The 121,896-nt window shown below is 42.4% G+C and overlaps 4 protein-coding genes across 8 annotated transcripts in view; 1 reads left to right on the top strand and 3 right to left on the bottom strand.

Annotated features, from left to right (window-relative positions):
- CPB2 (carboxypeptidase B2) overlaps nt 1-2,809 on the bottom strand; it is a 16,738-nt gene extending 13,929 nt beyond the window's left edge. The window contains exon 1 of the mRNA XM_042839059.1: nt 2,687-2,809. Coding sequence (XP_042694993.1) covers nt 2,687-2,757 — 71 coding nt within the window. The 5' untranslated portion in view covers nt 2,758-2,809. The remainder of the gene's footprint in view (nt 1-2,686) is intronic.
- A 9,380-nt stretch (nt 2,810-12,189) lies between these two features.
- LCP1 (lymphocyte cytosolic protein 1) lies at nt 12,190-57,108 on the bottom strand. Of its 5 annotated transcripts, XM_042838760.1 has the most exons (17): nt 57,026-57,108; nt 56,448-56,587; nt 29,370-29,460; nt 27,619-27,770; nt 26,685-26,814; nt 25,937-26,069; nt 25,428-25,509; nt 23,698-23,863; nt 21,963-22,105; nt 20,053-20,148; nt 19,359-19,554; nt 17,989-18,067; nt 17,614-17,728; nt 16,634-16,767; nt 15,566-15,689; nt 15,145-15,269; nt 12,190-13,647 (listed from the first exon to the last, which is right to left on the bottom strand). In XM_042838760.1, exons 3-17 carry the CDS (start codon nt 29,434-29,436, stop codon nt 13,515-13,517), a joined length of 1,875 nt encoding a protein of 624 aa, XP_042694694.1. In that variant the 5' UTR covers nt 29,437-29,460; nt 56,448-56,587; nt 57,026-57,108; the 3' UTR covers nt 12,190-13,514. The 5 variants fall into 5 exon arrangements, with proteins under 5 accessions (XP_042694694.1, XP_042694695.1, XP_042694691.1 ...); XM_042838761.1 differs by lacking the exon at nt 56,448-56,587 and having other exon boundaries at nt 57,026-57,100; XM_042838757.1 differs by lacking the exons at nt 56,448-56,587; nt 57,026-57,108 and adding an exon at nt 56,359-56,435.
- A 5,039-nt stretch (nt 57,109-62,147) lies between these two features.
- LRRC63 (leucine rich repeat containing 63) lies at nt 62,148-80,771 on the top strand. Its single transcript, XM_042839356.1, is given in 9 exon segments — nt 62,148-62,328; nt 65,047-66,000; nt 69,671-69,805; nt 70,554-70,714; nt 75,928-76,026; nt 77,814-77,950; nt 78,737-78,820; nt 79,508-79,744; nt 80,539-80,771. Coding segments are annotated over 9 exon segments (2,148 nt in total). The 3' UTR covers nt 80,699-80,771.
- Nucleotides 80,772-92,786: 12,015 nt separating this feature from the next.
- On the bottom strand, nt 92,787-113,959 carry RUBCNL (rubicon like autophagy enhancer). Its single transcript, XM_042839013.1, has 15 exons — nt 113,835-113,959; nt 111,241-111,349; nt 108,482-109,153; nt 103,562-103,647; nt 100,811-101,018; nt 99,905-100,009; nt 99,145-99,187; nt 98,628-98,760; nt 98,226-98,368; nt 97,528-97,592; nt 96,154-96,392; nt 95,345-95,406; nt 93,924-94,077; nt 93,708-93,798; nt 92,787-93,258 (listed from the first exon to the last, which is right to left on the bottom strand). The coding sequence occupies exons 1-15, from the start codon at nt 113,901-113,903 to the stop codon at nt 93,146-93,148; spliced, it is 2,292 nt and encodes a 763-aa protein (XP_042694947.1). The 5' UTR covers nt 113,904-113,959; the 3' UTR covers nt 92,787-93,145.
- Nucleotides 113,960-121,896: the final 7,937 nt, after the last annotated feature.

A 121,896-nucleotide genomic window follows, 5' to 3' on the forward strand; every position in this document is an offset into this window, starting at 1 on the left:
CATTGCTGGCAGAAGAGAAATTTGTGCACAGGTTGGCCAGAACCAGAGAAGAGCTCTCCATCCCATTGCTAGTCCAGAGTAGTCAACATGTAAGCAAACACTTTGCAAGTGGGAGGGAAGAAGTACTTCATCTCTTTGAAGAGATCTCTGTCATCTGAATGCTACCTTAAGAAAAATGCCAGTTTGTATGATAAATCCAGCCCTGATCTTCAGCACTCTGCAGGACATGTAGTTCAAAATTGCATTGTGATGTGAATAAAACAAAATAATTCAGGTGAACAGGGTAAGGAGGAGGAGACTCAGGGTAACTTTGGGCCCTTATTTTCGTTTTTTTGGGCTGGATGACTCTCGTCCTTTCAGTCCTATGAAACTGGTGGCAGTGCATAAAGGAAGCCCTATGTGCACACAAGCCCTAGCTGGAAAAAAAAAAAAAAAAAAAAAAAGAGCAGACAGAGCTCTCAAAGCAAGCACTTTCAAGCTGCGTAACACGATTGTCACAACTCATTGTTGTGACTGATTTCAAGCCAAGACCTGACAGCATCTGGCAACCAGGTGATTCATCTTCTCTACTTTTAGCTGGGCTCCACACAATCACTGCTGTTTCTCATGCAGAACCAACAATATGCCAGCCTTTTTTCTGTCTCAGCCATCATTTGACACAGCATCCAAAGGCAATCAGAGATAGGCAGAGGTGGCACTTCAACTATTTCATTAAACAAGTGCACACCAAACTTTTTGTTTAGGGTTATCTTAAAAGCAAATTTGTTTTCTGGGAGGGACTTTTCTCAGGGTAGGGAGAGGGATGTGGTTTTGTGTTACAATTCCCGCTCTCCCTGTCCTCCCCCTCACTGATGTGCTCTAGTACCAGTGACTCCACTGTGCCAGCCTCTGCTCACAGCTCCCAGCATTTTCAAAACACCACCTCTGTTGTGCCTCTGTACTCAGCACTGGTGAGGCTGCATCTTGAATACTGTGTTCAGTTTTGGGCCTCTCACTACAAGAAAGACATTGAGGCTCTGGAGTGCATCCAGAGAAAAGCAATGAAGTGGAGGGACCTGGAGCACAAGCCTTATGGGGAGTGGCTGAGGGAATTGGGATTGTTTGGTCTGTAGAAGAGGATGCTCAGGGGAGACCTCATTGCTCCCTACAACTACCTGAAGGGAGATTGTGCCAAGGTGGAGGTGGGCCTCTTCTCCTTCATAACTAGCAATAGGACTAGAGGGAATGGCCACAAGTTGCTCCAAGGGAGTTTCAGGTTGGATGCTAGGAAAAATTTCGTCTCTGAAAGAGTGGTCAGGCACTGGAATGGGCTGCTCAGGGAGTTGGTCGAGGCGCCATCCCTGGAGGTGTTCAATAAACATTTAGATGTGGTACTAAGGGACATGGTTTAGTGGGGAGATACTGCACTGATAGGTGGACAGTTGGACTGGATGATCTTGATGTTTTTTTCCAACCTTGATGTTTCTGTGATTCTGTACTTTTCTTGGAGATCCAGATTCAATAATCACACCATAAACTTAAATACCTGACCATTAATTCCTCCAGCACTGGTGGTCAAGTAAAAGTAAGAAGTCAGATAAAATATATCAACTTTAAAATATTGCTAGTTTAGCCATTTTCATAACTGGAGGCGAGAGGGCTTCATGCTTTCTAGTGGGAAGTACCATACTCTTCTGTATGGGTCAGAATTCAGTGTTTTATTTACATGTTTAATAAATGAGCCTCCAAGCACCATACAGCAGTGTTGCTCCACTGAATTCACCTAGAAGTTTATTTAATTCATCTCTTATCTTAACCTCTCCACCTCCATAGCAATCCACAACAAAATATTACTGCAACACAAAACAGAGAAAAATGGTCCTGTTTTTAAGGCACAGTCTCAAGAGAGACACTGACTTGGGGTACAGTCACAGAAGGGCTGTGAGTTCTTATTTGTGTAAACATTTGGGTTCTGAGAGCATGCTGTGTTTAATCACAACTCCTATAGGTTGTTCAGCTTGTTTAAAATCACCACTTATCTTTTTGGTTCTACCTATTAAGACACTGCAGGTTTTAAACCACCTGCCCGTATAGAAAATAAAAGCACTTTGGCTGTCTTCATCTCTGACATATGCTCTCATGTCTTAACAAACTATTTGGTTTCAGGGCATTTTGGAAGTTTATCGATAGGAACCAATAAGCTGCTTCTGAAACACTGTACAGATACAAAATGGTTATTCAAAAATGATTTATAACTGGAGAAACAGTCATAAAAACTGCTTTAGAAAGAAAACAGATTGTTAGCACTTTCTGAAATGGTTTCTTTTTCTACCTCAAGAAGTAATTCATTTAAGGCCTTGTTTTAAGGCAAACAAAACAAATTATTTTTTCCCATTAAGTTTCAAATGCCCTTTATTGGCATTCAAAAGCACTGAATGAACTGAATTGATTTGCACTTAGACTGGAAAGAATAGTTTTAATATGATTAAAAACATAGGATTTATGGATGCAAAGAAGACTTGGAATAATTTCATTTCCTCCACCATCTATATATTAAATTGAACCACAGATCCAATTACATGAGCAATAAATAAATGTCAGCATTTGCCAAATGTTTTCTTATGCAAGTTGGAACTACTGTGCCTCAATATTTTCCCTGTCCCACTCATCACACACTAAGAACCCAGCAGCCACAGCAGGTATTTACCTTGGAAGTGTGAAGGCATGCTTCTCTTGAATCCGGATAAATAGAGTAAAAAAGAGCAAGTACATCATCATCTTCACAGCATCTACAATGAAACCCAATTCCGTTGGAAAGCCAAGGGTTTTGGACCCATATTATTGATTTCAAAAATGTTATTTGAAGAGTGGTTAAAATTTAATGCTGTCTCTCACTCAACCCCAACCTCCTGGTAGCTAAGTCAATATGACAGAACTCCCTGGGCAAGCTCTGCTCATATTGAGGTCACCCTGCACAGGAAGGATAAGGTACATTTTGGGCATTTTCATGTTGATGAGTCACTTTGTCATCTGAGCCTTTGTTTTATTTCGCTGTGGCTTCATTTCATCGTGGCTACAAACCACAGACATAAGGAAGAGCACCAAGCACGATGTTTTTGTGTTCCTGTCATATTTATCGAGCTCTAGCAGCATGCTTTGCATTCAGTACTCCTACAGCATCTCACAGCTGAGCATGAAGCTGGTGAGAGAAGAGGCAATGATGTTATGAAGTCCAAATGATAAAATCCTAAACAGGAAAGATTTTTTTGCTGGTGTTTTCTAGAGAGAAATGAAGTGGTAATTTCTTGCTATCGAGAGCCATCCCCATAGCTCTGGATGAAGCATCTTCCCCTACATCTCCCACAACTGATCTCTATCTCCTTAGTTAAAATCTGATCCATCCAAGGATTTCAAGTTGCTTGTGTTGCTCCATATGCCCTTTGCTGTGACATCCTGACATCCAGCCTGGCTTGTGCTTTCTACATGTCACAGTGAGTTAGCTTTTCAAAGAGGAGTAGCAGTTCATCTCATTAATTTTGTGTGCTCCAAGATTTGTCTCACGTATTTATATCCATACTTGTCCAGACAGGACATGCCAAAAAGTTGCATGAGTTTGACATGTCCAAAATGGATGAACTCCACATACATTCTGTGCTTAAATGGTAAACCAACTTGACAGGGACATGGCAGGCTCGTTACATGGTCAAAGTCCTTTTTTTCCACACAGTTGCAGGCATGGCACTGATTAGAGAACACCCCCATGACAGCCCTATGCAGAAGAGAGATGCTCATTTATGTCTCAAGCATTATGGTCTTTAGCTCTTGGCTAGATGAGTTATAGGTGTGGAGAAAGAGAACAAAATCTGTAGCAGTTTCATCCACGCTGTCTTATGTAAAAGATTCTTCGGCTGACTGGTTTTGTTCCATAGGATGTTCATCGCAGGGCAGGGCCAAGGAGTGAATCCACGTACTTTGGAGACACCACTGAGCCCATACCTGGGTGTGAAGGAGAAAATTAAATTGTTTGACACTATGGGAGTAGCTTAAGATTATAGCTCTGTAGCACAGAGAAAAATGCCTGCAAGCAACCTCTGAGTTAGATAGCATGGTCTATGTTGTATTCAACATCCACCTCTAAAACTATTCTGGAATGGTCCAGATCAGACCCAGTGCTCCAGGTCAGCAGGCAGCCATGGCTTCAGAGCTCAAATGCAACCCTGGCTCTCTTTTATTTAGGTGGGCAGATATATCCTAGAAAGTCAGACTGCAAAGTTTTAGGGGGGTGAAGTCAGCAAAGGTGAATCAGCTGGTGTTAATATCTCTGCAAAAATAAACACTGAAAATTCACCAAACTGAAAACACGGGGTTGAGATCAAATTGGACACCCAAAGGAAACAAACAAACAAACAAAAAAGGCTTACAGAAAGCTAAACCACTGACTCCTCACCTAGATTTTGTAGTTCCCTCTTTATCTTTTCTAAATGTTGTTCAAACAAACAAGAAGTTCCGTTAAGTCCCACAGGCCATTCCCAGCATGGGAAGTGGGCAGCACCCTGCTGTCGTGGTTGATTTTTAAACTGATGGTTCAGATATTCTCCACTCATTGTAAACAAAAAGAAGCTGCTGGTAAGTGAGAAAATACAGAAGACGAAACTTGGACATCAAGTTGTTCCTAGGTCTGGAAACACCTGATGTACATGAATTTAAAGAAAAATTAAATCTACTGAGAAAGATGAAGAAGAAATTGAAAAAATAGTGGAACAGATTTACAGGTGACAAAGAAAAGGATCATTTTCATATATGTCTTAACATGCTAATTAAGTGGTAAAAAGGGCTGCTTTACCATATCTACCTGAGAAGGAAATTCTGGATCAATGGTAGAAATCAGAGATTTCTGTATGTTGATTGCTTTCTCTATGAGTTCTCCAGCTTGTCTGCAAAGAGATGGTTCACATCATGTCTGAGAGTCACCATTTGCCTAGTTGTTTCATGGTTTTTATTATTGTTATGATTGTTTCTGATACGTACTGGAAATATTTCACAAACCTGCATGAAAAAAAGATACAGTGGATGTTTGAAGAAATCAAAGGCACTCAATGAAATTCTGAGAGAAGGACGTACCCAAGCCCAGTGGTTCAAATATCACACATCAAAATGCAGTGAATAGAAAGGGAAATGTAGGATGAGAGATTAAAAAATAACCAGTGAAAGACATGAGTGACCATGAGTGTACCCACCACTCTTTCTTATCTGAAAGCTTCTCAGGGCTCGTGGCTCAAGCTAAGATGTGAAACCATTGCCTTTCAAACATGTGCTGGATGTTGCTTATTTGGATCATTTCTGCTTTTTTTTTTTTCCCCTTCCTTTACTGTTCCAACTACACAAACAGAATCCCACCCCTCGCTTACACAGCCTGCCTCAGTAAAAAGGGCATGCACAACGTGCAAAGCCAGCAGCACCAATTGCCATGCTGGGGTCATTTAATGGCAGCTCTGTACCTGCCACAGCACTTGCCCCATGCCATCATCACCACCTCAAGAGCAGCACCCAGCTGGAAGCCTATATAGAGGTTACTGGCCAGCGAGCACCTTCATGAAGTGGGTTGTTTTTCAGAAGCATGAGATATCTTCACAGATATATTTGTACCACGTGCCACACATTTCACACACAAAAGCAATTTCTGTGACAGTTCAATCTACAAGTGGATTAGATTTCCCCTGCTGATACATTTATACCGTGGTACTGAGGTTTACTCTGATGATCAACCACTATACATTGACTACTCCCAAAGCATTTTCATAAGTAAAAAATCTGACACAGGGATGGGAATGTATTTAGACACCAAACGTAAGCATTAACTTCCTTGCTTTCGCTCAGCTGTTAGGGGTTGTCATTTGTCCTTTGGTGTAGGTTGACATTCCCACCATCCTCTCATCTCATCCGCTTAGATGAAGAGATTCAGTGCAGACTGTGACATCTGAGTGAGCCACCTTTTGCTGCTTTCATAGACATTGCAGAGAGACGAGCACTTTTGGGGAGGAATTTGTCTGACCTGTTGCAGACATCTTGCTTAGTGGGTAATTAAAGGCCTGGTTCTGTTCATTCATGGCAAGAGAAGCTGGGGTGACTTCTTGGGGGTAGAAGGACGGATTTGTTCCAGCAGATCGCGCTGATATCTATCTCTCCCCCTCAGATCGGATAACTGTTGTGAACAGGAATACTTGCTGTGTTTCACTTGTTATCTGAGTTTGATTCAATTTCAAGGTATTTTCATATTTTTATTGACAATTTCTAGGCATATTTTTTTTAGACTTGGAAGAGGAAAGATTGGATGTAGGAACTATTGTAAGGGGGGATTTCAGCACATTGAAACCTCCCTTTCTTGAAGAAATATATTTTTCTTCAGTTGGGAAATTCATCAAAACCATTCCTTTCCAGCTTCTGATGAGTCAGCACTCCCTGATGAAGGGCTACTTGGTCAAAAATTCCAGCTGAGTTCAAAGGTTTTGCTGCACCTGGATTAGTTATTATTACTGCTGCACTGAGCAGACTGTGGGCTATGCTGAACTGGTGCCTGCATATATTAATGCAGCAGACGAAACCTAAAGCCTTGCAGTTATAGTAGATCACTTGCCCTGTGCTGATTTCTGTTAACTTCTGGATGTGCACGGGCTTTTGCTTAAAAAGGAGTGGTTGGACTCTAGATTTTAAAGCATATGACAAATAAAACAGTCTCTTGGTTTCCTTGTTCACTACTACTGCTATTGGAATTAGGACTGGCAGTACATACAGCTTCCTGGTGTCTTTGTTATATTGCTTTTTGAAGTATAATTACCCTTTAAAGGCAAAGAGAGATCTTCACTCCTTTGGTTGCTTCTGTTTCTCCCTTCCCTTTCTACATGTATCGACATCCTTTGGATTTTGTGCTGGAGCCATACTTCATATAGATGAGGCTTTGGCAAATCTTTTATTATGTGGTTTAAAATAGGAGGGCTACAAAGATGATCAGAGAGCTGGAGCACCTCTCCTATGGGGACAGGCTGAGAAAACTGGGGCTGTTCAGATTGGAGAAGACAAGGCTCTGAGCAGACCCCATAGCAGCCTTCAGTACCTGAAGGGAGCCTACAGGAAAGCTGGGGAGGGACTTTTTGTAAGGATGTGTAGCAACAGGATGAGGGGAAATGGCTTTAAACTTTAAAAGGGTAGATTTAGACTAGATATTGGGAAGAAATTCTTTACTGTGAGTGTGGTGAGACACCGGAGCAGGTTGCCCAGACAGGCTGTGGATGCCCCCTCCCTGGAAGCCTTCAAGACCAGGCTAGATAGGGCTTTGAGCAACCTGGTCTAGAGGGAGGTGTCCCTGCCTACAGCAGGGGGTTGGAACTAAATGATCTTAAAGGTCCCTTCCAATTCAAACCACTCTATGATTCTATGACATCAGTGCCTAAAAATGTATCAGCAGAGGAGGTCAAGCACTCATGTCCCATCTATATCAGGGTGTCATTACTCAAGCACCCTGTGTGCCAGCACAGGTGGGATGCTGGGCTGGGCCTGGGCCTCTTGCTAGACTGGTCCTGGGCCTCGTGCAGGACTTCTGCAGCTGTATTTGATGGTGAAGAGTAGCCAAAATGTGATCAGATAAAGCACATTGAAGGAGGAGCTGCTTGAACTGCTGCAGCTGGATGGTCTCGAGACAACTCCAGTGACTCCTATTAGCAGCACCCTCAGCTTTCAGCAGCCAAGTGTCACAGGATTCCTTTTGAGCTCAGCCAGGCTGCCTTCCCTGATTGCTAAGCTAGCTCACTGCCCAACAGAAAGGCTGCTGGTAGCTGCAAAACCGTCAATTAGTGGATGGAAAGATCAGGAGGAAGGGAAAGACAGCTGTTATCAGTAGCCACATCCCTCAGATGATTCTCCCTGGCTGGGGTTACCGTATTCTGCTACTGGTGTCATCCCCCTGACTCTTCCTGCTTCGTTAATCCATAACAAGTCCCTCCAGGGATGGGCTCCCAGCGGGTCCGTGTGGCTTAAGGAGAGCACAAGAGCCCAGTGGGTCTGTGCTCTTCCTCTTGATCCTTTTAATACAGGTTCAAGTGCAAAATTAATATCCTTAAAAATATTTACAGGCTTTTGCCCTTTTTTGGTTCATTATCACTGTCGATGAGGCCAAAAGTAACTGGCTAGCATCCTTACATGAGGCAAAGGGTGACTAAAATCTAACTAAACTGTGATCCCCATGGCTTGCTATGTGGTGCAGCTGAGGGCTGCTGCTCATGAGCCACACAAGGATGCAATTAGTTTAACAGCCCTTTATTATGAATGCGGCAGAACAGAATTAGAACTCAATTTACAAGGCTCCCTTTCAAACCTATTCAGCTGTTAAGGCCGCATCATCTTTCAGCTTTCCAAGGCATATAATTGATAAATGATTTCTCCCTGCACACCTCAGCATCTCATCTTTATTCATGAACCAATTAATCTCCGTAGGACACTGTGATCATTTACATACATGGCCAATGTCACCAACCTCTGTCATTTCAGTCTGCAAACAGTTTTGCAGAGCATGAAACCACCAGGGTGGCAAATTGTGGTTTATCTCCAACTGCCTGTGCTTCTGGCATTTCTCCCTCATGTCAGTCCCAAATATAAAAGTCAAATTCTACCTGCGTTAGAAAATGATGAGTTCACCTGGCAGAAAATGAAACTCTCAGCCCTGCGTGAGTGCTGGTGTGTGACTGCTAGATACGAACAGAGCCTGAAAATACACGTTCACTTTGAGGTTTTGAGTACTCACAAGTTGCCCCCCACCCATTTCATTCATTTTTATCCTTCTGTTGCGGTTTCGCTTTCCAGGTCAGCAAAGAACATGCTGTAGTTCAATTCAGCAGCAAATTGTGTATGCAGGTTGAGGAGGTGAGGATGCGTCAGTCCTGGCTGAACACTTTCCTCATGAATTTGGTTTCCTGAAGGGCTGTTATCAGCTTCTAGCCAAACAGTGTGTTCCCCAGGTGACTCATGTTTTTGTGCTGCCAGTAGATACTGATTTATTTGCCTGCATCTCAACAGCTGGCCCTTGAAGTGTGACATTGTTAAACAGAGGACATCAAGGGGAGCCACAGGAACACTTGGGGAAGGTGCTGTATGCACTGTGTGCAGTGAGCGTGCTTTGGCTGAAGTGCAAGAGGATGGATGTACAGACCCCTTTCCCTCTGTAAGTCGCTCCAAAATTAATGCCTCCTATTTATTTCCATGAAAACTATAGCAGATGCAAAGAGCACAATAACACTATTTGATAAAGCAAATTCTTAGCTACAAAACACTATTTTTTTCTATGTAGTTACCACCCTTAGCTGTGCATTCTCACCTGCTTGCCATGCTTGTAAAAATTTGTACCGGTGGACGTGACCCATCACATCCACTGTTTGGTCTCCATAAATATTCAGTAAGTGTTGATGAATGTTAATGGGTGCATCTTTTTTCCAGATGGAAGAATTCAGTGACACACCTCTGCTTCATACACACTTCCATCTCATACACCATTTTGTCAGACTGCCCCTCTGCTGCCATATGTTGCACAGCAACAAAATGTAATGGAATATTGGGGGGAAGATTCAACCTCTACTGTCATGTCACCAACATCCACCTCTGACACTGTGGGCCAACATAGCAAAATAGGAGACATTACTTTCACACCCTTTTTCTGTGTACATATATATATCCATATGGACACATATATACGAATCAGGATTGCAAATAGCCAAGGAGAAGTGATCTCTGTCCCTGAATTTCCCTGAATGTGTCAGCAGTGTTTGCTGCTCTTCTCTGGACTGCCTAAACCTGCCCACATTGCCTGCATGGCTGCTGGCAGAGCTTAGAAGAGTGGCAGTAAGGTTTAGCAAGGCAAGAAAGTTTGTGACCGCACAGGGAGATCCCATGAGCACTGTTCATGGACCCTACAATTAGCAGAATGTATAATCCCAGCAAAGAGGCGTTTATGTTTTCTACAAAGTCTGCTCACCATGTGCCCAATGTTGGCCTGAGAAGGATCATAACTGAGGCATTACGGGGCACTGCAGCCATGACCCCTGATACGAAATGTGTTTTGAGAGTGCGACAAGCTGCAGGGGCAATGCTAGTGGTGAGGGCCTACATTTCTCTTGAGATGTTTCACTAGCAAACAACCATACGTGAGTCTTGAGGTCTGGAAGGTTTGAGGCACCTGGTACACATCCACCACCTCATGTATGTGTCCTGTTCTGTGGAGGCAAAAGCAAGGGAGGTCTTCACCTTCTGATGGCGGAGACACGTCAGGACTGGTCAGGAGACATCTCCTCTCCTCAGTGACAAATCAACACATAGTCCAAGGCGCCTGGTTTGCTTAACCAGAGCCTGGACAGACCGCCAGGATGTGTGACAATAGGACATTGCTTTTCTGCCTGTGTGAAACAAAGCAGCACTGTGTGTGTCGCTCACCTGCTGGGAGGTTTCCCAAGTGCACATGGAGGGGTTTGTCTCCATGCTTTGTGTTTGCAGATGTTCCTTGCTGCATTCCTTTAGATCCTTGACACGTGCACTAAATGAGTGCCAACTCTGGGGGAGCTCAGTGCTTCCACACATGATCAGTTTTGTGGCTTTCTGCCCTTTACGCAAATTTCAGATTGGTGAACATTTGGCCTATGGGAATTCAGGCATATTTAGGCTTTTGGTGATTTATTATGGATCTGTGATGTACTTTTCAAGCAATAATAATTTGCACCCGGGGAGGAAATTAGGTTTTCTGTAAGCCTCTGTTGCCATTTGAAAGCAATCAGTGCACAAAAAGTAAATGAAGTGCAATTAAAAAAAAAAAAAAAGGGGGAGGGAAGGAGCCACGAGGATGAGGTGATTTTCTTGGTGGCAGAAGAGGACTGACCTGCATTAAAAATATGAACAAAGTAAGAATTTAATCAAATATCGATCCTAATTAATAGAATCATAGAATCACAGAATGGCTGGGGTTGGAAGAGATCTCAGAGATCATCTAGTTCCAACCCCCTGCTGTAGGCTGGGCAGGATTTGCTTACCCTAAGATATATAAGGTCCTCAGATACCACCTTAGATTGGCAGTGGTGGACACCAGCGCCTGAAATTGTGCTCTGCCCTTGGAGGAAAGAGTGATGCCCATTCATTCCTATCTCTGAAAGAAGCAAAAACCTGACTTCATCTGTATGAGAGCACGTGCTGCTGGTATCCCCTTCCTAAAAGTAGCCAGGAGAAATGATTTACAGCAAGGTGTAAAATCCTCATCATGCACCTAATTATGCTCTAGTGCACTATGGGGGGATATTTCCTTCTGAGTCCATCTGGTGATGAGACCATACCCTGAAGCACGTGGATTGATTGCCCTCATGGTTTTATTCTCCTAGTTAGGGTAATTGCTGATGCTTTATTTTTATTCATATGAATAACTAAGCCTTTTTGAAGCTTGGAAAATTATGATTAATTGTGCGAGGAAAATCAATAATGGAAGCGCTTACAAAGCTAGCTTGATTTGGGAGTGATCCTGTAGACAGCTGCTTTTTAAAGTGATGGAAAAAGTTGGAGAAAAGCAACAGCATAAAAATTCCAAACCTTCCCCCTCCTCCCAACCCCTCTTTTATTTTTTGGTGATGTTTGCCATGGGATTAACTCTTTCAGGAGCAAGCTGGAGCTTTATTACAGGCTCCCGTTACCAGTCCACAGAAGCAAAACCTCAAGCCCATTAAAAAAAACCCCAAACCAGCCCAAGTATATTAGTCAAACTGAAGTGATAAGTGAAAATATTTATACACCCTTACAGTTATTCCCACACTGGGTCCGTGACAGCTTTATTTTTCACAGGAGACGAGAGATAGGGATGAAGAACGGCTAAGGCATTCACGGCGGTATCTCTGCCGACAGATCTTATTCCCTTTTGCATGCTGATGGGCGCCAGCACTTTGACTAGGGTTAAACATCCCAATTTTTCTCCGTTTCCCAAAGGAGAGCATTTTCAGAGCTCACGTCTGCCAGTCTCTAAACCTCCAGATGAGCGATGCCATCTTGCGGCTAGCTGGCACTGCTGCACCGGTGCCAGGGCTCCCATGCGCTCAGCAAAGCCGCAGCGCTGCTTCGTTAAATCTGTCCCCCTTTCAGCTATGTGATGCACGCTTCCCCATCGGCACACGCCCTGCTCACAACAAAGACCACACGTTTGGCTTTGTAGAACACTTTATTTGGAGAGACTCCTCCTATCGTTGGATATCGGCTCTTTATTAAGGCAATTCTGAAGGGGCTGGAGGGGGTGGGGAGAAGGAAAACGAGACTGTATCAACAGGATCGCATTAAGGCAAAATTCCCTCCTTCTGCATTTCACCACAGCAAAATCCACGTGAAGGCCAGGACAGAAAATGACTCACGCCAAGGAAGAGATTCAGTGCAAACACCCGCTGGCCATCCATGGGCAGGGTGAGGTCCTCAGCTGGGGCAATCTGCAAGAGCCCTGGGAGCTGCTCAGCTGAGGATCCTGGCCTGGGTTCAGGGAAGCACTGAAATGTGTGTTTTGTTTGTAAGCACACATTTAAATGCTCTTCTGAATCAGGGCCACAGCCCTTTGAGTGCAAGTCTGTACAGTTCACTGTTTAATTTTTATTCAGTACATAAATATAACATTCCATGTCCCTTTGGTTAACTTCTTACCTCTGGTTTGTTATTGCTACTAACTGAGCATACCCCCTTAGTTTGCTTAACACGCTTTTCATTTCTATCATGCTTTGCAATCTGCTTAAGTTTTAAGTGTATTATGGCATGAAAATGAATTATCCTTTGGGGAGCATTCCCTGCAGAGGTTCCAGAGCTCAGCTGCTCTTGGAGGACCGGGGTACAGTATGGTGCTGTGAGCAGTAATGTAGTCTGTGAGTAACGCCAGTGATGGCAGAGGCAGAGCTTGCAGGGAAAGATACTGCACAGATCACATACCAGCAGCAGACAGCAGACCCATACACTTTTCTCTTTCCATCAGCATTTCTTAAGAGGATTCTACCATTCCAAAAATATAGTCTCTAACATTTGCTTTGGTTGAGGAAACCCATTTTGCAACCTCTGGTGCAAACTGAAGGAAGTGTGGCAGAAGCACTGCCAGAAGCATGAAGACATTTTCAGGCAAAAGCAGCATACAATATTTCATCACCCTAAAAGCCATCTGCATGTCCACAAAGACCTCCAGGTGACCTCTGCCAGACAATCCTGGTATCCATTACTTGGAGGTTATGTATGTATGCCTTCTGGAAAACTTATTCAGGAATATGAAATGGTTATATCTAGCAAAGTGGAAAGTAAGGCAAAGAAATCAAGCATATATTTCTGTTTGAAATAAAACATTTTCTGGATACATGACTTTCATATGATCTGGCACCATGTATAATATTCATGCCTTACAAGCATGAGCACCCTGCATGTTTCCTTGATACAGAGAAGAGCATCCAGTTTGAGGGAATCAAAAGGGTGAATACCAGGCATCAGTGCAAGTCTTTTGTGCTTTAAACTTTCTTCATTCCTTTCCCCATAAGGCAAGCAAACACTGTCATAACCATTTTGGGTTTTACTTCAACCAAGTCTTCTGGAAGAGCATAGACTCTTGCTCCGATTTTTCTTGCCATGGAGATGGCATATCTGCATTGCAAATGGAGGAAGAAAAACACACAAAGAAATGTATCAGTGCAGTAGCATTAATATTCCCTTTGTTATAAATGTTTTTCATGATCAATACTAGAGTGGGTTGGGAACTTTCTTAGTGGTTGACCAAAATTAAACTGTTCTATAGAAACATGAGAGCCCTGGTCATAAAGCACTAAATATCTTGTAAAAGACAGAGTATGGGCACCTGATCAAACTGTAGGTGTCCCTGTTCATTGCAGGAGACTTGGACTAGATGGCCTTTAGCGGTCCATTACAGCTCAAATCATTCCATGATTTCTATGATTCTAATGTTCTTTCATTATTAGAGCACTGACTACCTGCAGTACAGGTTAAACTTGTCTGAAACGCATTTAGTCTCCTATTAGTCTCCAAATAGTTCTGAAAGATTATCCTGACAACACTGGTCTTGCTCCTTTTCTTATCACTTTTCAATTTTTGTACATGAATAAATTCACAAGGAGGGAAAGCACAAAGCTGATGCTGGTGGACATCTGTGTTGTTGGAAATCAGTGTTCAGGGACTTCTGCTTGAGTTCTACTCAAAATTTGTGATCTGACCTTTCCATCCCCTGTTCAGAGCACGCATTGCAGGACTACTGTCTGATCTCTTGTGGATATGTATCTTTTCTCTATCAGAAAAATGCTAGAAAAATCCCAGGTTCTTTCCACTGCAGAGCACATTCATCTGTGAAAATCACCTTACAAATGCAGAGAAACATTCATGAGGGAAAGAAAGGTAGGAAAAAAGTCAGACGAAGACGTGAGCTGAGGGATGAAAAACATGGAGTACAGGAGGATCACAGAGAGGATGGCAAGGAAAGAAAGGAACAGATGATAGGAAAAAGGAGGGTAAAAGAACAGTGGAAAAAGTCTTTAAAATAAATATTTGCAGCTGTGATTGCCTTGCAGTCATCCTTTTCTCTTTTGTAGCTGCCACAAAGTAAAGGAGAAGCTAAACTGATAAGAGACTGGGAGGTGATCAGGTAACTCTGAAAGGACAGGAGATGATGCTCTCAGGATGGCTTCCTGCTAGGAAATCATTTGCACTCCAAAAAGACAGCTTTTCAGGCATGAATCCTGTCTCCCCTTTCTGCCTTAATCATGTGCCTGTGCCACCTGTATTTGACAAACAAAGTATCATGACATCTAATTACTGGTTTTCCTGGCTTACAATTGTTGGCCTTATTCCCTATCTCCAAAAGAGTTTTAAATTTAATAAGCCAAAATAGGAGCTTGGGAAGCCAAGTGATTTTGATCTCATGAAGTGAGCAATAAAGCAGGAATTGTGACATTGTATACTTCATTTCCAATGATAGCCTATTTTAGTGCCTATCTTCTGGCCTTCATGCTTTTAACTCTGGAGGTTCTCAGCTGAGGATGTGCCAGATGAGAAGCACAGCAGAGCTGTTTCAAAGACCATCAGGCAAGCCTGAGCACAGAGTTAAGTGGAGTTGTGTCACTTGGAACCTACTTAGCATTATTTAGCTTCTCCTCATCGTTAAGATCCTCTGTTTTCAGGAGGTCATATTTGATTGATCCTGGTTGAATGGCATCAATGAGGTCAAGGACTGGCATGCTGGTGCTGATTTTGCCATCCTGCATGGATGAGAAACACAATTAGATGCAAGAACAGGAAGACATATCTCTCACAAAGCCAGAGTCCAGGCTCCAGAGCAAAAGCCGCTCATTTACCAGTGAGATCTTTATGAAGTGCTGCTCAGCATGATTTTTCATCTAAGGCAGACTCAGAAACCTTTCATGGATTTTTTTTTTTCTGAATGGGTGAGACAATATTAAATCACAAGACAGTGTTCTGAGTTTGCTGGGTGGAAACTTCAGTGACACACTGCATAGCAGATTCCTGAGCACAAGCTTCTAACAATAATCTGTACCTTGAAACTGGAGATGGTTGAATCCTTGCCAGCTGCAGTCAGTGTTTCATTGACCCAGTTGACAATGATTTCATCGTTCACCTTCTCTCCACCACCAATATCTTCCAGGATACTCAAAGTGTACCTTAAGAGGAAAGCCAGAATATCTGCTTTTGTTCAATGTCTACCATAACCTCAAACCCAAACAGATCAAATGCACGAACCCAATATACCTCTTAGACCCAGTATCTCCCCACTCCTCACACATTCAGAGAATATGTATATTATAACATGTTAATTCATCTAATGGTTCTCATTCACCCCCAATTCCCTAGTCATTGCTTTCAGAGTGTCAAAAGATTTTGATTCTCAAAATGCCTAAAAGGTCCCTCTCCTGGGATCTCAGTGCAAATGACTCACTCTCTTATTGTTTTAAAAAATAATCACTGACTTTATAGGCAGAAGATAATTGTTCTCTTCTAAAACTGATGTCCCGCATAAACACAGATATGAAACACTTCCCTATATAAGAGCATACACCCTGGAAAGACATCCCAAACTGATGGCAAATAATCACATCCTCCCTGTATTAATCACCTGATACACTCAAAAGTTGCAGAACGTAATCTGTACTCACTTCCCAGCCACTGGGTCTCTTTACACTTTATTATGGACTCTTAAACACAGACACAAAGAAATTAAAATGGAAAGAGCTACCAGGTTGCATCTGCTCCAGGTAGCAGGTTACAGAATTTCTGCTTCAGTTCTTTGTTTCCAGTACATTTTCTCCACTCCTCAATACGGAGACATTTCATCTCGTTTTTCTCTCTTCCATACAATGAACATTCATTCATGCTATATGGATGGTGCCAATAATAATCTTCTGCATGAATTGAATGTAATGGCTTTGGCCACAAGATAATGCGCTTCATGATCACATTCCTAACTAGGTTACCCTGTCTATGCATCTATGTGCAAACAGATGAAAGAAAAAGCTGTAGCCTGTAAATCCTTCTTGTTAATAGCATCTGGAAACTACTACTATGGCAGCTGTGTGTACACTCCGAAGCTTGTATTTGCCTGCCATACCTCCTCATCAACTGCCAGATTAAGGCCAGTGTGAGTGTACGGTTTCCTTCATTCAAATCTTGTCCAGCGATGCCAACAAGGGAGAATTTGGCTTGGTTTTTTCCCAGTTCCACTGCATAGTTGCAGTTTTCGAGCTGTTAATGACAGAATCAGTTAATAAGGTTCAAAAATATGGAAAGAAAGAAGCGGCTGACAAGACAGCCACTTTACTGCACATTCTTTGGATCACTTAGCCCATATCCTCCTGGGCAAACTGGTTTATCCTTTCTGACAGATAATACAGATAATATAGATCGTATTTGACTACCAGCAGGCAGCACCATCCCAAAGATACTAAGATAAGAGTCGGCCTAGGAGGAAACGTTACACTTCATCATCAGGGCTCATAAAACACATTATCCTGGGAAATGTGAATCTGCAGCTCATAAGTACCTCCAGCAACATGGCACTGTGCTGAGACAAAGGATCAATGTCCCAGCCAATAATTCAGGTCAATTAATCACCCTGCCCTAAGTGGATGGAGGTATTCACTCAGACAGCTGGGAGAAAGCTGCGTATTTAGCAGCAGCTCTGTGATCAGCTCTTGAGGCACCTGGTCAAGAATGTTTATCATCACTGTCTTCATCTGATGTAGAGGGCAGTGGTCCGGATAGCAGCAATTAAGCTGGTGCCATATGACTCACACTGAAAATACAATGTAGTTGGTGACTAAAGTGACTGAAGTTTCAAATATTGATACAAAAGGTGTCAAGTCTTTTTTACGTTAGCAATCCTATTCACTTGCCAGTGGAGCTAATGTGAGTCAAACACATTTATTTTTCAGGATGAAAAATTATTCACTGCGTAGACAAAAGAAAATCATGTGATGTGGTGTTCTTGGGGCTCGAGGGCAACACGGGTGCTGGTATTGTGGCTTGAAATACTGTAGACATTCTTCTAGGGTAAGGCATTGCTACTGGAGCTATTCCAGCTTTCTGTACCTTTTTCATGTTGCCACCCAGTTTAGGATATGGTGGTTTGTTCACTCTGTTCCAGTCTACTGGCACTTTGATCTTCTCATAGAGCTGGAAGATAACCAAGGCATCTGACAGATCACTGAAAAGAGCAAAAAAGATAGATCACTGACCAAATAAATGAAGAAAGGTATCCAGCTGAACCATTAGTAGAGGTAAACTTAGTTCCCTAAATGTATTATTACGTGTATACACATTTATATTTATATATATGTGTACATATATATATACTTTTGGACCTTATATACATATTATTAAGGTCTAAACATTTTTTTTATGTTTTCTATAAACAATTTTCTGGCTGCGCATATTGTCTGCAGGAAGTGTAAGGCCTCTCCTTACCTATATAAGTGATTTACACGTGGAGTAACGCCCAGGGAGTTCATCCAGTTCCTGAACGTCCTCTCTTCCCTTGTCTCACCTAAAACAACAGATCTATCAATCAACAGGCCTTCACACCACACCACTCCAGTAAAATAAGTGTCTTGTGATGAAACCATAATTCAGAATCCACAGTGCTCTGAACCATAAACAGAGTGAGACACTGGCTGACAAGAAAAATAAGAGAGCACTGTGCATGTAATATTTCTTTGTGCCCTAGATATTACAGTATTTAGGTAGATTGGCCTTGAAATACCTTCAAGAATTCAAGAGCTCGTGGCATGAACAATTTTATTATGAGGCTTTTGAAAAACTTAAAATTAATTGAAACTATGGATTTATTGTGAGTATCTCTTTGTAAGCACAACATACACTGAATAAATGCTAGAACAAACAGCACTTCCATTCATTCCAGCATTTAATCAAATACATGCTCAACCAGTTATTACACTGGTCCCATTGACTTCATGGACACCATGTATTTTCTTACTTCTAAGCACATGGTTAAGCACTTTGCTGATTCACAGAATAAAGCTCAGACTCTCAAAAGACTAACAGTTATAACTGCCACTTGAACTGTTTCAGACAGTTTTTTAATTTGCTGTAACAAACTGCACAACTGATTTACTAGACACATTGCATGCAAAAACAAATAGTGGACTGCCTTCTCCTAAAATCTTCGAATAACTGCTGTGCAGTGAGAATTAGACCACCCCCCAAAGAAGCAATTTAGATGTTTTCAGTTCAGGGTTTTGTTTTATATCTCTGTGCACCAAAGGAAAATTAAAAAAAAAAACAACCAAAAATCTTTGAATGGTACCAAAAAGGGAAAAATACACTTCCTGATGCCTTGTTTAATGATGGCTCTAATGATGACACCTCAGAAACTTAGTATTAGAAGTTGAAAGGTTTTATTCAGCAGCATCTTTAAGGGGGTTTAGAATGTGAGAGCTGAGAAAGGCATTTTCAAGTGATTATTCTGCAAGAAGCACCACCTGCCTCAGAGCCAAAGTACTACAAGGGACGAGGCTGTTGAGACTCCTGATCCAGAGCACAGGGCTAACAGAAGGATGTGAAGCTCAGCAAATGATATACACATTGATGGTCCTGACCCCAGCCCAGAGAGGGTAAGTGTTCAGTTTATGTGAAACCATATTCTTAAATTATGTCCTGATTAAAGGAATGCCAGATCAACTATAATTTCGTGCTCAGAAGCATGCTCAACAGTCCAGGGAGGTTCAGACATTTTCATCTTTAACATATCATGAACTCGGAGCTGAAGATCCTGCCGATGGATGGCCAGAAGCATTCTTCATGTGCATTTTCCTTACCTTCAATAGAGCTCCAGTCGATGTCCTGGTTCTCTGGCTTATGCAGGGCAGGGTACTTGTTGAACAAGTTGGCAATGAATGCCAAGTTCAGCTTTGGGTTCCCCCGGACAACATCAGTGGCTGTGACAAACTGCCGGCAGCCCAGCCGCTCTGCCTGCTGCAGCATGCACTCAGCACGCTGCACGTCGTCCTTCTCCTGCGCCAGCCAAAAAGGGAGCCACATCAGCATGACCCCACAGCCCAGCACAGCCCAGCACATCAAAGCTTCAGATGGGCTTTACCTATAATCTAGCCATCTTGCCATCTTTGTTTTAGTTACACAACACATAAAAAGCGGAAGGGTTGGATAAATTCCCAAAGAAATGCATTTATTTCTTGCTACATGTTAATAGTTTATCAAGGACTGTTGGATGGGGCTTTGAGCAACTTGCCCTGGCAGGAGGTGTCCCTGCCCATGGCAGTAGTGTTGGACTAGTTGATCTTTAAGATCCTTTCCAACCCAAAATGCTCCCTGGCTCTCTGAATATTTAATGAAAAGCAAAACACATGATTTATTTATTCAGATTCTGAAACATACAATCATGTTGCTACACTGAGTTTTCTTGTTTGGTTATCTTGGTGCAACTTGGTGTTGATCAGCAATGCAAGTAAAAGACAGAAAATACTGAACAAATCTCATCTCATCTCATCTCACCCTTAATCCTGACATGTCAATAGTAATAGCTGGAATGCCTTCTTCATCTCCCTTGGGGGCAACTTGGTTCAGCAAATGGTAATAAGCTCTTGAGTCCTGTAACAGACAGGGAAATTAAAGGGAGAAAAATTACATCTAAAGCCCAGGTTTTGCGTGCCAGCGCTCTCTCGAACAATGTGCACACATGCTTCATTTTTATTACATCAATCATTGGACTACATAATTAAATTACTAAAGCTAGAAGCACTTAACAATCCCCATTTTATGCTGTGCTTGCCAGATCCACTTCTTCCCTAAGCCAATATGTATACACTACCAAAAGCTAAAAGCATGAGGCAAAAATGCTGTGTTGCACTTATAAAAAGGACAGCAACAACAGAGATGTAAGAATTGACTCAGTAGGAACATAAAACTAGAGATAAGAAAATGTATACCTTTATAATGCTGTAGAAGTCAGGCTGCTGAGCATTTAATAAAAGGAAATGCAGAAGGAGAAAGCAGAGATTTAAAGCAGATTTCAAAGAAACGTTGGAACAGTTATAGAAGAGAAAGCATAACTTGCTAGGACAAAAGTTGAAAACAACAATATCAGCATTTCTTTCAGGCAAAAGGGCAGGGATAAGACAAGAAGTTAACATTTTTTGCACAAGTTGTATGGAACATATTAATCTAATCTCTAAATAAATCAAAGAAGAACTGAAAACAAAACTGCATGTTAGTGTAGGGGGACTTGACTGTTTAATCAAACAAATATTCTTTAAAAATGTAGATGACCTCGTTTTTTAAATTTTAATGCTTATGATATATGACAGATACAATTCATTTATTAAATATTTTTCTATCCCTAGAAGTTCTTTATACCCACTGTATTTAGAAGGTGGGCATTTATACCAGAACTGATGTGGAGGGACACTTTTAGCATCATAGAATCATAGAACCATAGAATGGCCTGGGTTGAAAAGGACCACAATGCTCATCCAGTTTCAACCCCCTGCTGTGTGCAGGGTCACCAACCAGCAGACCAGGCTGCCCAGAGCCACATCCAGCCTGGCCTTGAATGCCTGCAGGGATGGGGCATCCACAGCCTCCTTGGGCAACCTGTTCCAGTGCGTCACCACCCTCTGTGTAAAGAACTTCCTCCTAATATCTAATCTAAACCTCCCCTGACTCAGTTTAAGACCATTCCCCCTTGTCCTACCACTGTCCACCCTTGTAAACAGTGTTCCCCCTCCTGTTTCTACACAAGTACTGGAAGGCCACAATGAGGTCTCCCTGGAGTCTTCTCCAAGCTAAACAAGCCCAGTTTCCTCAACCTTTCCTCATAGTAGAGGTGCTCCAGCCCTTTGATCATCTCAGTGGTCCTCCTCTGGACCTGCTCTAAGAGCTCCACGTCCTTCCTGTACTAGGGACCCCAGGCCTGTAGAGACTGAACTCTTGGCCTTCAAGAGGCAAATATGTACCTTATTTTCCAACTGTAAACATGGCATAAAAATCCTTTGAGTAGGCAGGCTATGGAAACATGGAAAAGACTCCATGCTCTTCCTTCTCTACAGATATTCTGAGATAAACTTCATGCAACTGAACCAAAAATCTGTTACAATAGAAAATTATGTTGTGTCACTCCCAAAGTCTCCTATTATCTTGTCTGATGCTTTTTTCTGTGCCCTTAGTCATGCTAAGTGACTCTTCCTATGTTGTACTGAAGGAAATATCAAATGGAGGAATTGGAAGATCTCCGTCCTCTTCCCCCACACCCAGTTATATGTCTGGCTAGGATAGCCTGGGTAGCTTTCCAAACCAAAGTCTAGAGGAACTTAGGAACATTTTGTGAGCACACGATTCTTCTTTGGACAACATGGTTTTGGGCATGGAGTGGCTGTTCTGCTGCTGTTGGTCACAGTTCTTCATACCTTAATGTCTGAGCTGAAGTTGTTGACCTTGTTGCATCCCGCATTCTCCAGGTGATAGTTTGCCCACCTCAGCAGCAGCTCCTCTGGAGACAACCTCATTAGATCTTCTAGGCTCTCTCCTTCTCTCAGAAGAGCAATCAAGGCTAAGTATGTACAAAAGAAAAAAACTACTGTTTACTGCTGCATTATTTGCTTGTTCACAGAATACCTTAAAATAACAACAACAACAACAACAATAATAATAATAATAATAAAAACAACAGCAGGATGATAGGCAACAGGCAAAAGCAGCAAGGAAAACTCTGATTAGATATGAGGAAAAATAATTTGCTACATAATGAGACCAACACTGGGGCAGGTTCCTCAGAGAGAGAAGTCATCTGGAAGAGGGATTCACGTGGTGTTGATCATGGATTGATTTTGGGATTAATGTCTGATTTTTTTTTTTTTCTTGGCACACATAGTGTGCAATGTGCAAAAAAAAAAAATAAAAATGATGATGACATTCACTAGGTGGCATAGCACAGTGCACAATGAGGAAATCAGACAGGAAGAATGGGATGGTACTCAGTAACAAAAATGGAGTGAAATTCAATAGTTCCGTGTTGAAAGACACACACTAGGGAATTAATATGAATACCTGCTATTAGCTAGAAGCTTCTTATTACCAACAGAGGATGAGAACAACCTGAGTGTATTAGATGTCTTCTGAGCTAATCTGAGCTACCACGTGACATGACCAGGGGAAAAACAAACACGATATTATCCCATCCCAGATATTTCCCATAGAAGTTGGGATGCCTTACTGCCTTCATACTAGCTGCTCACAAGAGCTCTCTGGGAATACAATGTCTACATTCAAAAAGGAGAAATTTCACCTTCAACAGTTGTGGAGGAAGGCTATCAGTGAAAAAGAGAACCCAAAAATGAAATAAAAGTGATAATGGCCTGTCTACTCTGACATACTGAAGTCTGAGATGAGAAATAAAGGAAAGTATACCATCATGGGAAGAGAACCACTAAGCCCAGTAAAGTGACCAGCTTCAACATTACTGCTCCACAGCAAAGGAATAGGAACTGGGAATTCTAGAAATTGATCCCTCTGGCTATGAGAGGGTTAGAAGGTACAAGAGGTGAAGCAAAGAAGGTAAAATCTGCATGGTAACAGGAGGACAGTAGTGCCACTATAGGCTGAGTGAGCTATCAAACACAGCATCAAGAAAAGATGCTGTGTAGACTGCATGCACAAATGCAAGGCCTTCCACTGAAGCAAGTTAATGGGTAACTCTGGTCCTGGTCCTGCTGTAAGCTGGTGGTTGGATGACAGACCAGAGGACCTCCAGACAAAATTATTCCATGATTATATAAATCAAGTTTTCCAAAGAAAGGGAGATGTTTGGCACTGGTTTCACCAAAAGAAAAAAATGCAGTGTAGCATTTCCTTGATCCCACGTTTAGACAGAATTAATTCTGCACTGACTAAAGTGCCAAAACACCAAGACACTTGGATGTAACCATCATTCCCAACTCAGTGAGCATGAAATTGGCTTTGCACAAACAAGCCTACACACAGCTTGGAGTGCCAGAACTTGTGGAGAGCAAGGGAAATGAGAGCAGTCAAGAAGACAACAAAAACTTAAATAAAATGTTGAATTAAGGCAGTTTTTAAAATAGTTATGTTGAGAAGGCTGTTTAGAGATGATAACAGAGCACTGAAACTAAGAGCCACACATACCTTCATTCCTGCTGATTTCAATGTCAGCAAAGAGACCAATTTTGATGACTTGCCATAAAAGACCCAAAACCAGGTAAGGTTTGCCTTCTTTTAAGTCTTCAGCTCCGATGTTAACAACATGGCACCCAATGGCTGAAGCAGAGTTCAGGGCCAGGTTCAGATTTTCCTAGGGAACAAAACGTCTGAATGATGTAATAATGGAGAGCTGAGGATACAGGAATGCAGCTTTATGGAAAAGTCCTAATATCCAAGATACAAATAAATTGCTAGTTGGGAAAGTATACAAAAAGCATATGGTCATAGGAATCAATGTGAATAAACCTGTTGTATTTTTAACCTTGTTTTTCAACCATGGGCAGAACTGTTCAGGCCTTTTTGTTTGGACATTTTCTGTTTGGACATTGGGGTGTAGAATCCAGGGTTGGGAGTTTTCAGGGGAAGCAAAGGGCTCATGTAATTCACAGTGAGGGGCAGAAAGAAAAGTGATATTTCGTGAACGTTATGTTCCTTCACCATTTCCTTCCCATATAAAACAAAGGGCATAAGTAAATCTGACCTATAAATCTGCAGTATTTAAAAAGGAGGCTTGATGAGCAGGGTGAGTAAAACAGATGAAAAAGCCTGGCAAATACCATTTTTCACACAGATTTGCAATTTTCAAATGAATTTCACCGCTGCTGGCATGACAGATAGATTTGATTAGCTATAAAACACAGGGAGAGACACAGAGTAAATTCTCATAAGCAGGAAAAATTGGAGCATTTCAAATTAATTATCTTTTCTCCACCAGACAGCTGTAAAAGGGTTAAGTTAAAGTGGAAGCTGTATTGATCGAATCATGTCTACATGTGACAGGGATTGATCTGGGCTGCATCACTAAGCGATGCTGCTGACCAAAACGATTATAACTGAAAAATGTGGTATAGAGCATAAAAATCCAATTTAATGGCTTCTGAGCTTACTTGAGCCTGGCTAATGTTCCATCTAATCAGGGTAGCTGAGGGCTGAACTGGGTTAGGTTCGCATCCATTCCATATATCTATTTATATTCTGTACCCTGTTACACAGATGTCGTTTACATAAAAGTGTCTCTCTGTGTACTGCTGTGTGAGAAACATAATAAACTTTAAGTAGGTGAAAATTTATTTTTTGTCCAATTTTTAAATTGTATTTGTGTGCTGATGATAGAAATAAAGAAAGGATTCAGTTTTCAAGGTGAAAAGGTACAGACTGTAAAGGACAGGTAAAGGCTCTTGTTCCATCTCAGGCACGTTGCAGCCCACAATACTGCCTGGACCACAGCGGATATTGGGTGAGGACATCAGACTACAACACAGCAGTTGTGAATTCAAGTCCAATGCCTGAGTAACCAGGGAGGGCATTTTCAGCCTTCTGAGAGTTACTCCACCTCGAATTTTTCACCATGTTGTCTATCTAGCTGCTCTTGTTTTCAAATGGCTTCTACCACAAAGTTATCCCAAGCTTTGACCAGGTAAACATTTATACACTGGTTTAAGTGCAAATACAACATTTGTTTTGTCCAATTACTCAAATGCTTAAGAAGAAACAGAAATATAATTCTCCTTGGCCATGTGAATCTGAGCATCTCAGTTTGCCACAGACAACTTTGGCTGATTGTGCTGGGCAGAATGAAGTCCAGCCTTTGCTCTAAGCATTTATGTTGGAGCATCCTATGCGGAAAAGCAAGGGATCCTGTTACATTTTTGTACCTGTATGGTGAAGGGTGTGAGTTTCTTCTTGTTGATTGTTCTCTCATCAATGGTATCTGGGACTGAAAAGTTGATCATCTTACTGGAAATACAAGAAAATACAACAAGAGATACACTAGTAACAACTCATGCACATAGAGTTTTTGTCACTACACTACAGGAGAAGTCAAAGAGCTGGAGGGTTACTAAACAAACATAGTCATTCTCTGCCTTTTGCATGTGCACTCATACACTCTCGAGCAATTATTTTGAGTCACGTACTGGAAACATGGGGTAAGAATGCCATAATGTGAAGTTGTACAAGAAGTTTATTTTGCGGAAATTCCCGTGAAAGCACTCAGTATCTTATGTTACTGCATATGAAACCCCAAAGTCCTTGAACAAAAGTAGAAAGAGGTAACTACCGGGGGCAAATTGCACTGACTTCTCATTGGAAAGGTCTGGAGGCAAAGAAAAATTCTCATAAGCATGAAAGAAGTGTAACCTTGTTAAAGAGAATTATTGTTTACCAAAGTACTATGCCATCACCGACTGCCTGGAAGAGATCATCCGTTTCTGGGTTCATTGGGACCACGTGTTTACAGTCAGGGTCCTTTTCCAGGGCTTTGTTAATCCAGTTGACAAAGGCATACTTTTCTTCCTCTGTGGACACATCAAACCCATCCGTTTACCATGCAACAAATTTACCATCATTTTGCTTACAAATATGCATGGGGAGAAAGACTCTACTAAATCTGAGCGTGACCAAAAAACAAACCCCTATGGGAAGAGGGCTCTGAGGAGACAGGCAAAAGTACGAGTTTGTGAAGCTCAAGGAAAGATGAGGAAGGATGTACGGGGTGACTGACCACAGCTGCTGCAAGGGAGCAGAACTTAGTCTTGCCACAAAGGGAATTGGGGGAAGCATTTATTCTGTACAAATGACTAACTCAGCTGAGTGAACCAGACAGCTGTGTAACTGCCCATCCCTAACTTAATCAGAGAATGCAAATATATGTCTTCCTGAGTTAGGCAGACCAGCATGGGGGTGTATAAATGGCTCAGCCAACCATAGAGCAGAAAATCTGAAAAATGGACAAAATGAGATGACAAGTGCAATGGGCTTCAGCTCATTCAAATCCCCATACTCCTTCACACTCAGTGGCCCTGGTGGGGTCTTGCTGACGCTAGCAGAAAGGTCAGGAACCGTTTGGTTTCAGATTTACAGAAGGAGACGTTTACTCCTGGTTGTTACCAGCACAGGACCCCTGTACTTACCTGAATAAGAGTGCTGTGTGCCAGCACTGGACTGCTCCGACGTCCCACCGATAGCACAGATGCCCTCCTTTTTGTTGATTTGTTTTCGGAATGATTTAGCAACATCGTCGCTCTTCAGGTTTTGGAAAATCTTTCAAGCACAAGAGAAAATTTTAAATTTTCAGAGAATTAAACTAAGCTAAAACCATGAGCTCTTTGGCCATGAGACGTGTCTCCTCTTCTTTACATGCGGAGAAGCACAGCTTGTGTGTTATTTAGCGGGTGTGGGAGAAAGTCTGTGTACCTGCTGCGATACTTTCAAAGCCATGAACAAAGATCAGCTCAGTAACAGAAACATCTATGGCATGAAACCATGGAGCTGAAGTCAGCAGGAGGAGCACTTTTGAAAGTTTCAGTTTGAGAAAAAGGCAAGCAAAAATCTGTTTCTCCACCCCAACGGAAATCCCACTATTTTAGCATTTTGTCCCAGTTTAGGACAGAGAAAAAAACAATTTATTGAAATATCTTACAGACATCTAGCCATAGCATTATCTTTCCACAACTTAAAACCAAAAAGATTAATCCTGCTGCGTTAACCGAACCAAAAGATATTGACAGTTCAATATGCAGCTGCACTCATTTAATTTGTCCCAGTTAACTGCAGGATTTCTAGTTCAGTTACATCTTCCTTTCATCTTTTCCTCTGGGGAACACCTCAGAAAAATGATGTGCTCATAGCTCTCCTGTGCCCTAGGGACCACCATTATCTGAGCATCACAGATAATTAGAACATTCTGGGGAAAGACAAACATTTACCCAGGGAAAAGGCTCTCTATGTGGAAATGATATTCTCTGCTGATGCAATGTATTAAAAATTCCCAACTATCTTTTAGAAGTTGGTATGCTTTTATTTTTCATTTTCTGTATTTATTCTCTGAAATAACATCCCACTTACTGTAATAAATTCATCAAAACTGATCCTGCCATCCTCGGTGGTTGTCAAATTCTGAACGAGCTCTCTGGCCTTATAACCTGGGAGAGGGAGGTTGGCTGCCTTCAACACATCTGTTAAATCATTGGCGTCGATGAAGCCATTCCCACTGACATCTGAAAAGATTAAAATGAACATTTAAGATTCTCCCTCAGTTGAATGAAATTTTTTGCACATGAAAGCTGCTGTTTTTATTTCACCTGAGGAAGTATACGTTACATATAAAGATCTGTTATTCAGAAGTCTATTATTTTTAATCACTGCAGTGGCACTTACATCCCCCAAGAAATTACAATCACCATTTAACAAACAAAAATGGAAAGACTAGCCTGCCTAGAGTACAGTGAAGAAAATCGATCTGATGCAATACTGAGTCCGTCCCTGGAGATGTTCAATAAATGTTTAGATGTTGTACTAAGGGACATGGTTTAAGGGGAAAATACTGGTGATAGGTGAATGGTTGGACTGGATGATCTTGGAGGTCTTCTACAGCCTTGGTGATTCTGTGATTCTAATGTCATCAGAAGTCATGAGATTAGAGGCATGGAAACGGTCATGCTTAAAATAAAAAGCTTCATGTTCCTCTGGAACAGTGCTGACACAGACAGTCCTGCTGAGTCTGCTGCAAGGTCCAGGGGAAGATTTTAGGAGTAATATGGGTTAAATAGCCCTTTCTTCCCCACCAGGTTGTGAAAATCTCCACAAATAAGAAGATAAACTGATTCTATTGCATGGAGAGTTTCTGTTATAAAGAAATATTTATATTTAGTATTTCAATAGTATTACACATATACATTCTAAATTGTTACTTTTTTTTTGAATTCACTTTTTTTAGATCTGTGAGTTCTGCAAACTCTTTCCCCAGAGCAAAGCCTGAGGTGACTTCAAAGAAACGAGTGTGAGTTTCCTGCGTGGTGAGCTGCAACCAGCCACCACTTGCTGCATGCTGCAAAGAGGGCTGAGCTCAGATTAATGTAGGTTGCAGAGGCATCTGATTTATCTCTGGTCAAGAAAAGGGTCTGGATTTGGAGAAAGAAACATCAGGAAGTGTAATGAGTGCATCATTCCTGCCTTTACTTTGGGTACGCAGGGCATACCCCAGTGTTTCAGGCTCCCAGCCTGGACTGCTGTGTGGTCAGAAATGAAAGCATCACTACCTGAAGCAGGAAGGACAACTGGTCAGCACACAGCCCAGCGAGGCTGATGGATCTGATGGTAAAAGTAAGCAAGCAGTGAGAAATGCAAGGGCCTCTTCTTAGAATTTGGACAGGCAAAACTGCATGTCTTCAAGGGAAAGAAAGCAGAGAGGACCTTTGAACCTTGCAAAGGAAACACATAGTCGAAAAGTAACCAGGGCTTAAAAGGCCACAGGAAAGGGATTACAAATTATGTAGCCATTTGCACATTTATCCCCTCCAGGCCATTCCTCCCCAGAAGTGGTACTCAATTTGCATTTAAATAAAAATCTATTCCCTTCCCAATCATTCCCCTGGAGTGAGCAGCATTCTTAAGAATTTCTGTTCAGGTTTCCAAGCTGTATCACAAAATCTGCTGCTCTGCCTGCAGCATGCTGCATGGCGTGCTCTGGTTTCGCTGGCAGCTCTGCCAGGACAGGCAAGACTTTCTGCGGTTTGTGACACAGCAAATGAGCACTGCTGGAAGCTCATTTCACCACAGCCAGTTGTCTGTTCACACCCACGGCCTCTTGCACTCACCCACTTTGCTGAAAGCCTCGCGGAGCTCCGCCATCTCCTCCTCCGAGAAGTGCGCTGTGGACGCCATGCTTTGTCTCTCCAAAGTGCAGGTCTGCAAGAGGAAAGCACACATGCTCATGGGGTGCTTCCTTGGGCTTGTAAGCATCATGAAAAAGAGGGATTTTCATTACGGAAAAATCTTATTTTTGTTTTTTTTTCTTTGAGTTAGAAGCGTGGATCGGAATTCTCAGTGCAGTTGAAAACCAGTTCCTCCCTGCATCCTAAAATTGAGCAATGGGTTAAAGCCTTGAGTATCTGAGATATAAATCCATGCCACTGCTTTTGTTTTGCCAAGGCTTACTCAAAATCCCAACAGCTTTCTCATACCCACCTTGCTGGAATTCAACCCTACCCCTAACTTTTCTTTATCATGGAGAAAAGAGAACAAAGTTATGCTTTTCCTTGCAGTTCTCCCTTTGAAAACATGATTTGCCATAACTTGTGTGCTCCCCTGGCCAACTCCTTGAGCTCTGGGGTGCAGCTGACCATCGCTCTGGCTGTGGGGAGAATTTAGGGACTTGCCCACTGTGGTGTCCAAGGCTGACAGTGCTTTAAGAAACACGTGGCTGGAAGAAATTGTCATGTCTTTCCCTGCCTCAAAGCCAGGAGGAAGGATGAGACTGGAGTTATTGGGGTTATTAAAAATGGTGCCTGGAAATTCAAAGTTTGCTTCTGTTTGTCACAATAATCACCACACTGCCAGAAGATGCACACTTTACCTACCCTGCTGCTTTTTACTGCACCTGCCATCCCTCACATCACAGAGGAAACCTTTCAGGAGACAGGCAATCTATTATGCTGTGTTTGTGAGAGACACCTTCAGTGTCCTATGTCTCTTTAAGTATTAATTAACCAAGCAACTATTTAAATAGAATACACGGAAACATGAGCTGATCTTGAAAATGAGTGGCTGCCGTTGCAGTGTTTAAATTAAAATATATATATATAACAGAAAAGAAATCAAAAAATACCACATTGAAGGACTGAAAACAGCAACGCATTCTGGCTGCTAGGATTCCAAATTTTATAGAAATATTTTCATGGAAGAATAAAAAAGTGACAGATTTGTCACAGCCCTCTACAAACACACAGGACTGTGCACATCATATATGGCCTTCAGATTCAATCCTCCTGAATTCATGCATTGATTCCTTCTGTCAGTGAAGAATACTACGGAAATGGGTTTGAAATTGCTCAAAGGCAATTTCATGCGGTTGGCTTTTTGTCTGCTGTCTCCCTGTAGTATCATGCTTTAGCTGCCTCATCACTGTGATTTTAGATACAGCTTCCAGAGAAATATCTGTTTATTCACAACTTCTGTAAGTAGAGAAATACAGCATAATCAAAGGCTGTTGCCTTCAGGGACCACAGACATCTGTGAAGTTTTCAGTACAATGAATGATTGCTATTGTAATAGTAATATAAAATTGGAAGTGATTCTAACGACTTTATATTTGAGGACTATCTATCTTGACATTTTTTGACTCAGTCTTCAATGGCAGTCAGGCTCTACATGTCTCATATGTGTCTGGAAATTTATGTGGGAGTTTGGGGAGCAAAATCCTTCCCACTCTAAGACAAGAGTAAGTTTGAGACCATTTGAGGCCGAATATGTACAAGCCTATGAGGATGTATCCTAGGGTCTTGAAGGAACTGGCTGATGTGGTTGCCAGGACATTCTCCATCACATTTGAAAAGTGATGGCTGTCAGGGGAAGTCCCTCGTGACTGGAAAAAGGGACATGTAGGAAAGGGGAAAGGAAGATTTGGGGAACTACAGACTGGTGAGTTTCACGTCTGGGCCTGGGAAGATCATGGAGCAGATCCTCTTGGAAGAGATGTTAAGGCAGGTGCAAGATGAGGAGCTGATCAAAAAGAGCCACCATGGCTTAAGTAAGGGCAGATCGTGCCTCACCAATCTGGTGGCCTTCTACAATGGAGTGATGGCATCGGTGGATGAAGGAAGGGCAACTGATGTCATCTACTTGGACTTGTGCAAGGTCTTTCGTGTGGTTCCACACCACAATCTTATCTCTAAATAGGAGTGATATGGATTTGAAGTGTTGTCTATTCAGTGGTTAAGGAACAGGTTGAATGGTTGCAGACAGGGGATTGTGGTTAAGGGCTCTGTGTCCAGGTGGAGGCTGATGATCAGTGGTGACACTGTGGGTCCATCCTGAGCTAGTGTTTTTTAATATCTTTATCAATGACATAGACAGTGGAATTGAGGGCACTCTTATCAAGTTTGCAAACTACATCAAGCTGAGTGGGCCCATAAAACTCAACAAAGCCAAGGGCAAGGTGCTACACTTGGGTCGAGGGAATCCCAGGTATGTGTACAGACTGGGAGAAGAACTCATTGAGAGCACTACGGAAAGAGAGGACTTGGGTGTTCTGCTGGATGAAAAGCTTGAAACAAGCCAGCAGTGCGCACTTGTACTTGTAGCCTGGAAGGCCAACTGCATCCTGGGGTGCATCAAAGGAGGGGTGGCCAGCAGGGAGAGAGAAGGGATTGTCTCCTTCTGTTCTGCCCTTGTGAGGGCTCATCCGGAATACTGAGTCCAGGCCTGGGGCCTCCAGCCTATGAAGAAAGGCTGAGGGCTTGTTCAGCATGGGAAAGAGAAGGCTGTACTGGAGGTTCTCTTTGTGGACCTCCAGTACTTAAAGGGAGCTTACAAGCAGGAGAGGGGACTGACTTTATCCACATTCTGGTAACTGATATGACAAGGGGGAATGGCTTTAAACTAAAAACGGGGACATTTAGATTCGACCTTAGGCAAAAATTCTTTACTCAGAGGGTGGTGAGGCACTGGCACAGCTGCACAGAAGAGCTGTGGATGCCCCATTCCTGGAGGTGTTCAAGGCCAGGTTGGATGGGACCCCAGCTGGGTGGCAGCTGTGCCTGCTGGGGATGTTCCCTTCCAACCTAAACCAAATGGCTTTTTTTTTTTTTTTATCCTGTTTTTTCTATGAAAAACTCCTGTGGTCCACTAACAATATGGGTTATATATATGTGATCACCATGACATCCACAGTCGTCCTCCTTCATGCTGATCTCTTTCCTGTCTTTGATTCCTCAGTACTAGTTTTTTAACTGCATGTTTTTGCTGCATTTGGACTGGATGAGAAATACTTGGATACATGCAAATATTGCAGTGCTATCAGCAAGAAAATCCATATTCCACTACAAGATGACCAGTCTTCTTGCAACAATTGTATGATTTCCAACATAACGTTTAATAGAATTAAAGATTGTTGTATAGCATAATAGGTAAGAAGCACCACAGGATGATGACAACTGCTTTTGCAGAGTTTTATAACCTCTAGATAAAACGAACACTGACATAATAACCTGGAATTTTCCCAATCGCATTTCATCTGTTAAATACAGAGAATTCTATTAATAGCACTTATTTTTACATCTGTGTATACTAATAATATACAGTAGAGTGAGGGGTTTTGCTGCAGTGAACCCTTCTGATATCCATTTTAGGCCAATATGACCCACTCTCTTGCAAATGTAGCTCCATTTAGCAGGGAATTTGAATGAGCTCAGGACGAGAACGCGCCCTACATCACCCACACATCAGTTGTACTTGGGTGCTGGAGGAACCATAATTGTCTGTTCCAAAGCACAATTGAGTTATACAAAATTGAAAGTCATCATCATTTCTGAAATTGTTCAAGCAGTAAACCATAGCATACGGAAATCAAGTGAGAAAAGGAGCTATAAAAGTCCAAAGCTTTAAACAGTGGCAGAAATGAGCACATACATTTTTAAAAAGCTTCCTTACTGCATGTAAGCTGTGTACCTTGCTTAGATCATTAAATTAAAGCATATTTGGGCACATAGAAATGAAAAATGCTTTTGGAAAATGGCGTGGGAGATCAGGTGCAATATTTTCTTTCTGATTTTATCTGCCAGGAGCAGAGCAATTTGCTTCTAGAGGTGAAATACTTTCAGAGCCTCACTGTCCTCAGTGCAAACTGAAATCCCCTGGGCACCCCAAGAGGGCAACAGTCAATCCAACAGCTCTGGGTAAATGACCCAGTTACTGATAATGCACAAGGTACTGCAAGAAGATGGTACACATCTCTGATCCAAACTGTTTGCAAATCAGTGCAAGACAAATGCAGAGAAAAAGTGCAGAGAATGATATATGCAAGCAAAAGGGTACTTGTGGATATGAAGAGCAGTATGAAGAAGTTGGAACAGCTTCTTCGAAGGGGATAGCTGTTGAGGAGCTCAGAGAGGAGCAAAGGGAATATTGGCTGATGAAAAATGGGTGGTGTTCCTATTTGCCAGGCAGCATAAGCCCAAAACTGCAGCTTTACATTTCACAAACGTATACTTCAATAGTCAGAATCAATGTAACTGAATTTTGTGTCAATAAGGTTGAATAAATGGCTAATATCCAGTCACTTTATACCACGATGGCTTTATTTCATTGATGCACTAGCAGTTTGTTAATAATACAGTCCTCTCTAAACAGCTGTAGAGTAATCAGATAAAGGTTTACATGTTTTCCTTGTTGTAGAATTTCCCTACTTTGTTTTGCCCTCTTCTCTTCAAACTTGCTTTTCGACAGTGATGTAACATCAAGAAATTCACTCTTGCAAAATACAGCTGTTAGAATAGCATGGGGAAGCAGAAGATGGTGCTCTCCTCAGCTCTCGTGCTCAAAATTGTGTAATCTTATTACAGTGCACAGCTCCAGCTCCAGCCCTTTTCTCTTCCTTGTCACACCCAGATTCAGCTCACAAATGTCTGCCTTTCTATGAGGGTTGTGGAGAACACCCCCAACTCTTGCTTTTCCTGCTGATTTCAGTGATATGACCAGTAACCATGATCAGCAACCTTCCCATGTACAGCCCACCCTGAACAAAGCCAAAAGCAGGCAGAAATAAAAGACGTGCCCCTAGAGCTTCCCAGAAGCTCAAGATAGATTCGAAGCATCAGATCTAAAGAAGTAGGGACTGTTTTGAGCATATTTGTTAATTGTCTCATTCTTGCATCCTTGAGACACTTCTCATTCCTATTTGACCATGGGAATATCACCAATAGGACATTCCTCTCCATAAATATTTCCCTCTATCGTTTTCTCAAAAGGTTCTGCACACAAATCTATATATACCCTAACACTGCTACCACCCCTTTTCATGCCTTTCTGTTCAAATCACGTCTCTGAATCAGTCTGTTTTCAACCAAGGAGGAGACAAGAGAGATCTATGAGTTAGGCTCTTTTAAATGTTTTCCTTCCGGTGAAAAGTGTTGATATCATTGGCCTCATCAGGGAGTGAGAAAAACAGAAATTACTCAGTGGATCTCGTGCTGAAAGAAGAATCAATGTCATCACCACAGCAGTGTTGTCTAGAACTTACTCAATTTTGAAGTTTCATCTTGCACTCATTAGCCAAAATGAATCCCTTCAACTAAAATGACAGAAGCTAAACCATCTTGTCAACAGTTAACAAAACTGTTATTCTTTTGCATAACTCAGAAGAGTTTACCTCACAGTGTAGCTTCATGTTCTTTGCACGTGTTACCACCATGCACATTTCTCATGTATTGATTAGTACCTATTGTTATAGTTCCAGTTCTGATAAAAACAAAGTGCTTGTGTCCCTGCACCAGCAGGGTGAACCATAATACACCCACAGCCAAGAAGCATAGCAATGTTAACACTAAATTTCTCCAGAATTACTGCCAGTTTGGGGTTGCGATAATTTGTGGTAGCAACTCTAGCTTAAACAAACAGTCCCATTGGTGCCTTCTACTGTAGACTGGTGTAACAGATCGCCTAGATATTTATTTCTGATAGTTTTTTTCTCTGCTAGTGATGTAGAATAAGAAACAGAATCAGAATGTCTCTGCACGTCCTTCCTTACTTCCCAGTTATTCAGCTTGCCAGCTACTCACCATGATGGACAGCATCAGCAAACACCATGAGGTTTTGAACTACTTATCATTTAGATGCATTTCTCACATACCAACAGGAATTGCAATATATTTGAAGAGGTGAATGGGTTCATTAAAAACGTTTATTTTTCAAATCATGCACTTAGTGCCTATTTAAACAGAATCATAGAATCAAAGAATCATTAAGGTTGGAAAAGACCACTAACATCATCAAGTCCAACCATCCACCTACCACCAGTATTGCCCACTAAGCCATGTATTTAAGCATACATTTCTTGAACACTTTCAGGAATAGTGAAATAGTTAAGAGCTGCATACATATATGAGGTGGTTTTTTTTTTCAGTTTCCTGAACAATGCTGAACTAAATTACAAATCCTAAGGTAAAAACATACTGGGGTCATTAGCAGCATATAATTTATTCAAACTGTCACAGTGGTTTCAATCTGGATAGGAGCTTATTTTTGGAATTCAAACAGGAATCTTTCTGAAGCTATGGCAAAGACTTCTTCCCCGATATCTGTTAGAATTCACAATTCAGCCCATAACAAATGACAATCTCTGTCTCAAAGGTATTTTAAAAAATGAGCACCTGCAACAGAAAAATCTCACTTACTATACAGGTGCTGGGATTGTTGAGCTTTAAATGTTTTATTTTAAGTAGAATTTGAAGAAGCACAGAGAAAAAACATTCATCAGTGTTCAGAAAGCAACTTGGTGATGCTCCATGAATTATTTTCTTACTGTTCTGTTTTATAAAGTGCCTGAATCCTAAATCAAGTACGAATCAACAGGCCTTAGAAAGGAAAAATCCACAGAGCTTGTAGAGGAACACAGAATTCTTTCCGATATGTCACCCAGCAGTAGAAAATGCTCGTTCTTCACGGAAATCAAGGCATGAGGACACTGAGCTGTGAATCCATAAATACTGTCCTCTTGTTTCACATCAAGGAGATGCAATATATGTGTATATTGCTTTTTACATCAGAGCCTGCAGATTTTTTCTTAAAAAAGAAAAATGTTGATCTAGTAGATTTTACATTTTTTGTTGAGTCACTTGTCTTTTCTGTCCCTTTAGGAACACAGTCTAGCTATATTACAAATAAAACTAAAATCCATAACAATTGGAACATTTTGACTCCTGAAAGCTTTTTGTGATTTCTTTCCTTCCCCTTTTTTATTTTTTGCCAAAGCTGTTTTTAACCCAAGCCATGCTGAGAAACATCTCAATCTTTCAGCAGATTTCTTATTTGGAATGGAAAGCCCTGATCCCCCTGGCTTCATCTTCATTCACTATGGAGAAGCATCTCCAGGTACAAGGAGTTGCCCTATGCCTTCCCCACCATGAACAGGGTGTCAGACAAGGCACAAAACCTTAACAGTTATAAGCTTCTCTTCCTCCTCCTGTGATGTACTCATATCACAAACCCATGGCAGAAGGCCTGGTCACAAAGTCCTGACTCAGTTCCAGATGTCCTGCAAGAGCTGTGTCTGACACAAGACAAAGAGACCACAGATGATATTTCCAGCTCACTGGCAGGAAAGCAGTTCCTCTGCACAAGGAAAATGTTAAAAACATGTTCCCATCATAAAAAGTAAATGGATATATATTTTTAGATGATTCCACCTAGATTTACTGAGCTTGCACTGGGCAAGTGCATCAACTTGCATTTGAGCAGATGGAGGCTCTTGTGTCCTTTTGATCTGAACAATATCTTATCTAAGAATCACAGAATCTTTAAGGTTTGAAAGATTACTAAGACCATCTAGTCCAACTGTCCACATACCACCAATACTGTCCTCAGTGCAACATCCACACAGCTCCTGAACACCTCCAGGTATGGTGACTCCACCACGTCCATGGAAAGCTTGTGCCAGTGCTTCACCACTCTTTCAGAGAAAGAAATTTTTCCTACAGTCCTACTTTCCTACAGGTTGGATTCAACCTGAACCTCCCCTCCACTTTATACTGTGCTCCCTGAGCCCCGAACACCATCCACTCATCTCACCTATTCCTCCCCATGGGCTCTGCTTCTGCACTGGAAGCCCCACTTATCAATAATTACCACTTCCCAGCAATTTCCAAACAGTCTGAGCTCAACCAGTGCAATCCCCCACATGCTTTATTCTCTGTTCTGCAGCTTTCCCCTTTGATGATTGAAAAGATACACAGAGCAACCAATGCATCCTACAAAACAGCTGGGTTGAGGATGCTGGATGCATTTCAAGTTTTCTTCATACATATTTTTCATTTTGATTACTATTTTACATTTTGCATCAGCACTTCACTGGAGTCTGCTGCTTTGCATAAAGGGATTAGAGTATGAAAATCCGCTACATTTCTGAATGTACTGTACTTTCTTGACCTCATCTCCTTCACAATGCTCAATTTCTTTCTGAAGTTCATTCATACTTTAAAACAACAACAAAAAAAAGATTATTTTTACTATAGGAGCTCTATAAAGTCGGCTCTGCTTCATGCTACACAGCTGAGTTTTAGGCTGCTCATAACTGTAATCAGAAGGTAGTAGGATGAAAAAAAATGGTGACATAATACAATGCGATGGCATGGATAGTAGACTTTGTGAGCAGGGACGAAGCACAAACACCACTAGACTTGTTTAAATATCACAAGCTGTACAGAGGACCTCATCATGCCCCGTTCCTGGATGCATTCAAGGCCAGGCTGGATGTGGCTCTGGGCAGCCTGGTCTGGTGGTTGGCGACCCTGCACATAGCAGGGGGTTGAAACTGGATGATCACTGTGGTCCTTTTCAATTCAGGCCATTCTATGATTTTATGACTATTTATAACTATAACAGCATTCAGTCCAAGCCCACACTAGATTCAACTGAGGAAACAGATTTTAAAACCACAGCATAATTCAACCCCTGTTCCTTTTTCTGATGTATCGTGCGCACATATTCCTTAGTTAAATAAAGCTGGACTCCACAGTCAGGACAGAAGCAGAAATCCCCACTGCAGCTACCAGCAGGCAGGCAGGTACTTCCCAGTCTCTCCTGGCTCTAGCATTCATATCTTGGTGGAGTTTCCCAACATGGACGGTATTTTCCCCCCTCCTGTCTGCCCAGGAGAGCCACAACCTCAGGCCCCCGCAGCTTTTCCGGTGCCATCTTGGGAGGGAGAACTGATTCATGATGGAGCTTTTCTGAACAAGAGGTTTCAGGGCATGACCTGTTTCTATCAAGGCAATCTAACAGCCATCTGCTGAGCACCCTCCACATCTCTGGTCGTACTATCTCATCTGCCATTTACTGAAGGTAATCTTCACTTGGTATCCACAGCAGTGAGGGATTACTCAACCAATAGAACTGTCTAGACTAACAAAAAAATACCCAAGGTTCTGTTTGTTTGAAAAGTCAAGCTGCTCACAGGCTTATGGGTCAGTTTACGGTGTTCAGATCAAACTTACACACTGAGGAACCAGTATAAGACAAGAACATACGTCTACAGTTCTTATAGAGCAAAATATAAGCCCAAATGTTCCTGTTCACAGTAGATATTTGCAAGCCAAAATTCATCTACAGCCCAAACCAAAATCCCAAAGAAGCCACGGGTAAGTCTGACCAACTTTAACAATCAAGATATTACATGGCAGATGCAACGTCAGGATCAATCCATATTACTGTGTTTTGTTTTTTATAAAGCAGAAATCCCTATTGCAATCAAGATCTGAGTTCATCAGTTTGATTTATTTTCTGGAGAGCAAAATTACATTTGTAGCAGTGTACAATGAATGTCCTCACAGGCAGCAGAGTACAGTGTAAATAAAATCAGCTGAAATACACCGGGTTTATGAACAGCTATTTTTTACCACTGGAATTAGAATTTTCCCTTTTTTTGGGATCCACTAACTAACAGCTCACTTCTTCCAATCCTGCCAAGTAATCCTACCAAATTACATTCAAAAACAACCACTCCACTTAAACACTACTCAACTACATCCACCCAAAATTCTGAAGATCCTTAAGAAGGCTCTGCACAAGACAACTGGAAAATGCTTCGTATTCAAAGCAAACTCAAACTCCTTCATGGCAACCACAATTTCCTGTTCAGTTCAACTGCTTGCACACACAGTGAGGACAGCTTGCTGAAAAACAGCAGGTGCTGTGCTCTTACCTCCCAGGCTCACGCTGTGGATCCCAACCAGTGGAGCAAGTGCTCGTCAGCTTAAGTCCAATAGAAAGTGAAGGAGTTCTTAAAAAAAATAAAACTTACTGTGGGATGGTAAACTGCAAAGTAGGTGCGGAAACTGGTTGTTGCACGCTTAGAAAATCTGCAGAGCAACTTGAGCCCAAGACTGCAAGCCCAGGACTGAACCCCATGGGGGAAGTGGCTGGTAAAAAAACGTCATAGATGAAACACATGATTTTATCTTTATAAGGACATTCAGCACTCTTAGTCTTCCTCACCTCCTCATAATTTCTTTTACCTCTCTTCTGTTTCGTTCTCTTTCACTGACTGCATGCACGCACACACACAGTTCTACACCTTCTCTCCTTCACAATAAAATCAGACACGTTTTAGCTTCAGTATCTGCAGTCCTACCCCCTACAATCAAAGCAGCGCTGGCTGTGAAGCAACTAGCAAGAGGACCAGAGGGAATGACTACAAATTGTGCCAGGGGAGATTCACGTTGGATGTTAGGAAAAATTTCTTCTCCGAAAGAGCGGTGATGTACTGGAACAGGCTGCTCAAGGAGGTGGTTGAGTCACCGTCCCTGGAGATGTTCAAGAAACACTTGGATGTTGTACTAAGGAACAGTGTTTTAGTGGGGAAACACTGGTAGGTGGATGGCTGGACTGGAGATGATCTTGGAGGTCTTTTCCAAACTTGGTGATTCAATGATTCTACGGCAACGTCTCCAAGGATGGAGACTCCTCAATACCTCTGGGCAACTTCTACCAACACCTGACTGCACTTGCTGTGAATAATTTTTTCTTTGCATCAGCTGGAATTTCCCTTGTTGCAACCTGTTGCCTTTTACTTTCATGGTACACTTCTAAAATAAAGTCTGTTTCAAACTTCTCTGCGAGCTCTAATTAGGTAGGTACAAGAAAGTGTCTCTCAGCTTCCTCCTTGAACTTCTCCACCTCTCCTCACACTTCACGTGCTGCAGCCCTTGGTGATCCTGGTGTCTAGAGATCTTGTGCTGGAGGGCCTCACACAGGACACTCACTGAGCTCACAACTGGCACTGACTTCAAGGACACATTTCCCAGGTACACTGAAGGTCAAACACAAAAGTGTTGAATATGGGTGTGAACACAAGTTGTCTTTCAACGCTGATGACGCAGCGCTGCAGAAACCTTAAGAGAACTGAAAATATAACACCAAAAGATAAAAGTGATTCATTGGCCCCATGGGGATTTTAAGATGTGTTCAACATTAACAGAAAAATTCCCACCACTTTCCACAGGCTGAAGAATGATCCTTCACCTTTTTTTATAACTTCTGTTTTGACTTTTGCCTTTAAAAATACACAGCTCAAAAACGAACCAAATTGAGCAGATTAAAAATACATATATATGTTCAGGATTCACCAGACCAGCTGGACCATCAGCTACATGCTAATGTAGAGGACTTCAGGAAAAAATTCTTATGAACAAAATCCCCATATTTATGATACCATCCTTGAAGCACACATGGATTTACTGTATTCAGAATTACACTGAAACATATTGAAGGTATTTTTGATAATAGAAAATTTTTTTCCATTAGAAAAATAAATGCCCAATTATCATTTTAATATTCAGATAGTGATTCTGTGCAGAAATCATTTGTAGATTTTCCATAGTTTCTTCTGTCCCTGAACACTTCTGTTATAACTTGAACAACAAATCCTTACACTCAGTGTGGGAAGGATTTCCATGATGTAACTATGAAGACTAGGAATGGTGTTTTAAAATGGCTTTCCATTTAATATAAGGCCAGTTTGGCTTCTTGTTATTAGACAAAGAGGTGCTCCTACCCTGCATCTCCTGTTGCAGTTCATTACTTGACAGACTGTGCCACAGCTCCTCTTTCTTTGTTTTCTAGGATGTTTAACACCAATCTGGTAAACGTTTGTCCCAACTTTCTCCTTATAGGCTTTTTAAAACTCCTTAGTTATTTCTGCTGTTCTACACAGAGAATGTTGCAACACCTTTTCTGGCACAAGGAAGAGGGCACCAAATACCATTATTTGGTATTATACTGCATGCTTTAAAAGTAACGTCTTTCTTGCACAGGAAAACCAGACGTAGGTGTTTCCTCATCAGAGATGCTTGCAACATCCTCTTGGGTTGTTACAGCTTGTGTAGAAGGTAGGTGAGAAACTTAGATTTTCCACTCAAATGTGTGCAAGTTCATATTACTCTTAGAATGCACTTAGTTCTGTGTGCTCAGTGCGCAGCACTGATTAATTCCAGTGTGTGACCCAATATGCACCACCTGCTTTAAAACAATGCTCAGAATGCAAGTTCAGTGGGGAAAGGATTTAAAAAGAAGTACAAAATAAAGATTTTGAGGCACTTGTCATGTGGACCATGAATCCTTTTCCAATTTTCTGCCTTATTTCAAGGCCTGCTGGAGTGTCTCTGCGTACTCCCAATAATGCTGTCTCACCAAGCATCATTAAATATTCTATGCACATAACTCCAGCTGAAGTCCTGGCACAATACTCTATTTAAATTCTGCACTGTGAGCCATCAGACAAATAACAATTTCAGTGGGTAGCACTGAATTACGTTTAGCTGGTAGGATGCAGTGATCAACTCCAGCCTGCAAGTGGTTAATTCATACCCATGTGATGTTCATTCGTGGCACTGAGGACAAGGTATGACTGTAGGACAGGCTATGACAAGAGGCTCTCTCGTGTGATTTCTTACACAGGGCAGAATGCTGTGGGCAATGATTGTAATATTGATTTTAGAAGAGTTATTAATCATAACTCTTCAGCATAAGTAGCTTGTATTTTGTAATAAGGCATGCTTACGGTTAGCAAGACAAGCTGATGTCACAATAGGATGTGCTGCAACACTGAGTTAAATGTCCATTGCTGTTCCTTGTTTAAAAGCAAATACAGCTGATTAACAGCCACACTTGATGAGAACAAGCATCCCCAACAGATGATTGAGCCGAGGTCTGTCATAGGCAAGAGTCTCCTGGTGGGAATTAAGAAGGGATATTCCTGTGGTGGCCTTTTTCTGCCATAACCCAAGACCTTTGCCTTTTTCCAGGCTGCTTCTACTTCATGGAATGAGATTCTCCAGAAGTCATGCTTTGTAAAATCACATGCTCACATAATGCAATGCTTTCCTTGCCTCTTTCTTGCTGATACAGTCATGGATTGTGTACATGCTGTCCATGCAATAAAATGTACAGGATGGAAAGCATGTGGTGGGCAGCAGAGTGAGGATAGGCACACAGATCTTCACAGACGTAAATGGGAGGTTCCCATGGACCTCCAAAACGTCTTTGTTTGAATGACAGCACAGTTTTAAACGAGCCCTTTTAGCAGAGCTTGTCTATGAAAAAAATAGGGCAAATCAAAATTAAAGGAAATTATTTAATAAGTGATCTCATTTAGAGAAGCATTATTTTACTCTTATAAAAATACAAAGGACCCGGTTCCAATTCCCACTGCATTTCAGTTTGCAGTCTGAGTCACAGCTTTGTTCAGTGTGACCCTGTTCTTGTCCCTGTTAAAAGTCGGTGACATTTCCTGCATCCACTAGTGATTGAAGCACTGACACGTCTGCGCTGTTTCTGAAAGCAGATCCTAAGAACTCAAATGCTGTTGAAAAGTAAATGCGTCCTTGTGAAGCTGGAGTCATTACTTCAATGGCATGCACTTAGGTGAGGATAAGTAATTTGACCTGCAACATTTGTTGGGGCAAGATACCCTGCTAGGGATTGCACATTTTAGCAACTTGCTCTGAAATGCCACGTGTGATCTCTGGAGAAAATACTACAGACTGTGTAGTAGTCACATGTGAAAATAATACCTTCCATGCTGTATTCCTTCTGCCAGAAAAAGTCCTGAGAATGCAAAGTAATGATGGGTGAATCCATTGAACCTATCACAATATGGATCTCGGGGGTCTTTTTTTGGGGGGGGAGGGAGGGAAGGGAGGGTATATTATGATACCAGAAAATCTCTGTTGGTGCAGTAACAGCATCTCACAACCTAAACTTGTTCAAGGAATGAGTAGGGCAAAGCCACTTCACCTCCAGATGGAAAAATGTGCCTCCACAACTCCCTTCCCTGATATATGGGATCTCCAACACCTCCGTGCCAGGACCCACCTACATCCCTGGTGCCCTGTTGTAACATCCAAGAAACAGCAGTGCCATGCTGTGTGGAACATCTAGGCTTGTACACTGGCCCATGTAGGGATGGAGACATGTAAAAAGAAGTTATCTCATATGGAGAAGGGCATTTTTTGTGCGTTATACCAAGAATCAGCAGCTCTCCAGATTTTACTCTTTTCCCTACAGCTGACCACAAGAGCAACCAGGATGATTTTGCATGCTTGTGCAGCTTCGAGCTTCCAAGCTGGATGCTTTGGGTAGACTGTTTCCACAAAGCAAAGCAAAAGATCACTCCTAAAGAGGGAGTACAACCAACCTAGTAAGAATTGCACTCCCCTGAATATATTTGGGGACCTAGAAGAGAATACTGTCTGTTGGCAGAAGAGTAGCTATACTGTTATCAATCATGAGGGAGCAGATATCTCTGAAGCCAGGGGTGGAATTTGGGCTGTGAGTCTTGGTACCAAAGTCCCAAAATCATTTGCTCCAAAGAAATCTTCTACACTGAAGTACGAGATCTGTGCCTGAAGGTTTTACTTATGGCCAAGCCCCAGGCACTTGTGCTAAGAGCTCAGCCTTACTTACAAGACACAAAGAACAAGATTGATTTCCCACAGGCAGTCTGAACTTTGAGCGAGAGGCATTTATGCGAGTGAAAAATGAAGTAGCAAAGAAAAAAACTCCTGTAAAATGAAAGCAATAATAAATAAGCAACATGAAAGTGTACACCCCAATACAAATTTTATAGGCTACACCCAGCCATGAATTATTGAGCAGAACTATCCATTTGTTGCAATAGGGAGTACTGGTGAAATATTAATAACAGCGTATAAGCTAATCTTGGGTTTTACTTGGTGTGGGAGAAAGAACAGGTCGGAAAAGTCTGGCCATTATTAACGCAAAAAAGAGCATTCAGGACAGCAGTCTGTCGTGGATTTGAAGTGGAAGGAAAGAACCAGTGCTCCTCAGGCTGTCATGGAAAAATGCTGGATCCCCATGTCTTACACAGGGACTAACAGTTAGCAGGTGGCCCTGCTAGGCAGGGGGGTTGGAACTACATGATCCTTGAGGTCCCTTCCAACCCGGGTGATTCTGTGATTCTGTGTGATTCTGTAACAGTGGCCCTATGAGCTGATAAACACAGCTCCAGAAGGATATGGGCTCACAAGTGGCATTTTCAAATGCTATTGCAACAGTACTGACTCTCATGATTCTGTTTTCCACAACTCCAAAAAGCAGAGTTTCAACTAGACCCTAACTCAGGTGGTTTCCAAGCTGTTGTGTTTCTCTTTCAGGAAATATTTCATCTTCATGACTGGGTGAAAAGAGTGAAAATGGGACTTCAGTGGCTCAGAGGCTTAGTAGAAGTAAAGAGTATGAAGAAATAGAAGGAAAACAAATGCTTTAGTTTAAATTATGATTACTGTGACAGTTGGTTCGCAAAGCTAGGAGGAAAAAAAGCCGTGAATTTTTAAGCATCTGGATCACACAAAAGCTGTCTCACAGTTAAGCAACCTTCTTCATTTGTTAGACTTCTAGTCTCAGTGTCACCTCCAGGTGGCTTTGGCACTGGAGCACAATTGGGCTTTCCTACACTCCCTCCCTTTCTTGTGCTGGGACTAAAGGCAATTCCACTGCCAGAATTTGAGCACCTACTTTCTGCTGCAAACTCCTGCAAAGGCAGGGGGAAAAAACACAATTGCAGATGAATCTGCTCTCCAGAACAAGTTCTCCACCAGCAGCTTTTTGCCAAGGGTCTTAGGAAAGAATAATTTAGTTTGTGGATCAGAAGGAAACCAATTTTCGCTGCACAGCAACACTTACACGAAAGAACAAAATGCTTTGTGCATGCAGGCATGTTTGCATACATACCTTCATGAACACTCTGTCATTATACTTTGATTTTAAACGTTTTTCAATGCTGGAAAACTCAACTTCATAAGCTGTTTGCTTTGCTGTTGGCTTGTTTTTCATTTTATTCTGCTCAGTTTCTTTAAAAATCACACTGCTGTATTTCTTCCTCTTTTGTTTTACATATTTCTCTTTATCCTCTCATTTTCCCTTTGCCCACTTTCTGTATTTTTTTCATTCTCTCTCTTCCTCCTGCCATCTCCTCACTCCTTCTGATTCCTACCCTACCAGTTCCTATTTACTTGCTCCCACGCCAATGTTCTTCTTACTATTTCTTTGAGCATTCAGTTCATAAGCCCCATTTCTCACACGCATTTTCCAAGCCTGGAGTCACTGGCCCCAAATTCTGCACTGAAACTGCCACACACTGCTCCTCAGAAACCCCTGAGTGCAGTTACTGGTTCCTCCTCTGGTGAGGAAGTTTGCCTCCCCAGAAGGAACTTGTTGTGTTTCTCCAGTCTGTACCAAAAAAAACCCCAACAACTCAACTCCTACAGAATCTGGACAGCAAATGCCTGACCCATGGGGTTTCATTTCCACTCTCATTGCAGTTGTGCTCAGAGCAGGCTCTTCTCCCAGCTCTGCACCGTTCTGTGGGGGAAGGATGAAGGTCACTGCCAGGCTGAAGTTGAAGGATGACAAAAATATTGTTGAATACAACAAACTTGTACCTGGTGCATCACTGTTTTTGGAAAATTCTCTCCACTCCCTTCTCTGGCTGTGCTGGTGAGGCTGCACCTCAAGTGCTGTGTTCAGTTTTGGATCCCTCACTGCAAGAAAGACAGTGAGGCTCTGGATCATGTCTAGAGAAAGGCAATGGACCTGTGAGAGGTCTGGAGCATGAGTTTTATAGGGAGCAGCTGAGAGAACTGGGATTATTGATTCTGGAGAAGAGATTCAGGGGAGACCTTATCGCTCTCTACCGTGCCTGAAAGGAGGCTGTGGTGAGATGGGGGTCAGCATCTTCTCCTATGTAACAGTGAGTGGATGAGAGGGAATGGCCTTAAGTTGCACCAGGGAAGAGTCAGATTGGATATCAGGAAAAATTTATTTCTCAGCAAGAGTGGTGATGCATTGGAAGAGGTGCTCAGGGAGGTGGTGGAGTCACCATCCCTGGAGATGTTCAAAGAAATGTGTAGACATGGCACTAAAGGACATGGTTTAATGGACAGTACTGGTGGTAGGTGAACGTTGGACTCAATGATCTTAGTGGTCTTTTCCAACTGTAATGATTCCACGATTCTATAATAAATATGAAGGCAAAACACCTGAGAGGGAGGAGACATTTCTGCACCTCTTTGTGAGCTAGTAATTATGAATACCAATTAACAGCTGCTCTTGGCTGTTCTGCTTCAGCTCAAACCCCAGAAAACACATTTACAGTTCCTTTACACTTCTAGCTTATCTCAAATAAGCAAAACCAAGTTTTGCCTTGCATTTATTTCATCTTGTTAATCAAGCAAGAAATCAAGGAAAGATGGCAAGAAGCCTGTGTGGATGAGTAAGGAACTCATTGATAAACTAAAATGAAAGAAGGTCCATGAACATGAAAAAAGGGCTTGGCCACCTGGGAAGAATATAGGAATGTTTTCAGGGCCTGTAGGGATGCAACAAAAAAAGACTAGGGCCCTCTTGGAGCTAAACCTTGCAAAGGAGGAAAAGGATAACAAGGAAGGTTTTTTAAGTATGTCAACAGTAAAAGGAAGATTAGGGAAAATGTCAAAGGGGTGCTCAGCCAGCTTTAAGAGCAGGTTACAGAGTTTGTGTATTTTAGCATCTTTGTGTTGACTTTATTTTGCCTGCATGCTTGTGATCAGAAAGCAGATACTTGTTCAAAGCTACCTGCCTAGAAGAGCAGTGGGAAGAAGAAAGGCTGGGACATTGTTCTGAGCAAGCACTAGGTACAGAGAGACACATTACCCACCCAGGGACAAAAAAGGCCTCAAGACATTTTGAGTTGTGAGCTGCTGGCCTGGAATTCCCATTGTCTTTAGGAAATGCAGCTGGACACACCAGGCTGTCTGGCATCCCAGCACTAGACAATGCTTGAAAGCATAAGCACTGCACAGTGGGAATCAGGGTGACACCAGGCCCTCTGCAAACACTAGGACTGTGTGATATGGTGTGAAACCATCCTGTGAGACATCTTAGGGAAACATGCATGGTTGGGCATAACCTTGAGAGTGCTTTAAGGAGCCTTCCCTCATCTAGCATGTCAACCATCTTCCCAATACCTGAAGTTTGCATACAGGAACGGGTAATGCAACAAGGACTTTTTCTTACAGAATGCTCCTGGATATTCAGGTTTGCCTCTCTCCATGTGTTTGTGTCTTCTTTGTGACTAGGGTGGGTTTGCAAGATGGCTCCTGAAGCCACCAGGCATTGTGGTTCCAGGACTACAGAAATGACCCAAGGGATGGAACACCTCTTCTATGAGGACAGGACGAGAGAGCTGGGGCTGTTCAGCCTGGAGTAGAGAAGACTCCAGAGAGACCTGAAAGCAGCTTTTCAGTGTCTAAAGGGGGGCTGTGAGAAGGAAGGGGACAGACTTTTAAGCAGCGTCTGTTGTTACAGATCAAGGGGAAATGGTTTCAAATAAAAAGAGTGGAAACTAAGACTGTATATAAGGAAGACGTTCTTTACAGTACGGATGATGAGGCACTGGAGCAGGTTACCCAGAGAGGTGGTGGATGCCTTATCCCTGGAGACATACAAGGTGAAGCTGCAGTGGCTTTGAGCAGTCTGGTCTAGGTGTAGGAGTCGCTGTTCATTGCAGGGGAGTTGGACTAGTTGACCTTTAAGGATCCTTTCCAACTCAAACAATTCTGTGGATGATTCTATGGTTAACGAAGATAGGGGATAACATAGAAAGCTTCCCTAAGGGGCTTGCATTGTCCCAGACAAGAGGGACATAACCAAGTATAACCAACAGACAGCACTTCACAGAAGGATGGCTTTCTATCATCAGTGAACTACAAAGAGCAGAGGAAAGAAGAAAGAACAAGCATCTTCTGTTACTTCAACCCTCTTTGCTAGCCAAGACTGAAGGACATGCAGATAAGAGCATGAGACCAACCAGAATCACTGAGTCCAACTCCTGATTCCACACAGAACTACCCCAAATTCAGACCATGTTATTGAATTCTTCTGGTCACCAGAGAGCAGAGCTCAACACTGCCCCTCTGCTCCTGTGAGGAATTGCAGCTGCCATCAGGCCTCCCATCAGCTCCTCTGCTCCGGGCTGAACACACCAAGGGACCTCAGCCATTCCTCATATGTCTTCCCCTCTAGATCCTTCACCATCTTTGTAGCTCCCCTTTGGATGCTTTCTAGTAGCTTTATGTCTTTCTTGTCTTGTGGCATCCAAAACTGTGCTCGAGGTGAGGCCACCAGCGCATAGCAGACTGGGAGATTCACTTCAAGGGAACAAATTTCACAGAGAAGTAAGACCTGCTGTGCTCCCATTCAGCACACCAATACAGTAATAACATCCTCAGCCACATGCTGGAGGCTCTCTCTGACTTGCAAATTGTGTTAGAACAAGAAGCTTGCCCCCTGTGCAAAGGCTAGATTTAGCCTGCCAGCCTGTTTACAGTTCCTCAATAGTTTCAGCTGCAGGTTGTAATATCCATTTCCTGAAGAGCTGCTATCTTTCATTTTAAAAGTAAGTGCACATCCACATGCCAGCAAGATGTGAGTACTCTGAGCATCTTTCCTGGAACGGGTTGCCCAAGGAGGTTGTGGATGCCTCATCCCTGGAGGCATTCAAGGCCAGGCTGGATGTGGCTCCAGGCAGCCTGGTGGTTGGCAACCCTGCACACAGCAGGGGGGTTGAAACGAGACGATCGCTGTGTTCCTTTTCAACCCAGGATATTCTATGCTCCTATGACACCTTTGTAGGTGCATTTCTGGCAGTGGCTGCACAAACGAGGCACCACGAGGACAACTGACACATGAACCACAATTCTCCAGCTACTCTATGCCCAAGGGTATGTCCCTGCAATGATGCTGACTCATGAATGAAAGGGAGGTAAATTACTGTATATATATTAAGATCCTGTGTGCCAGCTGTTCTGCAACCTCCTTACAAATCTTTGCAGCCTCCCTTCTCAGCATGCAGGTATTTGCAGCCAAAAGCCCCAGCTCTTTCTGAAGGCCACCTTTCCGACAGGTCTTTCAAGCAACTTGCAGAATTAGTGAGCTCTTAAGGAAAGGCTGCACTCTTCTGCCCATCATTTCATGGAAACACCCCCACTACATTTGTTATGTACACCTACACAAATGTGGGAGTCTTCAAGTCCCACCTTACACAAACTAGTTCAAATGCTGGTAGCAACCTAGCTGTAGCTGACTAATGCATTTTAATCTAGTGTATAAAAATATACATATCATATACATACAATATATGTATGCATCTGCAAGAGTGATGTCTCATGGTCTGAAACAGCAGTTTAGCCACCAGACTCTCCCATCCCATCCTCTCCCAAAATTTTGCTTGCCCAAAACTTTCCACCTGTCTGTGTGAGATGTGTAATTATGAAAGTAGATGTTGATGAAGCCTGGGTACTGGGATGCAAATGGGAACTACACACAAAGGCAAATGCAAAGCTGTTCAGCAAGGCTAGACAGGAAGGTTATCTGAAAACCAGTGTGAAATGACAGTCCTCATTGGAAGGGTGTTTGTAAGTTGGCTGGAAAATTGAATGTATGTAGTATCACTGGTGATAAATGAAATGAAAAGAAGGCAGGAGATGGTAGCCCTTAAAATATTTTGATTCCTTCTGGTACTAGAAATCAGATGAAAAATGTGTCAGTTATCCACTTATTTACAGGAGATTGAAGGCAAGTTGAAAGAATCCTTAGTATGAACATTTTCTCTGACCATAACCCTTTCTCATTTTCTGCCAGCTACTTCTTTTTGACACAGCAATTTGTCTGAACCAAGCAGAAGATAAAAGAACTTTATTTGTAACATAAAAATAACAAAACAGCACTGCCCCATCCTGTAAAATGGTTGCCACTGTAAAATGTGCAGAACGCTATTTTCCCTTTGCAGTACTTTTAAATATTTATCCCAAACATCTTGTGTATATTGATACCTTCAGTATGATGTAAAAGCCAGCAACTTTTGCAAGTATCAGGTATCTCAGTAACATATATATCTGAAGGCAGTTTATTTTTAAAGACTTTACAGTTGGTGCTATTACTAAAGAACAATGTTTGATGAGAACAGGAGACCCACAGAGGACGACAACCCCACTTCATCAGGAAGGGAGTAGCACAGTGTTAACTCCTCTGCCCTGATGTCTCCTTGCACCACCAAAGAGGTCCAACTACTGCACATGCTTACAGGCAGAAGATGCCCCAGGCTCATCACTTGACGGCACCTAAGGTCTCCCATCAGGTAAAAAGGAAGAGCACCACACTGTTATGCTAGACTAACCCAACCAGCCCACTTGTTAGGCATTTGGCGTTGGGTCTACCAGTGAGGAGGATGTTTTCCACTAATTTCAGACATTTAGCAAGGGAAATGCAATCAGTGGTTTTGCCTACATTCACTCAAACTGGTAGATAACAGTCCACACAGCAGCATTTTAGTCCTAGGAGTAACTGCATAGGTGTTACCAGAAAGTATCTGCTCTCCTATTGAGCAGAGCCCAAGCCACTGGGAGAGCACACCCAGAAATGGCAAGTTGGGTGTTTCTTAATGCAGAACTGCTAAGAGAAACAAAGGTTTTTTTTAAAGGAACACTTGAACTACTTCATTTTATTCATCAGTAAAAATGTATGTTTTGAGATGGCAACCTATTGCTCACACTCCTTGTTTTAATCGCAGCTCTGATTTGCTTTGTTCATTAAAGCTAAGCAGATTAAGTCACAAACATGCAAATGACCTCTCTGTACCCCCAAAACTTCATTCAAGCATCTTGTGTAATTTTTGCTATTTGCTTTAATCCTGAGTGAAAAATCACAAATGCTGATGTTGAGATATGGAAGAAGAAACTTTCAGAAGGCCTAATGCATTTTGTTCTCTGGGACCTTACAGAGTACAGCTTTCTGACAGCAAATGATCAGCATTTTCCAGAGACTTCTCTGTTTTTACTTCCCTGTCTTAAATTGGGTACTCTGAAAGCCACAATTTGTTTTGAAAACTCTGACCCCACATACACAAGTGAAAAAAATAAGGTCATAAAAACAGCAAATAGATGTGGCAGGGAAGAATCAACAACAGTTTGCCAAACTTAACCAATAAGCACCAGTTAAATTTTCAAGCATTTGTATTGCATGAGTAAAATATCACAATCTGTACTTAATATTCCTCCTTACAGCACATCAGCAAGTCACGATGGTATACAACCAGGCATAAATGCTATAAAATTTTACTGACACTCAGGAGCACAGATGCTTTAAAATTTTCAAAAAGGCTATAAAGCTTGAATTGACATTTCAACATATGGCTTAAATGATTTATTTTCTTGTAAATGCTAAGAAGCGTTTGCCTAGAAGATCCACTGAAACCTCATCTTTCAATTTCTTCCCATAAGCACACGGAATCACAGAATCACCCGGGTTGGAAGGGACCTCAAGGATCATGTAGTTCCAACCCCCCTGCCTAGCAGGGCCACCAAACACACACATTCAGATCAGGTTGCCCAGGACTCCGTCCAACCTGGCCTTGAACACGTCCAAGGACGGGGCATCCACAACCTCCCTGGGCAGCCCGTTCCAGGGCCTAACCACTCTCCTTGTAAAGAACTTCCCCCTAACATCCAACCTAAATCTTCCCTCCTTCAACTTGGATCCATTTCCCCTAGTCCTGCTATTGTCAGCCCTTTTGAAGAGTTTACTCCCCTCGTGGGTGTAGGTTCCCTTCAGGTATTGATAGGCTGCAATGAGGTCACCCCGCAGCCTTCTCTTCTCCAGGCTGAACAAGCCCAACTCCCTCAGCCTGTCCTCATAGGGGAGGTGCTCCAGCCCCCTGATCATCTTAGTCGCCCTCTTCTGGACCCTTTCCAAAATCTCTATGTCAGAAGCAACAGAAGAAAAACTATACTGACAACTTTCCAGTCATCCAGAAACTTCTGTTTATAAAAAATGTTGGAGAATGTTCTCATGTAGCTTTTCATAATCCTGAAACAAAGAAGTACCTAATCTTAGATACGTGTCTTCGATGATTCAACTTGAAACTTCTCCACAACAGAAGATACTTGCTGCTTTTTGCATCTTTGCTATTTAATGTGATCTGTGCATAAGACTATGAAAAAAACCAACAAAACAAAACAAAACAAATAACAGCAGCTCTTGCACTTTTTCAGCTACACACTTTCCTCAGTACAAAATAATATCACTCAGTTCCACAGCACACTGGCTGCCTTTTATCAGCAGATGCGATAAATAGAACTTTCCCCTATATATATGTATATTGCCATTGGCAGGGATAGCAATTCCATCCTAACATGGCAATGTTTGTTTAAAAAAAAAAGAATAAATTATACATTTAGAGAAGTTTAGAAGTGTGCTTTATTTCCAGATTAAGCAACATAACAGGAAGATGACAGGAACTGTACTGAGCAAAGAAAATCCTCTGATAGGAAATACAGCTATTTCTGTTTACAGGAACAAAGCTATTTTGTAAAATACTGAAGTCTTTGAAACAATTATCTTTTGACTGCAGTTTTACTATGCTTAGCATTTGGGAAAGTCAATTCCAGAAATCATAGTAACCTTTTTTCCAAAAATTTATGGATTCATTGACATCAGTGTAATGTGGAAGGTATGTGCTGCCATTCTGCTGTCCCAAAGACGATGATACAAGTTTTAACCATGCCCTTCCATCCTAGAGTACCAAGTATAAACAGGCTGAGAAGAAAAGTCTGCAGATATCTAGATAAAAAAGGACCTCAGGAGTCATCTACCCACATCTCCTGCTCAGTGGATGATGTGAAAATGAAATGCTTCAATGAAGGAGGCTTCTTTGATGTAAAAACATGCATGCTTTCTTAGCTCATATGTATGACTGTTCCCAGCCAAAATCATAGAATCACAGAATATCCTGAGTTGGAAGGGACCCACACAGTGATCAAGTCCAACTCCTGGCTCCATGTGGTATCACCCAAAATCACAGAATCATAGAATGGCCTGAGTTGAAAAGGACCACAATGATCATCTAGTTTCAACCTCCCTGCTGTGTGTGGTGTCACCAACAACCAGATCAGGCTGCCCAGAGCCACATCCAGCCTTCCCTTGGTTGCCTCCAGGGATGGGGCATCCACAACCTCTCTGGGCAAATGATCAACATGCTGCAGGTTAATGGCTTGTAAAGATAAAATGAAATGCTTATTCCTTATTCTGAAGTTTTGTTTGCAGAAGAAAACCTTATGAAACTACTTGCATGGCTTCCTGAAACCGTAGTTGTCAATGGTGTGCATTCACAATCTGGAAACAGTCTAGTAATGCTAATATATCACAACAGGGAAGAAGATTAAATACTGAAAGTTCAGTGATGAAAATGAACAAACATAAATAAATTTGAGCTTGGAAAATGTTAGTTCAGGAAATACATTAAGTAGAGATGCAGAATAAAAACACCAAAAAAGAAAGAAAAAAAAAGTGTAAGGATAATGACAATAAGAACACATTAAATATGGCTAAAGTAGATTAAAACGTAAATATGGTTTATTCAAAATACTGATTAAGGGACAGTAACAGAGGAGCAAGTGAACACACTGTAAATCACAGAATCACTGAATGGTTTGGGTCAAAAGAGACTTTAAAGCCCTTGCAGTTCCAACTCCTGCCATGGGCAGTGCCACCCAGCAGCTCAGGCTGCCCAGGGCCCCATCCAACCTGGCCTTGAGTGCCTTCAGGGATGGGGCACCCACAGCTTTTCTGGGCAGCCTGTTCCAGTGCCTCACAGCCCCCCGAGTAAAATAAATTTCCCCTAGTATCTGATCTAAATCTCCCCTCTCTTAGTTTAAAACCATAATCTTTGTCCTATCACTATCAGATTGTGTATAAAGTTCAGTCCCTCTCCTGCTTATAAGCTCCCTTTAAGTACTGGAAGACTGCCATGAGGTCTCCCTGAAGCCTTCTCTTCTCCAAGCTTAACAAACCCAACTTTTCAACCTTTCCTCATAGGAGAGGTGCTCCAGCCCTCTGATCATCTCAGTGCCCTCCTCTGGAGCCACACCAACAGCTCTGTATCCATCTTGTACTGGGGGCCCCAGGCCTGGACACAGTATTGCAGATGGGGCCTCACAAGGGCACAGTAGAGGGGGACAAGCACCTCCCAGTCTTTGCTGACCACCCCTCTGTTGTTGCAGGCCAGGATACTGCCAACCTTCTGAGTCACAAGCATACACTGTTGGCTTCTGTCAAGCATGGCATCTATGAAGGGTCACCAGATCACAGACGGGGAAGGAAAAGAGGAAGCCCACACATAGCAGACATTTATACAGACAGTATTTCCGTTCCCTAACACTCAGGTCCCCGAGCAAGACCAAATTTGTAGCATTTGGCTGGGATGGGCATCTGTTCACAGGAAGCCCAGGGAGAGTTTGTGAAAAGCAAAATACAAAGAGAAAAGCAGCAAATATTTCCTACGCACACTACACCAACAGTTTAGAAAACCATCCCTCATGTCGGCCTCATAATGCTATTACCAATTTGTCAGTTTCCATTTGTGTTCCTTATGGCTCCAACACTAAAGGTCAGCAGGCAGACTACCATCGTGCTAGTCTAGAATTTTCTCTGACTGTATCACTTTGTTTTGGTAACCCACACTGGTACTTGATTGGTACTTATCTCACCCAGCCTCAAAACTGAAGTGTGGGTTCTGCAATAAGAAGGAAAATAATATAATTTTCAATGGAGGACCCTATGTTCAAGAGAAAAAACTGGTGGTTATCTGTGATGATCACTGTGGAAGCATCCAACCATCCATGTGGAACATCCAACCAACCAGCACCTACCCAAAAGGCTGCATCCAGGCAGAGCCCTGCTAGGCTGCACTGCCACATTGTCATCATCACCTGCACCACTGGCTCACTCCCACAACTCCTGGTGCAGTGGGGCCCAGCCAACAACAAACCCTGTTCAAGGCAGCACTCAGCTGAAGAGTAAGTACACATAGGTTTGTTTAATTACACCTACTGCTGCTCACCCAATCCTACAAAGGGAAGACCACAGCCCAGTGCCATGTTGTCAACAGCACCAACACAGATAAAAGGTTTCAGTAGGAGGACTCCAGCCTCCTTCTGTTACGCTGTTAGGTTTCCTCAAAGGCATCACTTTCATGGATTCCCAGTCCCAGGTGCCTGCTCTGGTCCTACTTGACCCCAAGGTGCCATCAGTCACCCCATCCCACCTCTCGCAAAGCACCAGGATGGACCTACAGGGGGTTCCCACCAGTCACCCATAGTCCCTGGTAGCCACACCTCCATGGGGACATCAATGTCAAAGCTGTGCAGATACGGTGACACGGCAGGTCCTGCCCCAATCAGCTCATAGCCCAACACGGGAGAGCTGATGGTGAGGATGTCAGACGTATCTCTGAGCTGTGACGCCCTGTTTTTAATCTTGCAATGCTTAGCATGGGAACAAACGATCAAATGAATCACTGGGGCACAGTATTGATCCTTGAGTGATGATTACATAAAATGAATGTAAATGCCTCAGTGCCTCACATAAATAATTCCCCGCTGGCGTCTGCTATGCGGGATGCGGCCATACCTTTGATTTCATTTACATGGTTTCATTTGTAGAAGGAGATCCGAATTTTTCCCTCATCCTATGCCCCTCACTGACCTTTACCCACGCACAAGGGAGGAGCAGAAGCAGAGGGAGTGCAGGGAGGGACATCGATTGCTGCCACTCTGGGGAGAAAGCGTTATAACCTTGCAGGCAGGGGACAAACAGCAGAGTCATCTGCAACATGCAAACAGCTTCTCTCCACTTCCAGAGCGAGTCAAAGAAACGACCTTCAGATATTCTCCAAACAAGCACTGCTTATAAAGGAGTTGTCTTTTGGGGGACTCTGTGGATAAAAAGGAACAAACGCTGAGATTTCAAAGTATCGCTGAGGCAGACTGGGACACAGAAGGATGGCACAAGAGTGTATCATCACTTCCCATACCCACTCCCGTCCAACCGAGCTGCCAGCAGCGTTTGCCCTCAGCCTGCACCTCCGTGTCCCTCACAGCTGACTCTTCCACCAGGTCCGGTCGCCCGTAGCGCACCGTCACCGCACACCGCTCTCACACCGGGGCTGAGCCCCCAGCCCTGCCGCCCGGTCCCGGTCCCCGCACGCCCTCGGCTAACCCCGCACCGAGCCGCACGGACCCGGCAGCGGCTCCTACCTGCATAAGCGGCAGCAGGTCGCTCTTTTATTTCTTCCCCCCCCCCCCCCCGGGGGAAATATCGCTTTTAATTATGATAATAAATCAAAAGAAACCAGCGGCGCGAGGATAATTACCAGCGAGGAGGCGCGTTGCAACAGGCGGTGCCGGTACCCGGCGCGGGGCGGGCGAGATGCCGCAACCCCGCCGCCTGCTGCCACCCGCTCCGCGCCCGGCCGCGACACGTGGGCCCCGCCCCACTCCGCTTGGCCCCGCCCCACTCCGCTTGACCACGCCCCCAAATTAGTGTGACCGCGGCCTCATATTACCGTGGCCACGCCCCCTTCGCGTGACCACGCCCCTCAAACCAATGTGGCCACGCCCCCCAGCTCTGCTGGCTGAGGAGGCGGTTGGTGGGAGCGGTGCGAGGGGAGGCGGGGGTTTGCGGTCCGGGTGGGGGAGGAAGGGAGTTGGGCTCTCCTGCTGCTCTGTGCCGTTCAGCAGGGTGAGGAGCATGCTGCTCCAAGCGAGGCAGATGTAGGGTGAGTTTCCTAGTAGGCTTGGTAAGAGGGCACCTCAGGTCCCACGTGTAGCAGACAGCTGCAGACCCTTAAAGTTCATCTAGTCCAACTCCCCTGCAATGAACAGGGACACCCACGGCTCCATCAGGTGCTCAGAGACCCTCCAGCCCGACCTTCAGTGTCTCCAGGGATGGGGCATCCACCACCTCTCTGGGAACCTTGTGCCACTGCCTCACTACCCTGATTGTAAAATATTTCTTCCTTATATCCAATATCTAAATCTTCTCTCTTTTAGTTTGAAACCCCCAGTGGTTCTGGCTGGAGCGTGTGGTAGTGTCAGAGCTGTGAAGCTGAGGAGCGGTGCCTTAGGTGGCCATGTCAGGGTCTGCAGCCTTGACAGAATCAGGTGGACCACCCTAAAGTGTTCCTGCTTTTTGGCCATGTTTGAACAGGACACAGCTGCGTTGAGGTTTCTTCTGTTCCGCACCTGAAGCCTCTGTGATGTTTGCCGTCTTCTCTCTCTGTCCTGCCTTGGCTTTGCTCTCCCGCCCTGTTGCCAAAATCTCTGTGGCAGGATTCCTCCCAGAGACCTTCTTCCTTTGCTCCTCTGCCACACTGAATTTCCACAACTAATCTGCTTCTTACCTTCTCCAGCACTGGCAGCCTGCTTGTTCAGCTTATTGGTGTCTGGAGCTAAGCTCGACTTACAGTTGTGACCACAACCCTGTCACGATGGCTTCAGTCTTTCGACTTCTTATTTCTGTTCCCGCTTTGATTTTTACCCAGAATCTCAATAACTATAATAGTTTAATCTCATGTGGTAATCTTGCTTGCTTTTATCCTTCCTGTCTCTATTAGCAGGAACAACACTGATACCCTATTGGAAACACTAGGGTTTCTTGTTTATGCTGCACTTCTTCCACTACCCCTATCCAGACTCTTGCCTTCCTTCGTATCCATCCTGCTTATCTTCAAACTTCAGGGTTTCCTGTGGAGTTTGCACACTGAGCCAACTGCTTGCACTCACTGTTGGAAGTTCTTTGTCTCCACTTTCATCCTAGGCCTTCATTTTTTTCCCAGTCTGTTCTATCCCTGCTGATTTGCAGGTGGTGTTCCTCAAGGTATTGGTGAAGAGTTGTGGCTGTCAGGTGAAGTTCCTGGTGATTGGAAAGGCAGTGTCAAACCTGTGTTTAAGAAGGATAGGAAAGAAGAGCCAGGGAACTACCAATCTGTCAGCCTCACTTTGGTGGTGGGGAAGACCATGGAGTATATTGTAGATCCTCCTGGAAGCTATGCTAAGATACGGGGAAGTGAGGGAGGTGATACGGGATATCCAGCATGGCTTCATTAGGGGTAGGTACTGCCTGACCAAACTTGTTGATTTTTGTGATGATGAAACGGTGTGAGTGGACAAGGAAAGAGACACTGGGCTTCAGTAAGGCTTTTGACACAGTCTCCTGTAACATCCTACTCTTCAAATTGGAAGGATACGTGTTTGACAGGTTGATTGTTCAATGGATGAGGAACTGGTTACAAGATAGACCAATATATATACCCAGAGAGTGGTGGTCAATGGTTCAATGTCTGGATGGAGACTGGTGATGAGGCATGTCCCTCAGGAGTCAGTACTGAGCCTGCTGCTCTTTAACATCTTCATCTGTGACACTGACAGTGGGATCATCCCCTGTACTCAGCTCTGGTGAGGCCGCACCTCGAGTGCTGTGTTCAGTTTTGGGCCCCACTGCAAGAAAGACATTGAGGTTCTGGAGCGGGTTCAAAGAAGGGCCACAAAGCTGGTGAGGGGTCTGGAGCACAGGGCTTATGAGGAGCGGCTGAAGGAGCTGGGAATGTTCAGTCTGGAGAAGAGGAGGCTCAGGGGAGACCTCACTGCTCTCTGTAACTGCCTGAAGGGAGGTTGTAGTGAGCTGGGGGTCAGCTTCTTCTCTTGTGTAACTGGTGATAGAACTAGAGGGAATGGCTTCAAGCTGTGCCAGGGGAGATTTAGGCTGGACATTAGGAAATACTACTTCTCTGAAAGAGTGGTCAGGCACTGAATGGGCTGCCCAGGGAGGTGGTGGAGTCACCGACCCTGGAGGCGTTCAAGGAATGTTTGGATTTTGTGTTGAGGGACATTTTTTAGTGAGAACTGTTGGTGATGGATGGATGGTTGGACTGGATGATCCTGTAGGTCTTTTCCAACCTTGGTGTTTCTGTGATTCTGTGAATCGAGTGCACCCCAAGCAAGTTTATGGATGATACTAAGCTGTGTGGTACAGTCAACATGCCGGATGGACTGAATGCCATGCAGAGTCCTAAACAGGATAGAGCAGAGGATACAAATGAACCTCATGAGGTTCAACAAAGCCAAGTGCGAGGTCTTGCACCTCGGTAGTGGCAACCCCCATTGCGAGTACAAGCTGGGAGATGTAAGGATAGAGCACAGTCTTGCCAAAAGGACCTAGGGGTACTGGTGGATGGTAAGCTGGACATGCGCCAGCAGTGTGCCCTCACAGCCCAGAAAGCCAACTGTATAATGAACTGCATCAAAAGCAGTGTGGCCAGCAAGGCAAGGGAGGTGATCCTGCCCCTCTCTTCTGCACTGATGAGACCTCACCTGGAGTACTGAGCATCCAAATGTGGAGTCCTCAGTACGGGAGAGGCAGAGACATGTGGGAATGAGTCCAGAGGAAGGCCACAAAAATGATCCAAGGGATGGAACACCTCTCCTATGAGGACAGGCTGAGAGAGCTGGGGCTGTTCAGCCCAAAGAAGAGAAGGCTTTGGGGAGACCTGAGTTCAGCCTTGCAGTATTGAAAGGGAGGCTGTATGAAATAAGGGAACAGACACTTTAGCAGGGTCTGCTGTGATAAGACAAGAGAAAATGGTTTTAAACTAAAAGAGGGAAGATTTAGATGTTGGATATAAGGAAGAAATATTCTACAATCAGGGTAGTGAGGCAATGGCACAGGTTGCCCATTGAAGTGGTGGATGCCCCATCCCTGGAGACGTTGAAGGTCAGGCTGGAGGGGCTTTGAGCACCTGATGTAGCTGTAAGTGTTCCTGTTCATTGCAGGAGAGTTGGACTAGATGAACTTTAAGGGTCCCTTCCAACTCCATTGGTTCTTTGATTTCTTGATCAAACACCACTCACACTCCTTAATCCCAGTCAGTTTGAACCCAAGCAACCTACATGAGAGAAACCAGGAGCATTTTTCCATGCTTATGTGTGTGTACTTATCAGCTGTGAACTCTACATCCGGATTTTTATCAGTGTTGCAGGAAGCACAGAGGTTGCACAGAGGGCTTTGAGGTCTCCATTCTTGGTGGTTTTCAAGACCAGACTGGTTAAAACTCTTAGTATCCTACACTTAACGCTCCTGTCCCTTCCAGCCTGGATGTTTGTCCTGTGCTATGGCCCAGTGCCAGGCAGAATCTGGCAGTCAAGGACTGGAATGGTAAGATGTAGTGGATCACGTAGGAAGGCAAGACATGATCACGGAGTGTTTTTTTTCCCCAGTTCTTGAAACTGATCTTTGGCTTGGTAAGGATTCCTGCATTGTGGGTTGTTGCTGTTATTGGCTTATTATCATTATTATTATGCTTGTTGTGATGTTTGGCCATTCATTCAAACTTACCGTGGTTAACATTGGACTCCAGGCTTCCTCTTCAAGTTTCTGCTTCTTCCTTTCTCCATCCCCTTATTTTATTGCCGTTAAAGCTTGTAAGCTGAATGTCAAATCTGAAGTTGTTCCTGCTTACGTGCTTCAGGACTCTGTTCATTCTTTTCATCACAATTTTTGTTGATTACAGTTTTTATAATGCTACACTTCCATTTAAATTAATCTTGTCCACATAGAAATTTGTAGTCTCAAGCTTACCTATCTTTGAAGTGAATTATTGAAGTATTTTCTTTTCCTAGAGATCCCCTTGTTTGTATGTTCATGTGAGAATTTTCTTAATCTTTGTAAATGTTCCTGTGAGCCAGTAGTTTTCTGATTATGGCACTTCTCATTTCTCTTGAAAGTCACCATCTCTGGTTTGTCTTCTGTGCTTTCCTTCTGATTACAAGTTTTTAAGACTGAGTCTTTGTTTCATGTCTTATGTCATATTAGCTCTATACTAAAAAAAACCCCTAAACTGTATGAGCTGGAACGTAGCTAACCTTGAAAATCACTGTGAAGCAGAAGTGTGTTAAACTTGGCTGGTAATGAGAGGACTCCTGAAACCAAATCAGGAATTTTATGATTTAAATAAATATCATTGTCTGCAATCATAATCTAAAAGGAAGCCGGAAAGAAGCATAAATATACTACTTGCATACTCAGCTTTTTTTCTTTTTTTTTTTTAAACTGGGTCAACTGTTGCTCATACTAAATCTGTTTATCCAGCAGAAAACTATTTCTGAGACCTTTCAGAATGCTTAATGTGGGGTGCTTCACTAATTTCCTGCTCCTCCTTTTCCTCAGACAAGAAAAACTTTGCCTTGCCTTCTGTGACAAAACTGCTGAAAATCATTCTTTAGTGGAAGCACTCCAAGGTTAATGGAATAGCTCTTTCAGTTTCTTTTTATAATATCACTGATTTATTTCTTGAAACACTAATGATAATTAGAAAAACTGTTGAATCAATCACTGAGAGAACATATCTCCCTTTTTGGCCACTTGTGCTGTGTTACGATTCTTGTATTTGCCCAGTTCATATGAGCAGACCATCCATAGTTCAGCACATTAAACTGGAGATGACTATTTCTTTTGTTTTGTCTTCTTGTCAGATTTTTCTGATCTTTGGAAACATCTTCAGTCATCTCTCAGGAACAAAGGCAAAGCAGAAAATGGCTGAGCAGCCAAAACTACTGCGTAGACCTCTGCCTCCCAGGCTGCCATCTAAACTGCCTACATCAAGGGAGAAGGTTGGTAAAGGTAAATTATATAAAAACAGTTCTTGTAGTGCATAGTTTCAAATTCCATATGTTCTCTGAAGTTAACACACAAGAAGATGAATCTTGTTGGTTAATCTGTAAATTCACAACAGAGTGCAGGGAAATATCCATGCTGGCTTCAGTCAGGCAGTTCTAATGCTGAAGCTTCTTGACAGTGCAGTATGGAAGATCGTGAACAATGCTGATGTTCAGTGCAAGCATACTAATGCATGTTGATGCTAGCCCACTCTCTTACTGAGTGCAAAATGTGCTGGAGGTGTCTATTTGTAATTGCTGTGGCTTTTCAGTAAGTGATTAGTCTACATAATCATAGAATCATAGGATGATTGGGGTTGGAAGAGACCTTTAAGATCATCCAGTTCCAACCCCCTCTATAAGCAAGGACACTTCCCTCTAGACCAGTTTGCTCAAAGCCCCATCCAGCCTGGCCTTACCAGCATGTGCTGTAAGCTGCTAGGGCAGAGCAGTGTGAATAGGTCTGCGTGATTATCTGAACCACTGCATCTCTCTGGGAGGCTGTTCATGTAAAATAATGGAAGGGTGGTTGAGACAGGTGTGGGAACCTGCCACTTTTCTGACTTGAATGCTACCCCACTAGCTTGTCTAAGAAAATAAGATATAACATGAGAAACCCCTGGTTTTGGGAAAAGATGTATTGAAACAGATGAGAGTCAAACCATAGGGGTAGTGATATACAACTTTGATTCAGAGAAAATAAGAAAAAATGTTTGGAGGGGGTGGTCATATTCTTAGAATGTCCATGTGTGTGAAAAGACATGTACTGGCTTATATTATTTTAAAGGCATCAGGAAATCCTATTTAAGAACAGAGACTTGCAGTGCAGTATGGTTCAGAAATAAGCAGATATTTTATGTGCCAGTATATGTGAATGAAAAGCTCTTTTCAGTTTATATAAAGTAGCCATTGATTAAATATTTAAGCGCTAACCTTTAAAAATAAAAACAAAAAAGCAATAAAATGATCTATAATAAAATATTTTTAACACAAGTGATATAAGAAACTGGAAACTATTCACTGATCCTGAAGCCAGAACTATAAAAGAGATTCTTGATGTTTGAACAGATTTGCTGACTTCAGCAAAACTGTGAGACTTCAGGATCTGCTGTAGAAATATGGCATATTGAATTGTTCAACTTTTTTTTTTTTTTCCCACCGATTAACACATGAAAATTAAGGTAATATGAAATAATAAAGGTAGTATCAAAGAACTGTGCTGTCCCTACAAACTGATCTAAAGTGATAGATCATTTACTGCTTTTTATTTCCCTCTGGATTCTGTAATTCCGTTAGAGCATCTAAATAGCTAAAACTATTCAGTCTTCATGTAATCATGAGAGACTAGAAGGAAAAAATATTTTGTGTTATGTTTGAAATAAATTATAAGCAACTTTATTTGTTACAGCTCATTTGTTTTTTGGTTGTTTTTTTGTTTGTTTTTAGAACACTGTCATGCTATATTTGTAATTATTAACAGGTAACATTAACTTTAAAGGAAAAACGATGATATATTGTGTAATTTCTTTATAAAAGTGCTAAAAATATTAAGGAGAATTCAGTTAAACAAACAAACAAAAAAAAAGTAATTATTAGGCCCTTCTGAAGCTAGCAAAATCTATTCAATACATTTCCAGCCTGGCACTGTTGAAACAGATGTAAATATTTCTGGCTCAATACCAGAGCTATGCTCCCATGATTTAAAACATTTTAAAAGTGATAGATAAACCTTTTATCCTCAGAGTTTTATTGTGATGGCTCTTCTTGTAGTAGAGCATATGATTAGTGATGGTTGCTATTTATGGATTATGTATTTTTGCAGTACACCTGACAAGAATCCAAGATCCGCACAATAAAGTTTGTTCAAGGATCATTTCTCCAAATGTAACCGTTGCACCTGACAGATATTTAAACAGCAGCATGACCATTGATCAAAAAGCAACTCTTCAGCAATGGTGTTTCAATCATTTTTGGGGACAGAATTGTTTTGTGCTTCATGAAGTGTGAGACTCAGACCTGGGGCCTGGAGCTCTGAGCTAGGAAAAAAAAGATGAGCCTTTTAGTGGTACGTCGTAAGTGTCTTCCTCAGCAGGGAACTGTAGAAAGTGAGGATGTAATACAATAAAGCAGTTGACTGAAAATGCAGAAGAAATTTCAAGATGTGGTGGTGGACTGTACCTGGTACAGAGCTTGAAGTTGTCAGCCACAGTACTGGAGGGCAAGAAATCGAGGGAGATAACCCAATGGTCCCAGCTTACTTTGGGAGCTGAGCTGCAACAGAGAGCTAGAGAGAGAGGCTTCTCCTTCAGCAGGTCCCAGAAAATGAGTTTCCCTAGCAAAGGGAGCAAAGCAGCAAGCTTGTGGAACTACACAGGCTGAATGAAGAGTAATTTTGTAAGAATTTCTTTGTTGATAGAAGTGTTCAGGGCTAATTACTTCTGGATGCAGTACTGTTTGGAAGCTGGGGTCTAGCTAAGGAGCCAATAGACCTTCAGAATGAGCCCTGGTAGCAAAGTGGCTATTATGTGAGGAGTATGAAATGAATCTCCACCTCAGTGGTGTGGGACACTAGGGCTCAGCACCATCACACCGCACATGTTACTCATTAAACTGAGATGAATAAGCTGAGTCAATAGAATTTCTAAGCTTCATTCTCAATGTCTTTCTTTTCTCTTGTTTTCAGCAGGCAGGGGTTTTGGACAATACCGAGCAGGAGTGACAAAGAGTACGAATGATAAAAATGGAAAAGCTGTGTTTGCCAGTTATGCCAGTACTCAAGGGCAAGTCAAGCAGACAGATGTTTCCTTCAGCCATGGTCACGTTTCCCAGAATCTGGTGAAAGCCCAGCCCGAAGATGCATTCCTGTCTGTACATCAGATTTGCCAAAATCAAGCACAAATCCAACTCAAAGATCTCCTTCAGTCTCAATACCTGTCCAGCAGTATCCAACCCCAGTCTGACCACATTTCCTCTTGTTCAGTACATTTCCAACACCAACATGTACGTCAGCTTAATCAAGACAGTAAATATAGGCAAACACAGATCCAGTCCAAAAGGACAGGTTTTCATGACCAAAGGAGAGGTTTAATTCTGTCTGAAACAAGTTTCCCCGCAGAAGATGTGAAGCAGAAGGGTGATCTAGTTTTTAAGAATAACAAGTCTGCACATTGGTCTTTACGAGGCAATACTGCAAGCCTGGTTGGTCAATATGAAGTTATTCCTATCTGCTCAAGCAGACCAATGCCAAACCAAAGCAAAGAAAAAAATGTGTTTTCTGCCCAAATTCCTAGGAGAGATTTTATTCTTACTAAAAGTCCCAGTGGGTCTGATTACTTCTCATTTTGCAAAAATCATAAATTCTCTCATGTGAAGCATCAAAAATTACAGAGCACTGGCCCTGCCCATTCCACTCCTCCTGTATTTACACTGGAAAGTTTAGCTGCAGGTTCTTCTCACCATCTGCCTTTGAAGACAACCCTCAAAAAGCCGTTTGTTTCCCGCTACAACTATGAAGTCCTCAGTAACCGGTTAATGACTGAAAGCAGGAGCTTGCAGACTGAAGTTAACACAGTGATTTTGTCTGACATCGCTCTACCTGCAGATAAAACAAGAAAGCCTGAGCAGCAGAAGTTCCTAGGTAATTAATATTAAACATTGTAGTATCTTTTTGCAATCTCTTGCAGGGAGAAAGAAAAAAAAACACCAAAACCCCCCAAAAAACACTTTGTTTTTGTTTGTGTGGGTCTTTGAATTTGCCCTCATTACTTGAGAAATAACTAGTGCAGAATTATAACTTGTGATAATTAAATGAAATGTTGTGTCTTCAGATAGCAGAACACGGTGATTTAAATGTATGCAACTTTATTATAAAGATGGTGTATGGGAATTGTGAAAAGTCCTGTCATTTAGGTCTTTGAAGATGGTGGGTCCATTCATCACCGTGGATTTAGGAAGGCAGTTCTGACCCTTATATGGGTCTTTGGCCTTGTCTTCCTGTATCTTATTGAATGCAAAATGAGGAACAGACTTAGAATCATAGTATCACAGAATCATTAAGGTTGGAAAAGACCTCTAAGATCATCTAGTCCAGCTGTCAGCCTATCACCACCACACCCACTAACCATGTCCCTCAGTACCATGTGTCCATGTTTCTTGAACACCTCCAGGAACAGTGACTCTACCACCTCCCTGGGCAGCCTGTGCCAGTGCTTGATGTCTCCTTTGTAAAAGAAGCATTTCCTGATATCTATCCTGACATCCTGATATCCAAGTTGCACCTCTCCTGATGCAACTTAAGGCCATTCCCGCTAGTCCTATCACTACTATGTGGGAGAAGAGGCCAACCCCCACCTCACCACCTCCCCTGAGCCTCCTCTTCTCCGGACTCAACCATCTCAATTCCCTCAGCTTCTCTTCATAAGAGTTGTGCTCCAGACCCTTCACAGTTTCAGTGCCCTTCTCTGGACATTCTCCAGCTTAAAACAAAGATGTATTTGTTTTTGCAGGATTTTCTTCAGGACTGACCAGTGACCTACTGTGTCCTGTTTTAGTGATATTGCACAAATGGTTGAGCTGATATAAGCCAAAAGAAGGGAAGAAGTGGAAGGAAGAAGCAACGGGGAATTCCGTAATCTGATGTTGCTTCCAGTTACATAGTAGCTTGGAACAAACTGCCAATAAGCTGGAGGAAGAGCAGTGAATTCCCTAGAGGATCCTTTTTGCTTTCTCAGTGCTTCTGCAAATAAGTTTCCTTCCACAGCTATAGCAGAGAAAAGCCTTCCATGGGTTCCAGCCTGGGATATGTTAAGGTGAAGCTGGGTTTAACAACTGGGTTTAGAGGTGCTCCCAGAAGCTGATATTTTGTAATTACTTTGCATGAATTCAGCCTTTTTTTCTCTCAGAAAGCCAAGTCTCAACTGTATTCCTTGGTGTCAGTTTTCTGCTACTGACAAGTGAGTAACTGTGACTCAAGGGGAGAAGTGTTTGCCTCATCCTCCCGCTGTGGCAGTCTAGAAGCAGGTATAGAGTTATTTCTGTATTATCGCTATAAATCATTAGCACAGTGGAAATGGTGTGTCAGTGTATGGTAATATGAAAGATGGAAATGCACAGTCTCAAATAGTGGTCACACTTAGGGACTGTGTGCTTTGGCACAGGGGATGCGATTCTGGTTACTGATGTGTGGCTCTGTTGCACAGGCACAACTTCAAGAGGGAAGCCATTGCACTGGCAGGAACTCTGTTCCCTGTGTTCAGAGTGTGAGAAATGTGATGCATTTTGTAAGAGAAAGGTGGCACTCAGATTATTCTGATGAAATGCAGGGACAGACAACTGGCTATAAAGTTTGTGTTCCTAGTTGTATTCCATGTGCCCAGACATGTGAAAGGCTAGAAGCAGCACCATATGGTTGCCATGGGCTTTTCTGCAGGCTGTAGTTGGACCGCGCTGCTTATCCAAACTCTGCATGGGTGGAAATATAGGTGCTGTGCCACTTGGGACTAGAAAAGTAGTTTTGAGGAGGTGAACAACATGTGGACATTTCATCCTACTGGAAAGGTGCTTTGTTGGAGCAGTACTCTGATGTGGTTCTTTTCAGCAGCACTGTAAAGAAAGAAAGTATAATAAATCCAGAGCTTTTCCTGAGGCCTTGTCTCTGCCTTTCTAGTCCCTGTCAAGGTCATCCAACCAGGGAATAACTGGTACTGTACTGTCCCCTTCTCCCTCTCTTTCTCAGGCAGATGCATCCCTTCTTCCTAACTTTGAGTGTTATCTCAAAAGCATTTTTAAAGAGATCTGTGAAGCTGGCAAACCACTGCTACCTTAAGTGGTAAGTGATTGCATGCTGAAACTGAAACCTCGGGGAGGCAGTTCGTACCACCCAATGTGAAATCCCTCAAGTTGATCATTTAATCATAATCATAATGCATGCTCCTTCCTTAACCCATGGAGAGAGGGACAGAAGCTTCCAGAAGGCAAGTACTAACCCAAGATAAACATCTAAGATGAATGGAATGAACGAAACACAAAATAGATTACCTCCTTTTTGACCACTTATAATAAAATACAGCTTTGCAGTGACATTTGCTGACTGACACTTCATGTTATACACCCATGGTCAGCTGCAGAACTGCGTGAAAAGGAGCAGACCCATGGCAACACTATTTTAAGCACAGAAACTGAAAGCTGTTCACTATAGCCAGCAATGAGGCTCTATTCTGGTTGCTGTACCACAGCTACAGATATGGTGACTGTGGCTTAGAGAAAGGCGTTACTTGAGATTAATTGAGAGAACCAGTAAATTGAGTGTGTGCAGCTGCTAAGCTATATATTTGTTCACCTCCTGGTACTGCTTGGGCAAATTACCATCTGATGTCAGATTTTAGTGCTGAGAATGCTTTTCTGTGAAACTATTTTGTAACAGTGTCAGCACAAACCTTTTTGTTATCAACTTTTTTATGATCAATCTTAGGCTCAGATTTTCTAGGACATAATTACTTCTCAAGCACTCTGGGTCCAGCTGGTTGGAAAATGTTTTGCACAAAAGGACCAGTAGACCTGGTGGTTGACAAGTTGAATGTGATCCAGCATCGTGTCCATGTGGCAAAGAAAGCCGCTCACATACTGGCAATATTTTGAAAAGCATAGCCAGCAGTTCAAGGGAAGTGATTATAACTTCATATTCAACACTTGTAAAACCACACCTGGGACTCCCCACTATAGGTCAGATATTGACACACTCCAGCAGAGGCTGACAAAAATGGTCAGGAAGCTGAAGCAGTCGACATACGAGAGACTGAAAGCTGAATTTGTACAGTGTGAAGAGGAGATGCTTAAAGGGAGATCCTACTTCTGTCTTCAGCTAGTCAAACTCTTCTCAGAAGTTCACAGTGACAGCAGAAGAGGCAAGTGACACTAGCTGGGAAATGGAAAATTGTCATTAGATATAAGGAACCCTATGCTGTGTTGGCCAAACACTGGCACAGGTTGATGGGAGAAGTCATGGATTTACATCCTTGGAGATAATCAGCAGGAAAAGACTCTGAGCAAACAGATCTAGTCCTGCTTTGAACAGGGAGCTGGATCTGATGATCTTGGAGATCCTTTCCAATAAGAATGATTTTATGATCCCGTGTTTTTCTTGTACCGACTGAAGCTTTAATATTTATCTCTTACATATCTAAGGTCTTTCTTACTGCATTTAAATAATATATAGGGCTTTTGTGCAATCAGATTCTGAGCCATATGTATTAAAGAATCTATTTTTTGTGTATGCAACATGTCTGCTATTACTTTGCACCTCCCTTTAGAAATGGCCTCGCAGGAGAAAAGAAGAAAATCTGATATACCAGAAAAAGTTTTGCAAGAACAAAAGAAAGAAAAAGCATATATTATACATTATGTAAAGTTAACTGAACCCGATAGAGAAGAAGGACCCTTTTCAGGTACGAATTAGGCTTTTGTGTAATAGTGTAAATTTTGTGTAATAGTCATAAAATCACAGAATCACAGAATCACAGAATTGTAGGGGTTGGAAGGGACCTCCAGAGATCATCGAGTCCAACCCCCCTGCCAAAGCAGGTTCCCTACAGTAGGTATGGCACTGTGATAGATCATTCTCAGAAATATGTCACAGCATCAGCCTGTGGGGGCTACAGCCACTACATATTGTTGAAGTAGCAAAACAGTGGAATTGTAGCGTAAGAAAACAATCTACAATATTGACCTGGCTTTGAAGTGACAGTGAGGTTGAAGGCACGAGGCCTAAAGCACTCAGGAGAAAGGTGCTACTTCTGAACCCTTTTGGGTTCAAAAACAATCCAACACAATGACAACCCTGTAGTCTCTATCTCAGCAAATAGTAACTATGAAGGAAGACAAAATTACTGCAGGCCATAATCCAATTCTGCTTTTTGTTTATTTGTTTGTTTTTTGTACATGAAGACCTATTCTCCCCCTATCAAAGGAAAAAGAAAGGAAGAGATTGTAAACAACCTGCAATCTTTATATTTCTTTGCAGACGTTCATGAGTCAATATTACAATGTGAGAGTCTTGTCTGTGTTTGGCAACAGAGGATATAAATTATTAGATTCACGAAGTCTGCAGAACACCTCTCATTCAGTCTTTGTTATCTAGTGTTTACATTCCCCTAAGAAATTCTGTAGTGCTTGACACACTTTTTCATATCATAGATGCTAATAATGCCCCTGACAGCGGTAGTGTGGAGGGTGACTGGGAAACCAGATTCCATTTTATGGCAAGCAAGAAAGATGAAGAGGAAAAACTGATGTTCAGATCCCAAGTAAAAGTATGGCATTGCATCTTGAACAGGAAGACTGCTCTCAGCCTTCAGGTACAGCCGTTAGAGATGCAGTGCACATGTTGCTGTATTTAATCGTCAGTTTTCATTCCAAGCATCCAAGCATTGGAAGTTTTCATTCCAACATCCATGCACGTAACAGTCGGTTTTCCTTCCAGGCTTTGCAACATCATTCACAGAAAAAAAAAAAAAAAAACTTAAAATTGGCCCTGGACAACAGCATGAAAAAAGAAGTGACTAGAATGATTAAAATGGTTTTGATAAAATTAGAGCAGCTGTAGGCATAGCTCTTTTACATGCTTTTCTTCTATAGTACCCTTGCCTAAATTCTTCACTGTTTATTTGTTCTTTCTTGTACTTTCACCCTGTCCTTTTACTGTCTTATTTTCTTTCTGATGCATTCCACATGATTTTTATGGCATTTGGTCTGCATTATACTTTCTGCCTAAGTGTTTGCCATTCAACCCAAATTAGGCCAGCACCACGAAAAGGAATCATCAGACGTAGAAAATGAGAGAAAATTTCTCCTGCTTTTGGCAAGAAATCAGCAGAGATTTCATATTTCAGGGTTTCTGTGAGTATGCCTGTTGATACAAGCATTGTCCATTAATGGATGTGAACCAGCCATTCTGGTCAGATAAAGCTTCAACCAAATTCATACTTGGGATTCTCTGCCAGAATTCATGTTTCTGACCATAAATTAACACGATGAAATAATTTTCTAAGCCACTTTTATATAGTTTGCAGGCTTCAACCCACTGTCTGCAGCAGGCGTTCATTGGAGTAGGAGTTGGTATCTGGATAAGCAAAATCCTTCTTGGAGGTAGATAGTGTTTCATGTACAGACTATAATTCTCAGAGTAAATACATCTAGTCAAAAGGTAGATGGGGAAAAACTGATCAGGGATTTGGGGAACAATTCTAACTTAATACTTCCTGCTTTAAAAGCACACCAGTCTTAAGCAAATACTGTGGGTAAATTAACTGTAAGTATTTCATTCCTTTTACTGTGATCTTGAAAGAACTGGTACTATTGTTTTACATTCTATCATCTAGAAAACCTATTGAAATGTCAGTATTCCCAGTGAATTTGATCAGTATCTGAAACTGCGATGCTGTGATGAGGCTGTTTGGAAGAAATGATAACAAGTGCCCCGTGTTGTTTGCCAGTATGGTAAAAATGTTGTCTGATGCCTATTCATTTTGAAGTTCTGCTGCCATACACATGAGAAGTGTCATTATCAAATCGAGCAGATTGTGTTATTTATTATCCATTTCTGCAAATTTCACCAATATTTAAACTGGCAGTAACAGAGATGGAAATACCAGAACTATCGTCATGAGCTAACGCTGCTGTGAGTTCTCTTTTTTAGTGCTATAAAAAGCAGTTATTGATTTTTCACCTTCTTGCCAGCAATGCCCTTAAGTGGTTATAGAAAAAGATATTTATAGAACTTTTTTCTCTTTGCTGAGAAGTGTGCAATAATTTAACTCTTCTGATATATAAATCACCTCCAAAGCATCCAAATCAATGGAGCTACTCCACACTTTACCAGCTAAGAGCTGACATCCTTGAGTGATCCCTACTTCTTTTATTCAACTTATGCACATTTTTCCTAGTTACTGAGAGAATTATTTGCTGACATTGCTGTCATTTCACAGATATTTTGAGGCGTCTCACTGGGCCTCGCCACGCACTAAAAAGGCTCTTTGTACACGGTCATCACTGGTGAAATCTGCCTTGCTGTGCTGCATCTGTACTTTTTCAGGAGTAGCTGCATAAATTCTATTCTACATTACTTAAGAGTGCTCATCTGCCACTGCAATGACCCTGCCTTAGGGAGGCCTATTCTCCCAATGCATGTTGCAGAGAAGTCCAGGCTTGCCTTGAGTGAGCTGACATTTTCACACCAAAAGATGTGGCTGCAAGCAGGAGACAGGATGGATCTGCAGGTTAGCCAAGTAACACTGCACTCTTATGGCCGTGCTACTTCCTTTTCTGGAGCAAGCTGGTCTACCTGAGAATAGACACTGTATAACTTCATGCAGCTTTGCTGAGTCCTCCAGTAATGGGAATGTGAAAATTTGTCACACTGTTCTTTTTTATCTATGAGAGAACAGAGAGATGTGATGTTTTACCAAGGTTGGGGTTGTGTTCCTTAAAATTGTTCCTGTGTCTAGAAATTCCAGAAGTCTGGGTGAAGTCAGTAAAGATATCTGCATAAAGGAATTGCATGGTCACTACCTTGAGTCATGCTAAACTCAGTTCAGAGTAAGCTCTCTTGGCTGCCATTGAAAATCAATCCAAAACCCTCCAGTGCAATTAATATATAACAGTTGTCAACACTATCAGCTTTCTTTCACATACCTTTATCTCTGTTTTACAAAGCAAAGTCTTATTTGTCTAAGGCACCTTTCCTTTGAAGTACTAAAACAGAAGTGTTGATTCATTAAAAGATTAGTTAGCAATTTTATTTTCCTGAGTCACCAAGAAGTTGCAATTTGCTGAATATAAAGCAATCCTAAATGTTATCAATACTGCTTTCTTTTGTGAACAGGAAATATTTTTCAGTGTCTGAGAAAGGTGTTAGATATGAAAGTATGTTTTCATACAGCTCTACAGCAAGTATTGCTTTTTGTGATTGAAGATGTAATTAGAAGCTCCAGCAAAAGCCATCCTTTAACTTAGTGATATCTAACCACAGTTATTTTGTCGTTTGAGAAATGTGCCTGCCTTTTAGGCTTTTATGATCCCATCAGCAGACAGGGACCAAAGCATCCAGCCCACTGTCTTGTCCGTGGAGAAGTTAAAGAAAGAGATCTGTCTAAGTGCAGAATGGGATTAAGGAGCCAAACTCCCTTAGTGCACAGTAGCTGACTCCAGGGCACTCTGGAAAAGACAGAGGAGTCCAGAGATACATCCCTTTTCCAGTCTTGCTGAATGCCAGCCCTCCTGCCTAGGTCCAGCTGGGAATCCCAATGCCATCATCTGCTTTAAGCTGAAACAGGACACATTTCCAGGGTTTGCTGCTGTTTCAGAAGCCACTCATTTAGAAACAGAAATGCTATGAACTGAAAAAGGGAAGGGCTTGCATGTGAAGCAGAACCACTTCAATTCACACAGCTCAGTAAATGTCAAGATATTTCTTCTTGGGCATGTCGCTTAGAAGGCAAAGTGCCTGTTTTTCCTCTGCATGCTCAAAGATGGCTGTTTAAAATCAGAAAGAATTGTTGCAGCTATTTGTTGAAGAACTGAGCTTTGTTTCGTATGAAGAACTGATACTTGAGAACTCTTATCTGTTCATAAATTACCCAATTTGAAATAATTCATCAGCATAACACATTTAAATCCATGAAAAATCCTTCAAAATCCTTCTGGTATTTAAGTCTATCTTGCTCATCCTACATCTCTTGAAGATTTCACAAGCAGTGATGAGAACATTCCACTGGATGTTCATTTTTGCTGGAAATATTTTTCCTCTTTGAATGAAAATTTGCAGATATTTTTTTAACATCTAGAAGAATTTCCAGTTTGGATTTCAAGTTTAAAGAAATATAAAGGGTCTACCTGCAGTCCTGCAGTATTACCATGGGAAATCCTCAAATGAGGTACAGTTGTTCTTGCAAAACAGGTTCAAAGAATCCCAGAAAATTCTGAACTCAAATGCAGCATGTAAATCTCATTTCATAATGGCATTATTTGTGATTTACATTCATATATCTATCTATTCTAACTCTTAGATTGTACTGTATTGTATTATAACCCTTAGATCCAGATTTGATGTGACCACCAGCAATTTAGTAGGTAGTGTATGTTACGTATACTGTGTATCTATCTGCCACGAAAATGATAAGTAATTCTGGCCTACAAGGAACGAGAGGCTAGATTCACATATCTCTTAAGGCATATTTGAAATTGTATGTGACATTAATTAAATATTATCTCAGCATTTATGAAGTTGAGATTGGATATATAACAATAACCACATACATTCCGGAGGGGTCATAATAATGCAGAAGCAGCATTCTCCTAGCAGAGCTTAGAATAAAACTTCCCATGTTAGAACTGAAAGTAAGAGTTCAATAAGGGAGCAATAAAATGAAAAAGTGCTTCATTGCCTGAATCTGAAGCTGTTTGGATTGCATGTTTTGGGAGTTTTGGATCCACTTGAGAGGGTGAGTATATTCCAGAACTAGACTGGATGGGTTGAGCTGATAAATCAGCTATACTTTAGGAAGGTCACAAAGGGAAGTCTAACACAGTTTGAACAACATTAGAAAGTAGGTGGAAAAAAAAGAAAAAGTAAGCCAAAAATCACAGAGCTTCAGGCAGCTACAGAAGTGGGCCACTTATTTCATGGAACAATTAGGAAAGCAGCCAGAATGAGGGCACTGATAAGAGAGGACCTTGGTGCTCTTGGTGATTACAGGTGTAGATACTGTGTGTCAATATCACAGCACTTTCTCTGTGCTTTATTGCACATTCCTTCTCTGATCTATCTACATTGAAAAAGCGTTCACTGTTCTGCAGCTTTTCTTGGTGTGCACAAACAAGTCCCTCCACAACAAAACTTTATTGTAGATGTGAGAGCAGCACCTGCTTTATCTTTCTTTTTCACATTCGTTGAATGCTTTAGGGCTTTTCTTCCTGTATACTGTTGTACGCTCTATAAGGACATCAGTATGGCAGCTTTCAGGAAGTGCCCTCGTGCTATTTCAGACTGCAGTCTGAAAACAAAAACAAACCTTGCAGAATAATAATTATACACAAAAGCAGAAGGGAGTTCCCTAGCCAAAAGCTATGCTGTGTAAGTGCAGTCTGTTCTCAAGCAGGCCAGCCGGGCAGTGCATGTGCCACTCAGTACCACATGACCTGTGGCAAGGGATTGCTTTTGATATTTTGATAAACTGAATAGAAAGTTGCATTCTGGACCTTGTCCACGCTTGAAAAAAGAGAACAGGTTATTTGGACGTGATGGAAATGAGCAGGAATGAGAGTGGAGGACTTTGTGGCAAGAGGCAAGGTGGGCTGGGCTTTGGGTTTGCTGACATTGTCTTCAGGCATATCAGTGATGCTGCTTAAGCTGACTCCATCCAAAGGAGAATCAAATATTGGTGTTTCTAACATTCATGACACATCTGTGAGTCCCAGAGAACTGTTCTTAAGGATGTTACTTATTGCATTTAAGTGAAAACGCTGAGAGATTTCCTTACTCAGCTGTCCCATTTTTTTATATTTCTTTTAGGCCTATTTTTTGTTTCACCTTCCAGACCTGACCCCATTGATGGATATTTTGGTCTGCCTTAACTTGTCATTCAATAATTTACTCTTCTTTCCTATGGAGGTATGCACTGCTTATTTTCCATGATTTCACTAAAAGTGATCTAAATCTGAAATTCTACTGTTTGGATATAAAAATTAACTTTCAACAAGCTGTTGTTTAAATGCAAGTGTCATAGCAGAGCTGCTTAAAACAAATGAAAAAAAATAATAGTTAAATGTTAAAATATGCTTTGGTTACTTGGAGTTCAGTAAGAATTATGGGAACAATCACAGAAGTCTTTGCAGCTGTTCTCCCAGGCTTCTGTCTGCTCCCACAGGTCCTCCTGTCCCTTTTATATTTTCTTGCTCCAGCAGCCTGCAGCAATAGTTCCAAATGTCTCCAGTTTTCCCAACACACTTAAGATATTCAGACAGGATCTAAGGCAGCTTAAAATCTGCATTTACTGTGAGAAAACAAATTAGAGCATGCTTGGTGTGGACCAAAACACTAGGAGTAAGTAGCTACTAAAGTTTAGAAAAGTGAACACATACAGATTGTATTATTTTTCCAGGCACTTGCGATTTGATCCATTTCTGACCATGCAGTCAGATGTTTGCATGTTGGAAGACTGTGGACATTTCACAGAATCACAGAATTGTAGGGGTTGGAAGGGACCTCTGGAGATCATTAAGTCCAACCCCCAGTTTCCCTGCTTCTTGTTTTTCCAAGCACTGCACAGGATGGCATGCACACTGTTACTGTAGCTGAGGCACTGGTAGCCACGTAGTTACATGGTCACCTCCATTCAAGCTGTGTTTGCCTTGACAAAGGCTGTGCTTGGCCAGCTTAACATTGCAGATACAGACTAGGATGGTTCTGGAGGTTCTCCAGTCCAAATTCCCAGTCAGAGTAGTGCTAGTTTAGACTTTCTCACGTCATCCTCAACAGTGCAGGGCCCCTGAGCTATAGGAGGTAAAACAGTATTTTTCAGGCTTTTCCAAAATGTGATCCTCCCTGCCTTTTTTGACTTACCATCTGTATGCAGCCAAGCACACAAGAGCTTAAGTGAGATGAATAACTAAAATAATAATGTTCCTAGTAGTTAACAGTCTCTTTCGAAAACTTTCACAGCTCTTTTTTGTGATTTTGATCCATGATTTGGAAAACACTGCAGTAGCCCTTTCAGAACTGGGAGTCATAGAATCATAGAATCACCAAGGTTGGAAAAACCTCCAAGAACATCTAGTCCAACCTTCCCCCTACCACTACTATTGCCCACTCAACCACATCTCTCAGCACAACATCTAGACGTTTCTTGAACCCTTTCATGGACAGTGACTGCATCAGCTGCCTGGGCAGCCCATTCCAGTGCCTGACCATTCATTCAGAGAAAAAAATTCATCAAGTTGAAGAGTATTCATCAGGTTGTTTCTTTTTAAATGCTGACCAAACAAAATAGATTTTTTCCCCACTTCCCTTCATGTGTCTTTAGCAGAAGCATTTTTGAAGCAGGCATAATAGAAATTGCAAATTTCACCTCAAAAAACGCAAGATCAGAAAAAAAAACAAGGCATATCATCAGAAATGCTGAACAGTCTTAAAAACCAGCAGCACTTGCAACTCTTCTTGCAATTCTCAATTACAGTGTTGTAATCAATACAGTAAGTGATTGGCAATTGTGCCTCATGTGGTATCTGCAGTAATACTATCCATCTATCTGTGTAGTAGTCGTGCTAGCAAATCTCATTATATTCATTTCCCCATTCTTCCAGCATAGTTTGCTGTTAATAGAAATGCAGAAAGCTTGCAACAGAACAGTGACATGCTGTATGATGAACAGATGCTGGTTTTTATCGTTCCCTTCTCAGGTGTTTCGTATTAAATCCTTACAAGTCCTTGTGCTCCGGAGCGACCCCATCAGAAAAATTCCAGATGACATTCACAGATTGAAGTCACTGTAGAAATTTACGATTTCCTTCAATTTGTTATCAGAACTTCCATCTGGGTAAGTTTTTGTTTGTTTGTTTGTTTGTTTTCATTGAGATGTTTGTGGATTTCTGTCTTGAACCACATTATAATCTGTCACTAATTTTCATTTTAGTCATATCACTAAGCCAAACAGAAAGACTTTATCGTGGTGAAGAAAATAGAAGTATTGGAATAGTTAATTGTAATTGCTTGCCTTATTGAATCTTCACTAAGAATATACAGGTACACCAGTTTGCTGCAGCTCATTTTCAGTAAACTGACATTTTAGCTGAAAATATCTGGGAGAAGAATGACCTTGTGGCTTCCATTCTTGGCTCTACTGTCTGTCTTTGTGTTGCAGTAAAAATAGGTGAAATTCAAAACTTAGTACATTAAAATATGACTGTTCTGTTGAGATGCTGTGGTATGGAAGTAAAATCCCACATCTAGAGAATTTTGGAATGCTAAGACCCAGCTTCAACCGCCTTAGCTTTAGGTATTTTAGGTATTTATTTAGGTATTTATTTATTTAGGCATTTAGGCATCCATCTCAACATCCACAGTGAGTGGAGAGAATATCTCTAGAGGTCATTTCAGCTCATGTAAGAGCTGAACCATAGTTTTGGATATACCTAAAAGAGACTAAAACATCGTAGCAGATATGAAAAATAGAGGCCTACACAATGTGAAGCAGTAAGGAATGGTCTGAGGTTCAGGGCAGGACTGGATGAACTCCAAAGGTTCCATTCAGCATTTGTTATTCTGATTTTTGCGTTTCTCTGTTTAGGTTTCTAATTCTTAGTTCTGTTTTCTTTCCTTATAGCTTGTTTTTATTAGAAGATCTCTGGTACCTGGACATTGCCCATAATTATATTAGCTATATTCCTAATGACATCAAGAACCTCAGGTATATAAGCAGCATAAACTGAAATTAGATTTCTACAGCATAATATATGGAGTATATTTGGATGTTAATTATGTAAGTGAACACGTGAGGAAGATTCAGTGTGCCCTCTCTCTCCCTTCTCCTATCCTCTGTGAAAAGCTCATTTAAACTGAAACAGTAAATGACAGCTGTATAGCTGTGTCACTTGATGGTAGCTGTAAGTCAAATATTCACATGCAAAACATGCTTGTTCTCTCATTTGGACTACATGCATACACATGCACTTGATTCTTATGATAAGGAAAGAGAAGATACACTTCCAGGCCAGGTGTGGTTGCTTTCAAGCAGTGCTGTTTCAAGTGTTGATTAAACAAGAATTAAAACCAAGCTCACTCACCCAGTAGAAACAGTAGAAAAGCAAATTATTCATGTGTGTCTTTAATGTTGATGGTATCTGTGCATGTCTAATGTATTCAGATATACCAGACTTGTCTTTCAAGATAACTCAATATTTAAATTATATTTAGAAAAATATTATATGTACAATTCTATCCAGTACATAAAGCGTGCTGCAAAAAAACACGTAGCATTTTGTGCATAAGTGGCTCAGTAGTTAATCTGATGAGAGTTAGGCAATTATATAAATCACTGTCACGTTAGGATATGCTGTGAACAACCTGTGAATTCCTGATGTCCTTAAAATTACAGAAAGCTTGAGTATCTGAACACTGAAGGGAACCAGCTCTCTGCTTTGCCATCCGGGATTTTGAATCTTCCACTAAAATTCCTCAGAATAGAAAATAATTTCTTACACCCTTTGTTACAGAATGAAAAGATTCAGAACCAACCTCAGAAGCTGATTCATCTGGCTGCCCTCTGCTTCTCCACAAATAATCTGAAGGAAGGATACAACATTACAGAAGGTATTAAAAAGATTTTGAATGAGTAAGTAATACAGAATTACGTCTTGTTCCCTTGCTCAACAGAGGAGCACTGTATGCAAAAAATAGTTAGTTGGCCCCAGTCAGAATGCAAGTGTTAGGAGTGTGTAAGTCCATACTTTATCCATTTCTTCACATGAAATTAGTGTTGATCAGTGATATGCTATTACATACTGCAGTAATAGCAATAGCTATAGTTCCATGTAGGTATGCTCAGTTCACATTTTGAGTGTATCTGAGTGAATGTGAAAATACAGTTAAGATTAGTCGGATGCTGCATGCAAATACATTGTTCTATTTAATGTTCCTAGGATTTTACACAGACACTTGTCCTCCAGACAAAACTTGTGTTGCAGCTTCATGTTCTGGCCCTACATTGAGCCGGTCTGTTGGGAAGGGAGATTGACCTGAAGCTTACAGCTGAGATGAAAATGATGTCAGCTCCATTTCTGGGAATTTCAGAATCATTTTCTTCCCTGCCTCTCCACTCCACCCCAACTGCACAGCACATCCTTCTATTTTTGATGTGCCTGTCTCCTCCTTCCCCATGGGAGCCATGCAGACTGTGCATTAAGGCTAGAGTAATTACTTTTTTGGAATAGAGCGGGCCTCTGCTAAAGTGGAACTGAGGAAGTTTAAGCACCTTCTTCAGTGATGAACCACAGTCATTCTGAGGCCAGCTGATTTCTTTAATTTGTGCTTTTGAGTGAGGAAGTTGAACAGCTGGGGGGGGGGGGGGCCCTATATAACCTTAGGAGGATGATGCAAAATTTTTGATCCAATTTCTTACCATTTTAGATTTAGTGTCTGTGACTGCTGCAGCGGACCTTGATATGGCAAAGGACTTCAGCTCATCCAAATGTACAGAAATGTATTTAAATTTGGAAGGCTTCCTTTTTACTTCTATGCCTGCTCACCATCGTGCCATAGAAACTTTGTGTCTCAGCCTGAAGCTTGACTCCAGTACTTCGTGAAAAGGTATCTGGATTGCAGAGCAACTGTGAATGGGATAAAATGGTTCAGAAATATGAGATCTTGTGTTGTGTCATTCAGGTGGACAGCCTGGGACTCTGCTGGTGTGATGGGATCACTTGCTGCAACTCCATCTTTCTTAAAGTGCTTTCAGCTCTGAATGGTCTGCTTCGTATGAATATGTAGCTGTACTGAAATGAAATGTAGACTCAGCTCTATGTAAAGTCAATGAAGTTAGATGCTGACCCTGTGTTTCCTCCAGTGACACCTGACGAGGTATCAGATTCTTCCCCACAACTAGCAATAAGCCATTTTACATCACTGTTCTTGTCAGTGCTTTAAGAATGGATAACTTTATTCCTGAGGTACATATTACATTCCTCAGTTATTTGTCAAATCTGCAATATTTTTGTAAGTCATGGAAGGTCCTGTAAATGTTTTTTTATTTATAAAGCACTTCTTCTACTATAGCAAGAACTCTTAATATTTTTTTAACAAATTTCAGTCCCCAAAGCTGAGATGTCTGATGCTTTTCTAAACATAATGATACTAATATTAAAATAAACAAAACCCTCATCAGAATGACTTAATGAGGAAGACAGCCTACAACAGATCTGGGATCAGAGGCTCCTTTCTCTTCAGATTTCATGCTTTTAGTACAGCATAGTCAATGCTTTGTGTTGTTTCCCACCCTGTGTCAGTGAAAGTGTTAAAATATACAAAGACATTGAAACTTATCTGCCATTTTAGGAAAGAATAAAACCTAATTATCTGATTTTATTATCAGTCAGTACAGCTACTGAACTATCACATGTAACAGATCTTTTGCATCTTTAATTAAATGATCAAAATCCATTATAAAGGCAACTATGATCCAGAGACAATCCAAAGGGAAGAAGAAGGAAAAGTTAAGGCAGAGATGAAAAACTGATGACATTCTTTGTATGCATGCAGTCCCATGGATGGACCACCATCTCTGCTCCAGTGACTAGATGGCAGAATTTGTCCCAGAATAATTGTTGTATAAAATGTATCAGCAGCATCAAGAGCAGGGCCCATTCTCCTATGACAGTGTCATCAGCACTGGGCCACAAAGGCAAGTTCTGCAGATTTCTCTGTCCCGTCAGTCCTGGATGTCTGATGACAGGTAGGTAGCATCAGTACACAAGAAGAAAAGCAGCCCCCTATCCTTCCCCATCACTTCCTCTGCTTTCCACCCCTCATCACATTACTCCTGCTGACTGTCTGGTGCACTCTGCTGATATACGATCACAGGGAGTCGAAGCTGCCTCAGCATAAGGAGTGCTTTTCACCTCCTGGTAGGTGCTCCAGCCTCTGTATATCTGTGCACGAAAATAACTTTGCAACATTTTCCTTACTTACTGTACTAGTTATAGTAAAAAACTCAAACTGCTTTCTCTGTGCTGAGACTTTAATGGAGGCAGTGTGTTTAGCTGGATGTGTGTTCAGTGCGACTACCCAGCTGTGGGCTGCCAGGAATGGGGCTGGTGGCAGGAAAGAAATTGGATCGACGTAAATGCAAAAGCAGAAATGAATAGTTCAGAAAGAGAACTGAAAGGGGGAATTCAGAGGTTTACCAGAACTCGTGGCACTACAGCGAAGAGATCTGAAGGCTGCTATGCAAAAGACAACAACCATTATTCAAAGACAAAAACCAGGGAAATGTCACTTACCTGAAGACTGCCAGTTGCTAAATTCTAAGCCTTCACATGCAGAGTAGGAAATGATTTAGCATCTGCAGTGCCTACCATTGAGCAGGTGAGCTGAGCTACCACCTCATAATATTGAGAGGAACTGAAAGAAACCAGCTACTTTGCAGTGGAGGAAGAAAGAATTTTATCTTCATATAAAGTTGTCTGGAACTGATGTAACCTGGAGAATCTGTGCATGCTAACGAATAGCTGAAATTCAAGATAATATCAAAATGTCACCAAAACCAGGAATTACTGATTATGATTACAATCATCATCAAAAAACAATGATTACAGTAAACTTCCCAGCAGCCTTTGGCTTTGTCTCACATATTCCTGGCTGCTCCTGGTGAGGAAGGTGAGCTGTAACACTGAGGAATACCGTAGGTCCTTCTGCAGCTTTGGTTGTAGATAAACACAGACACACATAGCTTCCTGTGCTCTGGGCTTGGAGCTGGCTTGCTGAGAACAGATAGAGCTGGGCTGTGCCAAGCTGGCTTGAGGAGGTGGTTTGTGTGAGCCCCTGTCCCAGTTGCCATGCTTTTAGGGCACGGTAGTCCTACTCCTTCCAAAGACATTTGCTGATGTTGAAATGTTCCAGGGATGTCTTCAATAGTTTCTTGAATTATTTTACGAACAGATGTAAAGCTTCCCAGGACTAATTAATAGAAGATATCTGGACTGAAAGAGTTTCAAATGCAGTCAGGATTTCTGAATCAGATTCACAGCCTCTCTGCCAGGCTCCAGGGTAGATGACCATACTTTCTCTGCATTTCTAGCTTGGCAGCAGTGGAGTTGGCACTTGGTGTGTCCTTCACAGAGAATTACTTGTAAAGGGAGTTAACGGCAATGTAAGGAAGAGAAGTGGGCATTTGGTGGTGTGAGAGTAGCATGAAGAAAATGATGGGTGCTGTTGTGTTCTGCAGACAGAAGAAACGCTGTTGCATGTGGACAGTGCTTCTCCAGGATGAGCACATGCTCACCTCCAGCTTGGGGTGGCTCTGTGAACACACATTTGGATTGGAGAGCAGCACAAGCACGTCAATGTGACATTTGTGAGGTTAGCACTCAGTGCTTTCCTCTGGTTCTGGGCAGATCCGGCAGCTTGCATGGATACACCCGAGGTATATGTGCACAGGCTGAGGCTGTCCATTAGGTCTGCACTGGCCAAATAAATACCTGCAGTGGAACCGAAATACTAAGACAGTTATTGCCCTGCTTAACCCTGCAGTTCATGAGCCTGAATGAAGTTACGTACAGCCAGCTCCCTCTAGTGGTATTTCTCTCTAAGTTCTTATGCCTTGTGAGACTGGGTTTTGCTTTGGGATTTTGTTTGGTTTTGCTTTGCTTTTTATACATGCACACTAATGTGAAGAGGTTATGACATAACCAAGGTTTAAGCTCTCTGAATCACTTCCAGGCTCTTCTGCCCTTAAGGACAAGGTACAGGGAGCCAGTTGCCTCCTGAAATTCCTATCACAGTGTGAAATGAAAATGAAAACCAAGCAAACCTGAGCAAAATTGCAACTTGGCAGGTGGATACATGGCTTTCCAGTTCAACTCGGACTCTCTTTTCTCCTATGCAAAGGCCTTCAAGCCTTCTTTCTGTTTGCCCAGGGTACACCAAATGAACATCCTAAGCTCAACATGAGCATTTTATTAGTAGTACTACTGCAGTGTAACTTAAAGCAACTGAGCCATATCCTGGAGCGTAGGCATCATATTTGATATATGAAGTCATGAAGTATGAAGCAGGACAAGGGGAAATGGTTTTAAGTTGAGGGAAGGAAGACTTAGGTGTCAGGGGGAAATTCTTTGAGAGTGGTGAGGTGCTGGAACAGGCTGCCCAGAGAGGTTGTGGATGCCCCATCCCTGGAGGTGTTCGAGGCCAGGTTGGATGGGGCCCTGGGCAGCCTGGTCTGGTATTAAATGTGGAGGTTGGTGGCCCTGCATGTGGTGGAGGGGTTGGAGCTTCATGATCCTTGAGGTCCCTTCCAACCCTGGCCATTCTGTGGTTCTGTAATGACCAACAGGCATGTCCTCTGCCGTTGCTATGGGAGGAAATGCCAAAGGTTGAGGGCTGTGGGGGTCTACACCCATTCTGTAACTGCAAAATACAGGCTTGTAGGCCACAGCACTTGCTGGTTGACGAGTGGAGCACACGCTGAGGTCCCTTCTGGAACTCCTGCCATGAAGCCACTGCCCACTGCAGCAGAGTTGTGCGTTAGGCAAGCACAGGGAAAGTGCATATATGCCATGGAGTGAAGTGTACCACAGTAACTGCCCCTCTCCTGACTCAGCTCCATGTCATTCCCTTGGGCCCTGTCACTGTCACGCAGAGCAGAGCTCAGCGCTTCCTCTCTGTTCCTTGTGGGAAGCTGCAGCCGCCATCGGGTCTCCCCTCAGCTCCTCTGCTCTGGGCTGAGCAAACCAGAGACCTCATCACTCCTCGTACATCTTGCCCTCTTGATCCTTCACCATCTTCGTAGCCGTCCTTTGGACACTCTCTAGTAGCTTTCTGTTTTCCTTACGTTGTGGCACCAAACCTGCACACACCACACAAGCTTAGGCCACGCCATCTGTAACAAACGCAATAGTGCTGCAGTGTGACAGTGAAAATGCAGGGATTAACCCTGTATTTTGGGATCTGTTTGACAGGAAGGAAGGGACTAAACACCCAACCTTTTCCAAAAATCAGGAAGTACCTGAATCAGTTTTTATTTCACCAGGATACTAAAATAAGTGATTCCATGCCATCAACTTTTCTCTTGCTCCCCCTTTTCCCTGGCCCCAGAAGAACTCATGAGTGAAGTCCTGGCTACGTACAAGTCGTGTGTTTAATAGTGTTTCGTACAATATCTGTGGTCAGGCAGGAGTTAGTGGCAAACAGTGAACACTCAGGTTGGATATCAGTGAAGGGCTCTTCACCACAAGGTGGTGGGCATGGAACAGTCTTTTCCACGGCAGTTGGCACAGCCCCGAGCTGCTGGAGTTCAAGGAGTTTGAATAATGCCATCGGACATAGGGTATGATTTTTAGATGGTGCTGTGTGGGCCAGGCATTGGACTCGATGATTCTTGTGGGTCTCTTCCAGCTCAGGGTATTCTGTGATTCTATAAACACCAGGTGCCCCCTTGGTCCCGCTTGAGCAGAGCTGGAAATGGTCTATGATACAGCAGTGGCAGGACCAGGAGGAAAGTCTGATGCCATCTACTGTCAGATTTGGACAATTGGTTTTGTTTGAGAAACTCATCCTTACGTACTAGCATGACTTCAGCATTTGTTTTCCTGGTAAGATCTGGTACTTAAGAGGCTGGAAGCATCCTTGTGCTGGCTTGTCAAATTGCCTCCAAATGACAGGCAGACACTGCAGCATATGGAGTTGTAGCCCAGCTGTGAAGACAAAGAAATGTCATTTTTTCTTGATGCACGGTATGCATCTGGCATTTACAGATCTAGAGCAAGTGCAGCTCCCTGGGTGATGGGAACAGGGGATTTACAATTTATTTATTTTTTCTTCTTTTAAGAAGATGTGGCTTCGCATTCTGTCTTCAACCGGACTTGGAAAGTAGAAGTGTAAGGTATCTCAGTCTTACTTGTACAGAAGGGGATTTTTCCTGTAAGCTTGACTGGAATTTCTGAAATCACTGGGCTGGGGAAAGTTTTGTAGGTGAATGAAAGTTGATGGGAAGCAGAGCCATGGTAAGCTTTTGAAGGTGTTTCAGGTTTCACTGGCAGTCAGGTCGGGATTGCAGAAAGGATAAATGGTAAAAATGCAACTGGCAGAAAGCAGTGGGAATTTCAGCCATACAGAAAGAGAAGCTTGTTAGTGATAGTCAAAGACTAATTCTTGTGATGTGCTCTGGAAAAGAGAGTCCCTTGGGCCACTGTTCTGGAGGAGGGGCACATGGGCCTGGGATAATTTCCCAAGGAAATACAATGCTGGGGGCAATGAGCTGCAGGCATATTTGCATTGGTGGCAGGTGAAGGGGAAAGAAAGAAGGCTGAAAGTTTTGGAAAATCACTGTTGGCAAATGCTAGAGGAAGAGGAAAAGAAATGCTAGAGGGAGAAGAAGTGGCTGTAGGAAACCAGAAACCCCTGGTAGAATTGGAGTGAACAATAGGTCCATAAGAACTCATAGAGAAGAGGATGGAGTAGGATGGCCTGAGGAGTCTTCTTGTGGAAAGGAGACCCAAGAAGACAAAAATGTGCTGGGAAAGTGGGAGGTATGATTAAGGTAATCGTACTTCTTTGTTGAGCATGAAACACAGTGTTGGGATGAGACATTTATGAGATGGGCCCTGGGTCCAGCAACAGAAGCCTAGAGGCTGGATCAAGGGGCAGCAGATGGGCTGCCTGTGGACTTTCCCACCTCCTGGAAAGGAACATGAATGCTGCAGGAGGCATAGGAAGGGTCCCAGCCATCACCAGCCAGCACCTGCTGAAGCAGCAGTTGCATGCATTTGCTTTGTAAAAGGGGAAGTGCATTTGTTAACTGGACAGAAAAGGGTTTTGAAATAGGAAGCATGTAGGATACACTGGTAGTTATTTCTGCTTTCCCATCAATCTGGTAAGGGTTCTGGCGTCTCCAGCTCAGGACAAAACCAGTCTGACTACTGGAACCAACTAAAGCAGCAGTGCAGCAATAAACACAGTGCTACACAACACAGGGAGTGCTAGGCATCTTTACAGGCATTATAGTGTGGTCCTGGACACTCAGATCACTCATTCTAAGCGTTCTGTGTGAGAGGTGGTTGATGAGTGAAGCTGCCAACATCTTGGCTAAAACTGATGAAACACAGCAGAACCAAATTTCTCTTTACTAAAGAGAATAGACAGGGCCTCTTCACCCTTCTTCATCCTTCTTGAGAAAATCTGCCTCCATCCCTCTTGTGTTTCCAAAAGTCAGAGAGAATGATGTGCCTCAGCTCAGGATGCTGGCCTAGATATTTGATGTGCTTCCAGCTGAACCAGCATTTGCTGGGGCTGCTTTAGACTCAGCTCCAGCAAATGCTTCCATTTTGCTCTGCAAAAGAATGCTAACACTTTTCTCAAGCTACTCATCTCTTCAGATTTTCTTACTTCAGAGACTGCTCAATCTTTTGTGTGCTTTTAAGCAGCCATTGGGTTCTGCTTCAGTCGTACACCCCCACACTTTTGTCTAGGCTGATGCAGACCCATGTGGATTACATTCCCAGTTCGGAAACTGTCTGGCCCTGTCAGCACTGTGCTGAGCAGCTTATCCTGCCATTGCTATTACAACCAGATGTTACTTGGGTCTGAGTTAGATTAGGAAATTCTCTGCTGCACAAGAAGCATAAACATATCCTCTGCTGACTTAGCACAAAAATACTGCTTGTATTCTTTTGTCTCATCCATGAAATGTGTAGGAAGCCTGAAAACATACTCTGTGCCAATGAAACCATTCCAGCTTTGATCTAGTTTCACCTTCTGAGAAAATGGAAAGAGGGAACTCGATTTACAGTAAGCATTGGACTGAGATGAGAGCATAGGAAAACATCTTCCAGTTACCGGTGAGGCAAATAAATTCTCCCTTCTCACACCACGCTCCTTAACACACAAGAGCAGCACTTCTCAGCTGCTTCATAGTTACTGGCTTGCTTTGGACTGACCACACCACCTTCCTTCTGCTTTGTGTCTTTTTTTTCTTCTTCTCCTCCTTACTTCTTACTTTCTTCTTCTTCTTTCTCCTTTCTTCCACTTCCTTCTTCTTTCTTCCTTTTTCTTATTCTGGCTGACACCACTGCAATGAATTTGCCTCCTTTTTCTTAGGTTGTTCTCACATATAGAAACCAGTCCCTCCACAAAGTACATTCATACTGTATTATATTATCATAATCACTATACCTCAAGGAAATTCTGCTGGGCTGTAAAGAGACAAATAATGGTTTAGTAAGTGAGTAAGTGAGTAAAAGAGACCTAGGCAGGAAACTAGTGCCGAGCTGCTCCGATGAGGACCTAAGGATCTGAGGAGAAGACTTCTAGGCAATGGAAAGAACCTTACTGTAAAGAACCATGGGAATTTAGGCTTCTGTAAATAACCATTTTTGACTCAATTCCACCTTAAACCTGATTTCATCATCTTTTTTTTTTACTGGATCCAGGCTGTTGATGCCTGACTCCTTGTGCATGTGCAAAGGGAAGCGGATGCCCACTCAAGGTCCACAGAATGAGCACCACCACCACACAAATCTTTGCCATGGACACTCAGGTTGCTTTGGTGTCCAACTGTCACTGCTTCCTTGTGTCAGGTTTCTCTATATGGTGTTCTGCTCATGCCATCAGAGCATCTCTGCCCATACCTACATAGGTACCCCATGGTGTTTTCATAGATATATTCACTGTAAGATCCACAAACTCTACAGTAGAGAAGCTCGCTCTTGATTACCAGAAACAGCTGGATTATTTCTTCAACTACTTTCTGATTCTTCTGTATAAATGAGCTGGCTTTTCAGGCAGCTGGTGCTTTGCTGTTTCTTCCCATGTCTTCAGCATGCTCAGGGAATATATTCAGCCCTGCATTCCCCCAGCTGGTCAGTCCCAGTTGTTACTAGGCCAGCACTGGGTTTGGTTTGATTGCAAATAAGAATAAAAGCGATATGTTAAGGGGAAATCTGCACTGGAGGAGGAAGAGAAAAGTGCCAGTGCTTGTTGGATTCTGGCAGTCCTCATCTGTGGAGGTGTTCGAGGCCAGGTAGGATGGAGCTCTGGGCAACCTGATCTAACGCCGAATTCAGTGGTTGGCAACCCTGCCCATGGCAGGTTGGAAACAGATGATCTTTGAGGCCCCTTCCAACCAAGGCCATTCCATGGTTCTATGATTCTAGTAGTGTTTGTAACACGCAAATTAAGCAGTGGTTCTGGGCACTGCGACATGGATATCTGCACTGGACAATGTGGCATAATTATGGCCAAGCCAACAAAAGCAGATTTTATTTCTAATAAAACACATAGATATTTTCTTCTCTTGAAGTGAATGGGTGTGACAGGTATCCTTGGAATTACACAGCTCTATAAAGCCCCTTAATTAGTCAACGTATTTGCTTACAGCAAGACCTATGTATGTGAGTCCATTCCACACTAAGCAATTAATATTATTCTATTATTGACAGTAACAGATGTACGATGTATCATGAAAGATCCTGGCTGCAAAGCACTGTACAAAGTTTTAGCAAAGCACTTCCACCTCTGGACCACTTAGAATTGAAACTAAATGAAAAATACATGTAACAGCATAAACGAAACTGCTACAAAATCAGGTAAAAACTGTTAGCAGCAAGAGTGAGTTGTCTGTACCCTTTGAAAACCTGTTCCTATGGAAATTAGTAATTAAATTGTCTTGTCTTGAATTCTGTTAGCAGAATGAGACAGGCAGCTACCAGGAAAAGGTTTGTCTGTCTCATGTCTCCAAGAGCATACAGCCAGTAGAATCCTCAGCAGTGCTCCTGTTGCGTGAACATGGCATTGTGGAATACCATTGTAAAGAACAGGTAATGGTCCACCTTGCCTGAGCAATAGCTGAAGAATTGTAACTCTTGCATCGGTGTTCTATGTGGAACACATTCATCTTTCCAGCTAGCAGTTTGCCTGGCCCCTTGAAAAGACAGTCTAACCCTTCTTTAAATTCATGGAGATTTCCACGTGCAGGAAATTCACTGTAGCCACATCCATAAAGCTGTTGCTTCTTAAACAGTTCTTACCTTGGATCTGCATTATAGTCTAGTTTAACCTCATAAAAAATTAAACTCCAACACTTACTTACAGAGACATGCTCAATAATATTAAGCTTCTTAGGACAATACCAAACTTCACAACTTGATTCAGAGAACACAGTTCATAGAATAATTGAGTTAGAAGGGATCTTGAAAGGTAGTCTGATCCAACTCCCCTGCAATGAACAGGGAAACCTACAGGTAGAGCAGGTGCTCAGAGCCCTGTCCAGCCCTGACCTTGAATGTCTCCAGGATGGAGTATCCACCACCTCTCTGGACAACCTGTTCCAGTGTTTCACTACCCTTACCATAAAAGACTTCTTCCTTATTATCCAGTCTAAGTCTCACCAGTTCTAGTTTGAAACCATTTCCTTTCATTCCATCACAGCAGACCCTGCCAAAGATTCTGTCCCCTTCTTTCTTGTAATCGCCCCATTTGGCAACTGAAAGGCTACTCTTGGGTCTCACTGTAGCCTTCTCTTCTCCAGGCTGAACAGCCCCATCTCTCTCCATAGTTCCCAGCCTGCCTGTATTGCTGTATTTGCAGGGGTACTCCTTCTGGAGTAGCAAGGGGCTTTCCCTTTCTGGTTGATGTACCTGTAGAAGCCTTTCTTATTCCCTTTTGCACCCCTTACCAAGTCTAGTTTGAGTTGGGCCTTAGCCTTCCTAACCCCATCCCTACACAGTCTATCTAGTTATGCCCTAAAGACACCTAGAGGGGACATAGCATAGAAATCACTCCTTCCTGCCAAAGCCACGTTGTCACCAAACACAAAAAAGATACTGAGAAACGTTTTCAGTTTTGATTTCATTGTTTTGTGCTATCCCAGGATGGCAGCTGACAAGAAGAAACTCACCTCAGTGGCACTAAGAACACATCATAGGTACAGGCTTTAGTCACCCATGCTTTTCTTCTCACTACAGAAACAAACTACGGTCTCAGCATACTCCTGTCTTGACCCTCTTCAGTCCATTCCCCCAAAATAGCAAATAGTCTGTTATTGCTTCCACCATGCGACCAGCGGGTCCTTCATGCTTTATTGTCACCAGCTGAACGTTTTACTAGTTTTACTTGACCTACAGCAGTAGTGATTCTTTTGGGTCTTTCCTCTAACTACTCAAATTCATCAAGGATACTCTCTTGTAATTAACTACATTCAACTGATGAGGAAATGCTGAGTTCACACTGAGATACTTAGCTACGATTAGTCAGGATAAGCTGTACATGCTCTATGGGGACCTAGACTCAACTGAGTGGATGTAAAATGTGAAACTCACCCTCTGGCTCTCCCTCCCCCCCCCACTATGTACATCTGTGTATCTCAAGCATTTGTGAAAAGCACAGCCAGAAACCAGATTAGCTCTTCAAAATATGTGAATAATGAAAAAGATATATTAAGTTACCCCACAGGTTAACCCACGGCAGGATTATTCAAGTGAGCTCCTTTGTAAGAAAATCCCTACAGCAAGGCTTTTCATGTGATTCAGTTAGTTGTGCACCCAATTTCAATGTTATGCAAGAGTAAAATCTCATTTAATACAGTCAGCTATATAAGCAGCCTTCTTCTCATCACATCTTACTCTACGTCACTACCCCTTCGGTGATCTTGAGTATGAGATGATAATCTTGCTTGAGCAGTAAGTAGTTAATCTGGTTTTGGCCACAGAAAAAAAATAGCTAAGTGGAACAGTTGGCAAGATCACTACTTCTGCATACTTTGAGTTCTAGCGTGGAGGTGGACTTAAAAAGAGTCTGGTTACAGACAGCTGTCCTTTTTCTTACAAAATACTGGAGCCAGAAGGCAGGGAGAGGAAGAATAAACTGCAAAATGAAAACGACAAATTCAAAATATTAAGAGCATCCTGGTGGAGAGAGCACAGCTTTAAGTATGTGCTTGCAGGATCTGAGGCTTCTCTGGGCAGGATTGTGGTGGAGACAGTGGGTATGGCCTATGGTGAGCCAGGCAGACACAGGCTTATCCTGAAGAACTGCAGTCTGTGAGAAAGCCCCACTGTTGGAGCAGTTTGTGAAGAATTGTATCCCATGGGAGGGGAAAGTGTGAGGAGGAAGGAGCAGCAGTTTTCTGGTGTTATGGCATGACCAGCACCCCTATTCCCTTGCACTACTTAGGATGAGAGGAAAAAAAGAGAAGCACTTGGAATGAAGAGTAATGTTAAGGGAAAAATGAGGGGAAGGGGAGAAGTTGGTATTGTCGTCTTTGTTTCTCACCCTCCAACTCAATTTTTAATTGGCAATACATAAAATTGATTTTATCCAAGTTCAGTCTGTTTTGACTGTGACATTGTTAAAGGATCTGCCTGTCTTTAACGTGGCCCATGAGCTTTTCCATCTTACTTCCTCTTTCTGTTTTGTTGAGAAGAGGGAATGACAGAGCAGTTGGGTGGGTGTCTGGCAGCCAGCAGATGTAAACCCACCTCAGGCTGCTGTAAGTCAGCAAGTAAGTCAAACTTACAATCCACAGTTCACATCAAGTGTTTGCCAGAAGAGAACTTCAGATCAGCTTCTACGTAAAGCTTGCAGACAGACAAGCTTTTTGTACTGTAAGAACTTACAAGAAAATGACTTCATATTTTACCACATTTTCTATTTCCAAAATCTGACACAGGTAAGGATTTCCAAGACTTGTTTACTATCTATACACACATTATTTGCATAATTACAGAGAAGAATCATTTTCACATGGCAAAAATACAATATTAAAAATCTTACATATAAGAACAAAACAGCAACAAAATGCTGCTCCCAGAATTAACATCCAGTCTTTCTGTCACCACTAAAGACAAAACTCCTTTAGGGAGAGTTTTTAAGGATGATGATATTAAAGGCCTTCTCTTTTTTTTTTCCTTTCTTTTTTTCCCCTAAAGGAAACATGCATTAAAAATAGTAATGTCTAAAACAACATTATTCAATTCTTAGTCATGCACCTGAAGACTTGGCTTTGAGCAATCATCACAGGAATCCAGTTTCACAGAGGCACCGATGACGGAGTTTCTGAAAGCGTCCTCCGAGCTGCGATCCGCAGACACTTGGGGCAGCCTCCAGCCTTGAAACAGGCCTTGTGAAAGCATGCTTTGCATTCTGTTTATAAACACAAGCAGTTTAACAGTCAGGGGAAAAAATAAAAAATAAAAAGAATCAGTAGCTGCATTCCTTTAAGAATGTCCTGCCTAGTTCAACCAAGTGTAAAAGTAAACAGAAGCAGCATAAAACCAGGGCAACAATAACCACTGTAACAACTACGATGAAATGTTTTGGTAAGATTCCCAGGATTTACAATGAATGTTGGCGAAATGTGATATAGCAGCAGGACAGCACTGATCCAACCTCCCCCTGCAGCTGTAATTATGATCAGGCAAGTCCCAGTTTTCACTCTCTGAAATTCCTGGTGCAAGACAGCCACTACAGGCTGGTTCTCAAATATGCACACTATCCATGGTTTTCAAACACACACGCAAGTTCTTTCCCACAATAACAGTTGGAACAGCTTTACACGAGGAAGGAGGAAAAGTGTTTGCTTTGGAACGTACCTGTGCACCTCTTGCATTTGGAAATCTGATATGCAAAGAGCAGATCTGCGCTCTGACAGAATTCACAGATGAATCCCTTTGCTTGACAGAGCTACAAGAGTGGGAAGAAAGTTGGTTTACTTTTTAAGTTTAATCCAAGAAAAAAAATAAATACTTGGGAATGTCAACAGGGTTATTCCTCACACCAAGGACCCAAGAGGACCAACTCTTTTTTACCTCACAGCCATCAACATGAGAGGTGGAGCTCTTCAGAATTTCTTTAAGAAGGGGCAGTAACTGCCCTCGTTTGATCTTCACCAGATCATCCAATGAGAAGAGATGCAGCTCCTCTGTCAGATGGCTGGGGACCCGTTCAAATTCTTTCAGTACACTGCAAAGAAAACCGAAAAATCCACATCAAGTTATAAAAGATGACTTTCAAGTATATTTTCAGAATAAGCCTCTTTCACTTCTCCAGTCACTCAGGGATCACACAAAGCAGATCCCTGCTAAATACTACCTCCTCCCCTCTCAATCCTAGATCACATTAACAAAAACTGAGGGTTTGGGACTTAGAATAAAATGTCTATTTTAAGTGTGCATTCGTTAGGCACACAGCAATATGCAGTTATCCCAGAAATCTTCAAATAATATATAAAGGAATCTGTCCTCCTTCAGCACGTAAAATCCCACACCATATCCAGTGCAATAAACCTGGCTTATTTACTTTTTGTTTGCTAATGAGGGTTTTTATACAGCGTAGATCGCTACTAGGTGATCTGCACTTGTGCTAGGAACATGAACACTGAAAATACAACTATTACTTTTAAAATGTCCCACATATGGCCAATACAGAAGGTGCAGTGAAGATCTTAATGCTTATTTCCATCATCACAACGTTGTGCAGAAGAAAGACATTAAAATATCTATTTCATTTTGATGAACAACACGCAACTGATGATTTTCTTAAAAAATCCATCTTGAAGCGATAACAAAACTTACTTTTAAAGCTTATTTTGCTCATGGCTGTTTTTAAAGATGTCAGCAATTCTGTGGTGATTTCATCATTCACGTGTCTAACCACTGTTTATGCCCTTAGTTTGGGAAGGCGTACACCAAATATCTTTAAGTTGCAGCAATAAGCAAGATGAGCTTTACGCCTTCTCATATTCCAGCATTTCTCACATTGGATTACTACTTCCATTTTAACGTTTGGATACAACAAACTGAACTGAGCATATGACAGATTTCTAGAAGGAATCTTTAAACATGTACTGATCTCGTTTTTTTGCTTGTTGGTTTTTCAATATGACAAACAATCTCAGAGAGGAAGATAATATCTGGCCTTTTAGGAGCCAGTGACAAGCAAAGACATACAAAGCAGGAACAAAAATACATACCTAGCAAAAATCACTCAACTTGCACAACTAAATGTCTCAGGATTTCTGAGAAACAGAAAGCTACCACTTAAAAGCTGCTCTTCACTCAACATTTGCAGTGCAACAGAGGAAAGGAAGTTCTGTTATCAGATTTTTCTCTGATTAGCAGATTAGCTCATTGAAAATTGCACTCAAATGTCTCTAGAGAAGACGACTCTACGACTATCATATGTATGTATGTTTTATAAGCTATTTTTCATGCATGATCATGGCCTGTACCTTTCACCAAACCTGCAGGTTTTCAAAAGCTTCTTTAAATGAAAAAGCTGTTCTTGTGCCTCCTACGAGACGAAAAGAAGAAACAAAACGATTTGTAAATGAAAGAGTATAACTTATAAGTAAGAAAAAACAGTCAGGAACTCATCAGTATATCATTCGTAATTGGAAAGAAGGAATTTCACACTCAGCACAAAATTTAACAAGTGGATTTTCTAATGCATGAAGGCACAAGGAATGCTGAGCCTACTTTTATTCACTGACAAGAGAAACAATTCTTGGTACTGCCAATTGTTCTGCATCAGCTCACCAAGGTGCCAGACCCAAACCCATGTAATAACAAGCATCAGTCTCTTCAGACAAGAAGGCAGCTTGGAATTTCTGCAAAGCAGCCCTCCTTGTACGAAGTACAACCTTCAGATGAGTCAAGGGTGTTTTTCAAGTGGCTCATAAAATTATGGAGTCACTCAAAACTTCCGGAGCTCTCCAACAACCAATTGCCAAGCAGAAGCAGTTATTTACTGCAGAAGCCCAGCTATTCAGTGAACTGAAATCGGTTAAGGAAATGCCTCCCAAAGATGGGGAGAAATGAAACTTCTGGCACAGATTGCAGACTTCTCCCTGCTCCCTCATTATCTGTGGGCAGAGAGGACAAGTCCCAAAAGTGGACATGAGACAAGCGTCAGTGCAGAAAACACAACTCAGCCTCCTACCCCCATACACACAGCAAAGGACAACCAGCTCTGAAGAGCTCTTCCCAAAAAGGCTCAGATCCACAACTTTAAAAACAAAAGAAAATCCGCGCCACTTACCCTCACTCTGTCCATTTCCTTAGATTTTGTATAGAGGGCTTTGTTGATAGACGACACGTTGAAAATCGGCTGCTGCCAGATGCTGTCCAGGAGGTGTTTGGAGAAGTTGCATACGTAGTATTTCTTGAAGTCCCACTTCATGAGTATTCGAGCAGGAATTGCAGACTGAGCATAACTGTGGCAACAGTCACAGAAGTATTTCCCCAGGTAGTCGCAATAGCGGAGTCTCCTGATGTATTCTGCAGGAAAATAGATAGCAATGACACTGTGAATATTTAGGAGACGTACCTTTTGTCTGTATGCTTGTTCTGTCTCAATAGCTCATATCTAATGGAGTGAAGGGCAAGGAATTTCCTTGTATTTATTCATTCTCAAAGTGGAGGAGATGTTATTGTGGTAAACGCATTCACGTGGTTCGTGTTTTGCATTAGAAGAAAGGTTTTCCTCATTTCAACATCTATCAAACAGAACTTACTGTATTCATCGCCATGAAGTCTTAGAGACTCCACTGTTATTTCACCCAACAAAACACAAACACCACCAAAAAACACAAATTCAAAAGAAAAAAAAAAAAAAAAGAGCAGCAAAATACTTCCACTGAGCAGAAAAACATACTGATCTTGGTGTTACATTTCTGTAATAAGTATGTTTTTTTTCCTAGCTCTCTCAGCATCTCATGCTTGCTCAAGTTCATGTGCCATCACAGATTCTTCATACTTTACAGGCCACCACAAATGCTGCTTTGTCAACTAACCCAGACCCTTCCAAGTGGTCCCGAAAGCCATTTCAAAGATTTCTTACATAAGGACTGCTTACCAGACCTGAAAATCACCATGCTGTCAAGCAGTTCTCACAAAGTACCACAAATACTCCTCAGACAAGCAGGATTTTGTGATCAAGATTAAAAGAAAAAAAAAAAAAACACCAAAAAAAAACCCAAAAAACAAACAAACAAAAAATGCTCAAAAGAACAAAGCTACACGTTTCAACAGCTTGCTTTTAGAGACTTCTGGAAATGTGTAAGTTGAAAAGAGAGAAAGAATTATTGAAAGAAACTCTTGTAAATTGTAGAAATAGTATTTTCCAGCCTGAAGGCTTAATTGTTTGTAGCTTTTCCTGTTTTGTTGTTGACTGTCACTAATTTTAACTATGCCTCACAAGGACTTCAAGTATCAAGTATTGTATTCTGTCCACAATAACAAATTCTGAGCAGTGGGCTATACTGCCCCTTTTATTGTAGGCACAGCCAGCAGTGAGATTTTCCTTCTAGCTCAGACAGATTTTACAACTGTGCTGTATCTATGTTTACAAGTATGATAGCTTGATTATCACTTACAAATATATTTTTTTCTTTTAACTTGTGATAATACTTACTGCTTTCTATTGGGGTTCCACAACCAACACATGTAAAGTTTTGGGCAGCAACCACTGCATCTCTCCTGCATACAGAGATAAATGGTTACACCTTCTACTATGAAATGCAGTTTTATTATCATTTTCCTCAACCTGCAAGACAGTTTTCCTGGACAGTTAATCTTTCTCAGAACACCTCCAGGGACAGTGACTTTACCACCTCCCTGGGCAGCCTGTGCCAAAGCCTCACCACTCTTTCTGAGAAGAAATTCTTCCTAATACCCAACCTGAATGGCCTCAAGTTGTACTGGGGGGCATCACCTCTCATCCTACCACTGTTACCTGGGAACAGAGGCTGAACCCTACCTCACCATAACCTCCTTTCCAGGGAGTTGTAGGGAACAATGAGGTCCCCTCTAAGCCTTCTCTTCTCCAGACGGAATCACCTCAACCCCTTAGTCCCTCCCCACAGGACTGTGTACTGCACACCCTTCATGTAAAAGTGCCCACATTGTGTTAATCAAGGTGTGCCAACAGAGGGGAAACATATGCCATCTGCTTTCCAAAGCTGCTGACGGACACTGCAGAAAGTTATGCCATCCATGCAATAGCTCTAATCTTAGCTTCTATTAAATCACCCAGGCTCCTTCTGTTAATTTCAGCATGTTTTAGACAAGCTTCCATTGCTATACTGACAGTACTCACTTAATTAGACTTACTTGACTGAAGGGTGAATGCTAAATATAATCTGAGATCTTGGTGGGGACCAGCCAGAAGATTCTCTTAATTTGGACAGCAGCTTTATTTCTTCAGCCAGATTCAAACTGGACTCAAGCTCTCTTGGAATCTCTTCTTTCACAGACTATTGGGTAAAACAAACTCATGAAGATGAACAGCCATATGTTCATACCCAGACATACGTTAAATGACAGAAATCTTCTCCCTTTATATTTCAGGATTTTAAACTTTGGTTTTGACCTGCATGCAATGCCCACACTTACATTCCTTCACATCAATCCCAAGAGAAGGGCTTCCCACTACCCATAACAGGGAGAGAACTGCAGTGAGATAATTACTTGGGGAACAGAATAAAGAGCCTGCTGTTCTCAGCTCAGACTCACTTTCTGTTTAGATGAGCCCAGGCACCCAGACAGTTGCACTGCAGATTCTGTTTGCAACCAGTGTTTTCTGAAAGCTCTGCACAATTCCTGAGCTGTTGCTTCAGCAGAATTGCTGCCTGGTTCAAAGGACGATCTGAAAGTTAAGCAATAAAGACAGTGAAAAAATGGCAGCATGACACTGCTGCATGACTCCACTGCCTCTTCTGCATCCCTGAAGAGCTGTCTCCCATCCCTTCATTCCTATTCCCTTGCTTTGATACACCCAGGCCCTCAAAGAGCCACAGACACCACCCTCCAGCAAGACTCCAGGACCTGATGAATGCTCTATGAAGCCAAGTACCACAGAAACATTGCTGTCAAGCAGCATTCCTTCCTCTTCCTTGGTGAGTACCTAACTTTCCACTCCCACACCTTTCCCTAACCCATCCTGAAGAGTCACCAGGCCCAGCAGAAAAGGTAGTGCCACTGCACTGGGCTTAAATGGCAAGGGCTATTACATTGAAATACAAAGCATTACCTTTCATTTGAGGTCACAGACAGATTTTCAAGGTGTTCAAGTTCTGTGGTAAAGGAGAAAACATTATCAAATTATCCATGAAACAAAGCTTCTGTTACTCAGGACTGTTTTATATCTATCTTCTCTTTTAATACAGGTGTCAAATACATTCATCTTTACAGCACCCTTGTTAGATGTGGGAAATAACCTAAGGTTGTAAAAAAGGCACAAGGAGCCTGATCTTCTGCAGAGCTATGACATAAATAAAAATAATAATAATCTGTTAACAGGAGATGGAAGATGGAAGTTAAACATTGCCCAGGCTGCTTGTAAGGGTTCATATTTCTGTATATGTAAAAACCAGAAGGCAAGCAGAGAAATATTGGGTTCCCTGAAGAAGAGCAGAACACTGTCAATTAAAGGCACAGTGATAGTCTGCTCTAGTCCAAGATCAGAGGTAGAGCTGCCTAAAACTTAATCATTTTCTAGTTAAACTGATAACATACTGTCCTAAATTCTCCCAAATGATACTGCTACATCACATTTCACATTTGCTCACCCAAATTTGCTTTAAGCACAGCTGTAATCAAAGACATTTCATTTATAGAGAGGAAATCCTGCACCACTCAGGGGTTTCTGCATGTTTTCTACCAAGACTCGCACCTACACAGCTCCTTCCATTTTGCCATTCAATCTCTGCACTTACTAAGTCAATAAATTTTCCAAGTGATGCAACATACTCAGTTGAACAATAAAGCTGTTTTTGCAATTAAAGTCTTACCAATAATGACATATTCATCCTCTGAGTCACTGTGGCAAGGAAGTCCAGTAGCCTCATGATGCAGAGGTAGATGTACTGAGGAGCTGCCCATCAGCAGGGCACAGCCTGCCCAGAACAAAGAAGGCACCAATAAAGCTATCCAACATCTACAGAGTAGTTGCAATTACACACACAGCTTTTCTTTGCTTCCCTAAACTTTAGCACACAGCCTCTATCTGCAGAATAACTTATAGATGCACAGAGTGGATTCTTGGGAGCTTGTGACATAGCATGTTTCCTGGTTTCTTAGGGAGAAGCTTCTTGAAACTAAAATAAAAGTTTTAACAGCAGCCTCTTCAAGTGCACACCATTCATTTTCCCTAGAAGCTGTCATTTAGACTTAAGTTACACCCCTAAGTCTTGTATTACTCAAGAGATTTACATCTACTTAAAAATGCATGCGCTGACACGAGCATTATAGTGCCAGGAACACTTATTAACTTGCCTCAAACTAAACATACATGAATACTCAGGGCAAATTCACTCAAATCAATTGCATGGCCTGATCTGCAAACTGCAGAATTCAGCATAGAAGGAAAGAGCTATCCTTCAAATCCTGCAAATGAGGATTTAAACCATATCTTGTAGCTCCTCATCCAGGCGCCTCTTGAACACTACCAGGGACGGCGACTCCACCACCTCCCTGGGCAGCCATTGCAGTGCCTGACTACCCTTAGAGAAGAAGTTTCTCCTAATATCCAACCTAAACCTCCTCTGGTGTAACTCTGGTTAAGTACTGAGTGACTCAAAAAAGCTGGCAAGGGGATGTGGTTGCAAGCAATGCCCGTGTTCATTTGGTACTTTCTTGCACAAGAATAAACAGCAATGGCTGTCAGAAAAGGTTGCATTATAGACGAAGTAACTTGCCTTCATAACCGCTGTCTGTGGAGGCAACAGAAGAATCAGACTTCTTTTCTCCAGGATAAGAAGATAACTCTGAATCAGTGTGATAGCTGCCATCTGACCCGCTCGTTTCATCCATACCCCAAAACTCTGCTTGCTGGCTTAGGATATTACATTTCATCTTTTCCAGGGATGCTATAATCATATCCGCAACAAAGAAGTGGGCGTTCTCCTGGACACAAGATAGGAACACTCATAGTGTGCTGTATATTCAGTATTCACTTAAGGGAACATTAAACGTGTCATTTTCCACATGCTTTTCCTATTCAAGAAATGAAAACGCACAGCTCTTTCACCTTTGATTCACACACTCAAAAAAACCACCCCAAGGGCAATTTGGAGACAATACTCAAAAGGCAACTGCCCAGATAATTGTCTCAGCCTTGATTAAAATACACAATTTACTTTTATCTTGCCCATCTTTAGATAAAAAGAAACTCGATTACATGCCTAACTGATTAATACGTATGCATTTTTTGGGCTTCTAGTTACACTGCATTTTTTAATATGCAAACATTAATCCATGCAGTGTATTTAACAGGATTTAATTTCAAGTCGTGGCACCACTGCCAATTGAGTACAAGCAGTTTTGCACGCATGCTAACGTGGATGAGGCCAGAAGGGATAGGCTATAAAACAGACTGCAGGTTCCCAGATCTGATGGGTGGTGTGGAAGCTCAGCATACCCTCCCTCTCTCCCCTCTACTGTGTGTACTTGCACTGTTCAAAATGAAACCTCTCAGCTCTCGTGGCAGTACCTAAAGGGAGAGATTCTGAGTGCAGAATAATTCAAGTTTTCTTGGAGTGACTTAAGATCAGGGAATTGTACCACTTGAGTCAGTATTCATGACAACTCCTACAAGCATGAAGAAAGGCACTGGCGCTTAAAAATCTTACAGAGCACAGCAGACCTCTCCATTGCATTCTTATTGTTCAGAGCCAAATTCTTTCTTCTTGGCCACATTAATCTCAGAAGTCTCTGTAGGTGTAAAGAAACTTCCATCTTTCACCTAGTGCTGATTAATACCCCTTGCTTAGTTCTCCAGAGTCAACTTCCAGTGAATCTCAGGACATGCCATTAACAAAGGAAATGGCAATGAATGCACTTCTTCGTTTTTGGAAGAAAAGAGGCTGTTGTGAAGATCCAAAAGCTGCTGCACACATTGGTTAACCCCAGGCTAGTGGAGGAGCACAGCATACCAGCACGTCCTGCTGACAGAAGCAGTTAGGAGTTTATCTGAGAGCAATTGTGAAGCAATACAGACTCTGGTGCTCCTATACACAGCAGCACTATCAGCTTTCAGCTCTGCCTGCTGCTAGGGTCTGTCACCTTGGGAAGGAGCTCAGCTTCTCATTTCTCTTCCCTCCCACTCACATCACAGTGGGATGTTTTCCTACATCATCTGGCCCAAGTCTGGCACAGGACTACAACACTCAGACTTCTGACACTCTGTGTGCCTTAGTGGGTTTTTGAATCTGCTCCCTTGCCTCCTGGTGACAGAGCAAATTATTTTGGCTTTGGTACCCACACTGCAGGTAGAGAAATATACCACCTCCCTTCTGAAGTACCTTTTTGCAAAAAGCAACATGTAAAGCTAGATCACAAACCTATTTTTCATTTGTTTGTTATTTTTTCTTTTACCTTCTCTCCTTTAAACGTACCTTAGGGACTCTGAGAGCTTCAAATCAAATGCAGAACTTACCATTCCAGTAAAACCCATGCTGAACACAAAGATTATTTCTTGGGCCCAGGACATGGGATTAAATACATTTCTATTGTCCAGGAAAATCAACTTTTCTAGGCTACAACTAGAATTACTGTAATTACACTACAGTTAATTGTACACACTATCATCTCTTCTCCAGTGCTTCCCATTTCCAATTTTTGGAAAAGATCAGGAATTTATTTACCACACAGAGTTAAGTGCTACAGTACTATCTTGTCATCTTTATCCTTGTTTTATAGGTTCAATTGGGCTGCCAAGCTTAAACTACTGCAGATGTTGCAGTTACAGTGCACATTACTCATTTTATTATTCTTTTATAGGAATCACTCATGCCCTTCATAAGGAAAGAAGAGAAAATGGGCTCTTCCCACCTCCTGACAGTAAAACCATGTGTAAATCCCACCCATATGCATGTGGCTCCAAAAAATTCACTGTGACATGCTCTAGTATAGTTACTCTAAAGTTACAGAAGAGTAAATCAACCTCGACCATGTGGAATTTTATTAGGAAAACATATTGGTGCTAGGTGGATGGTTGGACTGGCTGATCTTAGAGGCCTTTTCCAACCTGGATGACTATGATTCTATATTTCTTGGCCCTTCCTAAGCAGGCAGGTCAGTGCAGATGACCTCCAGAGGCCACTTCCAACCTCAATCCTTCAGTGATTCTGTGAAAATGACGGAACAAAAAGTTCTAAAATACATCTATTATCTTAAAATAATGTAGAAAATTTAATTATGATAAACCAAATGAAGATATGGGCATTTTAAGTCTGTAGGTTGATTCACAATGGGAAGGAAGAAAACACAGAATTTGTAAAGATTAGGAAAAAAAGAACTTTCTGATAACTAAACTCAACCAGACAGTATAGTCTCCACAGAGGCAACAGCAACTGACAGCAGTTAGTGAGAAATGCCTTATGTCATGTGGTTTCATCCCTATAAAAATGGAAAATATCATTATTAGAATATATTTTTGCTGTTCTCACCTTCTCCACATCTTCTGGAAGCACGAAGATGTCCTGCAATGTACGATTCAAGGGTACTGCACTTATGTTCAAAAGGGAAGCAGAACCTGCGGGTATAACAAGAACTTTATTAGTAATAATAAGTCACCAATATCTGATGAATCTTTGTCCAGACTTACAGCACTCATTCAATCATTGCTGGTCTTGTGCAACTACAGCAGTTTGGGGGAAATTCTGTCTTTATGTTACCATATCCTTCCTTGAAGGATATGCTCCCTTGAGTACTTGAAGGGAGCATACAGGAGAGGGAATGGCTGTTTACAAGGGTGGTCAGTGATAGGACAAGGGGGAATGGTTTTAAACTGAGACAGGGGAGGTTTGGGTTAGATATTAGGAGGAAGTTTTTCATACACACTGGAACAGGTTGCCCAAGGAGGCTGTGGATGCCCCATCCCTGGAGGCATTCAAGGCCAGGCTGGATGTGGCTCTGGGCAGCCTGGTCTGCTGGTTGGTGACCCTGCACACAGCAGGGGGTTGAAACCGGATGAGCATTGTGGTCCTTTTCAACCCAGGCCATTCTATGATTCTATGAAAAAAAAACCCTGATCTCTTACCATTAAGAACTTTCCACCATTCCCTAAAAGTAAGCATATCTCCATCTGCAGACTTACAATGTAACAAGGACTGCTTTATGTATAAATGAATGTAGTCACAATCTTCTTTCCCAAAACAGTGAGGGTGTCAAGTCATACCTTAATGTTTTATATTCAAATCACTCACAGACAGCATATCAAACTTGCTAGAATGGTGATGAACACTATACTTATTTCCCGAAGCTGTATGCACTAAGGAGGGACAAAAGGAAATAACGGAGGGGCTGATGATCTGATTCTTCAAAACAGTTTTAATCACTGAAGCAAACTCAACACCTAATTAGGTTACTGCCATACCTATTCTGTGTTCATATTTCTGGAAAAGAAGTACCTGAGGGCTAAAGACCCTACAGTTTGATACAACCCTTGTTAAAATGTTCTTATCAGTTATAATAAGAAATATTCTCCTACTTAAAAACAAGCAAAAACAAGGAAACAGAAATTTTTTTATCTTTACTTATGATTTATGTATAATTGCGAAATCTAATGGAGCTTTCTCTCTTGCTTATGTTGTTCACCCTTCTTCCACCTTTTAAGAGTGTAAAAGGCAGAAAAACAATTCTGGTTTCACAATCTAAAATACAATTTACTTCTGTTTTGTATGAAAATGCAGTTCTGCATGACGACTGGTGCCACACAGACATAGGGGGAAAAGGGAACACACGGGTCTCTCTGAAACCATGGAAGAGCTCCAGCATGTCACATGTTACTAAAGCTGCCCAGGAATGTAAGCAAGGGTAAAATTAAGAGTTACAGGGTTTTGGTTTTTTTCCTGCTTCAGAGAAATGAAGAAGTTGTGAGAATGAATTTTCAACAAGATCTAAAAAAGCAGACAAAAAAGGCTCCAGGGACAGACAAAAACCTAAAAGAATAGGGAATCTCAACAGGAGTCATAATGAGATTTATGTTTTCCTCAGAAGATTTACCAGTAGAAATTACTCTGCTTCCCTCATTTTTCTATAGAGGAGGATGCCATGTCCATGCTGAGGCAATGTTGGGATGAGAACTGTAAGAGCAGGCAGAAAACTGGATAAAGACCCATACTAAGGAATGCATATTTTGTAAAAGCACTTAAAACACAAAATACATCACTACAGACAGGTTTTAATAGAATCAAAGAATGGCCTGGGTTGAAAAGAACCACAATGATCATCGAGTTTCAACCCCCCTTCTATGTGCAGGGTCGCCAACCACCAGACCAGGCTGCCCAGAGCCACATTCAACTGAATCAAGTTGTACTATGACACTTAACTGAACAATTACTACTGTGAAACATTTTATTCTGTTTCCAAGAAGCTGTGTGCCAAATGGAGGATGTCATAGAGAATTGCAGCAGACCTCTGGACTCACGAAACAACTAAGTGAGCAGCACAGAAATCGTGCAAGGCAAAGCTCCTTCCCAGACAAAGGCATGGGGAGAGAGCTTTGTGCCAGCTCTGTATTCCAGCAGCACAGAGAGTCTACAGGGAAGGATTCCAGTGCATCCAACATCAGGATTCACTCTGGGTCTGATTCAAAGTAACGTGGTTGCCTTCTGTCCCTGAGCACCATCCAATGCCTGGAGGCTGCTAAGGTTGTGGAAGGAGTGCTTACAGCCACAGAAGGAAATGACCTTGGCATACCCGATGATTAAATGCAGGAACAAGTCTCCTGAAATGCCTGTGACACAGCAGCCTCAACAAATCTGTCACACACTCCCCATTAGCACCAGGAAGCCTTTCCAGAAGGTCTCATGGGGCCACTGCATAACAGCCCTTAAAAGTGTGAAAATGGGACAAGTCTTAGCAGGAGTCCTACAGGATCAGCAGAAGGAGCTGCCTTGTTAAATCCCACTGAAAAAAAAATATTTATTCTGATTTAAATCATTTTCTTGAGTATCCCCCACCTGTTCTCCAATAAGAAACAAAAGTGAGAATCCACCACCTTCAAAAAAACAATCAAAAAGGCCAACAGCAGGTACCTTTTGTGACAGTCCTGCCCTCAAATTAAGCACTTCTTTTCCAGTTTGCCATTCTTTTTCCTGTCCTCATAGTCCTGACTATCATAAAAGGAAAAAAAAAATTAAACCACATCACACTTCACAATCTCTACACCCCCATTCTGGAAAACCCAGAAGTGATTTAAACAGCCAGAAGCAATAGTGAAAGATGAAATCTGTACAGAACAGAAGCCTAGGACTGATGCAGAGCCTGCCTTATTGCACAGCATTGTGGCTTATATGTTAGTAAACTAATGTCACGCTTCTTCAGCCACCTGGCTGCTGTGTTCCTATATTCCCTCTGCACAGAAGCAGGAGCATGACTGACCCAACAGAAACCTGTGACACGTCCCACCTGTGCCAAAAACCTGAGTCACACGCAACTTACTCTCATACACGTGCCCTGTGGTCCCTGATGACATTTGGAGCCTTGGCTGTTTCCCAGACTGAGCTCCAGAAACCAGCATGACTGGCTGAACCCAGCTCCCAGCACGGGGTGTGGTTTCCTTCTCGCTGCTTCTACCTGGCATGCTTCAAACACTTTGTGCCTGGGTCAGCAAACAAAATACCCAACGGAAGCAAACAACCAGCATCTCCGCCGTCCTGACTGTTGACAACAGCCTGTGTCAGATGGCAAAGCTCCGACTATCAAAGGCTCCCATTCCTGCAGAGGGGAATTTGAGGCATCACTGCCAGCTTGAGTCCTGAGAGGTGCCTTCAGCAAACAGCTAGGAAGCATCAGACCTTGGAAACAGAGCTTAACAGAAAGTCACCTCCAAGCCTTTGCTTTTTAATAGAACACAAAGGTAGGCTGACTGCTCCTTCCCATTTTTCCTCTTTCCAGCAGAAAAAAAATAATAACCAGGTTTCAGTTGCACCATCCTTCTGGGATTCAGCATCTAGTGAAGTTGAGTTCCGTGACACTGCAGGAACAGAAAGAGGCCCAACACAATTCATTAGCAGCCATCAGTCTGCAGAACAGACATCCATATGGGCTGGTAAGAAGTAGAGAGAATCTGATCTGGGTCTGGAGAGGTTTTGAGACAGCTGGTGCAATTGAGAAAGGGAAGAGGAATGAAAATAGTCCAGTTTCTGTACAAGTCCCTTAGTCAAACCAAGAATGGATGTTCATAGCATCATAGAATGGCCTGGGTTAAAAAGGATCACAACTATCATTCAGTTTCAACCCCCCTGCTGTATGCAGGGTCACCAACCACCTGACATTAATTCCTTCCCTTCAAAAAAATAAAATTAGCAAAATCAGAATGGAAGAACTGCCTGTCTTCTAGTTCATGTCAAACACAGGAAGATGCACCACAGAGGCAGTCCACACTAAGATCTGCAGATTTGCTATCTGCTTTCAGAAGAAAAGCAGTAACAAAGAAATGATGAAGCAATTGGAAGTCTCATCCATGGGATGCTCTATATTCATCATAGATCAATGATACTGGAGACTGCATACCAAAGTAGCATTTCTGTGTCAACAGGCAGTACTGCAAACCTGAACGCCTCTTGTTTTAATGCCTCCTTCATTTTGAAGCTTCCTCTTTCTTTCCTCCTCCCTATTTTGAATGACAACATTAGCATTCACCGTAAGCAGGGCCGATTTCAGTTTCATTTACAGAATCACAGAATGGCCAGGGTTGGAAGGGACCTCAAGGATCGTGAAGCTCCATCCCTCTGCCACATGCAGGGCACCAACCTCCACATTTAATACTAGACCAGGCTGCCCAGGGCCCCATCCAACCTGGCCTTGAACGCCTCCAAGGATGGGGCATCCACAGCTTCTCTGGGCAGCCTGTTCCAGCACCTCACCACTCTCATAGTAAAGAACTTCCCCCTGACATCCAACCTAAATCTTCCCTTCCTCAACTTGTCCTGCTGTTATCTGCCCTTTCAAAGAGTTGATTCCCCTCCTGTTTGTAGGCTCTCTTTAGGTACTGAAAGGCTGCAATGAGGTCACCCCGCAGCCTTCTTTTCTGCAGGCTGAACAAGCCCAGCTCCCTCAGCCTGTCTTCGTAGGAGAGGTGCTCCAGTCCCCCGATCATCTTTGTGGCTCTCCTCTGGACCCTCTCCAACAGCTCCCTGTCTTTCTTGTACTGGGGTCTCCAGACCTGGACACAGTACTCCACATGGGTCCTCACAAGAGCAGAGCAGAGGGGGACAATCACCTCCCTGTTCCTGTTGCCCACTCCTCTTCCAATGGAGCCCAGGATACCATTTGCTTTCTGAGCTGCATACATTTACATCATATTTCCATTCCTAGCACAAAGATTTCAAAACAATAAGGGACCTATGAAATGTAGTTACCTGTTTGACTGAATGGCTCCAACTGGGAAGACGTACTGGGAGAACTGCTGTCAGCATTGCTGACTTTCGCAGGCTCTGAAGCAGCAGGGTATTTAAATAGATTTGTTGGCTTACTAACAGTTGAATCCGGAGGAAGCCTTGTTAAAGCCAAGTCTTGTTCAGAGAAAATATTTGGGCATTCTTTTTCAGGATGCACAACAGCTGAAGTGACAGTGCCTCCCGTTAACGTCACTTGTGTAAAGCAGTCTCGCTTCAAAGGGGATATGTCTGAAAGAGTGAAACCATTCAGGGAGGAAGTAGCAGGATCCTTGTCAGAATAACATGGATGAAAGAAAGTATCCAGGGCAGGTCCAGAGGAATCACAGTTTGTATTGTCCCAGCAGGCTCGGTGCCGTGTAAACCTAACGTCTGTCTGTGTGCAGGCAGTGCTGTGATGTGCAGAATCACTGTCAGTGTCGTCATCGTTCTCCTCGTCGCTGCTTTCCTCCCATCGCTCCAGGTCGCTGTCAGGGTGCTCAGCTCCCTGCATGCTGGTGTGCTCTGACAGCAGGGAGGGCTTCAGACCAGATGCGCTTAGAACAGACACCAAAATGTCTTTGATAGCTTCAGCGCTATCTGGGTATGATGCCAAATTTCCAGCATGTCCAATTACAGCTGGCCTGGAGTATTCATCTGTTTAAACAAAGAAGGGAAAGATAGTTAGGGGATGATAATAAAAAGAAGTTAATTTACAACATGAATAAAATGCACGTTATTTTCAGCAGGAGTGAGAAGAAAGGGAAGAACTGAATACACACACCACTGCGTCCTGCTTCAAGGATTTCCCTTTAAGCAACCAGGAAGCAATTCTATCATTGATAAGGCCAAGTTATAAACCAACAGCAAAGAATGCTTCTTCTAGCCAAACATCAGTTAAGACTTTAATGGTGGCCAATTGTCAGCATGCTCAGAAACATCCTAGCTCTGCAAGCCTCGATGAGGTACACATAGGTAACTTACAGCCCTGCTACAGACTGTTTTCATGGTTTGGATCTATTGCCAGTAAACAGAAAGTCACATTACAGCAAGACACATGCAGAATCAGTACAATGACAAGAAAAAGACACGCACAGCTAGTAATGCTTGCATGTTTCAGTTTAGTCAGACACTCCTCCATCAAAAAGGCTAAAGTAACCTTCAGTCCATTACGCAGAAGTGGCAACATTTACAGGAAATCAGTTCTGTCACAGTGAGCTCATAGGAATGCCTTTGCGTGCAATGGCCCTACGTGACTACTGCAAAACTGGAGATTCACAAAAAAACTGGAAAGCTGTGTTGAGTGGCAACAGAAGTGTGATATAGGAGGGTGCGCTGCTATCAGTAGATATTCAAGAATAAACTGAACCTGAATCCTACACCTTCCACAAAAAGCTCCATAGGAACTGCCATCATCTCGGAACGGAGAGATTAGACACAAAGTCTGTGCTCTTCAGAAGAAACTATCAACCACACCACAACAAAGCTAACAACTGTCTCCTTTGGGGAAGATAAGGCTGTTGTAAAATTCTAAGAATAGGTACAATCAAAGGGATTCATTTCCAGGGCAAAGAGTTGTTAGTCAGGACCACAAGGAATGTCAAACCCCACTAGTGAAAAAAGCAGTAAAGCTTGCAGACTGCAGACTTTGCCCAGAGGTTGTTCTCCTTGGGCATATCTCAATGGAAAACAACAAACCTCCCCATGAATAACTCCCCTGGAAACCAGCGTGCGCTCAAACTGCTCCTTAGATAAGAAAGTTTAGTGATGAAGGGATCCAAAACAAAACATGCAGTCTGAAAAAGCAAGTCCACAAACAGCAACCCCTCCTCAAGAAAGAAACCGAAAAAATTAACTGTTAGGAACGTCATGTTCAAGCTGTGCTATGGGAGCTCCTGCATAGCTGTCCTTGTGAAGCCATGCTTTAACATTGGTTGAGATCAGCCACTAGGAACAAAGCTCTTGTAAAAATAGCAGCAAAACAGCATTTTTTGTTGACTGCATTTACAAAGTGGACCGTGCTAGAAGCACTTTGACAACACAGCCAGCCATGGTATAGTTGAAGAGCAGGAATGGGAAAATGAAACCTAGCTGATTTTTAAACAAGTATATTTTGATCTTCTAAGGAAAAAAGTATAATTTTGATAACTATCAGGGGTTTCAATTGTACAGGAATACTGTAACCTGAGCTGAAAACTTGTTTTCTGTGCAAGACACAACACTTAGTCTATCTACACTGTCTCCAATTCTGCTCTGCTCTCCTACTACAAAGGCCATCCTGACAGCTTTCCTATTCACTCCCCAGCATCACAGAGAAGAAATCGTACTACTGTGCTGACTTTATCTGTTAAATACATGTTCTTAGGTGATTCAAGGAAAAGCAGATTTTTAAAATGTAATACAGGTTTCTGCGCTGTCAAGCCTGGAGGAAAAAAAAACAGACCAGAAAACACCAACAACACATCTTAAGTTACTTCCAGAAATAGCTTCGTTCCAATTAAAAATATCTCAATTTTGTAACTGATAGTCATGTGAGTAATTATGGTAATACAAAAACCTAAGAAATGACTCCTTCCAAACTGTACAATGCACTTTGAGGTTGTTCCATGTTAAAAACCAATTAGCAGTGTTCTTTCTCCAACAAGGCTGTAGTTGTTTAGCTCACACCAAGATCAACAGCTTTTACCAGCACTACAAATACCAGTCAAGTTCCCTAGGAGGCATCTTGGAATGAATTAACATACCTGAGAGAACTGAAATTTGAGGTGTTGGAGCAAGACAGCTAATCCTCACTGAGAGATTTGAAGAAAACGCCGACTCTGTAAAATCCGCCTTTAGGCTTTCATCACTTAACTAGGACAAGAACACACAGAAAATTTGGTTATAGGACAGCAGTAATCCAGTAGTGACACCTCAGCCCCACCATCAGGGGACAAGGAGCTGTGCTAAGGCCACTGCTTGTCTGGCAGTCTTACCAAGTGCATGCTCTGCATAAAGACCACTGGCATCTTAACTCTGTATTTTGCACATTACTTTGCAAGGCAGGTGATTTTCAGTGCCCAAGCCTGAAGGCCAGGTTGGATGGGGCCCTGGGCAGCCTGATCTAGTATTAAATGTGGAGGTTGGTGGCTTTGCTCTTGGGGGGGAGGGAGGAAAGGGGAGGGGATAGCTGGACATTTGTGATCCTTGAGGTCTCTTCCAACCTGGACCATTCTGTGAAGCCTAGAGTTCTAAATAATTACAAAATAACAAGATAGAAAAATAAGACCAAGTCTCTAAAGAGAAAAACTTCTTTCTTCTCTCACCTGTTTTATTTCTATTTTTTTCTTGGAAGAGATTACCACTACCTGGAGTTCAAGGAGCTGCAGTGAATAGCTGGAAGGAAAGGCCTGTATATGAAGCCCTGACCTCCAGGCTGTCTGATCACCCAGCAGTATCAATTGACATCAAACGTGCTCACACACCCATGGCGGCCTAATTTGCTATACCGTTATCATACGGAGTTGATGTCAGCAAGGTGGTTACACAAAGCAAATGACACAACAGGATAATACTTGACCCAGCATACTGCAGGCCAGTTTAAGCTGGCAAAAAATTTTGAACTGATTGAGCAGATTTATGGCAGATAAGCGCTTTGCTTTGTGTGGTCATGGCATTTCCAATTTCCATTTCAATCTTCAGATTTAATCATACTGACAAACCAGCATGAGCTGAATCAGGGCAAGCAGTTTAGCACAGGTACTGAGGGAAGTAAGATACACTAAAATACTTCCATAAGGAAGCAAGGTACACCTGGACTGTCAAAGCAACAGGTCTCCAGCTTAAAACTGCAAATTCCTAGTAAGGGTCATGCATTAACCTCTCCTTCCTCCTTCGTAGAATGGCTAAGGTTGGAAGGGACCTTAAAGCCCATCCAGTTCCAATCCCCTGCTGTGGGCAGGGCAGCTAGCCACTAGATCAAGCTGTCCAGGGTCTCATTCTTATCCAATCTGACCCTGAGGATGCCTGGTTCTGAAGAACATACTGTATCACAGTTAGATGTCTCCATGCAGAAGCGTCTAAAGGACCACATATGGGATCACTGTGATCCCATACAAAGAGAAAGGAACAAGAAGGGTAGCTGCCCTCTGCCAGCCCACGTTTCCTTTTTCATGGTCCTGTGGGAGAGTGAGGTGATCTAGATGTCAGATTTAGCCCAGATACCCTCAGACTCATGGAAAGCAGAAGTTTCCAAACTACAAACCGCAAAGCATTTCCCTTTCAACAGAAGAATAACGCTTCAGAGCAAGCATGCTGAATTGCAAATATTCAGTGTCAGCACTTAGAAAAATATTCTGTTTGGTATCTGATTGGGCCTTTATTTTTTCCTTTCTAAAAGAGACAAAACATTGTGCAAGCAAACTTTACACATATATTACTGATAACACTTGATAAAATACTTCTTCCAATATTGCCTTCCAATATTTAAAGGGATTTTATCAACACGAGGGAAATCAACTTTTTACATGGGTAGACAGCAATAGGACAAGGGGGAATGGTTTTAAGCTAAAAGAGGGGAAATTTAGATCAGGGGGAAGTTTTTTACTGAGAGAATGGTGAGGTGCTGGAACAGGCTGCCCAGAGATGCTGTGGATGCCCCATTCCTGGGTTAAGGCCAGGCTGGATGGGGCCCTGGGCAGCCTGGTTTAGTACTTGGTCTAGCAGCTGGCAGCCCTGCCTGTGACAGGGAGGTTAGAACTTGATGCTCCCTGAGGTCCTTTCCAACCCAAGCCATTGTACGGTTCTTACAGGAACTCATTTGAAAATAATAATAGTAATGAAAAAAAAAAAATACAGAATTTTTTAAAAATAAACCACACTTTTTCACCCGGTCAGATTGTAAAGCCAGCAGCTAAGTGGTTCTGTGACACCAGACTGAACACACAGATATTATGGGCAGGCACGAACTGCCGAGTTTCAAGATTTTATCTCCGAAAAACAAAACGAATCCCTCCCATCTCTTAGCTCACATCACAAGCAACCGGCGTTCTGAGAATACTGATCAAAGATTGCCATTTTCTTCCAGGATGCTGCGACTTCAGCTATGCCACAGAAAAAGCTCTTTCTACTGAACTACCAAACAGCAACAAGTAATTGAGGAACACTCCGAAGAAAACAAGCCAACAGAGCTGCACGTAGTAAACCACATTCTCCATAACATAAAGCAGTCGGGCTTTTCCTCCCACCTCCTCAATATCGGGAACGCGTTAGAATTCAGCCCTGCTTTTAAAACCTCGGTATTCAGCCCAGCCGAAAGCCACGCTGGCGATGAAGCCCCACCGCAGCCTCCCCTCCTCACCTTTCCGGAGCCGCGCTGCCTGAATGCTCCCAGCCACTGCAAGGACAGACACGACGGGGACACGTTCATCGTTGTCGCCGTACCCCGAAGCAACGGGGCGCTGAGGTCGGGCGGCCCCCCGAGTCCCCTCCAGGCCCCGCTCCCCACCTGCCGCCGCAGCTCCGGGCAGCTCAGCCCGCCGGGGCAGCCCGCACTGCCGCCGCCGCTTCCCGGCCTTCGGAAGGCGGGAGGGACGCTGGAGAAGGGGCGGCGCTGAAGGCGGAATGCCCGCCTCCGTGCCCGGCGGGGTGCTGAGGACGAGGGGAAGCAAACCTGTGGAAAAATAGGGGGAAATAAAACAAATCTTGTTGCCTTCGGGTTGTTTGTTTGTTTCCGAGTCGTTGCCGAGGTTGACCGAAATAAAAGAGAAAATGAAGCGAAATAAAATAAATCCCTGCCAGTGAGATCGCGGTGAATGAAAGGAAGCGGTCTGCCGGTCACGGCTCTTCCTCCCGCAGACAGAGCAGCCGGCAGCACCAATGCAGCTCCCTGCGGTCTGAATGCCGGTCCTGCTGCACGATTTGGGGGAAAAATAAAAACAAACAACCCAAGACATTGCCCTGAATGTGAAGAGATGTCAATGGGGTGTGAATGAGGAGTGCTGGCTGAGGAGGAATGAAGGACGCAGGCAGCGGGACACCCCTCACACCTCTGGGGGGGGAGAGTTTATCGCACCTGATAGGTTGCTGAGAAAGATAGTTATCCTTTTGTGTTGCAAAAGGGTCGAGGCATCTGCCAGGCGTTGAGTCTTAGGAGGCTCAAAGCTAGCAAACTGCAGCGCCTAGTCGCCACTTTAGGCTGGAAACAAAGCTGAGCTCTCTTTGGGGATCTCAGAAATTGCTGATTGCCCATAAAAAAAAAATAAATTTTTTAAAAAAAAAAAAAAAAAGTGAAAACTATGCACAGGAGCTCAGGAAATGGCAAAGCATGAGGAAGTAGAAAGGACACAGAGTCCAGATTATGCCATACAGGAATAACTAGAAGCACCAAGCAAAAATGCAAAACAAAGCTGCAGCTGAAAATGTGAGCTTCCAGAAGCGCTGGAGTCACTGCCGGCCTTTTTATATTGTAGTGGCATGATTCAGGCACAGATTTTGACTTGGCCAGCAAATAGTGCAGTGGATTCAGATTGTGTAAACATAGGTTTCACTGCTGGCCAGGCTGCACAGCTGTTGTCTGAACTTGGTCTTTGTGTTACCCAGTGCTGCGTATTTCAAATTCCCAGCTATAAAATGGTAATTTCATACCATTATGTATAAAAATAAATGCTGCTTTTCAGTCCACTTCCAGGCAGGGGAGAGCAGTTAGTAAGGAAAAAGCTACAGACGTACTCCTAGTTCTGCTAGATTTCTTATTGAAACCTGGCAAAAATCAGCTGGAAAAGGGCAAATGTCACATTGAGTAACATGGTTAGTGGGCATGGTGGTGATGGGCTGATGGTTGGACTAGATGATCTTAGTGGTTTATCCAACCTCGATTCTCTGATTCTCTGATTCTATAGTATGTACTGCATTCCACTAAAGTTTTCCAAAATCCCTGCATGAAAAGCAGTAGACCACTGCAGAATGGTAAATACGTCTGAAAGTTTTATTTCAGAATATTACATATATATATTTCAGAAATTGCCTTATACCCTTTTTGTGGGCGTCATCAACAGAAACATTAAAAAACTTGGCAGATGCAGAATCACATGGAAAAAGAGGAAGGAAGTGCCAGCCTCTTTTTAAAGCTGATGGGGAGGGGGGCAACTCAGCAAGGGCCAGGGCACAGCACATGAACATCTTGCCCTAATGCCAGAACAGCTCAACATTGGATTAGAAACAGGCAAAAACAAGCTAAACAGTGCATATAGCAAAATAAGGAGTCTGCCTGAAACCCTCAAAAAACACTCACTGACAATGGAAAAATGAATTAGGGAGGAGACAGTGGATTAAGAGCTCGTATGAATGTTATTTTACAGAGGAATCTTCGTACTTACCACAACATTTAACAGGCACGGAAGTTGATGGCTTGTAAACTTCATAATACATAGCTCAGTGAGACCTTTGAGCTACAGAAAGATGCAGTGTGGGGAACTGAAAGCCAACATCCATGATCTTTCCAGTAGTGCTTAGCTAAGTGCATTCAAGGCGTTGCTCCTGACAGGAGTTTAAGACAGTGCTGGTTCTATAATGTTTGTACTGAACTGTACGAAGTGAGCAGAATTGCTTTTTAAAACAGGGAAAGGAGTATTTTTAATCATGCAGCTAAGGTAGTTCAATCTTGGCAAGTACCTTCTGGAAGGCTTCTGAAGAGAAGCCCTAAAGGCTTTTAAAATTAATTTTTATTGTTTAGGGCTAATGTTGTAGAATAATTGAATTCTACTGTTTGAGAAGTATATGATTCGCAAGTAAAAAGCTGCCAGGAATGGGCTGAAAGTTAAAAATACCATCAGTATGTTGACAAAATGAAGAATAAAATTAATTTCATGTAAAAACAAAATAATTACAAGGGTAGGATAACTATCACAAGCCAAAAACATCCAGGAAATTGGTGGTCAGCTGACCTCCTAAAGAATTCCAAACATGCTGATTTGCAGGCATCTGAGTTACAGTACAAAGCATGGCTGAGGATGCTGGTACCCTGGCAAAGGAAGACGGCTGTGATGCTGTTCTCAGCTCTCCACCTGCTGCTGGGTCTGTGGCCACACTGAGTTAGCAACCACAGCTTCAGTTTGCTGGCAGACATTACAGTACTGGAGCACATATCCAAAAACAATGCACATTCTGCTCTGTTCAAGCATATATTTATTTACAAATACATAGTAAATGTTATTACCAAAGACCATAGTGCCTGTGGATACATCATTTAATCATTGTAGTCTGAAAGCCTGAAAAAGTGGCAACGCAAGCTGAGAGCGTCATAGCCATTGCTGTTCAAGATCTCTGTTCAATCTTCTGTTCAAGACTGTGTTTTACCAATCTTATGCAACATCCATTGAACAGTAATTGACACATATTGATGCTTTAGATTTGATTAAACCTTCTTAAAGGTCTCAGAGTGGGTGAAACGATTGTTCTTACAAGGCAGAATCAAGTTTCTGTCTGTACTTATTTTTAACCAGTGGAATTTATAGAGAAGAAGGAAGGATGGAGCAGAGCCAGTCTTAGGAGGAACAGAACTGGCCTCAGGAGGTCAAAGAAAGAATAAAGAACACCTTCCAGTTTTCCATTAGAACAGACTGTAATAGCTTTAAAAGGGAAGAAGGAAGGCAGATGGGAAAAATCTGGCATCCCGGGAAAAGGCTGATCCTTGTAGCTATGAAATGAACATCAGAAACAGTCGGAAAAACATCTCCTTGGGATGCTTTTAATAAATAATTTGTACCAATACAACTGTTGAGGCTGGGGTTGTACTGCATCTTAAACATTAGGAACATGCCATCTGTGCACGCACATACACATAACTTCTGTTTTTATCCTGTTGTGTAACTTGGGACATAGCAATGACTGACAAGTACAGCTAAAAATTTAGAAACATGATTTGCATAGCAATTTGTGAATTAAAGCTCCTCCGGAAGGGTGGACTTAATAGAAAAAGTGTGAAGGGTGAATCACAGGAAGACACAGGAAGCGGAGACATTTGACTAGTTGCCCTTTGCTGTAGTAAAGGCCCTCTCTGTAGGATAGAGCTCTCACACTGCTTCACTGGGAGAGCAGATACTTAATGGTACTGTATTTCTCATGTCTCACTGGACTAAATACACCATGTATTTTCTCTGATGGTAAAACTGGCTGAAGAAGTTCCTGTCTTTGCTGATGCCTGTCATGATTTATAGCTACTTCTATAGTGATGTCTACTTGCTGGGTTGCCAGTCCCTCTGTAATTTGGGCTGCATATTAAAAGCAAATGTAAAAAGCTAATACAGATTGTTCTTGAATTTCGTTATTCAATGAGAAAGCTCCACAGGTAATCAGGCTGCTACAGCTGAGAGGCTGTGTGTGGGAAGAAAAGCAGATCAGACAGAGAATGGGGCTGGTTCCCTGTTAAACCAGCTTTGCCTCAAGAGAAAATGCATCAAGGAACTACAGCTGCATCACTAATCAATTGTAGAGAAATGGTTTTGTTTTGTTAAACCAGTAGGCACTGCTCACTGCTCCTTTTCCTCCAGTCTTTGCTGGGACATTCAGGAAAATAATGTGAATCTAATGAACATGTGAAGATAGTACAAATTTACATTATGCTCTCTCCTTCATTTAAAGGGAACAAAGGGAAAAGCATTGGTTCTTTTTGATTCAAGTGTTTAGTTTCTGACAGATGAATGACAAATGCTTTATTCCCAGAATGACAAGTTTGACTTCTGACGTCTGAGCCTCGTAATTGCTGAGCTGGGGAGCTGCGTGATGAGGAAGTGATTCTTCATCTGTTCGGGTGAGAAGCAGTTCTCAGGAGAAATAATGGAAGAACTGGGTATTTTCACAGTGTGCCTCACCCTGTGAAGAGTCAGAGTGGCTGCTGGGAACGATCCACTTCTCAGAGGCAGATCCTACAAAGCTGCCATGTCATAATACCAGAGAGCACACTGTAACATCTTCTAATGCCATTTTCTCTGGCTGCTGGGCCTCTGCTTAAAAGGTCAGTTTCTAAAATAAGTCCTGGAAACATCTGCTGTTTGTTATGAAAGAACAATTTAAGAAATACATAAAAGAATTATGAAAAAGGATCGCAACTGAATGCTGAACTGAATGAACCAAAGGAAAAAAAAATAAAGTGGCATCACATTTGTGAAGATGATCAAAGGGCTGGAGCAACTCCCCTGTGAAGAAAAGTTGAGGGAGCTGGACTTGTTCAACCTGGAGAAGGTTTTAGGGAGACCTTATTCTGGCTTCTAGTAATTAAAGCAGGAGGGAGAGTGACTTTTTACTGACAGTGATAGGACAAGGGGGGATGGCTTTAAACTAAAAGAGGGGATATTTAGGTCAAGTGTTAGGTAAAAGTTCTTTACTCAAAGGTCTGTGAGGTACTGGCTGCCCAGAGAAGCTGTGGATACCCCATTGCTGTAGGTAATTCTACCTACAGCATAGAATCATAAAATGAGTGCGGTTGGAAAAGACCTCCAAGATCATCTAATCCAACTGTCTACCTGCCTCCAGTATTTCCTCAGTAAACCATGTCCCTTAGTACCACATCTAAATGTTTCTTGAACACCTCCAGGGATGGTGACTCAACCACCTCCCTGAGCAGCTCCTACCAGTGTCTGACCACTCTTTTAGAGAATAAGTTTTTCCTAATACCAGATCTGAACCCCTGCTGGCACAACTTAAGGCAATTCCCTCCCGTCCTATGGCTGTTACCTGGGAAAAGAGGGTGACCCCCACCTCATCACAACCTCCTTTCAGGTCATTGAAGAGAGCTATAAGGTCTTCCTTGAACCTCCTCTTCTCCAGACTGGACAATCCCAGTTCTCTCAGCTGCTCCCCATGTGACTTGTGTTCCAGACCCTTCATGGCTTCATTGCCCTTCTCTGGACACACTTCAGGGCCTCAACATCTGTTCTTGTAATGGGGGGCCCAAAACTGAACACAGTACTCAAGATGCAGCCTCATCAGAAATGACTAAAGAGGGACGGTTGCTTTCCTGCTCCTGCTGCCTGCAGTGTTTCTGATACAAGCCAAGATGCCACTGGCCTTCTTGGCCATCTGGGCACAGTGCTAGCTCGTGTTCAGTTAAGCACTGACCAACACCCCCAAGTCAATTTCCTAAGCACTCTTGGGTGGATCCCATCTGGCCTCATGGTCTTGTGACAGTCTAGATGAAGTAGTAGGTCTCTGTTTCCATCTGAATTATGAGGGACTTATTTTGCTCCTCATCCCAGACTTCCAGGTCAGTGGGTAGAGCACCCAGAGGATAACTTGTCTGACTATTAGAGACAAATGTAAAGAGGGCAGTGAGAACCTCATCCTTCTTCTTACCTCAGTGGTCATGCTTCCTGCCTTATCCTGTAAAGGAGATTCTCCTTAGCCTCCCTCTTATTGTTTATATATTTGTTAAAATATTTTTTATTGTCTTTTACTACGCTGGCCAGGTTGAGCTCAATCCGGGCTTTTGCCTTTCTAATTTTCTCCCTGCACATCCTAACAAGTTCTTTGTACTCTCCCTGAGTTTCCCATCCCTTCTTTCACAGGAGATAGATTCTCTTTTTCTCTGAGAGCCTCAGAAAAATGTTCTGTGGTCATCCAGGCTGGTCTTCTTCCCTGACAGCTCATGATATGGCATGGAGTGGTAGTCTGCTCCTACACCTTTAAGACTTACTTCGTGAGGAGCAACCAGCCTTCCTGGACCCTTTTACCCTTCAGGTCTGGCTCCTAAGGGAACCTCCCTACCAGTGTCCTGAACAGTTCAAAGTCTGCCATCCAGAAGTCTAAGGCAGCAGTTTTGCTGGCTCCCCTGATGACCTCACCAAGAATAGAGAACTCTACCACATGTTCAGTCCCAGGTTGGATGGGACCCTGGGCAGCCAGATTTGGTGGGTGGCAGCCCTGCCCACGGTAGGTGGGTTGGAACTGGTGGGCTTTAAGTTCCTTCCAACCTGAGGCATTCTATGATTCTATGTTTATAAAATTGCTTGTAAGGCAATATCTACATGGCGAAGTACACAAAACTTGTGCAAATTTAACAAGAAAGTATTTTGTCCTTCCAAGCTTTTTGTCCTCCAACTAGGTAGTGAAGTGGTTACCACTGGTACTCTTCATTGCAGTTAACAATATTGATGGCAGTGCAGATGTTCACATTTGTGCACCTTTGAAACAGATGGCTAATCACTCACTTCCATGTTCTGTTTTTAAACAGGAGTTCTGCTATTTAAATACCTGCTGTCCCTTCAGCTGTAACATGAACCAATCGGTATGCTGAGCTTATTTTGTTAACTTCTGCTTTTCACTACTTGCAAAATAAGTTGTTCAACTAAACAAATCTAGCAAAAACGGTTGAAGGTGATCTCCAGGACAGTTATGCATTCATTTAAAATATATTGACTTACAAACTGGGATGGTGTTTGTGTTATAGACAGAGCATGAAATCTCGTTTTTGGAATAACATTCACTCAGAGCCCTTGGGCAAGTCTACAGACTCTACTGCAAACTGATCAGAGAAATTTTCTTGTTGTAGTAGAGCAGTTTAATTCATATAGTGCATATATTCTATTCTAGTGATAGAGAATGAAGAATGATACTTTTTTAGAGATGAAAAGGTAGTTCTGTCAAGCAAGAAGCAATGCTTATGGGGAGAGGTAATATCTTGTAATATCCATTAGCCCAGGTGGTGAAGAGCAGGCTGGCTTTCAGGAGCACAAGAAGCCCTTCATCTCACTGAGAGCAGTGGCTTAGTCCACGTAGCCTGAATTCCATCCAGGACCATGGTTCCATGGGTGAATAAAGCGAGTCTTGGAGCGCAAAGCTCTGGGTCAAAAAACTGCAGCTATTCAACAGAAAGTGAAGAAAACTCATAATACCAGCTAAAATGGAATAAATATTCTGCAGAGATACTTGTCAGTGAAAATCGTTGGTTAAAAAACAAACAAACAAACAAAAAAAGAACCAATTTTGCCAATATGCCAAATCTTGTAGTTCCAACTGGAAATGGAAAAACAGCTTGTGACCATCACTGAATTTACTAATGTTGGATGAAACCTTTTCTTTTTTTCCTCTGGCATAAAGTGAACGTAGTGAAGTTCAACATCTGATATTGATACATTTCCTGCAAGAATTATTGACTAATTCAGAATTCCAAATATCTTCTTAGGGAGGAGCTGTATGAACGAAGTTGCACACAAGGTTTTTCAACATTACTTCCACTTCAGTCTGCATTATTGCCAGTGGCATCAATAATAAATGGGTGATTTAATGATGACAATTACCTGACAATCACTGTGTTCCACATTCAGGATCCCTATCAGCAACACAACAGATAAACCATAAAGGTAACAAACACATATAAACACCTCAGAACTCCTGTGAATAATCCCCCTCAAATTCACACCCCCTCC

This window comes from Centrocercus urophasianus, unplaced genomic scaffold, assembly GCF_019232065.1.
Source record: "Centrocercus urophasianus isolate 14NV4802_14NV808 unplaced genomic scaffold, USGS_Curo_1.0 seq_9, whole genome shotgun sequence".
Taxonomy (NCBI): domain Eukaryota; kingdom Metazoa; phylum Chordata; class Aves; order Galliformes; family Phasianidae; genus Centrocercus; species Centrocercus urophasianus.

What these genes read in the sequence shown, in the direction of transcription:
- RUBCNL (XM_042839013.1), bottom strand. Translation starts at nt 113,903, where the DNA reads ATGAACGTGTCCCCGTCGTGTCTGTCCTTGCAGTGGCTGGGAGCATTC. An exon ending in GGATGAATATGTCATTATTG is followed by an intron (nt 99,188 to 99,904) that starts GTAAGACTTTAA and finishes CCTTTACCACAG; the next exon opens with AACTTGAACACCTTGAAAAT. An exon ending in TGGAACCCCAATAGAAAGCA is followed by an intron (nt 96,393 to 97,527) that starts GTAAGTATTATC and finishes ATTTTCCTGCAG; the next exon opens with AATACATCAGGAGACTCCGC.
- LCP1 (XM_042838757.1), bottom strand. Translation starts at nt 56,412, where the DNA reads ATGTCCCTCCCTGCACTCCCTCTGCTTCTGCTCCTCCCTTGTGCGTGG. An exon ending in TTGACATGTCAGGATTAAGG is followed by an intron (nt 19,555 to 20,052) that starts GTGAGATGAGAT and finishes TGGCTGGCGCAG; the next exon opens with GAGAAGGACGACGTGCAGCG. An exon ending in ATCTGGCAGTTGATGAGGAG is followed by an intron (nt 15,690 to 16,633) that starts GTATGGCAGGCA and finishes TTTCCTCTTAAG; the next exon opens with GTACACTTTGAGTATCCTGG.